General features: G+C 45.0%; 3 protein-coding genes and 1 long non-coding RNA gene across 9 annotated transcripts; 2 read left to right on the top strand and 2 right to left on the bottom strand.

The window, feature by feature from the left end:
* Positions 1–6,899: 6,899 nt before the first annotated feature.
* Positions 6,900–31,166, bottom strand: GGT7 (gamma-glutamyltransferase 7). 2 transcript variants are annotated; one of them, XM_040247478.1, is made up of 15 exons: positions 30,963–31,166; positions 23,568–23,803; positions 23,048–23,199; positions 21,466–21,583; positions 20,534–20,601; positions 20,246–20,319; positions 19,484–19,680; positions 17,228–17,315; positions 15,568–15,695; positions 15,309–15,397; positions 14,457–14,606; positions 14,221–14,338; positions 13,320–13,457; positions 11,101–11,200; positions 6,900–7,464 (listed from the first exon to the last, which is right to left on the bottom strand). In XM_040247478.1, exons 1-15 carry the CDS (start codon positions 31,129–31,131, stop codon positions 7,301–7,303), a joined length of 1,989 nt encoding a protein of 662 aa, XP_040103412.1. In that variant the 5' UTR covers positions 31,132–31,166; the 3' UTR covers positions 6,900–7,300. The 2 variants fall into 2 exon arrangements, with proteins under 2 accessions (XP_040103412.1, XP_040103413.1); XM_040247479.1 differs by having other exon boundaries at positions 7,402–7,464; positions 11,108–11,200; positions 30,963–31,165.
* Positions 31,167–34,725: 3,559 nt separating this feature from the next.
* Positions 34,726–79,173, top strand: ACSS2 (acyl-CoA synthetase short chain family member 2). Of its 2 annotated transcripts, XM_040247476.1 has the most exons (19): positions 34,732–34,977; positions 42,574–42,769; positions 64,976–65,067; positions 65,285–65,388; positions 65,584–65,656; positions 65,936–66,011; positions 66,173–66,287; positions 67,068–67,106; positions 70,981–71,118; positions 72,141–72,311; positions 72,620–72,753; positions 72,945–73,077; positions 73,159–73,215; positions 73,407–73,487; positions 75,201–75,309; positions 76,749–76,817; positions 77,112–77,288; positions 78,079–78,153; positions 78,295–79,173. In XM_040247476.1, the coding sequence occupies exons 1-19, from the start codon at positions 34,800–34,802 to the stop codon at positions 78,420–78,422; spliced, it is 2,145 nt and encodes a 714-aa protein (XP_040103410.1). In that variant the 5' UTR covers positions 34,732–34,799; the 3' UTR covers positions 78,423–79,173. The 2 variants fall into 2 exon arrangements, with proteins under 2 accessions (XP_040103411.1, XP_040103410.1); XM_040247477.1 differs by lacking the exon at positions 67,068–67,106 and having other exon boundaries at positions 34,726–34,977.
* On the top strand, positions 47,975–52,993 carry LOC120868683. The gene is made up of 2 exons (XR_005722278.1): positions 47,975–48,569; positions 51,342–52,993. It is a non-coding gene; the product is annotated as an uncharacterized LOC120868683 (long non-coding RNA).
* A 630-nt stretch (positions 79,174–79,803) lies between the features above and the next one.
* Positions 79,804–105,535, bottom strand: GSS (glutathione synthetase). Of its 4 annotated transcripts, XR_005722276.1 has the most exons (14): positions 105,448–105,535; positions 102,555–102,689; positions 96,009–96,154; positions 92,921–92,996; positions 92,474–92,613; positions 91,662–91,778; positions 88,076–88,156; positions 87,897–87,974; positions 86,289–86,355; positions 83,458–83,652; positions 82,898–82,979; positions 82,628–82,811; positions 81,257–81,446; positions 79,804–80,383 (listed from the first exon to the last, which is right to left on the bottom strand). XR_005722276.1 is itself a non-coding variant. In XM_040247474.1 (13 exons), exons 2-13 carry the CDS (start codon positions 102,681–102,683, stop codon positions 80,260–80,262), a joined length of 1,425 nt encoding a protein of 474 aa, XP_040103408.1. In that variant the 5' UTR covers positions 102,684–102,689; positions 105,448–105,535; the 3' UTR covers positions 79,804–80,259. The 4 variants fall into 4 exon arrangements, 2 of the variants coding, with proteins under 2 accessions (XP_040103408.1, XP_040103409.1); XM_040247474.1 differs by lacking the exon at positions 82,628–82,811; XM_040247475.1 differs by lacking the exon at positions 82,628–82,811 and having other exon boundaries at positions 105,444–105,512.
* Between the last annotated feature and the right edge of the window lie 16,361 nt (positions 105,536–121,896).

Below are 121,896 nucleotides of genomic sequence, written 5' to 3'. Positions count from 1 at the left end.
ATGTGTTAGGGCTTCCCTCGTAGCTCAGTCAAGAATCTGCCTGCAATGCAAGAGACTTGGGTTCAATTCCTGGGTCAGAAAGGTACCCTGGAGAAGAAAATGGCAACCCACTCCAGTATTCTTGCCTGGAGAATTCCATGGACAGAGGAGCCCAGCAGGCTACATAGTCCATGGAGTCGCAAGGATCGGACATGACTTAGCGGCCAAACCACAACTACCACATATATATGTATTAACGTAGGATATTTGTTTTTCTCTTTCTGACTTACTTTGATCGGCATTTTCTGAACATTATTTTCATGTTTGTCCAATGGGCTTAAGCTTTGCAGTGGTAAGACTGATGGTGAACACTAGAACCATGTCTTTAAGAACAACATCAAACAGGAAAAAAAAAAAAAGAAGACTAAAGCCTACTAGAGAGCATCAACATGCTACTGTCTGTGGGATTCATCACGATGGTGCCAAATGGCAAGGTTATCCCATTTGGTTAGGCAAGTTGTGTCTTACTGGAGGACATCACATGTAAGTGGATGCCGCTCGCTGGTACACACTGTAAAGTATACCTTTATTGTGGTAATTTACCAGTAGATGGCAGTAATGTGCCTTAGTATTACAAAATCAGTTCAGTTTTCAGACAATAGGAAATAAAGTGTCTTGAAGAGGGATAAAAATTATGAAAAATAGAATACACAGTCGAAAAAAATGAAAGAGTATCAAGAAGAGACCAAAAAAAAAGGAGAAATATTCTAGGGCTTATAAAACCTGATTTCAAAAATATTCTGAATATTTTAAACATTATATTAGCATATAACATAAAGACATGAAAATACACAACTCATAAGTGTAATGATGATTTTTCACAAAATGAACACACATATCCAGTTCAGTTCAGTCGCTCAGTCGTGTCTGACTCTTTGCAACCCCATGGACTGCAGCTTGCCAGGCCTCCCTGTCCATCACCAATTCCTGGAGTTTACCCAAACTTTTGTCCATTGAGTCAGTGATGCCATCCAACCACCTCATCCTCTGTTGTCCCCTTCTCCTCCCGCCTTCAATCTTTCCCAGCATCAGGGTCTTTTCCAATGAGTCAGTTCTATGCATCAGGTGGCCAAAGTATTGGAGTTTCAGCTTCAACATCAGTCCTTCCAATGAACACTCAGGACTGATCTCCTTTAGGATGGACTGGTTGGATCTCCTTGCTGTCCAAGGGACTCTCAAAAGTCTTCTTCAACACTGCAATTCAAAAGCATCAATTCTTCAGTGCTCAGCTTTCTTTATAGTCCAACTCTCACACCCATACGTGACTACTAGAAAAACCATAGCTTTGATTAGATGGACCTTTGTTGGCCTAGTAATATCTCTGCTTTTTAATATGCTGTCTAGATTGGTCATAACTTTCCTTCCAAGGAGTAAGCGTCTTTTAATTTCATGGGTGCAGTCACCAACTGCAGTGATTTTGGAGCGCCCCAAAATAAAGTCTGCCACTGTGTCCACTGCTTCCCCATCTATTTCTCATGAAGTGATGGAACCGGATGTCCAACCAACATCCAAATCAAGAAACAGAACGTTCGAGCCCCACAAAAGCTCCTTCTTTCTCCTTTTACACACCTCTGAGGGTAAATAGTTAAATAGTCTAATAGTTAAAGGTAAATAGTAATAGGTAAGTAGTTTAATAGTTAAAGATTAGGTTTATCAGGTATTAAATTTTATGTAAATTGAAGCATATAAAATGTGCTCTTCTGAGTCTGCCTTCTTTTGCTCAATTTTGTGTTTTTGAGATTCTTCTGTATTGTTGCAGGTAGTTGTAGTTGGTTCCATTTCATTGCTATATATAGTTCCTTATTTTAATTTGTCACAATTTATCCATTATACTGATGATGAACATTTCAGTTTTCACTGTAGGTCAACTTTTAATAGTACTACTATGAACTTTCTTGCTTATGTATTTGAGTAAACACATGTATAGTTTTTGCTAGATTTATACCTAGGACTATGATTGCTCGGTCCAGGAGAAATATCAGTTACCTCAGATATGCAGATGACATCATCCTTATGGCAGAAAGTGAAGAGGAACTAAAGAGCCTCTTGATGAAAATGAAAGCGGAGAGTGAAAAAGCTGGCTTAAAACTTAATGTTCAAAAAATGAAGATCATGGCATCCGGTCCCATCACTTCATGGCAAATAGATGGAAAAACAATGGAAACAGTGACAGACTTTTCTTGAGCTCCAAAATCACTGCAGATGGTGACTGTAGCCATGAAATTAAAAGACGCTTGCTCCTTGGAAGGAAAGCTATGACAGACCTAGACAGCATGTTTAAAAGCAGACACTACTTTGCTGACAAAGGTCTGTCTAGTCAAAGCTATTGTTTTTCCAGTAGTCATGTATGCATGTGAGAGTTGGGCCATAAAGAAAGCTAACCACCAAAGAATCGATGCTTTTGAACTGTAGTGTTGGAGAAGACTCTTGAGAGTCTCTTGGACTGCAAGGAGGTCAAACCAGTCAATCCTAAAGGAAATCAGTCCTGAAAATTCACTGGAAGGACTGATGCTGAAGCTGAAACTCCAATACTTTGGCCATCTGATGTGAAGAACTGACTCATTGGAAAAGACTCTGATGCTGGAAAGGATTGAAGGCAAGAGGAGAAGGGGACGACAGAGGATAAGATGGTTGGATGGCATCACCGACTCTATGGACATGAGTTTGAGTAAGCTCTGAGAGTTGGTGATAGACAGGGAAGCCTGGCAAGCTGCAGTCCATGGGGTGGCAAAGAGTTAGACATGACTGAGTGACTGAACTGAAGTGAACTGAAACAGGTCTTAGTTATAGCATGTGGGATCTAGTTCCCTGTGAGGTGAAAAGTCACTCAGTCGTGTTCAACTCTTTGACTCCATGGACTATACAGTCCATGGAATTCTCCAGGCCAGGATACTGGAGTGGGTGGCCTTTCCCTTCTCCAGGGGATCTTCCCAACCCAGGGATCAAACAGGGGTCTTCTGCATTGCAGGCGGATTCTTTACCAACTGAGCTATCAGGGAAGCCGCTAGTTCCCTGACCAGGAATCAAACCCAAGCCCTCTGCATTGGGAGCAGAGTCTTAGCTACTGAACCAATAGGGAAGTCCCCCTTATCATGTATTTGGTTGCAAACATTTTTTTCATTTTGAGAGTTGTCTTTTCACTCTCTTGATAGTGTCCTTTGATGCACAAAAATTTTAAATTTTGATGCAGTTTAGTTTTCCTACTTTTTTCTTCGGTTGTTTGTGCTTTTGTTTGCCACAGATCTAAAATCATGAAGATTTACTTCAGTAAGAGTTTTATAGTTTTAGGTCTTACACTTAGGTCTTTGATCCATTATGAGTTATTTTATGTATATGATGTGAGTTAAGGGTCAAACTTCATTCTTTTGTAAGTCAATATTTAGTTGTATCAGCATAGTTTGTTGAAGAGACTATTCTTTTTCCATTGAATGATCTTGGCATCCTTGTGAAAAGTCAAGATAGATTGATCATAGGTAGATGGGTTTATTTCTAAACTCTCAATTCTATTCCATTGATATATTCATCCTCCTGCCAGTAGCACAGCGTTTTGATTCCTGTAACTTTGTCGTATAGTAAGTTTTGAAGTCAGGAAGCTTCATATCTTAACTAAGATATGAAGGAAATACCTAAAATACCCAACTTAAGAAGCAAATGGTATATCCTAGAGTTATTTTAGGTTGGAGAGAATATTATAAAAATTCTTTAAATTTCCAAGTTTATTTTTTCTTTATTTCATAGTCAGCTAAAGTTAGCTTCTCAGTATGAGGTAAATTTATGCTTTCTATTTTGAACTTCGGTGTTGGAGAAGACTCTTGAGAGTCCCTTGGACTGCAAGGAGATCCAACCAGTCCATCCTAAAGGAGATCAGTCTGGGTGTTCATTGGAAGGACTGATGCTGAAACTGAAACTCCCAATACTTTGGCCACCTCATGCAAAGGGCTGAGTCATTTGAAAAGACCCTGATGATGGGAAAGATTGAGGGCAGGAGGAGAAGGGGACAACAAAGAATGAGATGGTTGGATGGCATCACCGACTCAATGGACACGAGTTTGAGCAAGCTCTGGGAGTTGGTGATGGACAGGGAGGCCTGGTGTGCTGTGGTTCATGGGGTTGCAAAGAGTCGGACATGACTGAGCGACTGAACTGAACTGATGGTAGATCAAGAGAGTAAAATGTGAATAAAGTAAAAATAATTAAGAAAATAATGTCCAGGCAAACCTGTCTGTCTTCCTCATCAGTGTTCCCAGTGCATCAGGCAGTGTATGGCACAGAGTAGACATTTAAGAAAATATTCATGAAATAAAAAATATGATATTTCATATACTGAATGAGGAAGCAGACTTTCTAAGATATCAGAATCTTGCTTTGATAAATAGGAATTGTTCCACTTGACAAATCTTTTATTCAAAGCTGTCCTATCATTTGTATATTTAAAAAATAAAATGACCCCAAGATGCCCATGTAACCCTCCAAAACCTGCTGCATGGAAGGTCCTGTAACATCAGCGTAGGAGAGTTGGTATGACCACGTGTGTTACTCAAGCATTTAAAGATATCAGGGCAAGGATAATCAAAGCTTCACTGGAAACCAGTTAAAATGTTTAATGAACTATGATGAATCATTACAAATTATCAGGTAAATCTATATATCTTGATATTGACATGAAAAAATGTCCATGTTATATAGGTAAGTGAAAAAAAAAAGATGTTGTAGACACTGTGACTAACATAATCCCATTTTTACTTTTAAAAAGAACAATGAGTTGACTTCCCTGGTGGTCCAGTGGTTAAGACTTCAAGCTCCCAATGCAGGCAGCCCAGTTAGATCCCTCATCAGGGAACTAGGTCCAACATGCCACAACTAAGACTCAACGCAGCCAAATAAATAAAATATTATTTTAAAAAAAAATAAATAGAATGATGATGTATGTGATAGCTACAGAAAAAAAGTAGTTGGAGATTTTTGGAGGAGTTGGAGGAATATGTGAGGAAGAGTGAGATTTTTGAAAAGTTGAGATTTTGAGGGCATGGATCATTTATATTATATGCTTATGAAATGTTTGATATTTGAATGACTGTTACATCTGTAATCAGATAAAGTAATAAAGTTTTTTTCAAAGAAGAGAGGGACGTGATCTTTGGTGTCAAACAAACTGCTTTTATATCATGGACCTGCCAGCTATCAGCTGGGTGACCTTGGACAAGTTATTTCATATCTCTGAACCACAATTTTCACATCCATAAAATGGAGAAATTAGTATCAGCCTCATAAGAATGTTGTGCCGACCTTAACAGTTTCATCACATACTTTCATTCTCTCAGTACGTTCTAGAATAGAGGTTGACAAACTATTGTCGTTAGGCCAAATTGGATCCTGTTTTTCTAAAATAAAGTTTTATGGACTACAGCCACAGCCATCTGTTTACCTATTGTCTATGCCTGCTTTTGCACTATAACAGCAAAGATGAGTAATTACTATAAGGACCAGATGGCTTGAAAGACTGAAATATTCATATCTGGCCCTTTGCAGAAAAAGTCTGTTGACTGATCCCTGCTCTAGGAAGAGTACACTGGTGTTCTTTCACCTCTTCACCATGGCATATTTGCTTTTACTGTTCTCTTTGTCTAAAATGACATTCCCACACCCCACATCTAATATTTTCTGTCAATCTTGCTCTTCTCATTATCTGGAGAAAGCTGATCCCATTCCAAAACAGAATAAAATTATCTTTCCTGTTGTACTTCCTCATAGCTTTCCTCCTAGACTGTATCATGATGGCAATTACCCTAATTATCTGGGTCCTTATTTATTTAATGTTTGACTTCCCCTATAGACTGAAAATCCACACACAAAAAATTGTCTGTTTTTTTTTTTCCCAATACTGAATCTCCAGTGCTTAACAAAGTACCTGTAACATAATGGGTAGACAACATTCATGCATGAATGATATAATCTGTAAAATGTATTTATTATCTGATATATACTGTGTAAAGTATGCTTTATAACAAACAGTTTACCTAGTAGATGTTCAAATGGTTAAGAGCATAGATTAGGAATTCAATATCCTGAGACTGAATCCCAATTCTTCCATTTAATACAAGAGGAACATTAAACTAGTTCCTTAACTTCTTTCTGCCATCTGTAAAATGGGAATAATATCAGTACCAACTTCATGAAGTCTGTAATGAAGATTTATAATGTAATTAATATTATCCACATAAAGCATTTAGCATACAGCCTGGTACACAGTAAGTGTTCAATAGAGTCTATCATTATAATTATTGTTATTAATTATTTTTATTAGTTTTAGTCTTGGATGCCTGCTACATGTTAAGTTAGTCGTGTCTGATTCTTTGTGACCCCATGGACTGTAGCCCACCAGGTTCCTCTGTCCATGGGATTCTCCAGGCAAGAAAACTGGAGTGGGTTGCCATGCCTTTCTCTAGGGGAATCTTCCTGACCCAGGGATTGAACTCATGTCTCTTAATCTCCTGCATTAGCAGGTGGGTTTTTTTTTATTATTAGCGCCACCTGGGAAGCAGCCTTGGATAGATGGCAGATATTGTTATGACCTCCACAAAGTTCATTCCAGCTTGCCCTGGAGCCAGAGCTACTGGGATAAGGTGAGCCAAGGTCTCCTCTCTCATTCCCCTCCCAGCACAACGAAACATAAGTCAGAGCCATGGTTAAGCAATATTCTTTCTTTAATTCCCTTTTGCAAATAGAAGCCCCTGAGCTGGTCCCCACCCCCACCCCTACCCCATACCCCGGGGCCCCCCAGATGTAAGGCCCCCACCTTAACCTGATGGGAGGAGGAGAAGAGCCCTCCCCCGCTCGCTTCCCTAGGATGGTCCATTTAAAAAAAATCCTAGTCATTTAAGAAATGAGGCTGGGGACAGGAGAAAGGAGCTGGAAGACAAGGCCAGGTCAGGCCCAACTGGCAATGTTGGGGTGGTGAGGACTCTTGAAAAGGGTTTGCAAGCACATCCCTAAGCTCAGGGCCTGCATGGCTGAGGGAAAGGAGACAGACAGACAGTCTGACTCCTCAAGGTCCTGTGGACACTGACACCACAACTGCCACCACCACAGGCCTCCAGATGGAGAATTTTCCTGTTACTCAGGGATAGGGTTTGCTAAGCATCCCCTCTGGCCCCTGATCTGGGGCATCCCTGGGGTCCCTCTGAGACCAAACCTGGGAGAAGGAGGGACTCTAGGAACATGCAAAGGCAGGGAGCAGAGACTCCCGCCTCACCCCGCTGCTCTACAGGATGGTAGCTCCGGCTGCATCTGGGCTCCGAGGGTCCTTCACACCGATGATGAAGTTATTGGTTCTCCGGCTGCCATGGACCCAGGATAAGACATCTACTTTCTCCACGTGGTGACCCCTGGCTTCCAGGAACTCAATCTCTTCCTCTGTGAACTCACCTGTGTGAATTCCCCAACATACACACATTCAGAGAGTTTAGAGCAGGGGTCCCCAACCTCCAGGCCATGGACTGGCACCTCGTTGTCAGATCAGCAGTGGCATTAGATTAGAAATAAAGTGAAAGTGAAAGTCGCTCAGTCGTGTCCAACTCTTTGCAATCCCATGAACTATACAGTCCATGGAATTCTCCAGGCCAAAATACTGGAGTGGGTAGCCTTTCCCTTCTCCAGGGGATCTTCTCAACCCAGGGAGTGAACCCAGGTCTCCTGCTTTGCAGGTGAATTCTTTACCAGCTGAGCTCTCAGGGAAGCTTTAGATATAAAGTGCAGAGTAAATGTAATGTGCTCGAATCATCCCCAAATCATCTCCCAGCTACTCTAGTCCGTGGGAATATTGTCTTCTACGAAACTGATCCCTGGTGCCAAAAAGGTTAGGGACCACTGGTTTAGAGCACTGGCTCTAACGAGCTGTGTTACCTTGGCAAATTGTGTTACCTCTCTGAGCCTCAGTTTCCTCATGTACAAAATGGGTATTATCTGAGAACTTACCACATAAAGTTGTTACAGGGACTAAAGCAGATATTACACACAAAGCACAAAACTCAGAGCCTTGAATATAGTAAGTGATCAATAATGTGTCGTCATTCTTAATATTGGAAAAAGGGCTTGGCTTTGGGGGTCTCATTCTATCTGTCTAGGCCAAGCTGCCATCATTACTTGCCAGCATTACCAAACAGTCCACTAACTGGTCTTTGTACTTCCAGTCCTGCTTCCCTACAGCCTATTCACATAGCAGCCATTAGTCAGACCACGTCACTTCCCTTGCTCAAAACCTTCCAACAATTTTGATGATTCTTAGAATGAAATCCAAAATCCTCACCTAAGTCTCTAAGGCCCACATTATCAGGAAACTCGCATCTCTTTAAACTCCTCTTCTCACTTCCTTTTACTATCTTCCTTGCTTAACTCTGCTCTAGCCTCCTTAAGTAAATAAGTGTTAGTCACTCAGTCGTGTCCAACTCTTTGCAACCCCAAGGACTATAGCCTGCTAGGCTCATCGGTCCATGGAATTCTCTAGGCAAGAATACTGGAGTGGGTAGCTAGTCCCTTCTCCAGGGGATCTTCTTGACCCGGAGATTGAACCTGGGTCCCCAGCAGTTCAGGCAGATTCTTTACTGTCTGAGCTACCAGGAAAGCTGGCCTCCTTGCCATCCCTCAAGTAAGTCAAACATGCTCCTACTTCAGGGCCTTTGCATCTGCTATTCTCTCTGCCTACAATGCTCCCCTACTAAATAATCCAGAACTGGCTCTCATACTTCATTTTAGTTTTCGAGAACTTTCCTGACCACTATCTAAAACAGCAGCCCCTGTCATCTTTACCTTGCTTTATTTTCTTTCAAAGTACTTACTGCCACCTGCAACTTGTTTATGTATTCACTAGAAAACAAGCTTTTGAAGGCAAGAATGCTGTCTTGCTCACTATTGATCCCCATTGCCTGGGACAGAGTGAGGACACTAAATGTTTAAAATTTAATGGATAAATGAAGAAATCAATCTCATTCTCCTGCATAAGTTCAGGTCTTCATCATCTCTTACGTGGACCATTATCTCAGCCACTTTCTTGTGTTTCTCTGACTTAAGTTCTCTTCCTTTCAATCCACCTTCCCTACATAAAACAAATCAAGTCATATTTGCCTCCTGCTCAACTAGATAAAGTCCATACTCCTTAACATGAACCTTCATGGTATGCCATGTATCTACACCTCCCACTGCTCAACAAAAATCTGATCTTCTTATTTCCCCAAATGGGATGATTTGGGGGTACTTCTTGAAATAAAGACACACATTAAATAACATTACATCACCAAGTTGGAAACGTATTCCTTTTGGGGTTCACCTTTAGTCCTTTCGATAATAGGACTACATCCCGGTCTAGTCTCTAACATTTCTAATCTTTTTCTTTAAGAAAGAGCAGACCTCAGAACCATCTGTGGGCAAAAACATCTAACTAAAACCTAAAAAATTTGATTATTTTTATAGCTGTTTACCATCTGTTTGTGGCAAATGATGCCATTTTTCCATTTGTGGTTATAAGATTAACTTTTAAAATACACTTAGGTGAAAAGGGAAGTCCATTTGTAGACACACATTATGTAAATAATGCTTTAAATGGTGTTCAAATGTGGCAAAAGTCATGAAGGTACTGGATCAATTCTGAAGTTTGGGAAACCATGTCTCTAGTTCCACTGGCCTCTTGCCTGCTCTCTGAACCATTTTTTTCTGTCTTTGCCCAAGGTGTACCCCCTCCCCCTGGTCCAGAATGTTCTTTACCTCCACATGCCAAATTTCAGCTCATACATCAAGGCCCCGCTAGTGGTTACTTCTTCCATAAAGCCTTCCAGAGCCCTCAAGAGCGTGAACTTTCCCTTCACCAAGCCTCCACTCTCCATATCCTTAGACTTGTGGGTCCTTCCAGGGAGGGCTGCGATAAGCACCCCTCACCCCCACAGTAACTTAGTAACCAGATAGTAACTCTATCTGGTCTCGATAGAGACCTGAAAATAGTAGTTGAGCAATATTCATTTTCAAGGAATTGACCTCATTACCCATCAGCTGGGATCAAAGGGACATTGGCCAACTACAGGGTGTAACTACTCAGTCCAGGAGATATCAAGAGCCATGGAGTAAAAAACTGTCTTTGGCATGTATCTGATATCGGTTCTGCCATTTATTGGTTTACCTTTGACTAATTAATAACCTCTGTGAGCATCAGTTTTTTTTAAATCTGTAAAATGGGGAGATTGAACAAGCAAGAACCATGTCTCATTCAATTCTGTATCCCTTTTGGACTAGCATAATACATTGTTCTAATAAAAACTTCTCAAAGGTACACAATCTTCCCCAGTTATGAAATTAAGTGGGGTCCAAAATTAAGCACCCATCCTTCTTAGAGGAAAGTCTGTCTCCTCACCATAATCTGTAAAGTCTTTGATCTGGCCCCTGCCTGCTTCTCTGATCTTATCTTACCCTCAATCACCCTGGTTTCCTTTCTACTCCTAAACCACCAAGTCCAATCCTGCAGTGAGTTCTTTGCATTTGTTCCCTTGGCCTACATTCCTGCCACAGTTCTTCTCCTGGTAGCCTCTTTCCCACTCTTCAGATCTCAGCTTAAACGTCACCAAAGAGAAAGCTTCCACAGTCATGGAGTCACTCATATATATCATCCTGCTTTAATGCTCTGTGGAGAATTTATTTCACTTTTTTATGTTTCCTTATTTTCCTGTAAGCCTGTAAATGCAGTGTCCCCAGCACCTAGGATAATACCTGGCACACAGTAGGTATTCAGTACAACTGTTGAATGAACAGTTTGCAAAATGAACAACTATATCTTATTTTACAAATGAGAAAACTAAGGCTCAGAGTGGAGACCTACATTTTGCAAGGCCACAGACAGGAAACAGCAGGGTAGATTTCAATTCCCAGACCTTTCACTGTTCTGATAGGAGTTGGTTGAAAGAAACCTGACTTTCACTGGCAGGGAGCTGGTGCCGGTCGAGGAAGGGGCGCTCTTGGGAGGAGCCCCTTTCTCTACCCTGCTCTGTGCCCACCCCATGGGGACCTTTGCTCTTCACTCACTGTCCACCTGCAGGAGGTTGGTCTGCAGGTCTGGGTGCAGGCGACCACGGGCCAGGCTGTCACTCAGGTTTCGGTTCAAGGTCAGGACATTCAGCAGTACCTGCAGGCAGTCAAGGGGCAGAAGTCAGGGCTGTCCCAGAGGTGTAGGTTCAGGCCTCCACAGTCCTCACCCCTGGTCTAGACTCCTTAGTATTTGAAACATTTACACCAGGGGTGTCATCTGAGTTTCTGAACAGCCCCAGAAGACAGGCAGGCCTATGACAACCGTCTCCATTACACAGAGGGGAAACCAAGGGCCAGAGAAGAAAAGGGATTCACTCCAGAGTTTGGAAAGAACTAGGGAAGAGGCACCAGTAGTGCCCAGGCTCCTTTAATACAAGCTGCGGCTCTCCTCCCTTCTTCTTGGCCAGGAGAGGGCTAGTAGATGGGAGTGGTCTAGGGTACACTACGTGCAGATACTTACAGCTTTGGGGTTGGAAGTGTGAGTAGGCTCTGCAATCAAATTGCCTGCCCATCCTTTTTTTTTTTTAATTTAGATTGGAGGATGATTGCTTTACAATGTTGTGTTAGTTTCTGCTGTACAACAACGTGAATCAGCTGTAAGTATATATATATCCTGTCCCTCTTGAGCCTCCTTACCCCCATCCCACCCCTCTAGGTCATCCCAGATCACCAAGCTGAGCCCTCCCAGTGTTTTACACAGAGTAGTGTGTGTGTGTGTATACATATATATGGGCAAAGACAGAAAAAAATGGTTCAGAGAGCAGGCAAGAGGCCAGTGGAACTAGAGACATGGTTTCCCAAACTTCAGAATTTATCCAGTACCTTCATGACTTTTGCCACATTTGAACACCATATATATGTATACACACACACATATCTATATATCAGTACTACCTTCTTAATTCATCCCACCTTCTTCCCCTACTTGCTTGCCCATTCTTACTAAATTGAACTGAACTTCTCTGGGTCTCAGTTTCCTCATTTATGAAACAGAAGTAAGGATTTCTCCCAAAGTTGAGAAGGTTATAAGGTTAACACATATAACACTGCCTGTCACTTGCTAAAAGCTCCATGAATGTTAGCTATTGGTTATTATCTCCATTTTACAGATGAGGAGACTGAGATTCAGAGAGGTTAAGTGAATTCCCCAACACCACACAGTTGGAAATTAGCAGCACTTAGGCTGGGGCCCACAGGGGTCTGATTCCAAAGCCCAGGTTTATTAACTCATCATCTGCCAAAGTACAGATCTGGCACATAAAACAGATGCTCAAGACCTTCATGGAACTGTAGTGAGATGTTTTAGAAGGGAGCAGGCCCTCCCTTTCAAAATCAGACCCTGAACAGGGCTGCTTGTTATTCAGATAATGACTAGGGGCACAGTGGGACTTGACATTGACAGAACCCAGGCAGCCCAGATGCTCTCTGACCTCTCAGTTCTACTGACCCTGGGATTTCCCTGAAACCTGGGATGACATGGAGCTTCAGGGCTCCATTTTTACTAAGAATGATGTAGTTCATGTCCCCAGCGCTCAGGAGGGGACTGCCACAAAGCAGCCTCAGCCCATGTTTGCTGCGTGAGTTAAGAGATGAGTACAGGGACTTTCCTGGTGGGTCCAGTGGTTGAGAATCAATCTGCCAAGGCAAAGGGACACTGGTTTGATTCCTGGTCAAGGAGATTCCGCATGCCACTAAGGCAGTGCGCCACAGGTACTGAGCACATGCTTTGCAGCTGGAGAGCTGCAACTACTGAAACCAATGCCTAGAGCCCGTGCTCCGCAGCAAGGGAGGCCACTGAAGTGAGAGGCCCACACACCACAGGGAAGAGTGGCCCCTGCTTGCTGCAACTAAGGAAATCCTGCACACAGCAGCAAGGACCGAGCACAGCCAAAAATAAATGTGCTTAGCTGCTTCAATTGTGTCCAACTCTTTGCGACCCCATAGACTGTAGCCTGCCAGGCCCTTCTGTCCATGGGATTCTTGCGGCAAGAATACTGAAGTGAATAGCCATTCCCTCCTCCAGGGGATCTTTTCAACCCAAGGATAGAACCTGCATCTCCTGCATTGCAGGTGGATTCTTTGCTGCTGAGCCACTGGGGAAGCCCCCCAAAATAAATAAACAAGAGATGAGGACAAGTCAGAGACATGAGGGGCATCCACAGCCCAGGTCACAGCTTGACTCCTGGCCATGAAAGGCCTACCTGGGGGAACCTCACCTGGGTCAGGCCGCTGAGGCCCCGGGCAGCTCCATTGGCCCCCAGGGCAAGGTAGGTTCCACAGAGTCCTTCTGCTGGCCGGACCACAGTGGGCAGCAGAAAAGACAGTGGCCGCTTCCCTGGCTGCACCGAGTTCTCCTGTTGTCAGAGATCACAGGGGAATAAGAGGTGGAACAAGACAGGAAAGGCTTACTCCACCACTCTTCCAACATCTCTCCCTCTCCTGAACCTTCCACAGCCCCAGTTTTCATGGGGACAGCCCATTCCCAGGCCATAGTTTGCTGTCTGTGAAATGGGCAGGGTCCTTGGATAACCAAGGTAGATAATGGATCCCCTGAACTATGGGGCTGCTAGGGGGCTACCACGGGTGGCGGGAAAGGGACAAGCCCAGAAAGAGGACCGTGAGAAGGAATAGATTCATCCCCACCCTGGGCATCTCTGTCTTTATCCTGCTGGGACCCAGCCTGCAGGATGCTAAGAACACTGCTCTCACAACAGACAATAATTCATATCTCTTTTCTCTTTGGGTCCCTCTTCAGCACCCCAGCAGTGCTCAGCATCACACAGTCATAGACTGCTAATTCTGCAAAGTACCCAAAGCATTGGCCACCCAAGGTGGCCAATAGCCTCACTGTACAGTAGGTGAGGAAACTGAGGCCCAGAGAGGGGACAAGATCTTCCTCGGGTCACACAGTGAGATGATGGCAGAATGGGATGAGGTTTCTTGGGATCCACCAGGCTCTAAGCCCTGGACTTGGGCTGGGGAGAAAGTGGATACCTTGTTTAGCTGTTTTTCTTGATAATATAATCTTTTAGAAGTGGGGAGGGAGGGGCAGTCATGCCACTGCACCTTCTACCTAGATCTCAGGGTCCCCAGGAGAGAAGGGAAGTGAAGCCTTACCAGGCTGGGTGCAGGGTGGTTAGCAGTCCTGTTGGGCCAAGAGAAGTCCAGCATCTGGCTGTTGAGCAGGATCCCCGAGGGGGTGATGAGGCCGCTGCCAAAGGGTCGGTTCAGGGAGCTGGGGACCAAGGTCAGGGCCAGGTGAGCCCTGAGCCTGCCCTTACTCCTACCCAACACCCACCTCCTTCCTGGTCCCAATGATCCTTTGTGCCAGGTTCTGATCTGAGCCGCCATACCTGACCATGGCCACAATGAAGTCGTCAGGGCCCATGATCAACACCTGGGCAGCTGTGGGAGCCCCATTGAGCTCATAGATGGGCAGGAGTGGGACAGGGGCTGTCTGGGAGTCATTGATCTGGCCCCGGAAGTAGGCAGCCTCCACTTTGCTGAAAAGATAAGAAGTAGGAGATGAACACACACTGGGTGCTCTTTACCCCCACCTACCACACTTAGTAGAGTCTCTTTGTGCAATTATTTGATTAATACCTGCTTCCTCCAGCCCCTGCCCCACTACTGAACTGTTAGTGAGAACAGAAGTTCACTTATTCCTGGCATATTGCAAATAAATAGGAAATAGTTATTGAATTGAATGAATTTATTTAGATGTTATTCAGTGTTTTTCTGGAAAAAAGAAGAAAAGCTCCTTTTTCCTAGGTGGCGCTAGTGGTAAAGAACCTGCCTGCCAATGCAAGAGATATATGAGATGCGGGTTCAATCCCTGGGTCAGGAAGATCCCCTGGAGGAGGGCATGGTAACCCATTTCAGTATTCTTGCTTGGAGAATCCCATGGATAGAGGAGCCTGGCAAGCTACAGTCCAGGGGGTTGCAAAGAGTCAGACATGACTGAGCGACCTTCACTCACTGGGATCAAAAGCATTTGAGAGCTGTATGAAGTAGACCACCTTGTTGTGCCAATGGGGAAACTGAGGCACACAGGGAGGCATCTAGTGTCACACTGTGAGCTGGGGTTGAGCTGACATTTACTTGGGACTGTGGGCCTTACTGCTCCACCAGCTGCTTCACCCGATTCTCTCCCCACACCTGCCGCCACCTCTGCAGTACTCAGGGTCCTGCTCCTGGGGGCCCACCTGAGCATGTCATCCATGCTCTCAGTGATGGTAGAATCGTAGATGGGATCTCCCAGTCTGCTGGCCAGAGCTAATGCAATCTTCAGGGTCTGTAAACAGAGCAGGGGTGTGAAGAGGCTGCCAAGCCCCTCCCAGCACCCACACCAGGATCTTCCTGTGTGAGGAAACTTGGAGGTGATTTAGTCAGGCGTTATGCCAGCACCCCATCCCTCCACTCTTGGGTCTCCAGACCCAGGTGGAGCGAAGGGGTCAGCCTTACCTCTGCCACCCAGTGAAGAGCCTGCTCCCGGGATACCAGGCTGGTGAGATTGAACCCCTCGAGGATGTTGAGAGCACTGATGAGGGCAGGGCCTGTGTGTGGGGGTCGGGGACTGAGAACCAGGTGGCCTGAAAGGACAGGAAATGACCGATGGCAGGGGAGGGGTCAAGGCATCTCCACATCTCACCATCACACAGACTTGAGACCACTGCACTGAACCTCCTTATCAGATAGGGAAACTACATTGAGAGGCAAAGGGGTGCACCCAAGTTCACATGGTGAGTCAAGGGCCGGGCCAGAATGTTTGTCTTTTGTTTCCTCTTACTTAAGAGGAAACTAAGGCTCAGGAAAACAGTGAATTGCCCAGAGTCACACTGCAGTCCATTGGCAGAGCAGAGACAGGTATTCAGATGTCCAGACTTCTGGTCTACCATATGTCTCCTTTCAGCTCCTCCCTCAGGGGCCCTGCTGGTCCCACTCTTGAAACTTCTTGGAAATAGCAAATTTCTCTTCCAATTTGAGGTCCCTGTTATTAGATGTTTGGATATCAAAGGAATAATAATACCTGACAAATAACACTAATTAACTCATTTAATCCTCATAATGGGTACTGTTATCATCCCCATTGTACAGGTGAGGAAACTGTAAATGAGGCAGCTGGTCCAAGGTTATAAGAGGTAAGGAGAGCCCAGAGTACTCAAGGTACTGGCATTTCCAAGAGAACTTAGTCTGGGGAGGGCAAATGGAAATCAAATAGGACACATTCAGTGCCCACTCTGTTCAGGGCAACTTCCAACATCATCTCATCAACTCCTCTTGGTATCCTGAGAGGCAGGTGCTATTATTATCTCCCTTTTAAGGAAAGAAACAAGGCTCAAAGAGGGAAGTGGCTTGTTTAAGGTGAATGGCACAGCTGGTACCCAAAACCAGGTCTTCTGGCTCCAAGGCTACGCTCATCCATTGCTCAATATTCCACCCCTTCTGGCAGAGGAGTCAGGCCTAAGAGATTGAGGCCTGGAAACCTGAACACAGAAGCAGCCTCTGCTGGAGCTTGAGGTGATCTGGGCCTCCTGAGAAGAGAAGGCCTGAGGGCCTTCTGAGGAACCCAGAAGCCCACCACTTTGGGTTCAACAAACATGGAGTTCACCCATGTCATAAGCTTGACTTTTTGGGTTCCTCATTGGTTTTGAGTTTGGTAGCTTCAGTTCCTTTCCTCTCCAGGGCCTCAGTTTCCTTTTAATACAATGAGGAGGAAGGCCTCTGACTGTCTTGAAGAGTTTGTTCTAACATGAAGCTAAGATGGATACTGGTCTTAAGGACTCATCTTAGGAAGTACAGGCAGTGACAGAGGGACTGGGGAGGGAGCTGAGACAACACAGAACCCAAATCAAGAAAACCCATGGCCAGAACCCCAAACCCTAGGCTTCAGCCTTTGACCAGACCTCCCTCTCCATCTCCTAAATATTTGGGGTAACTGACCCCATGACTACTTCAGAAGGTAGGCTGGCTATGGCTTGTTTCAATGGTTGGCTGCTTAGGCAGCTCATTGCCTCAGTTTCTCTCTTGTGAAATGGGGAGGAACCACTAGGCCAAAAGGATGTGGCCATGGACTGGGAGGCTTCTCCTCAGTGGGGACCCTGGGAGCTGAGGGAGAGGTCACCTCTGTACACGCCACACACAGGCTTCTCCAAGAGGGCACTGTAGTTGCTGAAGTCCTCCTCAGTTATGACGCCCCCCGCATGCTGAGCCTGGAGAGGAGAGAATGACCCCCCACCACCGTGAGTCACATACCACACTGGGAGCATGCAATTTAGCTTAAGGTATATGTTTGGATCACACAGAGATGAAATGTTTACAATTTTTGTGCCTTCTGCAATTCCCATCATGAGCTTTAGGGAACCCCATCAGCTGTGGCTAAGCGAGGAAAAAGGAAAGGGAAAAAGCACTAACGATAAGCACCCAGTGTGTGCCAGGTGTTGTGCTAGATATGATCTATGAATAACCTCCTTATCCTGGCATCCAAGGCCCTCTGTGACCTGGCCCCTGCCTACCTCTCCCACTTCACATCCTGCTGCTCCCCAATGAGCTCTGTACAGCAACCAGAGTGACCTGCAGGTGCTGGACTCATGACTCTATGTCTTTGCACATACTGCCCCCTGCCTATGTAGAAGAAAGATTTTCCACTTACGGCAGCACTTGCCTAGGAGCTATCAAAACTGAATTCTGTATTTCACTGCTGCTGCTGCTACTGCTGCTAAGTCACTTCAGTCATGTCCGACTCTGTGCAACCCCATAGACGGCAGCCCACCAGGCTTCCCCATCCCTGGGATTCCCCAAGCAAGAACACTGGAGTGGGTTGCCACTGCCTTCTCCAATGCATGAAAGTGAAAAGTGAAAGTAAAGTCGCTCAGTTGTGTCCAACCCTCAGTGACCCCATGGACTGCAGCCCACCAGGCTCCTCCATCCATGGGATTTTCCAGGCAAGAGTACTGGAGTGGGGTGCCATTGTATTTCACTACAATCAACTAAAGTCACTCCAAAATCATGAACTATGGATGACCCTGGTAGTAACAGCCCTTACTGGACATAACTGAGCACTCCACTGACCGATGATCCAATCTTGTACAAACATATGGGTTCATTCTATCCAACATTCTATTTTTTAATCCTAAATTACCATAACCACTAGGAATCCCCTCCTTTTTTTTTTTTTTTTTCAGTACTTTTTTAGAACTTGAAACCTCTGGCTTCTAAACTACCCTCAGTGACCTACACATTGAATATCTTGGCTTCGTCTGGTAAGTTAATAAACTCAACTGTGGGAAAGCTCTGATGGTCTTTTGTTAGAATTTTGTTCATTCCTTTCTCCACCACCAGAAGATATGCAACCCAGGTCTGGCTAATCAGGGCATTTCTTTTCCATGCCACTGTGGTTGGTTTGGGAATAGACCCATAATGGGCCAATGAGACCTAGCCTTGAGGCTTTGCTAGAAGTACTGGAGTGAGAAGGCTCTTTCTCTGGGATGGCTTGCTGAAAGGATGGCTGGTGAAGAGCAGGTGTGGAAAGGATCTGACAGAGAGTGACTTCAAATAGAGGAAAACAGAGTTGTGAGACAGAAAAAGAGAGAGACTGACCAAGTATGGATGGAGCCCCTGGACCCAGGAGATCTAAAGCCAGTACTCTGCTGGGCTTTCGAGGGAAATCCATTTGAGATGGGTGTCTATCACCACATCCATAACACCAGTGCCCAGCACTGAGGCTGGTACAGAACAGGTGCTCCACGAATGTAGAATGAATGACGGGCCTGTTTAATTCCCACCCCCAATGCACAAATGAGAAAATCACTCAGTTGGTCCGTGAATCCTTATCTCAAACATAATTTTCCATTGGTGGTTTTGAACTATCAACAATAGTCCAGAACCCATTACTGCCTCAGACTAAGACTCTTTGGAGTAGGTTGGTAAGCCCTTGTGTCAATCTTCCCTAATCCTGAGAGTCACCAGTGACGACTGTGTCTCTCCCTAGAAAACCCAGGGAGCAGGGTGGGACTGTGGGCTCAGGGAAGCTGAGGCTGATCCTGGGTCCCTACTAAGCCTGGGAGGGCCAGGACAGCCCACTGTACAAGTTGGTCCCAACACTGGGGAGCTCAAAGATACCCCTCTCAATCAAGACAAAATAAATATTCTCATCACCTTAGGAGGTTCCTTGCGCCTCGTCCCAGTCAACTCCTCTGATCCCCAAACCACTGATCTGATTCTGAAGTTAGTTAGTTGTGTCTATTCTAGAATTTCAAATGCATGGAATTCCCAGTAAACACATGTAGAAAGAAAGCGGGAAACAAGGGGGAAGAGGACTTCCCTAAAGTAGGGTCCTCCGAGGCAGGGCAGGGGCTGGGGATGTGCTACAGGTACTTACCTCCGCCACCATCTCCAGCGTGAGGTTGCCACCTGCGTAGAAGGCGGCGGGGCCGTAGGTGCCAAGCACCTCCAGAACGGCCGCCAGGTCAGGCCGTCGCAGCAAAGAGCCAGGTAGTGGTGGGTGGCCCATCGGCAGGAACGTATCACGGAAGCGGTCAGACGCATTGGGTGGTGGCTGTTCGGCCAGGGCTTGGGCTGCAGGCAGGGATGCGCGGCTAGGCTGGGGGCGTAGGGACTATACGCGCGACAGGTAGGGTGGATGAGGGCTGAGAGGTCGGCCCATAAGACCTCAGGCCCCTCCAGGAGCCTGTTACCGAGGAGGTGGGTTGTATATGAACCCCTCCCAGATCCCCTGATTTGAGACTCCCTCTCAGAGATGTTGCCCAGTGGTAAGGAATCTGCCTGCCAATGCAGGACAGGCAAAAGGCACGGGTTGGATCCCTGGGTCAGGAAGATCCCCTGGAGAAGGGAATGGCAACCCACTCCAGTAATCTTGCCTGGAGAATCCCATGGACAGAGGAGACTGGTGGGCTTCAGTCCATGGGGCTGCAAAGAGTCCGACAGTACTGAAGCAACTGCACACACACACACACACACACACACACACACACACAATAAAGCTACCAGTGGGGTGGGTAGGTGAGTCTGAGGAGCCAATGGGAAGAGAGGCACTTCCTGGCTTCGGACCCAAATCACAGAGGTTTCCTCTCCCCTCTCCATCAACCTCATGCATTTCCCTCCACCCTCAGGCCCCACTGACCTAGATCATGGGTCACGTTGAAGCCATCTTGGGCCACAGCTGCTGCAAAGGCCAGGACTTGGGACCATGGCAGCCTGGGGGAGCCGGAGAGCAGGGGGTGGAGGAGGTCCTGGGGGAAGGAAGAGGGGTCCTGGGGGGGAGGGGGGTTCCTGGGAAGGAGAGTCCTGGCAACCGAAGGGGATATTAGGAGGGGGAAGTTGGGAAGGCGAGAATCCAGGAAGGTAGGAGAAGGCCACCCAAGGAGGAGTGCAGGCAGGGGTCCCTGGTCCCCAGGGGGAGAATCCTTACCTGCCATAGAGCTGGTGAGCTTCGTGTAGCCCCTTCACCATTCCAGGAACCCCCACCAAGAGCCCGGGCTGGGCAAGGCGGGCAGGTGAGGGAGAGAGGAGACCAGGTCACTGGAAGGGGGGGTGCTGGGCTGAACTCCGCAGAGCCCCAAGCCAGGGATGGGGGGCTGGCACAGGGGAGAGACACAGGCCAAGTATCCCAGAGGAGGGACAAGCTGTCCCCAGCATGCATTCCTCCCATCTCCCTGATTTCCTATCAGTAAATGCAGAAAGGCTTCCTTTCTCTATTATAACCCAGAGATATATAAATTAAGCAAACTCTTTTAAGGGCCGAGACAACAATATAGATAGAAACCTGTCTATATTGGATTATACCTATTCTTGTCCTTTAGAACAGTGGACAAGGGACCTTCATTTAACCTTTTCATTATCACACCACCATTACTCTGAACTGTGATAATTAAGGGGTGAGTTGGGCTTTTGCTACTGCACTAAATATCTATTTTTCCGAGTTATTCTATTTCCTTCTTTGGATTCAGTAGATAGTGGGTTTGCTTCCAGCAGTTCCTCTATAATCTTCCAGTATGTCAGGGACTGGGAAAGTCACCGACAACAGCCTCAGAATGAGAAGTGTGAGTGATAATGCAGCTATTTTGTGACATCTCTGACTACCCAGTGGCCTTTCTTCTTTCTTATGTGCCAGATAGGCAAGGTCGCCAGAGAAGTCAGGTGTTATTTACTGCCTGTTATCAATCACTGATTTTTTGGTGCGTTATTTTATTTTGGGGGGCTGCCTATCTCCCTCATGGCCTGAGATCATCCTACTTAACTCTTTTCCTTGTCTCCATAGTAAATATTCAGCAAAGTAATGCTGAGGTTAGCAGAAGGGCAGTAAAGGGAGACACGCCCCCCTCTTCTCACCAGGGTCCCCACCTTGGTCTCCCAGGATCTCTGCAGGGCCTCTTCCCTGAGAGCCCCAGGTGCAGACTCCCGGAAATCAATTAGGCGGCTCTTATTTCGTCGGATGTCATGTACCAGCATCACTCCCCCTCTAGGATAGACACAGAAGAGGGAGGGTGATGATAAGATGCCACTCCTCTGAACCATTAACCTGCCATTCCTCAACCTCCCCATGGTGATGGCTGTAGTCTGTGTGTCATCTGGAGCCAGGGGTCTGAGCTCCCTCTCCAGCAGGGGTTCAGAGCCTGAGCTACCTGCCCAAGATGGGGAGTGAAATCAAGGGGTTTGGGAACTCAGAATCCATGGACCTCTTCCAGCCTGTTACTGGAGACTTTAATCCCTGATTAAGAAAAACCCAGAGACTGGGAGAGCAGGACAGTCTACTCCCCCTCCCCCACTCACCCCCTCCCCTACCAAGCTGGACCCCTGCCAGCTTCCTGCACCTGCCTCTGTGGTATGGCCTTGCTCCCTCTCCCAGGACTGAATTATGTAAGCACAGACCATACACAAAAGTTAGGGCCTGGAGGGCGTGTCTTGCAGGAGCCAAGATATGGACTTGGTCAGCCTGTCCCTGGTCTATGGTTTGTTTCCATCTGAGATGGGGGTTACATCTGAGATAACTGGTTTGCAGCCGACTCATGTAATAGAGAAAGCAGGACAGATAAACAAAAGGGAGTGGTAGGAACTATGGCCAAGTGGACAGTACAAGCCCCATCATGGGAAGCAGCTTCTATTCAACTCCAGATAATTGCAGCCACATGAGAATGTAGGCCCAGTGTTATCAGGTCTCCTGACTGTCCAAGAAATATTAGAGATCTAGATTTTTATGAAAAATTCTCAATTTTTTAATATTAGCAAACAAAATTTTAAAAATTTAAGGGTGCAAACCAAACCAGGCTGTGTGCTGGGGGTGGCCGTGGGTAGCCAGTTTATCATTTCTGTTTTAGGAGGTTTTACCCTGGGGTAGGGGGTTCCCAGGTGGCACTAGTGGTAAAGAACCCACCTGCCAATGCAGGAGATTAAGAGACATGGGTTCCATCCCTGGCTCAGGAAGATCACTGGAGGAGGGCATAGCAACCCACTCCAGTATTCTTGTCTGGAGAATCCCCATGGAGAGAGAGGAGCCTGGAGGGCTATAGTCCATAGAGTCGCAAAGAGTGGAACTGAAGTGAATGAACATGCATGAACCCATGGGGGCAGGGGATTTATTTTTGGAGGATAGAGGATTCATTGCTTTCATCAGATTCACAGGGATTTGTTTTAAGGATTTGTAAATCCAAAAAGTTTAAGTATCACAGTCTTAATTAATGACAACATACTCCCAGATGTATACCTCAGTTTATAGCTTTATGAAGTCATTTTCCCAGTTAAAGAAAAACACCTCCTCTGACTCCATGAAAAGACAAGGGGGTAAGACTGGGTGTAGAAAGAGCAAACGTAAGGAGTTGGGGCCGTCTCCCCTCTGCTCAAACTAGATCTCCCACATGAGGATGATAGACCAAGAGATAGAAGTAGCCCTGGGGCACCCCAACCCTCACAGCTGGGAGCGTCTTACCCGCCCAGACCAGAACTGTGCGGAGCCACGATCCCCAAACAAAGTGCCGCTGCGACAGCCGCGTCCACGGAGGATCCCTGTTTACTGAGCACCTCGATGCCCAGCGATGTGCAGCGGGCGGCATCAGTCACCACAGCTCCCTGGTGAAAGATCTAGAAGGGACAAGGAACTAGGTGGGACCGTAGGAGACCCCTTACCTCCTAAGGCACCTCCACTAACCCCAGGACCTCCAACAGAGGCTGGGGACGGGAGGCCTGCCCTTTTATCCCCAAGACTTTGCCTACGAGTCTGCCCCCGACCCGATCCGTTCCCTTCTGTGAGCTCTGTCCCCCTCACGCCCGGGAGCACCTCCCTTGAGACCGTCCTTCCCCCAAGTCACCGCCCTCTCCCCTTTCTATGTGCTGACCCCCTTCCATCACTCAAGCCCGTCCTCGGTTCCCACAGTCTCCTCCAGCGCTTCCTCACCCCTCCTCTCCTGGTTCTCTCCGCTCCCTCTCCGATCCCACCCCCCACCCCTCACCTGGGGGTCCCCGAAGTAGATCTGCATAATAAGCGCCACAGTGACCCCGGTGGCAAAGGTGAGACAGGCCGTGACGATCACCGTGAGCCCATCCTGGCGGCAGGAGCACTCGGAAGCCGCCGCGGAGAACGGATCTTTGCGCGTCTCTCGCAGCGGCGACCCGTCCTGGCTGCCCATCTCCGACGACGACGAAGGCAGCCGCTGCAGCCGCGCCGACTTCAGGAAGGAGTCCGGGTCTGCGGGCGGCGGGCCGGGGGTCTGTCTGGGCTCCTCTCACTTGGCCCTACCCGCTCTCTAGGCGGGGTTATTCTGCGTCCCCCTCCCCTCTCTCCGCCCAGGTCAAACAGATGCCACCAGACAGCACTGCCCCCCTTTCAGCGTCTCTCCAAGGCACCCCAGGGAGGGCGGAGTGGGGGTGGGGAGTGGTCCCAGATTGAAAAAGACTGGGACCCCCCAACTGGGCAGCAGGGTGGCTGGATTCCCTCCCGTCCCTAGACCAAATTGCCTGGGACCCAGGACCCAGCACTGAGAACACTTCCTGGAGAGGCGGGGGTTGGGCTCTCCCTGGAAACCAGATCCTGCCCTAGCTGGGGCCCAGCCTTCTAGGCCACCAGGCAGCTCCATAAACCTAGTGGACAGGCTCTGGCTTCCAACCTTGTTTCCCTGATCCATCCATCCATCCATCCATTTGTTCAACAAATATGGTGGGTCTGCTGTTTGTCCGGTCCCATGCTAGATGCTAGGGGAATGGAACAGACAGTTTCTGCCCTTATGGGTTTTGAAGACCAGTGGAAAGAAGATAATAAACAAGTAAACAAAGTAGTATATCATTACAAGTTGTGGCAGGTACTCTGAAGAAAAAGAAGGATGACATGGTCCTACTGTATAGCACTGCTGCTGCTGCTACTGCTAAGTCGCTTCAGTCGTGTCCGACTCTGTGCGACCCCATAGACGGCAGCCCACCAGGCTCCCCCGTCCCTGGGATTCTCCAGGCAAGAACCGTGGAGTGGGTTGCCATTTCCTTCTCCAATGCATGAAAGTGAAAAGTGAAAGTGAAGATGCTCAGTGGTGTCCGACTCTTCGCAACCCCATGGACTGCAGCCTACCAGGCTCCTCCATCCATGGGATTTTCCAGGCAAGAGTACTGGAGTGGGTTGCCATTGACTTCTCCAATTCCTAGCATACAGAAATACAACACTTTGAATTTCTATCTTACAACTAGGCTGAGCTCATTTATTAGTTCTAATAGTTTATTAATTTCTTAGCATTTCACATATACTAGATCCTGATATCTGGGAATAGAGAGTTTTATCTCTTCTTTTCCAATATAGATGCCCTGTATTTCTTTCCCTTGACATATTTCCCTGTCTAGAATCTATTCTACAGTGTTCAACAGAAGTGCTGAGAGAAGATATTCTTGTCTTGTTTTTGATCTTTGGAAGAAATCATTAAGCTTTTCACTATCAAGTATTAGATTAGCTTTGGAGTTTTTCACAGATCCTTTATCATACTGAGGAAGTTCCAGTCCATTCCTGTTGTGTTTAGTATTTTGATTAAAATAGAATATTGGATTCTGTCAAAAGTTTTCTTCTATGTTTATTAATATGATCATATGCTTTGGCTCTTCATTCTAATATGGTATATTATACTGATTTCGAGATGTTAAAGGAATATCCTAGGATAATCTCTACCTTGTCAATATTTAATCCTTTTTATATATAGGTGGATTTGGTTTGCTAGTATTTTCTTGATGATTTTTACACGTATGTTTATAAAGGACATTGGTCTGTGGCTTTCTTATTTTTTGGACTTCTTTGTCTGGATTTGGTATCAGGGTAATGGTGAACTTACGGAATGAGTTGGAAGTGTTTCCTCCTTTTCACTTTTTGGGAATAACTAATAGGGGTTTCCCTGGTGGCTCAGATGGTAAAGAATGTGACTGCAATGCAGGAGACCTGGGTTTGATCCCTGGGTCAGGAAAGATCCCCTGGAGAAGGAAATGGCAACCCACTCCAGTATTCCCACCTGGGGAACCCCATGGACAGAGGAGCCTGGCAGGCTACAATCCATGGGGGGCAAAGAGTTGGACATGACTGAACGACTAACGCTTTCACTTCTTTCAGTATCAACATTCCCTTCATGGATCACAGTCTTGTCACAGTGAGGGGACTTGCATAACTCAATGAAGCTGTGAGCCATGGCATGCATGACAACCCAAGAAGGAGGGGTCATAGTGGAGAGTTCTGACAAATCCTGGTCCACTGGAAGAGGTAATGGCACAGAGAACTATATTCAATATTCGGTGATAAACCATGATGGAAAAGAATGTGTGTGTGTGTATTTGCAGGCTTCCCAGGTGGCACAGTGGTAAAGAATCCATCTACCAATGCAGGAGATGCAAGAGATGCAGGTTCAGTCCCTTCTAGGTCCAGAAGATCTCCTGGAGAAGGAAATGGCAACCCACTCCAGTATTCTTGCCTGGAAAATCCCAAGGACAGAGGAGCCTTTCGGGCTACAGTCCATGGAGTCACAGAGAGTCCAACACAACTTGGTGACTAAACAGCAACAACTCAGTTGATTATGTTTGCTTCCAACCCTCAGCACCAACAACAGTCTGTAAATAAAACTGGAATTCACTCAACAAACATGTTAAATTCCCACTGTGGACCCAGAACTCTCCTTGTCTCCTAGAGGTTTCAAATGAAGGAGAGGGTTTAGAACTTAGATTTATTGATGCTAACTATACTAGGAACTTTATATACATTCCCTCCACTCCCATAACTTCTGAGAGTCCACTTTCTCCATTATACAGAAAAGTAAACTGGGGCTGAAGAAGGTGATACTGCCTGCCTAGAATAAAAAATAAACAGATAGCAGAATCAAGAGTCCCCATAAATTGAAAACGTCTTTTCCATTGCTCCACATAGCATCAGGAGCCAGTTCTACCCTCAAAAATGAACCTTATATACTAATTCAAGTTTATATTTCCAGGAACTTGTCCTTAAATCTGTTTTTCCAATCAGATATGAGGAGCCAGAAGATAAAAGGTTCTATGGCCCCATCACAATTAGATATATTCAAGTCTTCTTATTCTACCAATCATTTATTATGAATATATAATATAAATATATAATATATGAATATGCAATATAAATATACAATATAATGTATATTACATATGAACATATAATATAAATATATAAGTGAATATCATTTTCCATTTATTCAATAAAAATATTTACTGGGTACCAACTCCATGGGAAATAGATGGAGAAACAGTGGAAACAGTGTCAGACTTTATTTTGGGGGGCTCCAAAATCACTGTAGATGGTGACTGCAGCTATGAAATTAAAAGACGCTTACTCCTTGGAAGAAAAGTTATGACCAACCTAGATAGCATATTCAAAAGCAGAGACATTACTTTGCCGACTAAGGTCCGTCTAGTCAAGGCTATGGTTTTTCCTGTGGTCATGAATGGATGTGAGAGTTGGACTGTGAAGAAGGCTGAGCGCCGAAGAATTGATGCTTTTGAACTATGGTGTGGAGAAGACTCTTGAGAGTCCCTTGGACTGCAAGGAGATCCAACCAGTCGATTCTGAAGGAGATCAACCCTGGGATTTCTTTGGAAGGAATGATGCTAAAGCTGAAACTCCAGTACTTTGGCCACCTCATGCGAAGAGTTGACTCATTGGAAAAGACTCTGATGCTGGGAGGGATCGGGGGCAGGAGAAGAAGCGGACAACCGAGGATGACATGGCTGGATGGCATCACTGACTCGATGGACATGAGTCTGAGTGAACTCTGGGAGTTGGTGATGGACGGGGAGGCCTGGCGTGCTGCGATTCATGGGGTCGCAAAGAGTCGGACACGACTGAGCTGAACTGAACTGACTGAACTGTGTTAAGTGGTGGGGAGAAAATACCATTGATTTTATTGATGTGTAAGGACAACAGCAAGACACTGGGAAAAGGCTAGTTTGGGACCAGAAGAAACAAGTCTTTCAGAAGAAGAAAAATGAGTTTAACTTTTGGCTATTCTGAATTTGTGGGACAACAGCAGGAGCTATCAAAGGCAGTTGTCTTAGTAGGCATCTAATTTTTATTTGCTTAGACACCAGTCCTCATTCAATTTTCATTCAGAGAACACCAGTTCCCCTCTCTCATTCCTCATTCCCTCCTCCTGACCAGAGTAAGTATATAACCTAGGTCTAGCCAATCAGAACAGGGACCTCAGTACAGTGATTGGTTCAGATGCAAGTGACCAGCAACAGCACCAATGATACTTAGACTCTGGGGTTGTTGTTGTTGTTGTTGTTTGGTTGCTTGCTAGAATACTAGGAAAGACAAAGACTTTCTTTCTGACTAGGTTGCTAAGATGATAAGATGTAAGCCTGTTACTGCTGGGGGTTTCTAACCCCCACAAGATGAGAGGCTTTCTGAAGATGAGCCCACAATAATGAAGGCAAAGCAAAAGATGGAGAAAAGCCAATTCTTTTTCAAGTACTTCATTGCAGCTATGCCTGAAGCCCTATATCCTGAACTTTTCAGTTATGCTACCCAGTAACATTCTCAGTTTTAGCTGAGTTTATGAGAGACGAGGGGCTTCCCAGGTGGCGCTGGTGGTAAAGAACCTGCCTGCCAATGCAGAAGGTGTAAGACGCAACCCCTGGGTTGGGAAGATCCTCTGGAGAAAGGAATGGCAACCCACTCTAGTATTCTTGCCTGGAGAATCCCATGGACAGAGGAGCCTGGCAAGTTACAGTCCCTAGGGTCAAAAAGAGCTGGACATGACTGAAGTGACTTAGCACAGCACAGCACATAAGAAACAAACCCTAAAATGGTTTATTTGCTAGAACTCAGGAGAGAGAGCTTAGCAGGAGACTAGGATCATACCTGGCTTGCTTATTCCCTTGAGGGGAGAATCGTTAAAGATTTTTGAAATAGGGAGTGACATGATCAGAAACGGGGATTGAGTTGGGAGGGGCGGGGAAGAAGGAACGAGGCAGGAAGAATAGCTAGAAGCCTATGGGTAATACAGATCAAAGAGGATGGCAGCTTAGTCTACAGTGGTGATGCCAGGGATGGTGAGATGGAATTTGGAAGATACTTAGGAGGGGGACAGAAAGCATCTGATCACCATCTGGAAATGAGAGGAAGGGAGAGAACCAAGGGTGGCTCCAGGGCTTCTACTTTGGGACAGGATGAATGGCAGTGTCATTAATTGAGAGTGACATTGGGGGGAGAACAGATTAATGGGGAAGAGATGATGAGAACAGCACAGAACATGCTGAAGGTGAAGGACGTGCAGGACATCTAGAGGCAGATGTCTGGGAAAGAGAAGAACACGTGGGCCTGGAACTCAGAAAAGAGCAAAGAAAGTTCTCCCCCATCTTGGAGTGGTCACCATCTAGCTCCATTACCCAGAGCCTACTGCGGGGTGCCTGACACTTGGTTCTGGGAAACAGCAGGCTAGAGACTAGCTGGGCACAACCAAAGTCCTGCATAAGAGGATAGGGCAGTGCCACCCAGTAGAGCCAGGAGATTGAGAACACAGGAGGACATGTTAGCCAGTAGGGTGGTCCCGCTGATTTAGAGGAGCCTTGGGGCTTGGAAAATAGTGACGGAAGACATGGCTACACAGGTAAGATGGCAAGGTCCTTGGAACCTTAGCACACAACTTGGCCTAAAGAGCAGGTTCCCAGAAACTCCACTGACCACAGTCTTTGTGGGATTTTTGTACACTTGTGGGCAGAACCTGTATTAACTCCTTAAGGAACTCTCTGAGGTTTGAGAACTCCCTCCCCTGCCGTTCTTTCATCTTGAGATCTCTTTCCATTCATTTATTTCTTCAACAATTCTCGCTGAGAGATTAGCGCTGTGCAGGATGGTGCATAAAGGATGGTGAACAAGACAGCCATGATCCCATCCTCATAGGGCTTGTAATCAAAAGTCACCCAAATAAATAATCACCAGTTTTGACAAATCCTAAGACATTCATAGGAAAGAAGGATAAAATATATCAGGGGTTTCCAATCTCTAGATTGGGAGATAGGCATTCCCAGTTTTAAGCTGGAAGAAGAAACTAAGGCCCAGGTCAGGGTATGTGTGCCCATAGACACACAGTGAGCTGGGGCAGTGTTGGGACCAGAAGTGGTATTCTTGACTCCTGTATAAAGAACCTGGTTTCAGTCCTGGTATCCACCAGGACATATCCTCCCACTTCTCTCCCGCTTCCTCCTGATTCTGGGGCTACTCCCTTTAAAAAAGAAGTTTTAATCTGCAGCTTTGACATGTGATGGCCATAAGCCTCCCCATGGTCCCCTCAAGTCCCCTCCATGTAGGCTACAATCGAGTCAGGTTGACAGGGGCTGCTAGTCAGAGCCAGGTGACTGGAGAGTTGTGGACGGGGGAAGAATTGGTGGTTGTCAGCCTAGGAGTAGCTACAGAAGGGCCAGGCTAGAGAGGGCTGGGCCAGAGAAGCAGAATCTGCCAGGCTGGTGAGGGACAGGGCTCAAGAGCAGGCACTGAGAGGAAGAGAGAGTGAAGCAGAAGGATGCTCTAATGCCAGGAAGTGACGTTGAGGGAATGAGGGATGGTGGGGGGTGGAGGATGAAAAATGGAGGGGAGGACAGAGCTGAGCCACATGGACAGGAGAAAGAGCATCAGGAGGTCTCCCCCAGGTCCTGTCTCCTGCCTCCCTATTCCCACCTCTTGCAGTTCCTGTAGAGTGCTGAAGATAACACAGTAAAATTCTAGAGCCTGCTTGCTAGGGGGCAGGGTACCTTACGAACATTCTGGCCTGATCCACTGCTCTGGGCAGGGTGAGGTAGCCACAGAGCAGTGAAGGTGCTCTGGTCCCCAAGGACTTTGAGAGGTCACATGGTCCATCCCCCTGTCTCCCAATACTCATCATTCACAGACAGCTGAGAACATAAAGAGATATTCAGCTTCTTCTCATGGTCTTTCCTTCCCACAATCCCTGGCTGTGGGGAAGTTCTTCTCAAGATCTAGCCTCTATCCATCCTGCTGCAGTCTCTGACTTGATTTCTCCTATTCTGTTCTCTGTGACTAGAGAAAATTCTCCGCTGGGTGATCACAACTGTTCCTTAGGAACTCCCCTTCGACATTCCTTCCTTATTAGTTGGTTCTTCCCAAGGGGTAACCCCAACCCCTCCTACTGCAGTCCCCGGCATCCCTTCCCTTGTCGCATCCTAAGCCTCCAAGGCAGAGATGCATCCCCAACCTCACCAGAAAATTAACAGAGACAAGGGAGGAGAAGGGCGAGGTCCAGGAGAAGGGAATGAATTAGGGAGCTGGAGCTGGAGGTGATGCTCCGTGCAGATGAAGGAGGACCAGAGACGTCCCAGGGGGCAGGGATGGGGCAAGCGGGCCTCACCGGTATCCGGGTCTCCCAGGAAGGCATCCTCGTCCTTGCGGCCCCTCAGAGGGACCGCGGGCGCCGGCTCATCCTCCGGCAGCCTCGGGAAGCTGGTGATGCTCATGTAGTCCACCGGCGAGTAGGCGCCCAGGGCGCTCTCCTGACTGGCCTCGTTCTCCGCCGCCATCCTCGCCCGCGCCCCCGAGCAGCGCAGCGCCTGCCGGAAGTGCTGCGGCGGGGGCCGGGCGGGGGTGGGGGTGGGGGGGCCGGGGGAGGAGGAGGGCGGGGCTTGAGCTCCTGGACGGCCGGGAGGGGGCGCCTCAAACTCTGACCCAGGTGTCGGGGTTTGACGTGCCCCCTCCTGCTTAGCGTTATCAGCCTGCACCGGGCGCGTAGTTAGGGCTGAGGGTGTGGGTGTAGAACCTGGAGGACGATCGGGGTCGCGCCGTGGGGAGTCAGAAGGGGAAGAGCACGCAGTAAGCGCGACCTTAGTGGCTCGGGGCACCTCACGCAGCCCAGGGACCAAACCCCTTCTTCCTTCTAGTTTGAGCTAGAAACCTCCTCAGACTTCAGGTTCCCTCATCGGCTCGCAGTCCAGTTCACTGACTGCAAACCTCTCATCGACCCCAGATGCTGTCTCTAATGCCAAACTTCTCGAACCTCAGACCCCTTCTTGAACTCCAATATCCTTATTCTCCTATCTCATACTTCCTCCGACCCCAGAGCCCTCTTTCGACTTCAGACCTCGCCTTCATCACCACCTCCGCCCCCAGCCCCAGCCCCCTACTTCATCCACAACCTGCTTCATTTTGAGACCGCCTCTTGGACGTCTCTCCTGGGTCATCGGATCCTTCCCTGGACCACCCTCCTCAACATTTCGCCAACTCCTCTTTCAATCACAATCCCTTCTGGGAACCCTGACCTATTAGCTAGTGTTGAGCTCATGTTAGGATTTTAAAAGCGGGTCTCTAGATGGCATTCTAGCAATCATGATTTAGTTGGCTGCAATGGGATCTCTGGAACCTGCGTGTTTGCCATTATTTAAAGATTTTTTTATGTGGTTCTGGAAAGGACACTTTGAGAAAGAAGAAATGGTGGTGGTGATGATACAGCAGGAATGGGCTGGGGTGGGAAAGGGTAGGGATTGGGTCTATGGGTTCTTCTGTTCGGTCTGTGACCACTTACAAACTGTAATCTTGGGCAAAGTACCTAATTTCGTTCAGTATGGGTTTCTTCATCTGTAAAATGGAGAGAATAATAGCAGCCGTCTCTGGTTGTGAAGATTAAATCTCATATGGAAAGTTTTTAGAATATGGCTTCACATCTACTTAACACAGTAAATGCCATAGTCTTTATCATCATTTCCTTAATCTTGTGGATTCTCATCTTGTCCAACGTGATCCAAACATTTCCCACTCTGACAAATTCCAACTACACCAGAGCTTGCTCTACTACCCAGTCTCCAAGGATGGGTTGTTGGTTCCCTTTATTATTAGGCCTCTTGTCCAAATTTCCATTTAACAGTCTACCCACCTGTCTTCCAGTACTCAGACAGATGAGAATCACATTTTCGTTACCCTTCCCTGGACATGAAGAGATAATCTGCTTTTTCTCATGGTCTCTTCTTTCCACAATCCCTGGCAGAGGGAGGGGGCTGGTTAAGACCTTAGCCACATATCCCCTCCTCCCCCAGCCTCAGGCTCCGGGCTTAGAGATGACTTTAACCCTGTGAAATCCCTTTGGGGTACAGCATCTGCCATGCCACCTGTAGACAGGAGAGGGCAGCAGTGTGTTGGGAAACCCCTCTGGAGCTTAAGAGAAGAGCTGGAAGGAGCAAGATGTAGAGGGCTGCCCAAAATTTTGTATGTGGGACTGGAAGAGGACCGTTTATACTAGGACCGTGTGCCCTTGGACTAGAACTATTTGCCATCACTTCATGGAAAATAGGTGGGTAAACAATGGAAAGAGTGATAGACTTTATTTTCTTGGACTCCAAAATCACTGCAGATGGTGACTGCAGCCATGAAATTAAAAGACGCTTGCTCCTTGGAAGAAAAGCTATGACCAACCAAGACAGGATATTAAAAAGCAGAGACATTACTTTGCCGACAAAGGTCCATCTAGTCAAAGCTATGATTTTTCCAGGAGTCATGTATGGATGTGAGAGTTGGACCATAAAGAAAACTGAACTCTGAAGGATTGATGCTTTTCAACTGTGGTGTTGGAGAAGACTCTTGAGAGTCCCTTGGACCACAAGGAGGTCAAACCAGTCAATCCTAAAGGAAATCAGTTCTGACTATTCATTGGAAGGACTGATGCTAAAGTTGAAACTCCAATACTTTGGCCACCTGATGCAAAGAACTTACTCCTTAGAAAAGATCCTGATGCTGGGAAAGACCGAAGGCAGGAGGAGAAGGGGACAACAGAGGATGAGATGGTTGGATGGCATCACCAACTCAGTGAACATGAGTTTGAGCAAGCTCCAGAAGTTGGTGGTGGACAGGGAGGTCTGGCATGCTGTAGTCTATGGGGTCACAAAGAGCTGGACATGACTGAGCGACTGAACTGAACTGAACTTAACTGAATTTAGGATGTGCTGGGCATGAGATTAGTTGGACAAAGAACAAGAGAGCAGGTAGGAAGGGAGGCTGGGCCAGATGGGGTTCTGCGTAGGCTTCAGGAAGTGGGGGCTGCCTTCTTCCAGGCCTCAGAATCACTCTTGGAGTTAGGTACTTAAGGATCCTTCCTGACTTGATGGCTGTTCTGTAAACGGATGGGTGGGAGTGGGCCCTTCTTGGTGGTGAGTGCAGAGAGATGGAGGGTCCTGGCTGCTCCCTCCTTTCTGGAGTGGAAGGCATGGAGGGAAGCTGAAGGTATTTGAGCCCAGGTATCTCTTGATGAAGTAAGAGACTGGGAAGGAAAGAAGGGTGTGACTGATTCCTTCTATTTGCCTAGACTTTATTTCACAAGCCTCAGCTTCAGCCAGATAAGGTGTTAAAAACTTCTGGAGGCAGGAGATCTAGGTTTGGCCCAAGTTATGGTCTTTTTTTCTGGGACTTTGTACAAAGTCCTCCCTTTCCCTGAGTCTACAATTTATGCAATGAAATGGGTTTATTAGCAAAGACTTGAGGCGCCTCCTAGTCTTAACTTAATGAATCTTTGCATTTTAGGTCTGGATGGAAATTTGTGGAGGCAAGGAAAGTAAAGAACTCTCCTCAGGAGTGGAAGAAAATCTGAGTTTCCTCAGGGTAGCGGTTAGTTCCCAGAGCGAAAGTGTGTCACCCGGAAACGACCCTACTCCACCTGGCTTTTCTACTCGGTGGGGTGACAGGCTTGTGCAATCAGATCGCGGGGCGGCTCCTCGATGGGCCTGACCAAACTCCGTTCGTTCGTTAGCCCAGCTCTTTCCTGCTCATGCCCCGCCCTAACTCAACCCTGCATCTGTAACTCCAAGACCCCACCCCATCCTGGTCACTCCATGGTCCTGCCTCCTCTCCTGTCACATCCAGCCTTGCCACTCCCGGTCACTCCACGGGCCCACCCTCTCTCCTGTCAGGCCTGGCCCCTCCCCTTCTGCTTTCCCGCTGCGGCTCCACCCCTTCCGCAAGTAAGCTCCGCCCCATGCCCCAAGCAATGCTCAACTTTGGCCTATGGGTTTCTTTGCTAGACCTGGTCCCAACACCACCAGGCACGGCTCCGCCCCTCTGGGCCTCTCCCCTTTGCACCTGCCTAAGCCCCGCCCCCACCACCAGACCCCGCCCCTTCCTAAGGCCCCGCCCCTCGGTCAGCCTGTTTTCCGCGCCTGGGCGCCCGCTGTTACCGCCAAGGCGGCTACAGTGTTCGGAACTTGAGGTGATGGGACTTCCCGAAGAGCGGAGCCGGAGCGGCAGCAAGAGCGGGGCCCGGGAGGAGGCTAGAGCCCGGAGCCCGGCGGGGAGCTGGTCTCCTCCGCCCGAGGTCAGCCGTTCGGCGCACGTCCCCTCGCTGCAGCGCTACCGCGAGCTGCACCGGCGCTCCTTGGAGGAGCCGAGAGGTGAGGCAGGGCCCGGGCGGGCTTGAGGGACGTCAGCTAGAAGAGAAGTGGGGGTTCACAGGAGAGGGAGTAATTGGGGGTGTTCCGTCGGGAAATGGAGGTTCCGTGAGGAGATGGAGGTTCCCTTGGGAAACTGGGGAGTTGGAAAGGAGATAGAGGTTCTGTTATGGAAGAATAGCGGTTCTTAAAGGAGATAGAAAAGGGGTTCCGGGAGGAGGGGGTTCTCTGAGGCGAAGGAGGAAATGTCCTTCTGTAGGAATTGAGCGTCTCCTAGGAGTTGGGGGGTTCCTTTGCGACTTGGGGGTTTCGCAGGTTCTGTGAACGTCTGAAAGAGTGAAAATGTCGTGAGAAGAGAGTTCCTCATATGAACAGTCGGGCTCTTAGGGGCCAGAAGCGCCTTGAAGGGAGGCGGGCCACGAAGAGAACTTTCTTTACCGCTTTTCAGCCCAGCTCAGCCGGTGCCTCCTGACACCTTTCGCCTGTGAGTTAGTCTCCACTGCTGAGGGGCACTCGAGTCCCATCCTGGCATCCCCAAGTTAGTAATGGAAATCTATTTTGAGTTTTTCAGAAATCTCGATGAAGACTACCATGTAAGACTGAACAAGTCACTAAAATATTGTCTTTAAAATAAAAAAAAAAATAGGGCTGGGATTGTAATAACTCCGTAATTCTGATAGGTAGTGCCATGTCTTTGAGACTCAAGCTGGGTAAGGGGTCACAGATGTAGCTGAATTGGAAGGCTGTATGATGCTGGCAGTGGGACATGCATGAACAATCTGGATTTAGATCTTGGCTCTGCCACTCATTTGCTCTTTGGTCATGAGATTTTAAAACCTGTCTGAAATTCCTTTTCTTTATCTATAAAATAGAGGTAATAATACCTGCCTTGAAGATTTGTTTGAGGGCTAAAATGAGTAGTAAGTGAAGTGTGCATTACAGAGTGCCTGAAGCACAGCAGCTTTCACTAAATAGTGGTTAGTTTTTTTAACCATAAGAGCAATGTGGATGAAGCAACTATTTAGTAAGCAAGATAAAATCAGGTGTAGAGCCGTTGATTGCTGAAGGCAATGTCCTAGTTTTAGTGCTCAGACCTCTTTTTTTTTTTTTTAGGTGTTCTTATAGATATTTGTTGACTAAATTTGTCTATGTAGACCACCCCTTAGACAAATATTACACTTAATCTTTTAATTGACTCTTGTGGTTGGTAATTCTTTCCTTGTCAAGTTCCTACTCTTTACAAAAGATTTCATAGTAGGCTTCCTTTAATAGGGAAATGAGCCAATATCTTTAAATAAAAACACAACCACATGGAAGTTTCATAAAACACACCTACAACACCACCTGTATCCACCAACTATCCCAGGATTCTGACTTCTTGGGATAACACTGTATTTTTGTTGGAATTTTCTAGGAATAAAATATAAAGGCCAATTCATATCCTGGCTCTAAAGCAATATCATATCTTCATCTTTCCAATGGAGACTTCCTAGCTGGCTCTTAGAGAGGCGATCTTATCTATAGACTCACTTCCTAATCAGAGTTTACCTTCAGATTAGATAACTCCAGCTTGTTTCTTTTTCTTTCTTTCTTTCTAAAATTGAAGTATAGTTGATTTATAATGTGTTTGTTTCAGGTATACAGTTCAAAATAGTTCAATTATTTACACATATGTCCATATTCAGACTCTTTTCCCTTGTAGGTTATCACAAAACAGAGTATAGTCCTTGTGCTATACAGTAGGTTCTTGTTGGTTATCTATTTTATATATATTAGTGTGTGTGTGTGTGTGTGTGTGTGTGTGTGCGTGTGCTAAGTTGCTTCAGTTCTGTCTGACTCTTTGTGACCCTATGGACTATAGCCTGCCAGGCTCCTCTGTCCATGGGATTCTTCAGGCAAGAATACTGGAATGGGTTGCCATTTCCTCCTACAGGAGATCTTCCTGACCCAGGGATTGAACCTGCATCTCTAGCATCTACTGTATTGGCAGGCAGGTTCTTTACCACTAGAGCTACCTGGGAAGCCTAGTACTGTGTATGTGTTAACCCCAAACTTCTAATTTATCCCTCCCCTCCTACCTCAGGCCTCTTTTCACTTCTCTTCCCTCTCTATATTTTTTCCTGTCATGAGTTCATGTTTCCCATGTTTTCATTTTTTCAAATTAAGGTAACATTATTTAAGCTCCCTGTATACAACATTGTATTTCTACTTCTGTGTACACTATGATGTGATCACCACCAAAAATTTAGTTTCCACCCATCACCATACAGTTACCCTCTTTACTCATTTTACCCTCCCCACTTCACCTCTGGAAACCAGTAATCTGTTCTCTGTATGTGTGTTTGTTTCGTTTCGTTTGGTTGTTCATTTATTTTGTTTTTTATGTTGTACATATGAGTGAAAGCATATGGTATTTGTCTTTGAATCTGTCTGAAATGGTAAGTTTTCATTCTTTTTATGGTTGAGTAATATTCATATTACTTCCTTGATGGCTCAGACAATAAAGAATCTGCCTGCAATGCAGGAGACCCAGGTTCAATATCCAGGTAAGGAAGATCCTTTGGAGAAGGGAATGGCAACCCACTCCAGTATTCCTGCCTGGAGAATCCCTTGGACAGAAGAGTCTGGTGGGCTACAGTCCACAGGGTCACAGAGAGTTGGACACTTGGAGACTGACTTTTTTGGCTTTAATATTTGTATATCTGTATAGGTAAATACATCTCTCTATATATCACATCTTCTTTATCATTCATTTATCAGTGGACATTAGGTTGCTTCCATGTCTTGGCTATTCACTATAAACATAATAAACATCAGAGTGCATATATCTTTTCAAAATAGTGTTTCTGTTTTCTTGAGAAAAATACTCAGAAGTGAAATTGCTGGATCATATGATAGTTCTGTTCTTAATTTTTTGAGAAATTGCTAAGTGGCTGCAACAGTATGCACTCCCACCAACAATGTATAAAGGCTCCATCTCTCCACATCTCTTTCAACACTTGTTTCTTGCCTTTTTGATAATAGCCATTCAGATGTGTGTGAAGTGATATACCATTGTGGCTTTTCCTAATAACAAGTAATGTTGAACATCTTTTCATGTATCTGTTGGCTATCAGTATGTCTTTGGAAAGATGTCTATTCAGCACTTCTGCTCACTTTTTAATTGGGTTGCTTGTTATTTTGTTGTTGAGTTGTATGAGTTCTGTATATATTTTGAATGCTAACCCTTTATCCAATATATGATTTGCAAATACCTTCTCCCCAGTGATGAGCTATTACTGTCACAGTAACTCTTTTTGTGTATACTTAGCTTTGTATCCGGGATCTCACTTATGCTCTAGCCTCAAATTTCATAGGTCTGTAGAGCATTTTATTCACATACCTTGATGTTATACCATATTTAACATTACTGTGAGTCAGATTTACCAATTTTCCCTTCCAAATCTGCTCTTCTTCCTAATATTCTAATCCCTGCCAATGGCACTATCCCAAATCTTATCCATTTGTATATCTTATTTATTTATAGGTTGCTAACTGCTTACTGGGTACCAATTCTGTTTGTTTGATGTAGAGACTATTATCCACATTTTTCAGAGAAAGAAACTGACACTTAGAGAGGTTAACTAAATTGAACAATGTCACAGAGGTATTTAGTGGTAGAGCTGAGATTTGAACTAACATAGTTTTGATTGCAGAATCTATACTCCCAGTAGCTATGCTAGTCTTCTCCCCTGATCCAGTCTGCCTTTTATGAAATTCTATCAAATACTCTTTCCAAATATCTCTTAGGTTACCTTTTCTTCCATTTCTATAGACCCTTTTAATTCAAGGGAGCAGCCTTCTAATTGGTTCTCTCTCCCCTAGTCTCACTCATCTCCATTATTTCTGGTATATTTAGAATTATCTAAACACTATTAGACTGATAATGGAAATAGTGCTTTCATATGTTACTTCAAAAACTTTCAATAGTTCCCTATTTCCTACAGTTTAAAGTTAAAAATCTGCCTTTCTTTCAGAATCTCTGGATAAGTAGCCTACCCCACCTTTCTATTCTTATCTTCTGATACTCCCTACCACATGCCCCTCATTCTACAACAGACCATTCTTGTTGATATGCTGTGTACACAAAAGTCCCTTTCCCATCACCAGGGCTTTGCCCATTCCCTTCTGTTTCTCTCTACCTAGTCAACCTTCACCAGTTCCACAGAGCATTTCCTGATCATGCCAGTCCATTTTTATCTTTTCTAAACTTCAGGACTTAGAACATGTGCCAAAGAACCATCCAGAATTCAACAGCTCCATCATAAAAAAATAAAAGCAAGAACTAAATGATTATGCATTTCCCTGACATTCCAGTGGTTAAGATTCCATGCTTCCACTGTAGGGGGCACGAGTTTGATCACTGGTCATGGAACCATGCTGCCTATGGCCTGGTGGGCCAGAAAACAAAACAAAACTAAGTGATTATAAAACTCAGATTTCTTTACTTCTTGTTGATGGACATAAATGTGGTTCATATATGGTTTTATATAATCTGTACCTACCACTGTCACTTAAAATGTATTTTTTTGAGTATACACATATTAAATGTAGTTCTAACAAGATGGACTTTAGAGTTAGATCTTATTTTGTAATCAAGTTACTTGCTGTGTGATTCTTGGGAGAGTTTCCTATGTGTCCTGAGCTTCAGTTTTTTCATGTATTAAAATCAAGATCATCAGAGGGCCATATAAAGATTAAATGAAATTAGCTCAATCCTTGGACGTTAATGGCATTCATTAAAATGCCAGTTCCCATTTTTTCTTTCATTAATGGCCATTTAGTATCCTATTGTATCACTACCAGTGATTAAAGAGATTTCATCTCTTTAGTTTTCATCAGTTTTTTCATTATTGAGCTTTAGGGTTGTTTCTAGTTTTACTAGTATAAATGGTGTTAGTATAAACATCTCTTGAGTAATCACTTTTTTCCCTGTGGTATTATTTTCTTAGGGTGTGTTTCCCCAAAGTTAGCAGTTGAAAGAATATAAAACATTTTATGACTCTTGTCATGCATTGCCCTGCTGTTCAGTAACATTGTGCTAATTTCTTACAATGCTGTTATCATGTAATAGATCAGTTTTCTAGGGTCACTTGGGCATTAAGTTTAATATTTTCTTAGTCTTTGCTGGTCTCAGAGGCATATAATGGCACCTTGGGGTTGATTTGATTTGGATTTCTTTAATTCATTGCAAGTTGTATAGAAAGAAAAGAAAGTGAAGTCACTCAGTCGTGTCTAACTCTGTGACCCAACAGACTGTAGCCTGCCGGGCCGTTCCGTCCATGGGACTTTCCAGACAAGAATACTGGAGTGGGTTGCCAATTCCTTCTCCAGGGAAGTCTTCCCGACTCAAGGATTGAACCCGGGTCTCCTGCATTGCAGGCAGACTCTTTACTGCCTGAGCCACCAGGGAATCTGGTGGCAAGGTGTATACCATGTGATTTAGCTTTCAGTATATTTTGTCTTGTATACTCAAAAATATTTTGTTTTAGTCTTATTGTTGCCAAAATCTTGTCTCTCTGTGCACCAATGCCAAACAGAAATACGGAGACAGAGTTATGGAGGAGAAGGAAAGAATAGCTTTATTACTTTGCCAGGCAGAGGAAGAGCACAGTAGGCTAGTGCCTCAAGAACTATGCCTCCTCCCTGGTGAGAAGGGAAAGGTTATATAGTCAGGCGGGAGTATGTGATAAGGATCAAGGCAATAACAGTCTTGTATTCTTTCTTCTGCAAAGTTCAAAGGGGTGGGGTTCCTGACAAGATTGGATGTGTGGAGGGTCTTAGGTGGTTCAGTGTCCTAACCTTGATGAGCCTCTGTGGTCCTTTAATCTTGATGTTTTACTGCTATTCCTCCCTTGATGAGCAACTGTGATGCCATTTGGAACTGAGAGAAGGTCATGGAGGCTGGATTCTTGCCTATAAGAAGTGGAGGACAAACAGGCCTGTGTCCCCAGGAGTCCCACGGGGCCCTGCTCAGCATCATTATCTCTTTAATCAGACTGTATAAACTAAGTCATCCAACTTGAACAGGTCACTTTACTTCTATAAATTTGATTTCTTGATATCAGTAAAATGAGAGGCTGATAACCTCTAACTTTCCTTCCATTGTTATGGTTCTAAGTCTCTCTCTCTCCTCTAGCTTGTGATCGAGTACTTAGATTATCCTAGGTGTTCTGCAGCAGCATCTTTAACCTGTTGAGTACCTTTTCTCCAGAGTAATCAGGCAAATGTTTCAATATTGTAAGTCTTCTCTGGTTAAAACCGTACAATGACTTTCCATTGCTCTTAGAAATGGAAACTGTTAGTTGCTCAGTCATGTCCGACTCTTTGTAACTCCGTGAGCTGTAGCCTACCAGGCTCCTCTGTCCATGGGATTTTCCAGGCAAGAATACTGGAGCGGGTTGCTGTTTCCTTCTCCAGGGGATCTTCCTGACCCAGGGATTAAACCCAGGTCTCTTGCATTGCAGGCAGATTCTTCACCATCTGAGCCATCAAGGAAGCCTATTGCTCTTAGGCTCAAATTCTCTATGCTTAGAAGGATTGCATGTTATCTGCCCAGTTTATGCCTTATTTTCTGCTATTCTTTCTCTTATTCTCAGTGCTTCAGCCTGAAGGAGTTCCTCTTAACGTATACCCATGGTTCTTTTCTGTCCCATAGTAATGTTTTTCCTGGTGGGAGAGTGAAGAAAAACTCCTATTCATCTTTCAGACTTTAGCAACAATGTCTTCCTCAGGGCAGTTCAAATCTTGACTTAGTAAATGTGTAAGTAGATATCACTAAGTCATGTCCGACTCTTTGCAACCCCATGGACTGTAGTCTGCTGGCTTCCTCTCTCCATGGGATCCCCAGTCAAGAATACAGGAGTGGGTTGCCATGCCCTCCTCCAGGGGATCTTCCTGATTCAGGGATTGAACTTGGGTCTCCTGCTTTGCAGGCGGATTCTTTGCCCACTGACCCACCTTGGGCAAATTATTTAGCCTCTCTGAGCCTTGATTTTCAAACCAATAAAATAAGAATGAAAAACCCTACCTCCTACGGTTGTGGTAAGAACTAAATGAGATAATGCATTTAAAGAGTTTAAAAGCCACAGCTGGTACTTAGCAAGTAACACTTGGGCAAATAGTAGTAGGAGAAACAGATGTTCATTAAGTAATTGCTGAGAGTAAATGAACAAATTTTTCCTTGTCATGGAAGGCTCTGTGGGTAAAGGATTTCTTCCTTTCATTAATTAATTCATTGGAAAAGTTACTGATTAACTACAATGTACTAGGCATTGTGATAGGCACTGGTTACAGTTTGAATAGATGGTGAAAAATAGCGTGGATATTTTGAGAAGGGAGGGAAGAAACTTGAGTCAAGATTCAGCCCATGGGAGTAAAGATGGTTTAAGAGTGTGGTGGGTGTTAAGATTTGAGAGGTAGAAGAGGGACTCAGGTGATAGGTCCTAGAGTACAGGGCAGAGAAATTGTGACTTGGTGCTATGCATAGAATGATAAGCCATCTGAGGATAAATGTGCCTCAGAAGCTAAATGATGTCTGGTCTTCCTTTTCTGTTGTAGAGTTTTGGGGAGACATTGCCAAGGAATTTTACTGGAAGACCCCATGTCCTGGTCCATTCCTTCAGTACAACTTTGATGTGACTAAAGGGAAAATCTTCATTGAATGGATGAGAGGAGCAACTACCAACATCTGCTACAACGTACTGGATCGAATTGTCCATGAGAAAAAACTTGGCGATAAAGTTGCTTTTTACTGGTAAAAACACCTATCTTATAGCCTGTGGCAGATAAAAAGTCACCCTGACATTTATATAGCATTTTATAGTTCACAAAGTACCTTAAAAATCCATGCATTTGATGCTTATAACAACCCAGAAGAACAAGCAAAGTATCATTAACTTAATGTCTCAGGTGAGGAAAAATACCTCAAATTAAATGACTTCCCTAAAATCATATAACTAGTATGTGACAGAACTGACATTCAAAATCAAGTGTCCTGACTTCTAGTCTAGGGTTTTTGATTTGTAGTTGGAGAGGAACAATGTGAGGGGGTAAATGGAAGCAAAAAGGACTATGTTGTTTTCTTATTCTTGCTTTGGGAGAAAACTGGATTTTGGATTTTTTGCTGCCACCACCACTGTTATCATCATTACCTTTGATTGAGCTATATGCCAGATACTATGCTCAAGTGCTTCACACATATTATCCTATTTGATGCTCACAACAACTAAAAATATATTATTTATTTTCCTCATTTTACATATGTGAAAATGAAATTCTGAGATGTAAATAGATGACTTATTTGAAGTTATACAGCTAGTAATAAGGGCTGATATTCACATCCTGGTAGCACAGTTTCAGAGTTTATACTCTTAACCATGACATTATACTATCCTTCTAATTTCTTATATGAGCCTCTCAACAGTTTTGCAAACTAGGTATTCTTAGCCCAATTTTATAGCTGAAGAAATGAAGCATGCATCTCTGCTTCATAGTGAATAAGGTCATAGAGTGAGTAACTGGTGGAGCCAGGGTTCAAACCCAAGTATGTCTGATTCCTTGTTTTTAACACTTAGCCATGCTGACTCTTCCACTGAAACTAAAAACCCCCTTTTCCTAGCAACATAGCTTAGAGGAGGTGTTACTAAACTGAACCTGAAATAGGACCTTGAAGTTCCAGTTATTGGGGTGTTTCTACCACCAACCATAAGCACTTTGAGAATTAATCTGTTTCTTTTTAAAATGAGCCAGTAGGAGCATATTGGTATTTCATGGATGGATTAAATTTGTAGTCAGTAAAACATTGCTCAGTTTGTGTGATATATTAAGAAAAACCTTAACCTGAGAGATAGGAAATTCAGTTTTTCACTCTAACTCTGCCATCCACTTGCTATGTAACCATAGGCAAGGCATTTAACTCTCTGAGAGTCAATTTCCTTGTCCATAAAATGGGGGTAATATTAAATCCCACCCTTGCCTTATAACTGGATTGTTAGGAGAATCAAATATGATTTTGTAAAAGCATTTATTTATTTATTGTGAAACACCGTACAAATGTGAGTAGTCTGTTATCACATTACCATTGCTCAGGCTGGGGTCACTTTGCCACTGAAATTCACAGTCCATTATGCCTGTTGAGATTTGTTTAGCTCCTGCCATGAGACTTTATGCTTGAGCTCCAGCTGACACTTGGGCCCATCTCCTAGGTTCCTCAGAGATCAGAAAACCTTTAAAGATCTGGATAGGAGATACTTTTGTCTGAATTTGTCCCCTGCTTTAAAATCAAGTGCGTGATGAAAGACTGAAAAGGCACAGGCCAGAATTGTTTATTCAGTGGATATTGCTGCAGAATCCTGAGGCCCTTCTTTCTAGTTCCCCTACAATCTGTACTTGAACAGAGCCTATCTTTCCACATATGTAAAATGAAGGAGTAGATTAGGTCAGTGTTTTCCCAAGAATGCTTTTGGAACTACTAATTACTAGACATATTAGCAGGAACTTTTTTTTTTTCCCCAAGCAGGAGCTTCTTGATTCATGAAAAAAAAAAAAAACAGACTGAGAAGCACTGTATAATAAATTACCTTTCCAGGATTTCCATTGTGTATTGATACAGTAAAGGCTCCAAGAAGTCCTACAGTAAAGATACCTGATTAATTTTAACATGGGATTTCTAAAGTTTATTTGAGCCCCAAACATGTTTTATAGCATGCGATTAACATCACAAGAAGCAGTATTCCATGGAACACTGATTTATGAAGCACTCGATATATAATCTCTACATTTATTTCTCGTGCAAAATTCTGTAACTCTGTAACAAGACATTTTCACTCCATTTTTACATTGGTCAGTCAAACAATAAGAATTTTAAAGATATTGAGTACTCAGCCCTATGAGTGTTATGGTATAGGGGTAAGAAGAGTGGAAGACAAGTACCACATGGGCCATTATTATTCAAGTCTAAATCTACAAATATATCACATTTGTTAAAAGAAAGTAAAGTGCAAATATCCCAGATATTTGTTTACTTCCCTTTTTTACCTCTATATTTTTAAAATAATGTGCTTATACTGCAATTTCTTTTTTTTAAAGAAAGCATTGACTTCCTTTTATGATAGATGAGAATTCAGTTCTTATATACTACTCCAACTTCTTTCTCTTAATCTCAACATAATTATACCTCTATGTTTTAGTTAATTTAAAATCAGTGCTTATTTTAGAATAATATATGATTGTATTTCCTTTTATATAAAGGTTTTTGTTTTCAAAGAAGTTAAAAATCGCCTAAATTTTCTTATACTATTTGCCTTTATCATATACTCAATATTTTTCAAACTATCATATAATTTATTCTGTAAAGTTCTCTTTTTCCCCTTGGTCCTGGAGCCTACCTTCTTTCTGCTCTAATTTTTATTAATGTTTTTAAAGTGACATCTTTTCAGTGATTTGCTCCAGTTGATACACTTCTTATGGAGCCATAGTATGACTTTCTTTTCAGCCTAGACATTTAGATAGCTAAAGTGGCTTTCTTTTCTTTTTTCTGAGCAAACTCCTGGAAATAGTGAAAGACAGGGAAATCTGGAGTGCTGCAGTCCAAGAGGTCACAAAGAGTTGGACACAACTTAGCAACTGAACAACAACAACATAGTGGCATTAGAAAATCACATTTAGGGCATATCTTATATACATACTGAAATAATCCACAAACAAAGTACTTCAATTAGCCAAAATAAAACACTATTAAGGAAGAATTTGGCTTTTAACTTTTGACTTGACACATTGTAAATATTCATGGAATAATAGTATTTTTAGAATTTGAAGTGATTATTTTTATTAGAGTCCATCTAGGCCAACTGTCTTTGCAGATGTAAAGGGTTTATGCAGGGATCAATTTATTCATTAAATACTTATTAAGGACTTACTATGTACCAGGCAGTATTCTGAACAAACAAACAAACTCTCTACCCTCTTGGAGGTTATATTCCAGCTTAAGGAGACAGACAAACAAATCAATAAATATATGACAGGTAGTGATAAGTGCTGTAGAAAAATACAAAGCAGTTTAAGGAACAAGGAATGACAGTGAAAAATGGGGATTGATATCGGCGGCCCTCTCTGATAAAGGTGACATTTGAGCAGCAATATGAAGGAAATGCAAAATGTCATGCATATAGTTGGTTTAGGAAAGGAAACTATTCCAGGTACATGGAAGAGTAAGTGTAGAGGCCCTGGGACAGGAGTGTTCTGCTACCTAGTGTGTTTGAATACTAGCTAGGAAGTTAGCATAGCTGAAGCAGTATTAGTTAGAAAAACAGAGTGATAGGGAATGAGGTCAGCAGGACACTAGATTGTATAGATTGAAAGATTTGGGGGTTTTTTTCACAGTGAAATGGGAAACCACTGGACAATCTTGAGCAAAGAAGTGGCAGTGATTTGACTTATGTTTAGAACCTGTCTTTATGTTGAGAATAGACCGTTGAAGGGCAAGATTAGAAGCATGGAGACTTATGAGGCTATTATAGAAATCCATGTGAACAATGATAGTGATTGAAGGTGCTTCGAAGTGGTCAAAATCTGGATCTATTTTGAGTGAAGAGCCCATGGAATTTGCTGAATTGAATTGGATGTAAGGTGTAAAAGAAAAGGGACTCAAGATTGTATTCAACAGTGGTGAGGTCCAGGACCGGGACATCTTGACTATTTTTGGACACCTATGAAAAGATTTTATGGAGGAGAGTGATGTCACAGCTGGGCTCAAGAAGATTAATCTGGATTCATATGGAAGTGAGAATATAAAGGCAGAGTGCTGAGAGTTTTGTTATTCAAAGTAGAGATGCCTAAACTGGGATATTGGTTGTGGGAATGGAATTGAACAATAAAATTTTATAGTAATTTAGAGGAGAGAAACTGATATAGGTAACTGGTTGTATAGATGCAGGAGAGACAGGCAAAGAAAGTAAGAGAAGAGTCAATTGTTCCCTCAGTCTTTCTAGCACTTTACCTCTTTCAAAGGCACATAGTCATCTGATCCAAAGGCTAAATTTACCCTCTAGACAAGACTATGGTTTCAACCTCTCTTGTACTTTCTTCCCCCTACCATGACAGGTAGGGGTGTTAGTGGGGATTTATGTGTATATGTATGAGAAAAAAATCAGTGACAAAGTTATTAGAATAGTCATTCATAGAGAGATAGTCAGTGAGGGACATTAGAGGTGGCTTTGGGAGTGGGGCCTGACTAGTTAAAGGGATACTGGCAAACAGTGAGAGATTGGAGGATTAAGTAAAGGGTTTCTGAGGAGAGGGTAGAAAGAGAGGTTGGTGGTTGTTTTTCTGGTGATTTATACAAGCTGCTCAGTCTCTAGGTTATTCTAGGAGAGGACCCCAATCTCTCAAGCCCCCAGAATTTGGTTTAGTCCATTCCTTCTACTTTTTGCTTTGGATTGCCTCTGCCTATCATTATCTCTGAACCATCTCCTACCTCAGTCTCAACCGAAGTCTCTTTCCACAGGCTCTGGCTATTTTTCAATGCTTCCTTAGAAACTTCTGAGAAGCAGGTGTCTTTAAGAGTGACCTCAGGGCAGAGGCTCTGCTTTCAGGATCCCTGTATGTTCCCGAATATGAATTCGAAAGTATGGTATTTAGAGCTCTCCAGATCCTGGTGGGGTATGAGTGAGTGTGTGTACTTGAGGAGATGGGGATGGTTGAAAAGAGGAGATGAGACCATGGTCTGACAAGGAGAAGACTGTCCAGGTGACATGGAAAACCACAGCTCTAAGGTGTGTTGTCTTAGCATTTATGTCCAAGGACTCTAGTCATTATCTAGGTCCATGACCTGGAGTTCATTTCAGTGAATTTTTTTGTTCTCTATCTGTGTCTTCACTAGTGTCACAATAGTGTATTTACTTATTAAAATATACCATTTGACCCTTGAACAATGTGAGTTTAAACTGCATGGGTCCACCTATAATGCAAATATTTTCCAACCGTAAATTCTACAGTACTGCGTGGTCTGTGGTTGATTGAATCAGGAGATATGGAGGAATCAAGGATATGGAGAGGCAACTGTAAGTTATAAGCAGATTAATCCCCATGTTGTTCAAGGGTCAACTGTACTTGCTAAGGGAAAACATTCATTGGGAAGGAAGATGGCCTCAGACCATTCCCTTCCTCTCTCTGGGCCTTCCCTTTGTGGGGATGATGGGAGGTGAACTACTGATACTCTGCACGCCCCTTCCTGCACTGATGTGTCAGGATTCTATGATTGTTTGAAAAGGAAGTGGTTCTTAGAAGTTCTGTTGCAACGTGTAGTGGCTCTATGGTAACTCAGTAGGCAGGCTGGTCTTCTGTTGATACGGTGAAGAAAAGGAGGATTTTAGAAGGTTTGGGGTGAGAGGCTGAGGAAGAGTCTACTCCCCTTGCCTGGTAACATGAACACTTTAGCACAAATACTTTAAACTAATGGGAGGTATGTGGGGAAATAACTATGCTGGGAACAGTCTTTCTCCACTTGAATCAGATGGGCAGATTGTGGAGGAGGGCAGAGGGATTTCATGTTTAAGGTGTATCGTTAATTTTCTTGTCTTACTTCTCCCTGAGTTTTATGACCATTGATGCCTTAAAGAGCAATAAGTGGTGAAAATGAAACAAGTAGGCTGTGCTGTCCAAGACATTAGTCACTTTTTAGAAGTAGGTGGGATCTGAATAACATGTATAATAATAAATAGAATATGTTATATATTAATATATTATTATATGTACTAACATATGTAACAATAAGTATGTAATAACTGGAGACTGTCTTGAGGCCTGACACAAGTGTCCTGAGCCACGTCAACTACCTGTGTTTGTGTCTGGGCTGACTTCTTATACACGTGTATTGAGTAAATATTTAATGAAGAGAATGACTTTAGATAATGCCTTTTTTTTGAGCCTTTTTAATCTCACTATAAACAGAGGTAAACAGGATACTTGCTAAGGTTACTTCTGTCACTGATCTTCAGAATTTCTATCACAAATCTAGAGAACTGCAGTGGCAAGGCAGCAAGGAGGAAAGTTGGGGAAAGGGGAGGAACCCAGTACTGGCCTCTTGCCCTTGATGAGAGCTGGTAGTTAGGTAGGGGCACAGGTTCTTGCCTTAGGGCACCCTCACATTTACAACAGTAAATACAGAAGGCTTAGAGTTGTCTGTCTTTTCCTGGATTTGGTATGAAAGAGTTGGGTCACTGGTAATGATACTTAGTATTTGATAATCATACTTTGAACCTTTATGAGAATTTGAGACTCCCAAACCTTTGAGGTCCACTTCCTGTACAAAGCAGGAGTTGTAGCCCGTGAATCTTCATTCCCAACAATTCTCATAAGTGATCATTCTAATTCTGGAACACTACCAAAACCACAGAGTTCACACAATACCTATCACCTTGTTAGGCACCTCTGTTACCAAATTCTTAGGTATATTCCCTCCCTGTAACTTTATCCCTACTTATGCTCTTCCCATGGTCTTAATCCTATGTTCTGGGGTCATATAGCATAATCCCATTCTTTTTTCCATGAGATATCTCTTTAGGTATTTGAAGGCAGTTATTACATCCCTTTGCCAAGCTGAAAGTAGGAACCTAAATCTAGAAGATGCCTTGAAGATGCCTTCCGTTGTTTCCCCATCTTCTTGCCATGAAGTGATGGGAGCAGATGTCATAATCTTAGTTTTTTTGAATGTTGAGTTTTAAGCCAATTTTTTCACTCTCCTCTTTCTCTTTCATCAAGAGGCTCTTTAGTTCCTCTTTGCTTTCTGCCATAAAGGTTGTATCATCTGCATATTTGAGGTTATTGATATTTCTCCTGGCAAATAAAGAACTTAGTGCTTGGCAAACAATATATTAGCTATTTTTATGATTATGCCAAAGCCTCATTCCTAAAACAAGAAAGAGCAGAGCTAATCTAATTGAAACATAGATTGAAGGACAAGAGCCACATTCTGTTGGCTTCTTTACCTTGTCATTGTGGTCCCTGTGAGATATGTGGGTGGAACCTCTGGGGATTTGCAAAACTCAGTTTGGAAACCCCTGATCTAGTCAGTGCCCTTGTTTTATCAATGAGGTAATCTTAAAGTTCCTTGTATAGTATAGTTTTTGGAACAACTCTATCATGCATGTTGGTTTCCTATAGACATTCTCTAGTTGGCCAGTATCACTTATTAAGTACTTTACCTATGGTATGCCTTGGACAGGGAATTACTACCATTCTTTGCTCTGACCTTGGATAGCTAAAATCACATTAGACGCATTGACAGCCATCTCTACCACTCAGTCTCCCATAATGCCTAAGACTTATCTATTTTTTCTAATAATAAACTATGTCTCATCTGCATTGTACATGTATAATTGTTCCCTTGTTTTTTTGAACCTGGGTATGGTTCACAGCAATACTTGACAGATGAGGAACTTAAGGCTCGTAGTGGAAGTGACTTGGCCAGATCACATAGCAGTTGAACTTGTTCTAGAGAGAACACTTACATTCTTTATTATAGACACTATGCTTCCCCTTTCACAGACCTAGCTCCTCTGACTGTCACTTATTTAGCCAGTAGTTTACTTAGATGGTTTAGGGTTGGCTTAAGAAATGTTGACCACAATTTATAATGATAATTTATAAGGCTAAACACATTAAAGGGCAAACCTCAAGGAAGTAAAATCCTTTTCTTAGCTGGGATGTGTTCATTCATCCATTCATTAAACAACTTTTAAAAACTGAATATCTACTATATATAGTCTGCATGGGGCTTCCCAGGTGGTGCTAGTGGTAAAGAACCCACCTGCCAGTGCAGGAGATGTAAGAGATGTGGGTTCGATTCCTGGATTGGGAAGATCCCTTGGACGAGGGCATGGCAACCCATTCCAGTATTCTTGCCTGGAGAATCCCACGAACAGAGGAGCCTGGTGGGCTATGGTCCAGAGGGTCACAAAGAGTTGGAGACAACTGAAGCGACTTAACACAGCATGGCACATAGTCTGCATACTACCTTGAGAATAGTGGGTGGGAGGCACAGGGTAATAGCAGGGGAACCAGTAAGGGGGCATGACAGCAATTGAGATAAGATATGATAATGGAGGTAACAGTAGAAGCTGTGAAAAGTGGCCAGAATTTGAAAAAAAAATTTTTTTTTTGCTGTGCTATGAGGCTTATGGGATCTTAGTTCCCTGAGACCAGGGATTGAACCCAGGCCCTCAACAGTGAGAGCATCAGGGAATTTCTCAGATTTTGGAATTTGTCAATATTTTGAAGGCAGAGAGAACCAATAGAATTTGCTGATGAACTTGATGTGGGGGTATAAGAGAATGGGAGTCAAGAAATAAAGGGGTTTTTTTTTGGTCTGAGCACTGGGAAAATATAATTTTCATTAGTTGAGTTGGAGAAGAAACCGGGAGGAAAAGCTTTGAGGAAGGATCAGAAATTTGTGTTCATATACAGCTGTAAAATTGCAGCTGTGACATGTGTTAGGTAGCCAATAAAGAATTTGAAGTAGAGATATGACATATCAAGAGTTATACTTTGAAAATATCACTCTCTTGATCGTGTATATATTAAGAAAAAAAAACAAAACACCCCCCCACCCCCCACCAAAGCCTATTCAAGGATCCGCAGGCAAAGGTGCTAACCATTGCTTTATGACCTTTGGCAAGTGATGAAACCTTTCTGAGCCTCAGTTTCCTGACCTTTCAAATGGGAATAGCAAATCTTGTCCTGCCACATTCAAAAAATTCCTACAAGGATTAGCTGAGATGAAAGACAAGAAAACACACCAAAAAGGTATGTTATTATGAATTGGTGCTAATACTTACATACTCACACATATTACACACATCTAAGGGTATTATTAGGCAGAAGGATTCAGGACTGGCAGCCACACATGACTTCTATCCTTTCCAAAACATCCTTCTTTCCTCCGATAAGCGTAGCCTCTTTTCTCAAACTTGGCTCAGAATCCACAGTTTCTAGGAAGGGTTTCATGATTGATCATGCTTAAGTTATTTCTTTGCATCCTTTTTGTTAATTTCCTACTTCTGCATTTTCTTGTTCCCCTTGGTCGCTGTTTCCCAATATTGGCCTGATATAGTGGGTGGTTTAGATCTCTCTAATTAGAGATTTTAAGCATCTGAAAGTAAGGAATAATCTCTTACTCCCTGACTTTCGTAATTTGGCAAACAGAAGGCGCTGATCGTTGGGTGGCCGCTCTGGCAAAGATCATCCATTTCCAGTCCTCTGTGGCTTGGGAGTTTAGTAGGTAAAAGTTTTGAAGTAGGGGAAGAACCTTTAGTCTAGGAACCTCTCCAACTCTTCTTTACCTACAGAATAAAATTTAAACTAAACATTTGTGGCCCTATATATGTATGAGCTGTCTCTAGCCTGTATTATTAATCTTTAAAGTTTTGAAACATTCTTAAACTGATAGAAAAGTTACAAGTACAGCTCTTTCTCAGTTACCAGGGCCTGTATTTAAGCAGAGGCAGGAATGTGGAGCTGACAGGCCAGTGGCCTGGTGCTGGGTCTGTAGCAAAATGTGACCTGTTGATAACCCTTTAAATCCCACTTCAACCAAGAGGTGAAGTTAATCAGCGAATCTGGGGCTCTGAACACACATGGAGTCTGGAGGGTCAGCTTTCTCTGGCCAAGAGCTGCTGCTGCACACCTCTATTTGAAAGCAACACCTTGCTGCAGTGACTCATCTGCATCTAGGGGCTGCACAAGGGCAAAGTAAAGCTGAATTACCTGGGCCTGACTGTCAAGGGTTTTTTGGAGATGTCTTCATGTTTGCCTTGGCTGAGTCCCTCCACCTCGCCTGAGTGCTGATCTGCCGTCACCATATCAGAGTCTGTAAGCAGGTAGTGAACATAGAATCCTTCATTGTCTGCGAGGCCTCCCAGGAAGACATTTGTCTTTTTCCCCTTTTATCCTTACCAGGAGGCCTCATGAAGAGGAAGGAAAAGAAAGGCCAACCTGGGGCTGGACCTGGCAATAAAGAGCAAGTTTAAGCTTGTCCATTACCACCTGGACTGGTGAATTGTCTAATTTTCTAGTCAGATAATAAAACAGGATCAACACTTAAAGAGGAAAAAAAAAAGGAAAACATGTACATCAAAATTGCATGTACAATACAAATAGCTTTTTTCTTGAACCATTTGAGAGTAAGATGCAAACCTTGAATAGTGTACATTTCCAACAAAGACTTTCTCCTGTATAACTGTAATACAGCTATCAAAATCAGGAAATCAATACTGATCCACCATTATTGTCTAATCTTCAGATTCCACGGAAATTTTGACTGTTGTCTTAAATAATGTCCTTAATGGCAGAAGGATCTAGTTCAGAATCACACATGATGTGCAGTTGTCGTGTCTTTTTAGTCTCCTTCAATCTAGAATAGTTCCTTAGTCTTTTCTGGATTTTCATGGCCTTGACATTCTATCATTTCAATCTTACAGGCTACAAAATACAGCTTAAGGGTCTAAATTGAATTGGCTGATCTTTCATTTTATACCAATGATTGAAATTTTAAAAAAATTATGAATTTTTCATCAAGGACTTCCAAAGAGTTGCCAGTTTAAAATTGTATGAAGTAAGGGTTGCTGCTTCTGCTGTTGCTAAGTCACTTCAGTTGTGTCCAACTCTGTGCAACCCCATAGACGGCAGCCCACCGGGCTCCACCATCCCTGAGATTCTCCAGGCAAGAACACTGGGGTGGGTTGCCATTTCCTTCTCCAATGCATGAAAGTGAAAAGTGAAAGTGAAGTCACTCAGTCATGTCTGACTCTTCACAACCCCATGGACTGCAGCCTACCAGGCTCCTCCATCCATGGGATTTTCCAGGCAAGAGTACTGGAGTGGGTTGCCATTGCCTTCTCCGAAGTAAGGGTACTTTTGTGCAAATTCATACATTGAATTAGAGGTAAACAGTAATCTAGGTCTGGTGACCCAAATATTTACCTGAGGATATTGTTAATAATCCAGATTCCTAGATCCCACCCAGACTATTGAATCAGAATTTTCAGGGGATAAGATTTGTGACTTGTATTTTTTAAACTTCCTCACAAGTTTTTGATATGGTGGGCAGTGGCAGGATCTCTTTGAAAAGTAATCATTTATGCTAGTGATCTAATACCCAGAAGAATTTTGATATGTAACTCTTCATACATTTTAAAGTTCAGATTTAAACATTTTATCAAAAGATTAAATAACTGCAAAGAATCTAATTTCTAATGTGTTTTTATTGTGTATATATATATATATGTTATATATCTTTTTCAAAATCTTGAAGCTGCACATTTAGCTCATATAATTTATAGATAATGTTCATCATATAACCTAATTTGTACAGACAGTTCTGTCAACATGTTACTCCTTTCAATATTGATTTCTTATAGAAGCTCTCTGGTTTGCTTCCTTGGGGCTCTCCCTCTGAATTTATGCATTCTCAAATTGTCCCTTTGTTTGGCACTCTAGAGGTGTTTTTTTTTTTTTTTAACTGCAGCATTGTATAGGCATAATAAAGTTTGGGATAAAAGAGAGACATGCATTTTTTTGTAAAGTGGGAGAAAGAAAGTGGGAAAGGAAAACCAACTTAGATCACTGTTAGGAAAGAGTACATATGAAAGTTGAAACTCTGGACACTTACTCTCTTAAAACTTTTCCTGCTCAGGTACCCATGCTGCTGCTGCTGCTAAGTCGCTTCAGTCGTGTCCGACTCTGTGTGACCCCATAGACGGCAGCCCTCCGGGCTCCCCGATCCCTGGGGTTCTCCAGGCAAGAACACTGGAATGGGTTGCCATTTCCTTCTCCAATGCATGAAAGTGAAAAGTGATAGTGAAATCACTCAGTTGTGTCCGACTCTTAGCGACCCCATGGACCGCAGCCTACCAGGCTCCTCCGTCCATGGGATTTTCCAGGCAAGAGTACTGGAGTGGAGTGCCATTGCCTTCTCCACAGGTACCCATAGGAATAGAGTACTATACCTTAAAAATTACTAATTTAAGCTATATCTACCGAAATAGCAAAGAACTGTTGACATGAATCGTTTTGCATGTGTCTGTTACACTTGAGAGACTTGTACATGTAGTGTGTTGTCCCTGGCGGTTCTTCCCACTCACTTTTTCTAATCTAGGCATATTCTTATCTAAGGCAGCATTCCAAATACAGTGGTAATAAAGGAGCTGAGAGGGCTGCCCTCATTCATTTGTTTTGGGGGAGACTAGCATGGTAGGAACAACTGGATGATAGGAATGAGTATGATTTTCCTCCTGTAAGAAGGCATGTAGGCATCCGGAGAAAGGTTACCTTCTCTACTAGCCCAGGCCTGCCTTCTCAACAGAGATGTGTAGAAACCACCTGGCACCAAAGCCACTTTGGCCAAAGGGAACAGGCGCAAGGTCTCTGGCTCAAGGCCTAAAAATAGCTGGCAGAAGAACAGGGTGTATTAATAGCTCAGATTGCAAAGCATGTGTCCCATAGCCTGAACCTCATATTCAGGGGCTTCTTCCAGTCTCTTTCATGGCATAGAGTCCAGGATTGAGTCCATTGTTAGGGGCTCAAGAAACTTTTCTAGATATGTTTCAAAATCCCATTCCACAAGTTTTAAACTTTTCCCCTCTGTCTACCATTTCCCCCTGTCTGTTTAGCATCTGTCCTCTTCATTTGTATCCTCTATAATCCCCTCTTTCCTTCCATGTTTCCTCACTCTCATCAGCCTAGATCTGGCTGATCATGTAAGCAGAGAAGTTTATTAATTCATTCTTTTATCCACTCATTTCATAGCTATGTGTTAAGTGCCTACTGTGTGTCAAACTTTATGCTAGGCACTGAGGAGGAAACAGATAAAAAGATATCCTGTCTGCCTTTAAGAAACTCACTATCCAGTGAGGGAAACAAGTGTATACTATGACTATAATGCTACAAATAAATAAATGCCAAGTCTTTAGGTAAATAGAGACAGTATGAATGAATGGACAGTATGAATGAATGAATAGTGCTAAGGTACAATCTTTCAGGAAAGAAAGATTTGTAAAGATGTCAATTTTTTCCAAATTATTCTATGTGCTTATTGCAGTTCCAGTCAGAATTGGAATAAGTTTTTAAAATTTGAGATGTAATTCATAACATACAATTTGCCCATTTAAAGCACACCTCAGTGATTTTTGGCATATTCACAGAGTTGTACAAACATCATCACAATCTATTTTAGAACATTTTCACCACCCCAAAAAGAAACCTCATACTCATTAGCAATCACTCTTCATTTTCTTCCAACTTTCCTTGCCATCAGGCCTAGGCAATCACTAATCTATTTTTTGTCTCTATTCTGGACAGTTCATAGGCATGAAATCATACAATATGTGACCTTTTGTGTCTAGCTTCTTAAACTTAGAATAATCTTTTCAAGGTTCATCCATGTTGTAGCGTGTGTCAGTACTTTGTTCCTTTTTATACAAAATAATACTCCATTGTATGGATATGCCACATTTTATTTATCCATTTTTCAGTTGATGTATACTTGGATTGTTTTCACTTTTTGACATCATGAATGATGCTGCTGTGAATCTTTGTGTACAAGTTTTTGTATGGATGTATGTTTTCAGTTCTCTTTGGTTATTATAGTTTTACTAAAATCCACGCTTGGTGGACTTTAACCCCACAGTTCTCAGGACTCCTGCACTTTGACTTTCTTCTTTCTGCTAATCCTGGGTTTTGGAAACATCTCTCTCCTTATATAGGCCAGTTCATTTAGCAGGAGAATGCCCTGAGGCATACAGACTCTAGACCTAGCCCCAGGTGACTCTTAATATTTAAAATAGATTAAATTAAAAATCCAGTTCCCCCAGAACATTTTAAGTGTTCAGTAGCTGTATGTGGCTTGTGGCTACCATATTGAATAGCTCTGCTTTACAATAATAGTGCTGCTAAGTGCTAAGTAACCTCCAGGCCATCACTTCCCATCTGTGCATTTGGTTTCTCATCTGTGAATAAGGGTGGTGAACATCAAAAGCCCTATCTTCCTCTGGCATTCATAAGTGACTTATGATTCAGTCTTTGGTATTTGCCTTCTCCCACCTCCTCCTCCAGCCCTTTTCCTTGTTCAGCCAGGAGTATCCAGAGGGAACATTAAGCTGCTAATGTGTCAAGCTATGTTGCTCCCACACCCCACTCCCTTGGTGAATGGGAAAGTGACTTGAGGATATACTTATGTCTAAGTGCTTCACATTTGTGCAGTGCTTCATGGATCATAAAACACATTATTTCTTAATTTTCCCAAATCAAAGAATCTCAAAACTGGAAGGGTTTTAAAGGTCATCTGAAAGTTCACTGAACATGAATCACATGGATTGCTTATAAAATGAAATTCCAAGGACCCCACTCCCTTGAGAATGATCAAATAGATGACAGGGTTTCCCTGTTCCAAGCTGCACAATCCTACACTTCTAGACAACTCTGGCATTTAGAAAAAGTGTTAATCACTCAATTGTGTCCGACTCTTTGCAACCCCTTGGACTGTAGGCCACCAGGCAACTCTGTCCATGAAATTCTCCAGGCAAGAATGGAGTGGGTAGCAATTCCCTTCCTCAGGGGATCTTTCTGACTCAGGGATTGAACCTGGGTCTTCCTCATTGCAGACAGATTCTTTGCCATCCGAGCCACCAGGAAGCCTGACATTTGGAAAGGCTTTCTTTATATTGCACTCTCCCAATTGACCTAGCTCTTCCAATTATAGTTACAAAATACTAATTTGTTTCTTTCCCATAATAATCCTTCAGGTTCATTCATTCATTCAGAAAGTATTTATTGAGCACCTATTATATACAAGGTTCTTTGCAAGGTGTTGGGGATTCAGTAGTGAAGAAGACTAACTTGGTCTCTGCCTTCAGGAAGCTTACAGTCTAGTAGGTGAGACAGACAATTAGCAAAAAATCCCAAAAAACAGTAAATAAGACAATTATAAATTGAGAAAAATGCTATAAAAAATAAACAATTTTGTGATGAAGAATGTCAGGAAGGACTGATGCTGGTCATGGAAAGCTTCACTAGGGGAGTGACAGTTAAACCAAGATCTGAAACATGAGGTAGAGCAAACCATTCGAAGAGTTCAGGAAAAACAGTAAAAGAGCATGGCATGTTCTCTCAGTCAGAAGGCTAATGTGTTTGGAGTCTGGTAAGCAGAATGGAACAATGGCACATAATGAGCTGGAGAAGATACTGTAGCCTGGTTCGTGTTTATAATAGATCATTTTGGTTTATGTGTAGATTGGAAGGGGGCAGGAGTGTAGTGGGAGGCCAGCGTGGCGTCACTGTGGTCATCTAGGCACGACATGAAGGTGGCTCGTACTACAGTGGTGGCAACAGAGATATAGGTGTTTGAGACTTACTATCAGGTTTCTCATTATATTCTCAGCTCCAGGCTAAACAGATAAGTCCAGTCTTCCTTTTATAGCAGTTTTGACTCCTCTCATCTGGGTACGTCTCCCCTGGAAGACCTAACTCACTAGGTTAGATCCTGCCTTCTGATGCTTCTATGAGGAACCCAGTTTTCCCCATCTTTTTTTTTTTTTTTCCTCAGCTCTTTCCTCCTATCTTGTGCTTTACTTTTCTGCTAGTTTAGGGAACTAAAATCTCCAATTCAATGACTATCCTCATACAAAGAGAAAGAGCTCTCCAGTCTTCCCTTGTCATTAATTAGTTATAAGTTTTTCACTGATTTGACCATGAACCTTAAGTGCCAACTGTGCTTAGAGAAAACAGAAAGGAAGAAGACACAATTCCTTCCCTTCAAGAGCCCAGGGTATAATGGGAACAGGAAGGCCCCAATATATGTAATACAAGGTAGAACCAATAGATCACAAGGAAAGTAAGATAAAGGGACTTGGAAGGAAGAAAAAATTTTCCACTTTGAGGTAGATGAGGAAAAAGAGAAATTAGGGAAGACTTTCTGGAAGATGTTACCTTGGAGTATCTGGGACTGGGGGTGGACAAGTGCTTTTTTATATGGCGTGGTCAAGGATGACCTCACTGAGAAGCCAACATTTGAGCAATAACTCAAAAGATAGGGGAAAAATCATGTGGCTCTCTGGGGGAAGAATACTCAAGTGGAGGGCAAAAGTTCCGAGGTTAAGTGTGATTGGTGTTGCCAAACAGCAAGGCTATGTGGCTGGAGCAGGGAGGTGGGGAGAGGAAGAGAGAATGGGAGTATTTGAGGACAGAGAGGTAATGAGGAAATCATATAGTAGGTCAGTGTGAGGACTTTTACTCAAAATGATATGGGATGACATCTGAACATTTTGATCAGAGGAATGACATGATCTGACATACTTAATTGTGACTTTGGACTATGATGGTAGTAGATGTGAAGGGAAGTAGTCTAATTCTGAAGATATTTTGCATCAGTAATGGATAACAGGGAATATGGAGAGTGTAAGGATAAGCTAGTTGTAGAAGTTTTCCTTAAAAAAAAAGATTATATACCTTGAGCTGTCCCATACCATATGGCTTCCAGGTAAAAGGGAAGTAGCTGAGTCTGCTGCAGGGTTCCCAATCTGTAGCCCATCAGCTAAATCTTTCATTAATAGTTTTGTTTGACCACAGTTTTTAAAGTTAAAGTTAATTGCATCAAACTTAAAAATTCAGAAACAGATTCCAGGTCTCTCTTGAAAAACCGAAAAATTGGGCAGTATTGAGACTTTATTCCCAGAGGGCAAAAGTTAATAGGCACTACATTTAAGTGTTAGATGCCTCCTCTTTCCAGACCATGTATTCTCAAGTTTTCCAGTCCCCACACCTCCCTATTTTCCCCCCTAAAACTAAGTGGGCACATGCTGCTGTTTGCTTTCTTCTTTTTATTTTTTTGATATAGTAAAATATTTTACTTATTTTATTCAAATTTTAAAATTATGAAACATTCCAAATATATAAAATGTAGAGATTTATATTATAGGCACTCACTTGTTTATTTTATATGCTTAACATACTGATATTTCACCTAGTCTTTTAAATTATTTATTTATTTATTAAAAATTTATTATTTTTTATTTTTTAACATAAATTTATTTATTTTAATTGGAGGCTAATAACTTTACAATATTGTATTGGTTTTGCCATACATTGACATGAATCCACCATGGGTGTACATATGTTCACCTGCTGCTGCTGCTGCTAAGTCACTTCAGTCGTCTTTTTTAAATTGAAGTATAATTTGCTTACAATATTGGTTTTAAGTGTATAGCATAGTGATTCAATATTTTCATAATTACAAAAATGATCATCAAAATAAGTCCAGTTACCATCTGTCACCATACAAAGTTGTAGTATTATTACTATATTTTCTATGTTATATATTACATCCACAAGACATTTATTTTATAGCTGGAAGTTTGTACCTCTTAAGCTCCTTCACCTGTTTCACCCATTCCCCACTCTCCTCTGCCCCCAGCAACAACCCCAGATCTATGAATCTGTTTCTGTTTCATTATGTTTGTTTATTTTTAGAGTCCACATATAAGTGAAATCATAGGGCGTCTGTCTTTCTCTGATTTACTTCATTTAGCATAATATCCTCAAGTCTGTCTATATTATCACACATGGCAAGGTTTCACTCTTTTCTTATGGCTGAGTAATATTACATTTTGGGGGGCTGTGTGTGTCCCCATGCACATTTGTGTGTGTGCATGCGTGCTCCCTCCCCTCTCCCAACCATCCGGGGCCCTAGCCGGGTGTGTATGTCAGAGAAAGAAGACACTGGAAGGAGTAAGGTGCCTATATCAATAATGTATAATTTGAGCACAGAGCCAGGGAGAGAGATGTACACTCTGTGTGTGTGTGTAACTGGAAGTGGGCTCAAGTAAGCTGTTCTTGTGTTCTTGTTTAGGTTTGTTCTTATCTATGCCTGTGCACCTTCTATGTACCAGTCTCTATTTTAGGTATTGAATCTCATTGCTAGGGATGTAGCAATGAACGAGAGATAAGGTCATTGTTATCATGGAGTTTATATTCCAGTGAAAGATACAGATAATACACAAGTGAACAAAATACATGAGCTAATTTCAAATCATAGAAAGTTCCACAAAGAAAATAAAACAGAGTAATGTGATAGAGAGTTTCTGGAAGGTGCACATAGGTAGATACCTAAGTGTGTGGTGCATATACTTGCAGATGGGCCCATGTTCGAGTCCTGTATCCATATATTAATGCTGATTGTTCCTATGTGTGCAAATGAGCAGTTCCTATGTCTGCAATGTTTTTTATATTAGTATACATGTTTTTATGTATGCAGGGGTACACAGGTCAGCATACATATGGGGACACGTATGCATGGGTGTGAGATGTACGTCAGCATTTAGCTGTAACTAGAGACGTTCCCGTGTGCCACTTGTCAGTAAGCCAATTAAGGAAGTGACTTTTTCTGCATCCGGCATTCAGGGCCATTTGCCAGCTTCCTCTCTCCCAGTTCCTTCCCACTTTAAACAGCTCTATGCTTTTCTCCTCTCAGCCCTAGGAAGGTGAAGCCAATGAGAGGATAGTAACTAACTCATTGAGCCAGGAGCTGGAAAGAAGCTGATAATCTTCCATAAAATCGCCAAAGACCTGGCTTCCCTACTAGTCCCTGTCCTTCACACTATGAAGATAAACAGCCCTGATTTGAAGTCAGAAGACCTGAAGATCTATTCTTGGCTCTGCCGCTTATTATTGTGACCTTGACAAGCTCCTACCTCTCTCTGGGTTTTAGTTACCTCCTTCGTAAGTTCTCTGGGTGGTAAGGAAGGAGAGGAAGCACAGTGACCTTTATGGAGGGCTACGTGGTGCAGCCCAAAGGAGGTGGGAAGGCATTCTGAGCTGGGGCATTGGTGTGATTAAGATTGTGGAAGTGGCACTTTGTGTATAAGGGAAGCCAGGAAGAATCTCCTTAGAATAAAATTCAAATTTCTTACCGTGCCTACAAAGCCCTATGTGATCTGGCTGCTGCCTACTTCTGATTGTTACTCTCCTTCTTGTTCACTACACTCCAGCCATATTAGCTTCCTTTCTGTTCTTTGAATAGGCCAAGCTCTTTATTACCCACCCAGGATACTCTTCTCAAGAGCTCATACATTTGCCTACTCTTATTGCTCAGGTCTTAGCTCAAATGTCACCTCTCCAGAAAGAGGCCTTCCCTGACCATCCTACTTAAAGAACTTATCCTCTAGTATTTATCAGTATTTAAAATGTCCATATCTTTGACCCAACAATTTCACTTCTAGTAATTCATCCTGCAGATATATTTTCAAGTGAGTAAATGACATAGTAATAAAGATACTCATTGAAATTTTTATTTGTTAAATAAATTATGGCACACACAAATAGTAGAACACTATGCATATGACAAAGAAAATGAAATAGCACTGTAAGTCTTGATGGAAAATGATATCCAGATATATTGTTAAATTTAAAAATTAAGCAAGATGATCAAGCTCTATATTTAAGATTTGTGATATTCAATAAAAAGCAAGATACAGAAAAATGAATATTGTATGCCACCATTTGTATAGAAAAAAAAGAGAGTATATAAACATAGAAGCATGTTTATATGCTTGTCTAATAGGCCTGTCCTGTGCTTAAAGCTGTTCTTTCCCACCTCCCCATTCTTTGTTTGTTTGGGGACTGTGAAGTATTTATTTCTGAACAGCATTAAAATTCAATTTTCAAATTCATTTTAAAAATTTACATATCTTTTTATGTTCATTTCAGTTCAGTTGCTCAGTTGTGTCTGACTCTTTGTGACCCCATGGACTGCAGCACACCAGGCTTCCCTGTCCATCACCAACTCCCAGAGTATGCTCAAATTCATGTCCACTGAGATGGTGATGCCATTCAACCATCTCATTCTCTGTTGTCCCCTTCTCCTCCTGCCTTCAATCTTACCTAGCATCAGGGTCCTTTCTGATAAGTCACTTTTTTGCCTAAGTACTGGAGTTTCAGCTTCAACATCAGTCCTTCCAATGAACATTCAGGACTGATTTCCTTCAGGATTGACTGGTTTGATCTCCTTGAAGTCCAAGGGACTCTCAAGAGTCTTCTCCTACACCACAGTTCAAAAGCATCAATTCTTTGGTGCTCAGCTTTCTTTATGGTCCAACTCTCACATCCATACATGACTACTAGAAAAACAACAGCTTCGACTAGACAGTCCTTTGTTGGCAAAGTAATGTCTCTGCTTTTTAATATGCTGTCTAGATTAGTCATAGCTTTTGTTCCAAGGAGCAAGCGTCTTTTAATTTCATGGTTGCAGTCACCATCTGCAGTGATTTTGGAGCCCCAAAAGATAAAGTCTGTCACTGTTTCGTTTCCCCATCAATTTCCATGAAGTGATGGGACTGGATGCCATGATCTTCGTTTTCTGAATGTTGAGTTTTAAGCCAACTTTTTCACTCTTCCTCTTTCACTTTCATCAAGAGGCTCTTTTGTTCTTCTTTGCTTTCTGCCATAAGTGTGGTGTCATCTTTGTATCTGAGGTTATTGATATTTCTCCTGGCAGTATTGATTCTAGCTTGTGTTTCATCCAGTCCAGCATTTCACATGATGTGCTCTGCATATAAATTAAATAAGCAGGGTGACAATATACAGCCTTGATGTACTCCTTTCCCAATTTGGAACCAGTCCATTGTTCCACGTCCAGTTCTAACTGTTCCTTCTTGACATGCATACAGATTTCTCAAGAGGCAGGTAAGTTGTTCTGGTATTCCCATCTGTTTAAAAGTTTTCCGCAGTTTGTTGTGATCTACACAGTCAAAGGCTTTGGCATAGTCAATAAAGCAGAAGTAGATGTTTTTCTGGAATTCTCTTGCTTTTTCTATGATCCAACAGATGTTCCAATTTGATCTTTGGTTCCTTTGCCTTTTGTAAATCCAGCTTGAACATCTGGAAGTTCTTGGTTCACGTACTGTTGAAGACTAGCTTGGAGAATTTTGAGCATTACTTTGCTAGTGTGTGAGATGAGTGCAATTGTGCAGTAGAATTACTTATTTAAAAATCAAAAAATTGAAAAATAATACTGAAGGGGATATTCTTACAGTTAAATCTTTGTATACAGTCTGAATCCTTAAGATGTCTTTTTAAAAATTTCTCGGTCATTATTATGTCATTTTTTATATCTTTCATAATTCTTATCATAATTGGAAATTAAATTATCTGTTATATTTTTACTTGTATATTTCCTGTACTATCATTGGAATATAAGCTTCATGTTGGGAGGGATTTTGCTTATCTTATTCCCAGTGCCTTATTTCTATTCATATATATAGCACATTGTAGTTGAATAAGCAAATAAATCGATGAAGAAATGACTGAAGGAAACTAGGCTGAAGCCTAGAAAGGAGTAGAAGGCAAGGCTGAGGAGGTAGACAGCAAGAAGTTGATAGAGGGTGGTGATTCTCAACTTTAAAGGTGCATCTGATTTACCTATGGATTCTTTATACCAACTTGTAGTAAAGAAGGAGATTCTTGGATCTTGTGATTGTGATTCTGAGTTTGGGCTCAGGCATCTACATTTTGACAAGTTCCCTCGGTGACTTGGGTACAAGTAATCTAGAGACCCCACTTTGAATAACACCAATGCAATGCTGACATCACTTTCAGGAAGAATCACATTCGTGATACCATTTCTCCTTGATACATGCCTCAAATGGAAGAGAGAAGACCATGATCCCATTTTATCAAATGAGGTTCAGAGATGGCAGTGCATTTTTCAGTGACACACAGCTTGTGTATAAAGTATATCTTGTAAGGCCAGTGCATCTGATCAGTCAGCTCAAGGTGCGGTGGCAGATGGCTCACCTTCACAGAATATTCCCAGGCCTTGGTGTTAATGAATGGATTTTATGACTGTTCTTATTTTTATTTGTTTGTTTGGGGAAGAAGTCATACTCCCTAATGACTGGCTCTTTCTGATACATCTCAGGGAGGGCAATGAGCCAGAGGAAAACACCCAGATCACATACCAAGAGCTTCTGGTCCAAGTGTGTCGGTTCAGCAATGTTCTCCGAAAACAGGGTGAGTGTGGGGATATAGGGAGAGGACTGGAGAGCCCAGCCTGGGGGTATCTGAGGACTTGGGGGAAGTTGACAAGGAAAAGAAGGAATCTGCTAACAGAGGAACAGAAAAGGTCACCTGGGAGGGGAGGTGGGGGGGGCAGATAATTGGATGAGGAGGAACACATAGCAGCAGGTGGAATCCCCCATGGTCCATGATCTGTGTTCTTTACCTGCAGGCATTTGCAAGGGTGACCGAGTGGCAATCTACATGCCCATGATCCCAGAGCTCGTGGTGGCTATGCTGGCATGTGCCCGCCTTGGGGCTCTGCACTCCATTGTGGTAGGAATTTGGGGCTGGAGAAAGGGGCTGGGTTGGGGGTAGGGCTCAGGAAAAGTAGGTTGAGCCTGGATGTTGGAGGATCTGAAAAACCAGACTAAGGCATTTAGAATGTTTGTGTCATAGGTTCCTTATTCCTTTTCTTGTTCACTCGATCCTTGGGTTGCCCTCTTTCTCAGTCTTTCTTCCCTTTTCTAGTTTGCAGGGTTCTCTTCCGAGTCTCTTTGTGAACGGATCCTGGATTCCAATTGTAGCCTTCTCATCACTACAGGTGACTAAGTCTCTCACCCCTCCCCCAAATCCCTCACACTCAAAGTCTTGGTCTTCAACCAGCTAGCTGGTATTTGGGACTGCTTAATGTAAAGGGTAGGGGCAGCCTACCCTTTATCTCCTGCTTCCACCTCAGCCTACCCTCTGTTAGCTCAAATTAGCTGGAAGATCCAGAGACAAGAGGCCTATCCAGGAAGGACTGAACATTGTACCCACTAGGGATCAAGGGGTAGAAGTGTGGTACCTTCCTAAGGCTTGGAATATCTGTTGCTCCCCAAAGATGCCTTCTACAGGGGGGAAAAGCTTGTCAACCTGAAGGAGCTGGCTGACGAGGCCCTGGAGAAGTGTCAGGAGAAGTAAGTGTATTTGGTCTGCTGGCTACTGCCCTGAGCTGACTGGGCATTTTCCCAGTGCCAGGTCTCCTTTGTCCCTCCTACCCTAGACAGGCATGGGTGGGTCTTGCCGAATTCTCCTTTGAGCCAACTAGCCCACCACTTCAGGCTTTTCTTTCCTCCAGGGGTTTCCCAGTGAAATGCTGCATTGTGGTCAAGCACCTGGGGCGGGCAGAGCTGGGCACAGGTGACTCTCCTAGCCAGTCTCCTCCGATTAAGAGGCCATGCCCGGATGTGCAGGTGAGTCTGGTACCATTATACCCTCCTCTGGGCTCCAGCTGGCTCCCTCTTCCTCCCCAGGAAGTTCCTGATGTCCGTCTTTGTTTCCTTATCATAATGCTGAGGATCTAAGAGCAGTCCTCGGAATGGCCTCCCTGGCAGGGCTGACTGGAGATAGGGGACTTTGACCTTGGATGTAGGTAGGGAGCTTTGGGAACTTAGCACAAGAGATTGTGAGGAAGACTCCTGTGCTGGTTGGCGTATTCTGATGGGCATCAGGGATCTTTAGGGATTGGGATTGGGTTAGAAATGGACTGACCTGGGTGACTATATGTAGTCTCTTAAATACTGGACTTTGGTTTGGGGTGGGCTACCTATGTGGTCCCACCATGGAAAGACCAGGATCTGCCACTCAACAGATGGCCCTTGATAGCTTTGGATACATGCTTCTGATGAAAAAGCCCAGTGGTGGCCTCCAGGTTTAAGGGGCATGAAGGATAAAAGCTCCAGGGTCCAGAAGGACAGAGGGTTTCTGAAATTCTGTGACTTGAGAGGCTTTGAGTAGTCTTAGAGCTAGACAGACTTCAGTCTGGTCTAGGAACATTGGAGACCCTGTCAGCATTCAGGGTTCTGAGTATATAGAGGCTGTGAACAGAATCAGGAAAATGGAGGCTGGGAGGACCAGTGAGAGAGGAACCAGAGGGAAAGGAAGCAGCCAGAGGTTTGGGGCACACTGACCCTTCCCTCCCCCTCCCGTGTCCTTGGACCCTGCTCACCACCCTTTCCGTGGGCTCTTAACAGGGTAAGCCGAAAGAGAAACCCAAGCACGTCCGGCCCCAGGTATCCACCTCTGCATTGCCTTGGGCACTGCTTTCCTGCATGCTTGTTTGCTTGTCCAACTGCTCTTTGCCTGTTCGCCCCATTGAGGTGACTGCCAGACCTAACCCCTTCTCTCTACCCTTAGTTAGTCTAAGTCATTCTGAAGGGTCATGAGACCAAATGCTTATTGTTCTGAATTGGCAGAGCATGGATCTCAGAGAGATAGCAACAGACATCCCATTTCACTCCTGCTTCTCAGGACCATTGTGGGAGAGAGGACCAAGCAATCTGTCAGAAAGTTTTTACTGTGCACTTAGCTGAGGCAGAGCCAGGAAAGGAGCAGGAGGAGGAACAGGTAGAGGAGATGCAGACCTTGACCTTGGGAATCACCATCAAGTTGGCAGCTGAGAAGAAGGCTCCTAAATATATTTATAAACTACTTCCGGATTTACAAACTACACATAAACTCTGATATAATTAAATGCTAAATTGAACAAAAGTTATATTGTAGGTGATTCTAAGAAGAGAGATTCTTAAGTGGGGACTCAAAGCTGATTAGTATAGGGAACTCAAAGCTGATTAGTATAGAGGAGAGACTGGGTTTGGAGTCCAGAGACCAATTTTTAGCTATATGACCTTAAAGGAGTCACCCCTTCTCTTTGGACTTCAGATCCCTTATCAGTAATGGAGACATGATAGTAAATGCTTTAAAGGAACCTCTTTCCTTACTAAAACAAAACATAAAAGCCACTATTCCTCTGAGTTTTACCATCCTCACAGGATGTCTTACTCTAAATCTGCTATGATCAACCTCTTAGGCTAATGGTAAATATAATACACCTTTTCTCTATTCTCATTAGCACGGTGGAGACAGATCTAAGTCCTAGGGGGAAATGTTTTCATTAGAAAACTCAGGCAGGGACCTAAGACTTTTCTCTTGAAAGAGGAAACAAACTTAGTGGTTAGAATATAGCTCTGGAGTCAGACCACTTGGCTTCACATCTTGGCTCTGTTACCTGCTATATGGGAACTTGGGCAAGTTTCTTAAGCTCCTTTACTTCAGTTTCCCCATCTCTAAAATAAGGATAAAGTTGTACCTACCTGACAGGGTTTTGTCAGTATAGGTAAGGTGTTTGACACATAGTAATTGCTCCATAAATGTTAGCTTTTATTATTTCTAATATAGCAGACAGGCTGGCATTTCTAAAAGGGAGTTTAGAAAATAAATAAACTCTTATAATTCTTAATACCAGAGGTTGTCAGGCCACAGGCTCCTGGAATTTTATTCCTTGGAAGTAAAAAGACTCAGTTACCAAAAACCCAAAGACCATAAAAATCGGCTTACAAAACCCAGGTTGGTTAGCCTGAGAACTGTAGTCAAAACTGTGGAAATCTTGGCAGAGTTCCAAACCCCTCATTCTTAAGCAGTCTTCAAGGGAGGGCCTGTTACAGTTGGCAGGGACCTTCCTCAACCATATTACCTATGAGCTTCCTCATATTCCTATCTCGCACCTGGCAGCTGCCCTCCCTAAGGCTTTCCTGGTCCAATAACAAAGGCCAGCTCTTTGATTCTTATTTCAGAAAATGCAAACCTTTTCCTGGTTCCAAGCCCTGGGCCCTCATAGGTGTACACCTAATTCACAACCAATATGTGTGCCACTGATTGCTCTCAGCCTGCTTCCTAGTGCTGGTTATCAGCTCCACACCTGGAGTACCCACCCCACAGTACCCACCCCACCGTCCTTACCCACACCCACAAAGGAAGCAGTTTTACAAGATTACAAGAGTCCCCTCATTGCCACAATGTAACTGTGCTTTGCCCTTACGTGTACCTAGTGCCTTTTCTGTGACAATCCACACCAGCACCATAGACTAGCTCCATTTGCTCAAAGCACTATTGATACACTTCTTAAACACATTAATGCCCTCATTTCAATTAGATCATCTGGTGGGCAAAAAATTATTCATGTGACAATGTATGTGTAAACCTGTATGGCTATTCCAATTAAAAAAAAAAGTAGGGTGTATTTTTGTATTTTCTAGCTTGTGGGGACCTTCTCTCTGTTCTTTTTCTTCTTAATGGTGTCTCTCTTGACCTGGACTTGTCATGCTTATGTGCCAGAAACTTCAAATTCTCCAGAGTAAGAGACAGATAGTTCAGAAAAAGGAGAATGGTAATTTTATAATTTATCAAGGTAAGTGTCTAACACTCTGGGGCTTTTAAACCAAATATGCACACAATAAATTACTATATAGCCATATAATGAGAGGAATAGGATGTCTCCTCTTATACTATCATGTCTACCTGCCAGGTGGGACTATAGAACAAGGAAGTAATGAATATGAAACAGTTTTGTGACAGTTAAACCAAACCCACAATAGTTTCCATCATCACACTCTTATTTCACCTCCCGGAGGAGTTCAGTGGAATTGAACTAACTTTTCACCTTCCTGACATTCATCAGTCTCCTCTACCCACCCAGACAATCCAAGGCTTGATGTTTACTAGGTAATAACAGATTTCCTTTGATGTTTCCAAAATCCTGTGAGACTATCAGGGCAAGAATGACTGTCCTCATTTTAAAAATTAGTAACTTGAGGTAGAGTGGCTTGCCCATGGTCATATATATCTAGGAAGTGGCAGAACTGGGAATCGAAATCCAGTGCAACTTTGGACGAATTCAGGGAATACAACTTCACTCAGCAAAGAGTAGACTTAAAACCAGTTTTTCAAACAGGTGATATAATTCAGAAAGTAAAACAGTTTCAAGGAGAGTTTAGAAAAATTTCAGGATGACAGATCTGAAAGGCACTTCAGTATTAGAGGGACATCCTTCTACTGGGAGAAATCCACCTTGATCCTTTCCCACCAAGTTAAAGCAAAGTTTCCTGCTGAATGGGACCTCAAGAAAGTGTCTTTATGAGAAACCCATTGGTACCACTGATATAGGGGCAGGGGCAGAGCTGGAGTAGGAACCTCCAGATGTGGATGATGTCTGGACATGCGAAAAAAGATGCTTGGACCAACATCTGTTGACTCTTTTGCTACTAACTATTGGGGTCAGGTACCTATCTCACCTGCAGGCTCTGACTAATTCTGCATTTCTGAATTGTGTGATATCTGCATCCCTGCTGATGAGCCACTGGTCCCATAAGTACATATGTGTGTATACAGGCCTGTGTATGCATATTCATTCATCCAACAAAATTTTACTGAGTGCCTGTTGAGTGCTAGGCATTTTACTAGGTGTTGGAGATTTAGGGGGGTGGGCAAGAAAGATAGACATGCCACTGTACTCACAGAGGTCACTGCCTGGAGAGACAGTAATCAAGTAAACAGCTAAATAAAATAACTGGAAATATGTGCTGTGTAGTGAAGAAATAAGGTGCTGTGATCAAGAATTATAGCAGGGGTGGGAATTCCTTGGTCATCCAGAGTTAAGACTCTGTGCTTTCACTGCTAAGGGCCCATGTTCAATTCCTGGTTGGGAAACTAATCTCACAAGCTGATTTAAAAAAAAAAAAAGAATAATAGTAGGGGTGAGGGTGGGTCTGGGAGCCTATCAGATGCCGTTTAGGTTAAACCTTTCCAAGAAGGTGACATTTAAGCTAGGAATTGAAGAGCAAGAAGGGACCAACCAAGGGGGCCCGCCTCAGCCTGAGGCCAGGTGAGAGAAGTTCTGAAGCAGGGTGCTGGGAGTACCCAAGAAGCCTCCTGTTCTGTTTCTGTTCTCCCTGCCCCATTTCACCCTCACTGGGCCCTTCCTCCCTCTCAGGACCTCCATCTGCCACTCCCACCCTGGCCTTTCCAGGTGCTAGGTAGGGGTGAATTTTGCCCCCAGCCTGACGGGTTCACAATTCCTCCTTGCCCATTCCTATTTTCTTCCCCCTGCAGATCTCCTGGAATGAGGGGGTTGATTTGTGGTGGCATGAACTCATGCAGAAGGCAGGGGATGAGTGTGAGCCTGAATGGTGTGATGCTGAAGACCCACTCTTCATCCTGTACACCAGTGGCTCCACAGGCAAACCCAAGGCAAGTGTGTGTGTGTGTGTGTGTGTGTGTGTGTGTGTACATACACTGTGTAAGGGTGAGAAGTGAGTTTCTGAGGAAGCATGTAATGACATGAAATTTTCAACTCTGAGTTTCAGAAATATCACATTACCTTTTCTAAATCAAATTGACATAAATCCTCAATCACTGATGGTAAAGCCTGGGGTGAGACAATTGAGGTGGGGAGCCTCAGGGTGCCCAGAAAAGGAGGAAAGGATAAATCCATGGGGCTGACATCTGTGTTTCCTGCCCATACCCACGTGGTTTGGTTGAAGAAGAGCTGCCTGTAAAGTCAAGGCCAAGAGTGGGCACAGGGATCCCTCTTGGCCTTCTTGACTACAGCTCTTAGAGTTCAATCCCTTCCACATGGCACACTGGTAACATTTAGTCCCTCCCAGAGCAGTGTGGGAACTGGAAACACTTAGAACTCCGACTTAAAAGATATATCACTCTACCTTCCACTTGCTGCATCCATAAATTATTCTCTCCACATGCTTTGGAATATTCCTCAATGAACCTTTAGAGACACAATTTGGGCCTCTCTTTCCTTGGAGAAGTAAATGGCAACCCACTCCAGTATTATCGCCTGGAAAATCTCATGGATGGAGGAGCCTGGTAGGGATAGGGTATTAATGGAGCAAGCAAAGAAGATTATCTTTTTTCCCCACTCTCATTCTGTCAACGTATAATTGAGTGTGTGTGCACAAACACACAACAGAGATACTATTAGATGTGAGTGTACCGAAAGGAACATGTGTGTGAAAGTAATGTGGGTGGTTCAGAAATACCATCTTAGGGTGTGGGTGTGGATGTGGATGTGGATGATGGACGGACTATATAAATATATGTGGTGTGTGAGATGGGAACATGGAGGAAGGAGGATGGAAGAGAGATGGATGCTGTAAAAGCAGTGCTGGCAGGGCCAGAATCCTTGGGGAGGCTTTTCCTCTACATTTGGTAGTCAGTGAGGGTGAGCCCAACTTGAGGCCCTATTCTCTCCACAGGGCGTGGTACACACAGTTGGGGGCTACATGCTCTATGTGGCCACAACCTTCAAGTATGTGTTTGACTTTCATGAGGAGGATGTGTTCTGGTGCACTGCAGACATTGGCTGGATCACTGGCCATTCCTATGTCACCTATGGGCCACTGGCCAATGGTGCCACCAGTGTTTTGGTAAGAAGGGTGCTGTGATCCATGGTTACCTGGTTTATTTAGGGGATGGACAAGATGATCCTGGGTGATGACTTCCCAAAGCCACCTTGCCTAGAGGCAGAGGGACTTACACAATGACCTGTTTCCTTGAGAAAGAGGAGTTCCCAGAGGGTTGTATATGCTGAGTGGGAAAATCTCTTGGCTTGTCTAGTAAGGGTGTGAAGACAGGGATTTGTCAGAAAAGGCAAAATACTGAGCCTGAGGGTATGGTAGGGGAATGGAGGAACTACTGAGAAGGACTGAAAATGACCAGCCATTACTGGGGTCAGTTTGAGGGGATTCCCACATATCCGGATGTGAGCCGCCTATGGAATATCGTGGAGAAGTACAAGGTGACCAAGTTCTACACAGCACCTACAGCCATCCGTCTGCTCATGAAGTTTGGAGATGAGCCTGTTACCAAGTGAGACCCCTCTCTGGCTGCTGCTCCTTGAGTGTCCCTCAGAGCTGGTGCTGGCCTTTGCACAGTCCTTTCCATCCCATTATTCTAACACCCTGGCTTGGATTAGGGGAGGGGGCAGAAGAGCCTGTGCACGTCTTCCTGGTTCCTAATGGTGCTCAGAGCCTCCCTTTCTCCCCACTCTCCTGCCCAAGGCACAGCCGGGCATCCTTACAGGTGCTAGGAACTGTGGGCGAACCTATCAACCCTGAGGCCTGGCTCTGGTACCACCAGGTGGTAGGTGCACAGCGCTGCCCCATTGTGGACACCTTCTGGCAGACAGAGACAGTAAGTAACAGGTTCAGAAGGCTGGGGCTCAGGCAATGTGTGCGAAGAGTGACTCAAATCCCTGATCTCTGACTTCCACAGGGTGGCCATATGCTGACCCCCCTCCCTGGGGCCATACCCTTGAAGCCTGGTTCTGCTGTGAGTGAGGCTCCCCTGGCTGGTCCTGGGCTAGGCCGGGGAGAGTCTTGGGGCATTCAGCCTAGGTAGAGGGTGGGGGGCTGGACTGATAGGTGTGGGGAGTTGGGGGCTCTGGGACTCTCTAGAGGTAGAGAGTTGAGTCAGAGTTGTCTCATTCCTCCTTGTGAGTCCTGTCTCCTGTTTGCTTTTAGACTTTCCCATTCTTTGGGGTAGCTCCTGCGATCCTGAATGAGTCTGGGGAAGAGTTGGAAGGTGAAGCTGAAGGCTATCTGGTGAGATCCTGACCCCTGTGGGTCTTTGATGAGGGGGAGGGGAGGATGGTCCACAAAAGGGCACAGTGTGCTTTCCTTTAGAGTTTAGAACCTAACCTTTCCTGGTAGCTGCTTTTGGCTAAAGCTCCCTGGTTGAGGGTTTATCCTCTGCAGAGAGACCCTAGTGGGGCAATCCTTCTGGATATTTTGCCTGCCTCTAGGCCTTTTGGCCCACAAGGCTCTTAGGGGCTCTACTCAAAGATACTTGATGGTGCCTTTTTGGGTCTGAAAGACATAGTGGGAAATCATATAGGCTCCAGAGTCTACCTGCCTGGGTTCAAACCTGGCTCTGCCTCTTCTGTGACTTTAGATAAGTTACCTACCCTCTGAACATAAATATTCTCATTTGTAAAAGAGTTACAATAGTACCTTTGTCTGGAGAAGGAAATGACAACTCACTGCAGTACTCTTGCCTGGGAAATCCCATAGACAGAGAAGCCTGGAGGGCTGTAGTCCCTGGGATCGCAAAAAAGAGTCGGACACAACTTAGCAACTAAACAGCAATAGCAGCAGTATCTTTATCTCCTGTGGTTGCTGAATTGATTAGATGATTCATGTGAAGGGTTTATTTAGCACAGAACCTAAGAGTTGGTGCTTGATAAATGTAAGCTGTTGTTGTGATCATTTAGTAGTTGTAGGGAGATCATTAGCACCCTCACCCTCCAACCCACTTTGTTTTTACCAAGAGCAAGCTTCCCTGGTGGCTCAGACAGTGAAGAATCTGCCTGCAATGCAGGAGACCTGGGTTCGATCCCTGGGTGGGGAAGATCCTCTGGAGAAAGGAATGACTACCCAATCCAGTATTTTTGCCTGGAGAATCCATGGACAGAGGAGCCTGTCAGACTACAGTTCTTGGGGTCCCAAAGAGTCGGACATGACCGAGTGACTAACACACTTTTATTTTTTTTTTTTTTTATTTTTTTTTTGAGAAAGGAATGGCAAACCACTTCAGTATTCTTGCCTTGAGAACCCCGACTAACACACTTTTAAAAGAGCAAGTTAGTAACATGGGCAAGACTTGAATCCAGGTCCTCTGACTCTTAGAATAGAGTTCTGTCCATCCCACCAACCTGCTGCCACAGGACATTACTGATTGGGGCAATACTTATTTACTTATGTGTAGGTCCCACATTTTTATGTAACTACTTTCATTTGCAACAAATTGTACCTGCATCCCTGAGGGATTACCTAAAAGGAGACTCAAGGTACTTCCTTTGTCCAGTAGCTAAGATTCCACATTCCCAATGCAGGCGGCTGGGTTCGATCCCCGGTTGGGGAGCTACATCCTGCATGCCACAACTAAGACCCAGCAGAGCCAAATAAATAAAAATAATTTTTTTTAAAAAAGGAGACTCAAATTTACTAAATGCTTATTGCTAACAGAGCATGTGCTAGGCATTTTAATCCTCAAAATAACTTTGGGAGGTAGAAATTATTTTCTCTGATTTACAGATAAGGATCCTGAAACTCAGAGATGTAAAGTTACTTACCTGAGGCCACACAGTTAGTAAGTGGCAGAGTTAGGATCCCAAGACTAGACTGTCTGTCTCCAAAGCATATACTTTGTTCTTCTTGGGAATGGCATTCAGGCTATTTCTCCTAAGGTTTGGCAAAGATGTAACTGTCTTCCTGTGAGACAGTGTAGCAGATGGTTACCACTTCCTCATCCTCCAGGTGTTCAAGCAGCCCTGGCCAGGGATCATGCGCACCGTCTATGGGAACCACGAACGCTTTGAGACCACCTACTTTAAGAAGTTCCCTGGGTACTACGTGACAGGAGATGGTGAGCCTTGGGTATCCCTTTCCCACACCTCCCACTAAGACATGTACCATCCCCTTTCATTTTCAAGAAGAGTTGGTTAGGGATGTGTCTTATGTGTCAATGTGTAATATCCCGTCAGAGATACGGAGAAGACCGTAAGAACAGGAATGAGTGTTGCAGGAAGGCTCTCAGCATGGTGCTGAGATTTGATGTATGAGGGAAAATGTTCTTGTTTCCATCACTGCTGGGCTGAAAGAGAGGCAGCACATGGCAGTATGTATTACCATGTCATGTCCCCATGTCTGGAGCCTATGTTTGCCCATGTGTCCATCCACCAATCCATTCTTCCATAAATATTTATTGAGCACGTACTACTTATCTAAGCACAGGAGATGTTACCATGAATAAAGTGGGCAAGGTCTCTGCTCTCATGGGGTTTACATTCTAGTGAGGAGAGACAGGCAATAAATTCAGCACATAAATACTGCAGGGACAGCCACCATACATAGGGTGGTAAGTTTCTTTGTAGTGATATTTGACCAGAGACCTAAAGAAGCAGCCAGGTATGGGAATATCTGGAGTAAAAATGAATGTTCTGTACCAGAGAGACATAAGCATGGAATGTCTGAGGAACAAACTGAAGCTTGTGTAGCTGGAATGTAGTGAGCAACAGCAAGAATGTTGTATCAAGTTGGAGAGGGAGATAATAATACAGGGCCTTGTGAGCCATGGTGAGGAATTTGGATTTTATCCAGTGTACAGTGGGAGACCATCAGGCTTTTTAAGCAGAGAAGTGATTATAATTTATATATTATTTAGAAAATAACTTTGCTTGTTTTATGGAGAATAGACTTTAGGTCAGTATATTAGTTATCTATTGCCATGGAACAAATTAACTCCAAATCTGGGAACTAAAAACAACAATAATTATCTCATAGTTTCTGAGGATCAGAATTCTGTTCACTGGTGGTTCTCATTCAGAGTTTCTTGTGGGTTGCAGTCAACCTGTGGTTGGAGCTGCAGTCATCTAAAGGTCTGACTGAGCCTGGAGGACCCACTTCTAAGCTCACTTATGTGGCTGCTGGAAGGAACCTTCAGTTCCTTGCCACATGGCCTCTCCATAGGGCTGCTCATGACATGGCAGCTGGCTGCCCCCAGAGCAAATAATCAGAGAGAATCCAACCAAGATAGAAGCCACAGTGTCTTCTATAATCTCATCTCAGAAATGACATCCTATCGTTTCTGCCAAATGCAATTGCTCATGAGACAAACCCCAGTACGGTGAGATAAAGGACTACACAGGGGTACGGATACCAGGAGACGGAGGTTGGTGTGACCGTCTTGGAGCCTGGCTAGCACAACAGGAAGACTTGTTAGGAGGCTGTTGCCGTGGGTACAGCAGTGTGGTGATGCGGACCGCTGCGGTATCCTACTGTGGTGTGTTGATTTTCTCCTCCCAGGCTGCCGGCGGGACAAGGATGGCTATTACTGGATCACCGGCAGGATTGATGACATGCTGAACGTATCTGGTGAGGGCTAGGGACCATCTTCCCTTCTCATTAACCCTGCTCACCCAGCAACTCCCAGCCAAAGCCTCCTAAGAGAGCCAGACGACACCTGGAGTGCAGCGTTCATTTCTGGGCTGAAGAGTAATAAACACTGAAGAGAACCTGGAGGAGGGGAACCAGGATGGTGGGGCAACAATGTCCCTTGAGGAATGAATGAAAGGCTGTCCCTATTTGACCAGACTGGGACTACCTTACTGGGTCAGATGGAACAGGGGCTGGGATCTCTCTCATGGCAACTTCCTTTCTCTTGACAAGGACACCTGCTGAGCACGGCAGAGGTGGAGTCAGCACTTGTGGAACACAAGGCTGTTGCAGAAGCAGCCGTGGTTGGCCACCCTCATCCTGTGAAGGGCGAATGCCTCTACTGTTTTGTCACCTTGTGTGATGGGCACATCTTCAGCCCAGCTCTCACGGAGGAGCTCAAGAAGCAGAGTAAGGAGCTTCCCTGGGCAGGGATTGCCAGGTCTGTCCTGATGGCCCAGTCACCACAGCAGGTTGTTGGGGAGGGGCTGTAGTGAGCTAGTTTCTCAAACCACAGATAGATCCCAGGGACTGACTGCCCTCTTCCCACTCAGTCTCCACCATGTTAATAATGATTGACATTTGTAGAATTCTTTCTTTGTGCCACTGAACTAAGTGTTTCAAATGCATTAATACATTTAGTCTCTAGTCACCTCCATGAGGCTTCCCGGGTGGCACAGGGGTAAAGAATCCACCTGCCAGCGCAGGAGATGCGGAAGACACGGGTTTGACCCCTGGGTCGCGAAGACCCCCTGGAGCAGGAAATGGCAGCCCACTCCAGTACTCTTGCCTGGAAAGCTCCATGGACAGATGAGCCTGGTGGGCCACAGTCCATGGGGTCACAAAGAGCTGGACACAACTGAACAACTGAGTGTGCACACCTCCATGAAATAGATCCTACTGTTACTCTCACTCTAAAGATGAAGAAATTGAGGCTCAGAGAATTTAGGAGTAAATCACTTGTTCGAGGCCACACTGCAAGGAAAGTGAATTTCAACTCTAGCAGGCTGATTCTAGAGCTTGAGTTCCATGAAGGTGAATTAATATACAGTGAGAGAGTAAAGAGACAATGTGTTAAAAAGAGAGAAAGACAAAAAGCGAGCCTGAGAATGATTAAGTTGGGAACAAAGCCATCTGTGCCTTGGTTTTGGGAGCCTGGCTAAGGGTACTGGAAAAATGCATAATGATTTGTTGGTTACAGTTAGAGAAAAGATTGGCCCCATTGCCACACCAGATTACATCCAGAATGCACCTGGATTGCCTAAAACTCGCTCAGGTATGTTCAGAGACCTCTAGGGATTGGGATTGGATGGGCCAAGGCCCACTGGTGGCGAGTATGCATGGATGGAAGCTTTTGGCAGGGCCGGAGTGGGTCAGTGTGTTGTCACCAGGTAACCAGAAGCGTGTGGACCCCCAGGGAAAATCATGAGGCGGGTGCTTCGGAAGATCGCTCAGAATGACCACGACCTGGGGGACATGTCCACTGTAGTCGACCCATCCATCATCACCCAGCTCTTCAGCCAACGCTGCTTGACCATCCAATGAATAAGACCCTGCCTGGAACCCAGGATTACCCCCTGCTTGGCTTTCCAAAGTTTTGCCCACCCTCCCTGCCCCCATCTAGGAGTGCTGAGGGCCAGTGCTGACCCCCAGCACTTCCCTTGTCCAGCTGTCTGGGACCGAGGACCATCTTTGCCTCTGGGTGGAGGCAACTTCCTGCAACCGCCAGGCAGATGTGAGAGGGCCCAGATCAGCCTCAGGCTGTGCCCCTAGACTGCAAAGAGCTCTTGGAGCCCTGAAGGGACCTGAAGGTCATGTCCCAAACCCAAGTTAAGTGTTCAGTGGACAAATGAAGGCATGGACTGAAACAGGGAAGCAACTCTAATCCTATGTCATCTTTCTCAGGAAGCACCAGTACTTATCTTGGGCATGCACTTGCCCCGAGAAATGCCTGTTTGTGAGTCATGAAACAATGATTATTTTTAAAAACATTTTGTTGCTTCTCTTGTGGGTCTAAATTCCCTTTTGTACCGGATGGCAGTGCCTGTCTGCCATTTGTTCCAGGGGCTCTGCAGGCAGGCTCAGTTTCCAGAGGGCTTTCAGATCATTTGCGTCTTCGGAGGAGTACATGTGTTATGCTCCCAGGACCAGAGAAGCTCGCTTTTCTTGTCCTCTGTTCCCAGCCTCCCCTGAACAGTCTTGCCCATGAGAGACGTTCTCAGATGAAGCTCTCTTTTCCTACCCCAGTTGTACTCAGGCCCTGTGGTTGTAGGAATAAAGTCTGTGACTTCATGAAGGTGGTGACTTGCTTTCTTAGTGTCTTACATGGTGTATACTTACTAGCTGCTCTGATTTGTGTGGGGGATGGAAAGGGGAGTGATTTTCCTCAGGAATACCCCAATATTCCTTCCAGAATTTGGGTCTAGGCAGCGCTAGGCAGGGCAATGCTGGAGACCCAGGTTCTATCCCTGGGTCGGGAAGATTCCCTGGGGAAGGGAATGGGAACCCATTCCAGTATTCTTGCCTGGAGAATCCCATGGACAGAGGAGCCTGACAGTCCATGGGGTCGCAGAGTCAGACACGACTAAGCAACTAACACTTTCATTTTCACCAGGGCTTCTAGGCCCTTTGACAAGCTCCTGAACTAAGCAGGAAAGCAACTAAAGCCAAATTATAACTGTAATGCTCGATCATGGTTGCTCTCCCTGCTAGAGACTGTCTCTCTTCCCTGTGATCCTGTGGGAGCATTAGTGAGTGACTAAGGACTGAAATTTCGACTGAAGGACTGAAATTTCAGGGTCCTATCCATAAGATCTGGAGCTAGGGAGACTGATTATAGCCGAGTTCCTTCCCCTGGTCCAATCTATCTGAAGTGGGCTGACTAGGATTATAGCTTCTCCCTCCCCTAAGTGTACAAACAAAGGAATCACAGAATCAGCCAAGTAGTTTTATTTAAGGCAGAGGTGAGGAAAGGCTGTGCCCCTACCCTTTTCCTCCTACCCCTCAGTCTTAGCCTAGGTCCAGAACCTGCTGGAAAGGCTGACAAGGGGCTAACAGGAAGGTGGCAAGGTTATGGACCCTGACCTCAAATCAGCTTCCTTTCAGCTGTATCCACACCCTGAGGATTTAGGGGCCTCTAGATTGCACCTAAGGGAAACACAGCTTTTCTGGTTCTCAGAAGGGAAAGCTGGGGCTGAGGGGGCGTAGGGAGAGGGGGGAAGGTACCCAGCATCTGCCCTTCCATGAAGACCCTGGAAATCTCTAGAAGAGACCAGCCTTCACAAGGTAAGGGGAGGGCAGCCCCTCAGGAGGGCAGGCGAGGAATGACCGGACAAAGGATGGAAGGTCTTTGCAGTGCAGTCGGGCAGGCCCGGCTGTGCCCTCACACAGGGTACGGGTTGTCTAGGACTGCCACTCCAGCCGCCACACCGCCATCTGCGTGCTCAGTGGCTTTGGTTCGAAGCAGATGTCCCACGTGCTTGTTCATCACAAGTGTCTTTCCCTCCCTATAGAAACGGGGGCAGGAGACACACAACTCCATCACCTGGACTCAGCCCTCAAACCCAAGTCCTTCCTTGGTCCTGGCTGAGCAGTACATGGGTGACTGACTACACCTGAGAAAGCACTCGGATTTCTGAGTCAGATTTGGGTTTGCATCCTAGCGTGGATATTATTAGCTCCGCCTTTGAAACAAGTTACTCAGCCTTTCTAAATACCAATTTCCTCAATTTAAAACAGAGATAATACCTCTCACTTTTTAAGATGGTGACAAGGTTTAAAGAAAATCAGAAAAGCATTTAGCATGATGCTAGGCTCACATTTCATCTTCTGTAGCTCTAAATTTCCTTCTCTACCTCTCTCTCAAGATGGCAGTAGGGGGCAGGGAGGAATTGGCAGGCAGAGATGCTCTAAGTGGAATGGTTGGAGGGGAAGATTATAGAGAGGGCAGGCTCTGGTGGGGAGCACGGTAGGATCTGGTATTCCTTCCTTGCTCTGATCTTGGAGTGAGTAGCAGGAAGTGGTAATGAGGGACCAGAAACTGTTCCTTACAAATTCCCCAGTTGTCTTCTTCCTGATTCATTAGTACTCAAGTCCAAGCTCAGGGGCCACTCAGCTTTTCAAAGCCACTGTTTATCCTCTAGCTGGCCCATCGCACCTTTCCCCAGCATCCCAGGTGCCCTGGGACTGGACCTAAACTTTTCTTCCCTGGGGTCTCCTAGTCCAGGGTTATATTGTTAGCCATCTTGATATCATTTGGAATTTCCTTTATAGTTGCAAAGCACTTGTTATCTGGACTTCATTTGATAGCCTTGTGAGGTAGGCAGATCTTAGGTGCTTGGCCTCATTTACTACATAAGGAAACATGTTGCTTGGCTCACCTGACATAGACCCCGAAGATGCCCAGCTCTGAAATGCATTGGACCACTCGGGCAGGGCTGCTGGGTCGTAGTAGACAATTCCTAAAAGGTTCAGGTTCAATCTTCTCCATGAGGATGTAGGAGGCTCTCTCTTCACTGTCCTTCAGCCGCTCCAAGGCTTGTACCATCTCCTCCCCATATAGGTTGTTACCTGCAATTTCACTAAGCAGTCACCCTGGACCCTCTGCCCACCTTCTCTACCCTGTACTCCCACTTTTCGGGCCATGTGGGTAGGTCAAGAGGGTCAGTTCCTGACAGCAGTTCAGTGAACCCAGGGCAGGCTTGTTCTCCAAGGAGGAAAATGTCACCTTAACAGGAGAGCTCTTACAAAAGTGGACACACCTCCCACCATACCATCCTGCCCTGGTTCTCCTCTTACCTGACTATGGCTGTTCCTTCTCAGCCTCCCTGACTGGCTCCTGCCCCTCTTAAATGTTGGGGTTTCCAAGGAATCATTCCTCTACCCTTGTTCTCTCCTCCGTGTACGCACTCTATTTTCAGGGAGATCTCTTCCAAGGCTTCATCTATAGCCTATAACTTGTTAACTCCCAAATCTTTAGCTAAAGCTCCCTGCTCTAAACATCACAGATATCCCAGGGGCTACCAAATTCAACTCAGCATGTCTGAACAGAACTCATTACTTCTGCCTGGGTCTGCTCCTCCTGGGCCGTCCTGCACCCAATCAAGTGAAAGGCATTCCCGAGTCGCTGATCTCCCTGTCCATTACCGGTCACTGACTCAGACGTGTCTCTTCAGTCTGTACTCCACACTGTCACAAGCTCTGGCCCAGCCTTCTGCATTGCTCTTCTGGACAGCTATACCAGCCTCCTCTCCGGTCCCCCCACCACCAATGTCTCCCCGTGTACTCTCCCATGGCTGAAACATGGATCCATGTGTCCCTCCCCTCCTTTAAACTTGCTAATGGTTTCCCACCACCCACAGGATCAAGCCCAATTTCCTACGTATATTCAACATCCTTTATAATCAGGTCCCAAGCCATCTTTTCCAAACCAAATCATTCCCTCTCCGACCTCCCACACTGCACTCCAGCCTCAGCAGTTAACTTATTAATCTCCAAACATACCACACTTCCATGGACCAATGGAAGCCTTTGCCTGAGGTTGCTCCTTCTGTATGCAATGCTCTTCCCTTTTCTACCTGTGAAATGCCTACCCAACCCTTAAGGCCAAGATCAAAAAAAAAAAAAAAATTTCTGGATCCATGAGGCAGATATGATCCCTGCCCTCAAAGAGTTCAAACCAGGCAGGAAGGTATCCAACCTCCTGATATGCCCCCTCCTGCGCTCCCACGGGCACCTCAGACTATACTTGCCCACACCCTCCAGTGCTGGTTAATCACATTCCGTGGTGCTTGGGCGTTTCTGTAGTGTAGAGGTCATCACGTTTGCCTCACACATTCTCTTGTGCTCCACAGCACGTGATCACAGGGTCTCCCGTGACACTGTCCAAGGTGGGGCACCTGGGTCAGTTCCTCTCGTGTCCCCTGGAGCCTGGAACTGTGCCCACAGCAAGTGCAGGTCAGCACTGGTGACCTCCTGCAACCGCCTTCACTGAGCAGCCCTGAGAAGGGGGCACCACCTACCTCCACCCTCTCTCTGAGGCTTTAGCACGAAGCAGCTAGGGGCAGCAATGGCCTTGGTGATAGCCTGGTCCCCTTCTTCACCCTGGTAGGAGGCAAGAGAGTAGTCACTAGCATCTTAGGCCGAAGAGCACAGAGCCAAGGTCCTGCTGGTTGTGCAGAGCAGCATTAGAGGAAGAGCAGGAAGAGAAAGGGCCATAAAGCCCGTTAGGCTGGATGCTACTATCTGGACAAGACAACCCCAGTGGACCCCCCTGTAGCAGGGAGTACCAGCTTTCTCTGGCAACAGTTCAGGAGTAGCCCGAGGCCTGAAACACAGGTACAGATACTCCTCAGTTCTTGCTGTCTACCTCAGCCCCATTCCCTGGTTAGCATCCCCATTTCCCTCTTTGCTGAGGGAGCCTACAATGGATTCCAGCCCCACTTTCCAGGATTCCAGGGGACCTCAGAGCATCACTGACTCAAGTCCAGCCCAGTGCCAGCTCCAGCCTCCCCAGCACATTGGGCTCTGGGTCCCCAGTACTGAGGAAGCCTGAGCTGGGAGAAGTGGGCTGTCCACGCACCAGGTCTAGTGAGTAGAGGCCAGCAAAGGTGGCGCGGAGGCGGGCCACAGCCTCGGGCTGCCCGGGGAGCAAGGACTCCAGCACGCCCGCTCTGCTCAGCTCCTGCTGCACTTTCTTGGTCCCGGCCAGCTGGGTGGCAATGTCCGGGCACTTGACAGCACATGACCTCTCGAGGAGCAGGCGTGCTTCCCAGTTCTGTGGAGTGAAGAAACCAAATGGAACTCTACTTTGACTTTGCTGCCCTTTAATGAGCATCCATCAGGTGCCAGGTATCCTCACACGCATCACCTCCCAGGGCCCTTGTAACACACTTGTGAGGCAGGTATGGCCTCCTCCTAACATGCAGAATTCTTGCCCTTGGGGAGCTCACAACCTAGCACGAGGACACATGACTGTAACTAAAAGGGGAAATGACAAAAGGTGAAACGGTGAACAGTGGATGAGGAGGTTTGAAAGGGGAAGGAGACACATGTTTATGAGCTCAGATTCCTATTGCACTACAAATAAAATACAAACTGCTGTTCTTCTCCTGTAAGGGGATCCTGTAAGGATATACTGCTCGTCTCCTTCTCAACTGCATTCCAGGCCATCCCTTCACCCCACTCCCACCTTCCAGCCACACAGGTCTGTCAGTTCTTAGACACAAATGTCATATCTACCTCAGGGCCTGCATTTGCTGCATTTCCCTCTGCCTGGGATTCTTGTCATTTGGGCTTTTCTAATGGATGGTTAGATCCTTTTCATCCTTAAGTCTTGGCTCAAAGTCACCTTCTCAAAGCACCCTATTTAATGTCATTTCTCCATAATTCTCTATTGTTTCCCCCAGCTAGGGAAAAAAAACAAAAACAAAAACTTTTTCTACTTTTGTTTACTTTCTGATGACCATCCCCCCGAGCACACTGTGAGCTCCACAAGAACTGGACTCTTGTCTGGCTCTCATTTCCTGTTGTATCCCCAGTGTTTAACACAATGCCTGAAGCTTTGCAGGTGCTCAGTAAATATATTGTTGTTTAATATTAAGAGGGGAAATCTGACAGAACAGGGAGAGTGACAGGTGAGACTCAACAGGGAAGAGGCACTCAGGTTAACAAAGTAATATGAGCAAAGGTCTGCAGGTGAATAATCGCAGGATGAACAGTCTGGTGGGCCAGGAGTTCAGGGTATGAGAGGCAGGGAAACGTCAGAGGACCATGCCCCACTCCCCCAGTCTAGCCTCTCTTCTAGGGCACCAGAGGGACAGTCTGTCCCTGACTCCAGACCACAACAAACTGCCCACAGCAGGATCAGGGCCAAAGCCAAAGGAGCAACACCACCACCCCATGCCATTCTCACCCCGACACGTGATGTCCTTCCTCTGATGTTCACCTGCAGCACCTCTGCCTGGTCTTCATCAATAACCGCAGACACCTAACAACTGAGCTAGTGTTCTGGGTAGAGCTAAAGGTACCCTGCATGTCGGAGATAAACCTAGGAAAGAACCCCATTGTGGAAAGGAGGGAAAGCAAAACTCAGAGATGAGCAGGGGGGCTTGCTCACCCTCTCCTAGCAAGTCACTAAGCCTAGAAGATTTGTCTCCATGTCTAAACCCGGTCTGAGCTTCTCAGTTCCCTAAAAATGTTCTCCTTGTGCATTAATTTCCTTCCTATTAACTCTAAATAAAGTTTTCTTTGGCCCTTTCCCTCAAGCCCCTTATCCTAGAACCTGGATCCATTTTTCCCAATAGACAGTTTCTCTCAGCAAGCTCCTACCACTAACCACTTTCTAGAGGAAAGGGCCTTCTATAGAGCTGCCACCTCTGTGGAGCTGCTCCCTGTATAGGCTAGGCCTCAGAGAGGATCTTACACTCAAAGAATTATAGATCTGGAAGGACCTTCCTCAGTTTTCTAGTATAGTCCCCTCAGTTTACAGAAACTGAGCCCAGAAAGACATAGGATCCTGCCCATGGTCACCCAAAGGTGGAGTCAAACGCTCAGGATCCCCAGACTACTGCTCATGGTTTTTTCTAACTTATTTTCTCCTTTACCTTCTCCCAACTGAAAGAAGGGCTTCCTATTAGCTTCTCCATGCTGTGGATCAGGGGCAGGAGGAAGAGAATGATATGCTAGGAATGACACTGGACTGAGAGTCAGAAGGACGGGGAGCTCCCTGTGGGACCTTCGATAAGTCCTTACAAATCTTAGTTTTTCCATCTATATAATGGGGATAATTATACACCTCATGCAGTGTAAGGATTAAATGAAACAGTAGATATGGAATGCAATTTTGAAACTACATGGTAAGATAGTAAGCTAAGGTGATATCATTAGTGTCCTTAGTATGAATGGACAGCAGATAAAAACTTTTGGATGCAGATAAAAGAGAAAAAAGAGCTGGCAAGAAGGAACTGGTCACTGGTGCAGTGAAACTGGTTTGCATTGGCTAGTGAGAGCTGATTGTGCCCATCTCTTCCCAATTCTGTTCAGAGATGTTAAGTTGGGTAGCTTTGAAATTGGTCATGATGGCAGTAGTTACAACAGAAATCAGCAAATGCTATAAATAAGGGCGTGTCTCCCCAGAGAGATTATGGTTACATTTTACCAGCATAACCCTAGAAACTAAGGTGAATGGCTGAAGCATTGTGGATTTGCGAGGATTTAGATTCTGGCAGACAGTGTGTGTGTTTAGGGAGTGAGAGGTAGCAAAGAGCTTGTGGGAGGAGAGGAAGTTCCGGGAGGAAGAACTGAAGCCAGGGCCCAAGGAAAAACCCAGGTTGTTACAGTCCTTGTGTGGAATCTCTGAGGAACAATGGTGGGTCCCAGGAGGCAGAGAGTGGGCTAATGGAAAGCACCAACCTGTAAGCTGTAATGGCCTGGCATGTAGCCATCCCGGAAGTAAACCACAGCAACCTCCCGGCCGTCCCTAGAAGACAGGATGGAGAAAGCTGCTGTGTTAAACAAAAACTGATGTGTTCAGTGGTTCAGTCTGCTTCTGGCTGCATCAAAACACCTCTGACTTCTTTGAAAGTCAGTCCATGGGGGTGGCCTGAACAGGGATTCACTGGAAGCATGAAGTAAACACCCACACCATCAGTGCTTCCACTAAAAACTGGAAGGGGAAATGCTCTCCAATAGTTCCAGATCTAGAGTCATTCTAGGGAGGCTTCAGGGGAAAAAAAAAAGAAGGTGACCAGAATCAAATAAGGTAAACTTTGAAAAAGTGGGCTCAAAATTACTGAGCAGCAGAATCATATTGCTAGCAAAAGACACTTGTATTTACACCGCTTAAAGTAGCTGAAACCAGGCTGATGTTTTTTTAAATGGTAGCGGGGTGAGGGTGGGCAGATGCAAAATATGAATCTAGTTAAGCCACAGACTGTATTTTGGAACTTCTTCCACTTTTCTTTATGTGATATTGTTTGATATATCTGGAAAGTAAATTAATGACTTTGTTAAGATAAAAGCACATTTTGAAAACAGTTAAGTGTGAATTCCCTGGCAGCCCTGTGGCTAGGACTTGGTGTTCTCACTGACAAGGGCCTGGGATTCGATCTCTGGTCAGGGAACTAAAATCATTCCAGCTGCATGGCATGGTCAAAAAAAAAAAAAAAAGGAAGAAGAAAAAAGAAAAGAAAATAGTGGTATTGTGAAATGCCAAGAGGTTTTTAATTTTAAGAATCACAAATTTCCAGGTCTAAATATGTGATATTAATACTAAAGTCACCTGGTGGACTTCTCTTGTGGTCTAGTGGTTAAGAATCTGCCTGCCGATGCAGGGAACAGGGTTTCAATCCCTGGTCCAGGAAGATCTTACACACACACCATAGAGCCCATGCTCTACCGTAAGAGAACCCACTGCAGTGAGAAGCCTGAGCACAGCAATGAATAGCAGCCCCCACTTGCTGCAGTTAGAGAAAGCCTGTGAGCAGCAACAAAAGACCCAACTCAGCTAACAATAAAATAAATGTCAATCTTTAAAAAATTAAAAATATAAAGTCAAATCACCTGGTGGCGGCCCATAACGGGAAGCATGGAGCCTGGCTTGGGGCACAAATCCAGCCCCCTTGAAGTCTTGCCTGTGACCTCAGAGAAGCAACTCCCAGAACCAATCAAAGAATGAGCTGGCTACTCCTCTTCCTCCTTGACCGCCCAACCCAATTGCCCATGTCCAACGTGATTAGTCAAGAAGGGCAAGAAAACTTTGAGGAGCCCAAAGGCATATGAAAAACAAGGTTATCGAGAATGTCAATAGTTCTGATACAACCCTCCAGAAGCAGAACTAGGCTTCTCCAAAACCGCCTGGGATGGTGGGACATTTGCAGTGTTCACCCTAAAATTCAGAGAGAAGGAAGCAAGCCATCACATCTCCCAGAAGAAAGGGTCATTTAGGGGAAGAGGGCAGCAGGATGAGTTTCCCAAATCAGCCCTCTACTGGATCCTTGGGAATGCTCCTTGGACACTTACATAAATAGTCTTCGGTCTTGGTCTAGAGACCCTTTTTCAGAGACATCTTCGAACCTTCGTCGGATTACATGGATATTCCTGAGAAAGAAGGGCAAGGGTTAGAGAGACTGCCTTCTCTGCTCTGACTGGCTCTCCGCAACCCAGGGGCCACACATGCAGGTCTCCCCTCCTTTACTTACCTGGCCAGTAGCTCATTCTCTATGGCACGCTGGTCAAATATGTTCCTTTCCTTCTCTTGAGCAATCAGGAGCACCTGAGCACTGAGGAAAGAACACTTGTGGCCCCAGGTGACCCCATCCCACCCCCTTCAGCACTGAGAATGAGAACACAGCTTCCCTGAAAGAGAAGACGTTCTCTCATCTCAGGACTGCCTCAGGCACAGATACCTGAGGCTACACAACACATTATTTCCTGAAAGTAGAAAACATGAAAAAATGGAGATCTCTTTGCTCCTTCGCCAGTAGGCAGATGTAATAATGTCAATTTTCTGTGTAAATTAAAATTTAGATTTAAAAACATCTCAAAAACCCAAGAGGACTTTTTCTTAGAATTTAACATAATGATTCTAAAATCTTCTGGAAGAGTAAAGAGGTAAGAGTTGTTGTTTAGTAGCTAAGTCATGTCTGACTCTTGTGACCCCATGGGCTATAGCCCACCAGGCTCCTCTGTCCATGGAACTTCAGAAGAATATTTTGTAAGAGAATAATGGGGTTTGGGGCTTAATGACCCTATTATTAGATTGTGAAACATATAATAAGACAAACCCTATTACTAGATTGTGAAACATATAATAAAACAATGTGTGGTTCTTGAATAAAACACTAGAATAGCTCAGCAGAATCCTATAGAAACTCTAAAGAGCAAATTATGAATAAGGCCTTATTTCCTGGGGCCTCCCAACATTTCTGTGTCGCACATGGGGCCATGTTTGGTCCCACAGTATTAACAGGATCACTGGGGCTTACCTGGCCTCTTCCTTTCTGCTTATCCACATTTTTCTTAAAAGAACAAGAGCTCAAGGACTCAGGGAAATGCTACTGCCAAAGAACTGTCGGTTTGATTACCAATCAAGCTATTTTCAGTTATCAAAGACAGGTCAAGTTCCCAGCCAGACTCTCTTAGGGCCAATGCTTAGCAGTACCAAACTCCATTTTTGCTGTAGCTATACTGCTCTTTGCCCAAGGCTTCTTGCTAAGACTCTTGAAGAGTAGGCAGACTTGGCTTAGGATTCTAAATGTGGATTTCTGACCTACTGTACTTGGCCTCTTGTCTGTCTGTCTCTGGTTCTCTCTTCCTCAGCTAAACCTCTTGGGCTACACTTTGCCTAACTCTTCTCCACTTAGCTAAAACACATTTCCTGCTATGACCCCTCTCCTAGTCGGCCTGAAATCTCTTGACTTCAGACCTGATATTAAGCTGAGTCTTGGCTTTGAGTTGGGTGTCTGAGAGACAAGCTAAGTGCTTTCAGAAGCCATCTTGCCTGAAGAGTCCTGAGGGCCAATGACCTTGTTCTTAACTTTGTAGCCTGATCTGCTCTGCTCATGGGTGGGAATGTGGCAGTTGGCCCAGGCTGGCCCATCTCCAAGAAGAGGCGGAGGAGGGAAGCTGTAGGTTAAAGTGGAACAGCATGCTCTGGTTAATGAAGTCAGCCTGCCCGCTACCAAATAATTGGACTCAGACTCGGAAAACATTCTACCTCTTCCTGCCTTTAGTTCTGATAGTCTGCTGGCAGCAGGCCTGGGAGAGTGTTCAGCTAAGGAAGGTGAAGTGGCAGGAGCTTGCTGACTGGGAGTGGGCACCCTAACTCCCAGTCCCGCCAGGGACCTATGGTACACCCTTGGATAAGTCAGTTTCTTCCCTTGGGTCCTGATTTCTCCATTTATAGGTAAGAGAGATAAACAGGTCATAGTTGCCAACCTTTATATTAAGAATCATCTCTTCTTATCCCTACTCATTCTAACCACAGACATTGTATTTTGAAAGTGTTCAAATAAATGTCTAAATTGAAATCACAATTCATTTTCCAGGCTTAATTTTTTAAAATTCTTTTTAAAAAGTATGAGATAATTGACAAAAATTCATCTGCTCTACAAATGCTTGCACCTCAGTCTTTCAGTCTGTCTTATGGGGCCATTCCTCTTAAAAGAAGAACAGTGTAACAGAGAGATCACAGGCTTTAGAGGCAGATAAATACGAATTCTAAACTTACTAGCTGTGTGACTTTGGGTAAGTCATTGCAACCTCTCTGAGCCCTCAGTTCGCTCTTCTGTATAGTAAAACTAGAACTCTTTAAATGATAGTTATTATTACTATTGTTATTATTGAAAGTACTACATAATGACCCTCAATGAGTGTTTTTAAAAGCATTTTTCAAATCTATGGTTTCACTTAATTCTCAGTACCATCCTTTTAGGTATTATTATTATTACCTCCACTTTAAAAGTGAGGAAACTGATGTTCAAGGAAAAGAACAGACTTTAGCAAAGGTCGTATTTGGATCAGCAGAAGTACCTAGTTGACTCTCAAAATGAGGGTATCCACTCTTAGCTCAGGGACCCCACACCTCCTAATTACCAGCGCCTAATTCTGAGTACACAAGTCTTTTCTCTCTACATTATTCACAGCGTGGATAGAGAAATCCCCTGCAGCATTTGTTTATCAGCTGTTTCCTAGCTGACCCATCTCTTGGCTTCACTCTTAAAATATAACCTAGCCAAGAGTTCTACTTGACAAAACATTCGTCTGATGACTTCCAAATGCTCAGAGTCTGAGGTTTCTTGAGTCTCCGTGAAGCTTAACAAGCCCAGGGAGGCTCTCTTGAAGGCAATAAAGTGATGAAGAATGCAGGTTCTAGAGGGAGATGGACTCAAGGCCCTACCGCCAACTTCACCACTTGACCTTGAACAATTTACTTCATGTCTCTAAACCTCAGTTTCCTCATCTTTAAAGTGGGGGAGATGAATAGTATCTACCTCAGAGTGTTTGAAATGAGGATTCACTGAGATCCTGTATATGAAATGCTTAGCACAGAGTGTGGTACTAGTGGCTGCTCATTAAGGGTTAACTGATAATGCTATGTTAACACTGCAGTGATTGTTAGTACAGTGGCTGCACGTTCATCCAGAAGTCACTTACCTAGCATCTTTACACATCTGGAACACAGGTGAGAAATAAGAAGGAAGCAAAAAATGCCTCTGAACAGTTAAAACAGACATTATAAAACCCCTAAATCAAAGCTCATGCATTTACTCATTAAAGAGGCCCTCAAACATAACAGATCAATTTCTTTCTCAAACTATAACAAATCAAAAAGGAGGTATAACAATGGGAGTGGAGGATTCTAAATTCAAGCCCAATGACAGCAGTAAGAAGTAAGAGCTGTTATTGGGGAGACAGACAGAAAAACCATGAAGATAATGAATAAGAGCTTAAAGCCTAATAGCTGGGTTATTAGCGCAGGCAAACAGCCTCTCACATCTCTCACTCTAAGCAGCAGCTTTGCATTACATCAAGATGCAATCGGTGACAGTTATAATGAATAACCTGGAGCCAACAAGAAAAGATTAAAGTATCATCAAAGATTAAATTATATCACCTCTTACTTAAGAAGACCAAAACTCCAGTAAAATAATTTTGACATGCCAAAGTATAAGCTTCTATTTCAAGAAAAATTCCCTCATTTCCTAATGATGTCAGGCAAAGAAGTTACTGTATCCATGAATGCTGAATCTAAAGCAAGATTCTGTTGCCACTTCTTTCCCTTACTTGGCTGAGCCGTAGAGCTCCCAGGCTTTGGCAATCCCCATGGCCAGTCCCTTGCTGGGATTATTGGAGAGGATCTTGGCAGCTTCTTTGGTCTTACCCAGGACACTGAGAACGTGTCTGTTGAAAGAGAGATGTCTTAGCAATTGGATGGACCTTGAAGACTCTTCAGCTTATGACTCATAGACACTTACTGGAAGATTACTTTGAGAATCAGCTGAGCACTAAGAAACATCCTACCGTGATGCCCTCGGAGGATCCACCTCAGGCTGGAATGTGCTGGGCTGCCCTAAGCCTGGCAGCTGGTGTACACACCAGAGGAGCCCTGAGACCCTGTGTTTCCACTCCACACCAGCCTCCCAGTAAACTGAAGCCCCTTTCCCTGAGCCCTCCATGCTGTCTGGAATCCTGCTACAGACTGTGTGGAATCACAGAATCCTAGAGCATTACTACTGACTAGATGTGGACGCTACTAGGGTCCAGCCTTCAAAAGGGAAGCCCCTGTTCCCTCTCTGCCTTAGACTCTGACCTCCTTTCAGGTCTTTCTTACCTCAGGGCCCTCACAGATACTGTTCCTTCTGCCTGGAACAGTGACTTACACAAAGAGGGGGCAGGATGAGATGAATCACAAAGTCCCTTCTCTCTCTGACATACCAAGACCTAATTACAAGTGGAAACCGTGTTATGAAGTGGAAACACAGGACCCAAGGCCCAGGAGGGCACAGTCAGCATTGGAGATCCCTGCCCCACCTGTGATTGTAGGCTCATCAGGCTGACACCTCACCTGTGTGCCCAGGACTACCCAAGGGACTCACCGATGCACAGCTGGGGTCCGGGAGGCTAGGCCTCCAAAGCTGGCAGAGATGGTGTTGATTTCAATCTGTTTCAGGGCTGCGGTGCCATCTGGATTGCACTGGAACATGTAGTCTGAGCGATTCAAGCCCAGGAACACGGTCTAGGGAAAAAACTGAAGGCTTAGGACATTTTCCCAGGGGCTGACCCCGAGGGCCTAGCCACAGAGCCAAAAGGTACCGTGAATTGTACGCAGAGATTAGAGGGGCCAGCTGACACTCCCACACCCAGTGGAATCATTCCTCTGGTCATCCCAGGATTGGCCACTAATGTATAAACTCCATGGGGACCAATGCGAGGCAGATTCCCATGAGCTCAGTGACTAGGCCAAATTTTTCTGGTAAAAAGAGAGAGAGAGAAATGGGAAGGGCAAGTCTCATCTCAGACCAGGGTGAATGGAGAATGGTTACCTGGGCAATGCCTTCTTTTAGGACTTGCTTGTGGATATCAAAGAGACGAGCAGTAAAGCTGTCCCTTTTGATGGTGCTGGAAGAGGAAGCAGGGTATTTTGTAGGCTACATGGGACATTAAAGGCCAAGGATTTCCACTATTTCCTGAATCCTCTCTAGGTCTACTGGCCCAAACTTGAATACCCACACCAACCCAATAGAGAATGGTAGTTTAGAACCCAGCTCTAGAGCCAGATGACCTGGGTTCAAATCCCAGCTCTCCCACTCACTACTAGGCAACCTCAGATAGTCGCTTCACCTCTATGTTTCAGTTTGGTCATCTGGAAAAGGAAGAGAAATATAAATTTATAACATAGCGCTGCTGTTTAGTTGCTAAGTCACATCCGACTTTTATGACCCCGTGGACTGGAGCCCCCCAGGGTCCTCTGTCCATGGCATTCTCCAGGTAAGAATACTGGAGTGGGTTGCCATTTCCTCCTCTAGGAAATCTTCCACCCCAGGGATCGAACTCACATCTCCTGCATCGGCAGGTGGATTCTTTACCACTGGCCTACCTGGGAAGCTTAACATAGAGTTATAGTGAAGAGTAAATGAGATATTACATGTATAGAACTGAACATAGGGTGTGGCCCCAAGAATTCAAAACTAGCATATGCCATGACCATTATGTAGTTGGTAAGCTTTCTAGGTGACCTAACATTAACTCTCTATAGCTTCCCCTATATTCTGATATCTCCCAGGACAAGTCCTATCCGCCTCTTGCTTGGCAGCCTCAGATTAGAAGGCAGCAGTTATGCCTGGTGCCTCAAAAGATTTTACTGATTCTAGCTAAATATCCTCATTTTTTCCTTCAATGAGTCCTCATAGGAAGCCTTCCACATCTGGGTCAGATATCCTGGTATGCACTCCCAGAGCACTGTGGACCTCTCCTGTATAGTGCTGCCTACAGTTATAATGTTCCATTTTATTTGTGTAATGGTGAGTGTCATCTCTCCTGTTTGACATGTCTGTGTTGGCTCACGCTCATGGACAAGCGTGCTGCTGTGACATGGGACATAATAGAACCCATTAGTATGGTTTTCTGGAGCCTTAGGAAGAGACACCCACAGGTAAGTAACTTGTTGCCTCTCGAGATTCAGGCATGAGTCTCTGCTTATCTGCTCAAGCCTGACTCTCAGGCTCACCTTGCTACAGGGTCCCCACTGAGCCTATGGAGCTCAGGCCTGCCCTGAAGTTCCTCCGCTCCCCATCAGCTCTCTCATGGGGTCTCCCAGCCCCTGGTAAGGAGGAGAGACACCAGCTGGGCTTCTGCCTCTAGCAAAATTGAGACATGTTTACTCTTTTTTAAGAGATGCTCCCCTTCAACCCCAGGGCCTAGGCTGCTATTCCAGCTGTGATCCTGGCCTTTTCTCCCTTATAAGCTAGGGTTGTGTGTATTTTGGAGGAGAAGGTAATAACAAAGGCAGGGGTTGCAGAGTTGGGCTATAGGGAAAGTCTCACATGTAACTGCAGCTTTGGGATAAAGGTCAAAAATCAGGCTGCTCATACTTCTCCACAATCCAGTCACGGGTACAAAATCCGGGCCTATCCCGAGAAAGACCCAAGGAAAATGTACTGGAGAAGTTTGTATACTCATGATTCAGTGGATTTTTAGCTCCAAGTCAATGGTTTCCAGGGCCTTCCCTGGTAAAGCTCAGCTGCTAAAGAATCTGCCTGCCATGCAGGAGACCCTGGTTCGATTCCTGGGTTGAGATCCAGGGGGAGAAGGGAAAGGCTACCTACTCCAGTATTCTGGCCTGGAGAATTCCATGGACTATTCCACGGGGTCGCAAGGAGTTGGACACGACTGAGCGACTTTCATTTCACTTCACTTTAATGGTTTCCAAACTTCTAACCATTATGAACCCTTCTCCTATTTACCATCACACCAAATTGCACATTTTTAAAAGATTTTGTGTTTAACAAAATAAATATTTTGATAAATTAATCAGACATGCAATTATATTTATGTGCGTATATATATGTGTATTCTCTATCTACACACACACAAATATCTAATTCTAATTTCATTCTAAAATAAATATCCATTGCCCCAGGGCCTCAAGGGAAAAAAGAAGTTAAGGGAGAAGAGACAAAGAGGGGTGGATGGAATGAGCCATTTCAGGGGTTCTGTATCCTCATGAACTGGGCGTGGCTTAGTATGCACCCCATCTCATCCAGAATGAGAGGCCTGAGGTGACAAGAAAGAGCCACTACTTAAGATGAGTAAAAAATCTGACTTTAAACCCAATAACCCCTCCTGCCCTCAATTTCTCTAAAACCAGGCTGCATGCATACATGCTAAGTTACATCTGACTCTGCGACCCTATGGACCGCAGCCCGCCAGGCTCCTCTGTCCATGGGCTTCTCCAGGCAAGAATACTGGACTGGGTAGCCGTGTCCTCCTCCAGGGGATCTTCCCAACCCAGGGACCAAACCGGAGTCTGCATTGGCAGGCAGGATCTTTACCACTAGCGCCACCTGGGGAGCCCTGACCTTCTCTAATTCCAAAAGGAAATTTCAGTCCTCAAAGCAGGGGGCAGGTCACGGGTCAGAGAATCACAGAATGTCAGCGTTGGAATGGATCTTAGATTTAGGCCAACCTCCCTTATAGCTCAGTTGGTAAAGAATCTGCCTGCAACACAGGAGACCCTGGTTCAATTCCTGGGTTGGGAAGATCTGCTGGAGAAGGGATAGGCTATCCACTCCAGTATTCTGGCCTAGAGAATTCCATGGACTGTATAGTCAATGGGGTCACAAAGAGTCGGAAATGGCTAAGCAACTTTCACTTTCACTTTCCCATTTTACAGATGAAGAAATTGAGGCCCAGAGAAAGAAAGGGACTTGTTTGAGGCCATATAAGCAAGTGGTAGAGCCAGGGTTAGAAGCCAGCTCTCCTGACTTCTATTCTATTAATTTTTCTTTCTCTTGGGGAGTACCTGTCCCCCACCACAAAGTCACTTGCTCGGGTAATACCTCATGAGTCCCAGTCTTCCAGTCCCTCAGCTCTAGCATCTCCTGCCCACCCCCCACACACCCGCCTCCGTACCTGGAGAGAGTCTGCTCCAGAAAGACAGCATTTTGGCTGACCGCATCCACCAGGAGGTTGAAGTCTACCTGCACAGCATAGGCCTGCTCCAGCAGGGCACTCGGGACCCGTGAAGGGAAAAGTGTGAACGGAGCATAGCTCACCACCTGATCAAGGAGAGAGAGTAGGCATGGGTAGAATGCCTGTGAGTGTGTTGTCTTCCTGCAAACATAACCCCATGGAAAGTGTCCCCATATTACTGAAAACACACAAACTGCAGAATACTGGTTACCTCTGGGAAGGGAGGGAGAACAGGATGAGGAGTGGGTATTAAGGGAACTTCTAGAATGTTTTTGACCAATTACTTCTGATTTTTTTTTAATGTAAACAGATAAAAAATTACAAAGTCTAGACAAATAAGCCAAAAAAATATTGCACATTGACTGTATGCTCAGTACTGTTTTAAATACTTTACGTGGATTCATCATTTAACCTTTTGAGAAAGATACTATTATTATCTATACCTACTAAACAGATAAGGGAACTAAGTCTCAGAGAGGTTAAGTAAAATGACCAAAATGATATTAAGGCTATTAAGTGAAACTGGGATTTGAACCATGATGGTTTACACACACACACACACACACACTTCTGGAGGGTTCACATCCAAGCCAGTACCCTTGCCTTCTGATTGAGGGAGAGAGAGAGTCCCGCAGGTACTGCTGTAGCAGAAGTGGACTCTGGCCCCCAGAGAAGTCAGGGGTGGTTTCCCCCTAGTGTTGGAGATGGTGACCCAGGTTGCCAGGCCTGGAATTCATTCAGCTACATTCTGAGTTCTCTGGACTTTGGCAGAGTCGGGAAACCCAAATACCACCTAGAATACTATTTTTAGAAGGGGATAATACATTCTGAGATTTCCAACGACAAATGAACTAGAACTTGGGAAAAAGAAAATGACTTTGTGGCTTATATGACGACTTTGTGCTTATATTGCACTATGAAGCATTACTGAGTCTAACCTCCGAGTTAGTATGTTTGTCATTATGGTAGTATAAGTTAATGGGGTTTGAAGTTGCCATTTATAAATTTATTTTAAAAATATTATTATTTTGAATAGATAATACAAACACATAATATAAATTCAAAAGACACAGTGAAAAGCGTGTCTCACTCTCACCCTGTCCCCAGTGACCCAGTTCTACTCCCCATGATATACTCATGCACTCATGATCATGCGTGCATGCTCAGTCATGTCTGATTCTTTGCCACCCCATGAAAAATTATATACTAGTGTCTCACATACCCTTCTAGACTAATGTGTATGTATACATACATATTTTCTCTTTTTAACACACACAAAAGCATATAATATGTACATTGTTGTGTCCTTTGCTTTATAAATATTTCAGAGACATTTCCAAATACATTCAAATAGAATACTTTCATTATTTTCAGTGGCTGTATAGTATTCAATTTTTGTATATACCATAATTTAGTGAATCTAGCCTTCTAGTATGGAGAAGGCAATGGCACCCCACTCCAGTACTCTTGCCTGGAAAATCCCATGGACAGAGGAGCCTGGTAGGCTGCAGTCCATGGGGTTGTGAAATGTCAGACACGACTGAGCGACTTCACTTTCACTTTCCTGCATTGGAGAAGGAACTGGCAACCCACTCCAGTGTTCTTGCCTGGGGAATCCCAGGGATGGGAGAGCCTGGTGGGCTGCCGTCTATGGGGTCGCACAGAGTCGGACACGACTGAAGTGACTTAGCAGCTTAGCAGCAGCCTTCTAGTATGAACATCAAGGTGGTTTCCTTCTCTTCCCCTCCATTACAAATAGATGCTTCAATAAACGTCCAAGAATATACATTCTAGAAACACTAATGAAGGAAATAGAAGATGATTCAAAGAAATGGAAAGATATCCCAGCCTCTTAGATTGGAAGTATTAATATTGTTAAAATGGCCAACTATCCAAAGCAACTAATTCCTATCAAAACAACCATTATATTTTTCACAGAACTAGAACTAATAATCCCCAAATTTATATGGAACCATAAAAGACCCTGAATTGCAAAGCAACCCTGAAAATAAAAGAACAAAGTTAGAGGTATAATTCTCTCAGACTTCAGACTATACTACAAAGCTAGAGTAATCAAAACAGTGTGGTACAGGCAGACAAACAGACATATTGATCAATGGAACAGAAATAGAGAGCCCAGAAATAAACCCATGCACCTATGATCAGTTAATCTACAGCAAAGGAAGTAGGAATACACAGTGGGTAAAGATGGTTTCTACAATAAATGGTACTGGGAAAACTGGATAGCTAAATGTAAAACAATGAGATTAGACCATTCCCTCAGACCATATTCAAAAATAAACTCAAAATGGTTTAAAGACCTAAATATAAGCCCTGAAACCGTAAAATTCCTAGAAGAGGACTTCCCAGGTGTTGCAGTGGGTAAGAATCTGCCTGCCAACGCAGAGGACATGGGTTTGATCCTTGGTCCAGGAAGATTCCACATGCTGCTGAGCAACTAAGCCTGTGTGCCACAACGACTGAAATCTGTGTGCTCTAGGGCCTGCAACAAAGAGTCACTCCCACTCTCTGAAACTACAGAAAACCACTGTGTACCAATAAAGACCCAGCCCAGCCATAAATTTTAAAAATTATTTTAAAAAAAAGACAAAAGAAAACTCCTAGAAGGGAACATAGGTGGAACACTTTTGACATAAGACAAAATGAAAAGGGAGAAACACAAAGGGAGAAAATATTTGTAAATGATATGACTGACAAGGGGTTAATATCTAAAATTTACAAACAGCTCATACAGCTAAATATCAAAAACCAAACAACCAATCAAAAAATGGGCAGAAGACCTGAATAGACATTTCTCCAAAGAAGACATACAGATGGCTAACAAGTACATGAAAAGATGCTCAAGATCACTAATGAGAGAAATGCAAATCAAAACTACAATGAGATATCACTTCACACCTGTCAGATGGCTATCATCAAAAAGACTAAAATAACAAATTTTGGAGAGGTTGTGGAGAAAAACAAACCCTCAAACACTGTTGGTGGGAATGTAAATTGTTTCAGCCAAGTATAGAAAGCTGAAAATGGAACTACTGTATGATCAAGCAATTCTACTCCTGGCTATATATCGGATGGGAATTAAAACACCAATTCAAAGAGAATTATAATCCTAAAGCCAGAGGCAGAACTTTTACAGTATCAGTCTGCCTTAGGTGACAGTCATTCTCATTCACTTGGGCCTCAAACCAGTTATTAAGTTTGGACCCTCCACCAGGCCCTTAACTAGGTTCTGGGCACAGAGAGACAAAAGAGATGAGGCTTGGTAAAAAAAAAAAAGACGGTGGCAGCTTTTTAGCCACTAATGGGAATAATTATAAGGTATGTGTTAAGCCACAGAAGAGCTTGTCTAACAAACTTCTTTGTGTAAAAAAATGGGAAAAAGGAATATATACATATTTTCTTGCTAAGAGAAAGGTAACAAAGAATAAACAAGAATGCTGAAACATGGGTTGCCTTTAGAGCAGGAGAACTGGGTGGTTAGGGAATGTGGAAGGGAGGACTGAACTGTAAACTCTTGCACCTTCTGAGTTTCAAACCATGAAAATGTCTTACCTGGTCACAAAACAAATTCTTTTTAAAGGGATGAGATTTGTTTTGTTTTGAGATGTGGTTTAGAATAAGCAGTTCTACTTTTATGTATCAACCCTAGAGAAACATTCATACAGGTGCCCAAACAGGCATGCATGGGATTGTTCCCCGTAGGGCTTTCTGTAATCATAAAACATGAGAAATCACCAAAATAGCCATCCATAAAGTTAAACTGTGATCCATTCACACTTGGAATACTATGAATGAAGGGAGTTGGAAAGAGTTCTAAGGCAGATTGTTAAATGAAAAACAAACATATACCTCATAGAATAATATACTTGATCCAGCTTGTTTCTTAAAAACTATATATAGTTGACCCGTGAACAACAATGGGTTTGAATTGCACAAGTCCACTGATACATAATTTTTTTCCACAGTAAATATTACAGTACTACATGATCTAAGTTTGGTTGAATCCGTGGATGCTGAACCTCTGATACAGAGGAACCATGTATATGGTGGGCAGACTGTAAGTTACCCATAGATCTTCAACTGTGCAGAGGGCAGATACCTCTAATCCTTGTCTTGTTCAATGGTCAACTGTATTTACTTTTATATGTGCATGCTAAGTCTCCTTAGTTGTGTCCATCTCTTTGTGACACTATTGACTGTCCACGGGATTCTCCAGGCAAGAATACTAGAGGGGGTTCCCATGCTCTCCTCCAGGGGAATCTTCCCAATCCAGGGATCGAACTTGCATCTTCTATGTCTCCAGGATTGGCAGGCGGGTTCTTTACCACTAGTGCCACCTGGGAAGCCCCTCTTTATATACTTATATATGTATATAAATGCACAGAGAAAAACCTGGAAGGATATACCACAAACCAATTACAGGGATGGTAGTATGATTCAGTTCAGTTCAGTTCAGTTCAGTTGCTCAGTCGTGTCCGACTCTTTGCGACCCCATGAATTGCAGCACGCCAGGCCTCCCTGTCCATCACCATCTCCCGGAGTTCACTCAGACTCACGTCCATCAAGTCCATGATGCCATCCAGCCATCTCATCCTGGGTCGTCCCCTTCTCCTCCTGCCCCCAATCTCCCAGCATCAGAGTCTTTTCCAATGAGTCAACTCTTCGCATGAGGTGGCCAAAGTACTGGAGCTTCAGCTTTTGCATCATACCTTCCAAAGAAATCCCAGGGTTGATCTCCTTCAGAATGGACTGGTTGGATCTCCTTGCAGTCCAAGGGACTCTCAAGAGTCTTCTCCAACACCACAGTTCAAACGCATCAATTCTTTGGTGCTCAGCCTTCTTCACAGTCCAACTCTCACATCCATACATGACCACAGGAAAAACCATAGCCTTGACTAGGCGGACCTTAGTCGGCAACGTAATGTCTCTGCTTTTGAATATACTATCTGCTGCTGCTGCTGCTACTAAGTCGCTCCAGTCGTGTCTGACTCTATGCGACCCCATAGACTGGACTATGCAGCCCACCAGGCTCCGCCAACCCTGGGATTCTCCAGGCAAGAACATTGGAGGGGGTTGCCATTTCCTTCTCCAATACATGAAAGTGAAAAGTGAAAGTGAAGTTGCTCAGTCATGTCCAACTCTTAGCTACCCCATGTACTGCAGCACACCAGGCTCCTCCGTCCATGAGATTTTCCAGGCAGGAGTACTGGAGTGGGGTGCCATTGCCTTCTCCAATATACTATCTAGGTTGGTCATAACTTTTCTTCCAAGGAGTAAGCGTCTTTTAATTTCATGGCTGCAGTCACCATCTGCAATGATTTTGGAGCCCTAAAAAAATAAAGTCTGACACTGTTTCTATTGTTTCCCCATCTATTTCCCATGAAGTGATGGGACCAGATGCCATGATCTTCGTTTTCTGAATGTTGAGCTTTAAGCCAACTTTTTCACTCTCCTCTTTCACTTTCATCAAGAGGCTTTTTAGCTCCTCTTCACTTTCTGCCATAAGGGTGGTGTCATCTGCATATCTGAGGTTATTGATATTTCTCCCGGCAATCTTGATTCCAGCTTGTGTTTCTTCCAGTCCAGCGTTTCTCATGATGTACTCTGCATATAAGTTAAATAAGCAGGGTGACAATATACAGCCTTGACGTACTCCTTTTCCTATTTGGAACCAGTCTGTTGTTCCATGTCCAGTTCTAACTGTTGCTTCCTGACCTGCATACAGATTTCTCAAGAGGCAGGTGAGGTGGTCTGGTATTCCCATCTCTTTCAGAATTTTCCACAGTTTATTGTGATCCACACAGTCAAAGGCTTTGGCATAGTCAATAAAGCAGAAATAGATGTTCTTCTGGAACTTTCTTGCTTTTCCATGATCCAGCGGATGTTGGCAATTTGATCTCTGGTTCCTCTGCCTTTTCTAAAACCAGGTTGAACATCAGGGAGTTCACGGTTCACGTATTGCTGAAGTCTGGCTTGGAGAATTTTGAGCATTACTTTACTAGTATGATTAGGGGATCTTAAAAAATAAGTTTACTGGATAAGGTGCTTCATGTGAATTATCTTCTAATTCTCTTACCAACTCCATAAGGTAGGCCCCATTATTATCTCTTTTTTATATTTGAAGAAACTGTAGCTGAGAGAGGCTAAGTAACTTGCCTAAGTCACAGTTTAAGCTCTTTAGACTTAAAGTTGATTACTCAACTTAAAGCATGATGCTTTTTAATATTACAGAGATAACTTTAGAGATAAATTTTATAGAGATAGAGATAAATTTAAGAGATAAAATTAAGATAAATTAAGATAAGATAAATTTATCTCTTATAGAGATAAATTTAAGCTACTGGAAAAAAAATAAAGCAAACGAGATGTGGGCTTTAAGTCCAAAGGAACTGTCTCCAGCCTAGCAGGGGCCTTGTAGGATCTAAGCTGTGTGGTCAATGCTGAGAAGAGGGGTCAGAGGCTTACATGCGAGGAGCTGGGTGCCTGTGAGGTCCTCAGCAACACACCCTCAGCCAGGGCCCGGTCCACAGCCTGCCTTGCTAGCTCCTCCAGCTGCTGTTCATCCTGCAAGAGGCTCCCCCAGCTGGTGGCCATCCCAACCTGCAACAGAAGGAGAGAGGAGGGCTTAGTGACAGATGGCCTGGGGCCCAGCAACTGGCAGTGTGGTACAGGGAAGAGAACCCTGGCTGGCAGCTCTTAACGACTTCCATGAGCGCAAAATGGAAAGTCTGACGAAGCGTTTCCATTGACAGTCTCTCTTTTGAGTCCTAATACAATGACAGCATTATTTTCCCAGTAAGGAAGCGGAGGCTCAGAGAGATGAAGTGACTTGCTCAAGATAATGACTAGCAAAACCTGGACTTGAACCCAGGTCTCTGAACTCCCAGCCCAATGCTTTTCATTGGAGAGAGAGGCGCTAATGTCATATATGACTGGGACAAGTTCTTTCTCTTCCCAGAACTGCAGGTTCTCTATCTGTGAAATAAGGGTCTGAACTAGACCATGGTTTCCAAACCGGCTGGATACTCTGCAGAGTATTCTTTGGAAAAGAATACAGATCCTAGGCCCTGCTAGAGATTCTGATTCAAGAGGTCTGAGTGGAGGGAAGAGCTGAAGCTCTCTTTTTAAAATAAATATTCCTGGAATGGGAACCACTGCAACATATTGTTAATTCCCTTTCTAGCTCCAACAACCCATGTAGGCAGGTTTCAAATAAATTATGCAAGAGTCGGGGAAAGGAGCCCTCTGAGGAATACTATTAAATGCAAATAAAGTGAACCCCTCCCTCATACTAACCAGAGGCAAAATCACTAGAAGGAAATGATGACATTCCTTGTATGGACATCTATCATCGCAGAACCAAACACAGAAAACATTTCTGAGAAGTCATATTAGCAGGATAGGAATAACTGAAACCCAAGTTCCCAGTGTAATAGGAGTCCCACTGGCTGCCAGAGACACACCGGGTGAACCAACTCACACTCTGACACTGACTTTGCAGCAGGCCCCAGGGGTTTAAGAAGATCTGAAAGAAAAATTGTGGACAGAACATGGCTGCTCAGCTCAGTGGTCACAGGAAGAGAGCTGGAGAATGATCTCCATCATATTCGGCTCCATCCCCCACTCCCCATGACAGAACTGGTGCTAAACAAATCATGAAAGTCTGTGGGCCTCAGCACAATGAAGTGAAAGAATGGGCATGTGATTTCAAAAGGGTCCTCTCAGGTGAGACACAGACAAGGGCAGTCATAGTAGAGAACGCAACTCCGGGGTCACTCAGATGGGTTTGAAGCCATGATAATTACTTCTTTTATAAATAAGGACACTGTGTCGATTAAACAAAAAATAAAATCTGTGCAGTGACTTAGCAGTGTTTGGAGTTTTATATGTGGGAGCTTCTTTTCTGGTTGTACCCATTTTACAGTGAGACTACTTGTCAGAGGTAACCCAGCAGCCTTGTGGCAAAGCCAAGACTAGCACCTGTGACTCTGACTTGAGAGCAATGGAACCCTCCAGTAGCCCCCATCTCTTCACAGCTCTGGGATTCCAACGTCTTTGCCTGCTGTTGGCCTTTTGTTTAGCTGGTAAACACTGACTGGCATTTAATGCCAGGACCCGGACTGAGGATGCGAAGAAAGATAAGACAAAAATAATTACTATGAAAAATACTGATCGGGCCCTTTCTCATTCTACAGTCTCAACCCTTCTTGTGGCTTTGTTTTGCTGATGACGTCAAATCTGTAACTTCACTATAGTGCTTTTCCTGACCTTCATAGAAGAATATCCAACTGCTTACTGACAGTCTCCATAGAACCAGAATAGAATGTATTGTCTGCCCATAAATCTGCTCCTGCTCTTGATGAACCCCACCCAGGCACCCAAAGTGAAAGTCACTCAGTTGCATTGGACTCTTTGCAATGCCATGGACTATACAGTTCATGGAATTCTCAGGCCAGAGTAATGGATTGGGTAGTCTTTCCCCAGGCACCTAAGCCTTGTATATACTTCTTGTCTACACCCTTTCTGCCCAAATCCTGTGGATTCTAACTATATTGTACTCTGAACTCCTTGATTTCTCTCCACCTCCACTGTTGGCAGCCTAATTTCGAATACCGCCATCTCTCCCCTAAGCACTGAACAGGTTCAGAGTGATGTATCTTCAGGACACACCAGCTTCTCTCCCGCTTCCAGGCCTTGGCATTTGTTTCTTTGGGACAATCCTCACCCCTCCCGACCAGCGTTCACGACTTAAGTTTCAGAAGCTGTCCCTATTCCCCTGTTCGGTAAGGAATAGGGGTCTTGATCACTTCTCTAGCTCCAGCGCCTACTACTCAATTCGATGAATGTCAAATGAATGAATGGTGAATGAATGACAAGCTGGAGCCCGATCACCAAAAGCTTTAACACGCCAGCAAGAAAACCCGGTCGGACTTTAAGCCAAGGGCCAGGTCAATGCTTGCGGGAAGCCGGGGCCAACAACACGATCTCTTGCCCAGGCTTGCCCTACCTCCTGGGCCCGCTTGCTCTGAGTCGGGGCAAAGTTTGGTTCTAATCGTTTCCCCTTCTGTTGTGTTTAAAGAAAACAAAAACAAAAACCCCCAACAACTCCGGCTCTAGTCTCACCGGCATCGAGTCCCCGACACCAGCCCGATCTGGAGTCAGATCTGGGGAATCTGGAATCAAGAAGCACCAGCCCCACCCCCTCACTGGACACCAGTTTCCAGGTCCCTGCCATGGGTGTGAGCGGCAACATCTCCCGGCCACCGGGGTTCCGATCGCTGACCAGACCCCTCCCTCGTGTCCTTCCTCCCGAAGAAACATGACCCTTGCGGGCCGCCGTTGCTGTGCCCCAACCTACTCTTCCGTAGTCCAGCCGCGTTCCTTACTCCGGCCTCCGACGCCTTAACCCGAGCTTCAGGGGGCGGGGCCTCGAGGAGACCCAACGCGTTTGCGCGGACCGACCCGGCGGGGCTTAAAGTGCAGGGCGGGGAAGGAGGCCGGTACGTGCGGAGCTGGACGGCGTCTGGGAGGGGACAGTCCGTGGCTGGACCCAGGGGGATGGGACCTTGGGAAGGAGGGGAGTGCAGAGCACGTAGGGCGTCAGAGCTGGCGATGTCCGATGCAAGATGGAGGAACCCGGTGGCCAAAATGGGACAGTCACTACCTAGGGGACACACAGTTGATGGTGGTAGGAGTGGTCATAGAGGCCAGAGAGAGACAGAGACCCGCGCAGGGTCCCCATAGCACGCTGAAGGCTGAACCAGTGTTGGAACCCAGGCTTCTGTTTTCTACTTAACTGGGTCCCAGAAAACAACACCCGATTTCTCCAGCCATGGGGCAGCTTCAGGAAAAGCCTTAATGGCAGAAGCAAAGTAGTTTCTCATTTTTCCTGCAGTTTTAAAGTTAGGAACTTTGAGGGTGATCCAGTGCTTCACAAAATGTCCAATATCACTTACACCAGAATCTTCTGCATTTTTTTTTAATGCAGATTTTTGATCCCTATCCTTCCTCACCCCTTGGCAGTGCCCCAGTTCTTTTAACTGTTCCTTCCTTATGGGTTGTGATAGGTTCTTCTCAGTCTGAAGTACCTGATATGAATTTTAATTAAACTGAATTTACCCGTCTAGGCTCTGGGGAATTAACCATGAGAAAGACAGAGCCCCTCTTTTTACATCTGATTATTAAAGGTAGATAGGTAAACTCTTTTTCTGGGGAAGTAGGGAAGCCTTCCAGGGTCTTGAAGGATGGGTAGGAATATGTAAGCAGTGAAGGAAGTAGGGGTGGAGGTGAGAGGCAGGAAGGGGACAGTGTACCGAATAGCCGGAGCAGAAACAAAAAAGCCGAATGATGAATGTGGCTAGTTTTGTTTTGGAGACAAGGAGGAGTCTGATGTAGACACTGGGGGGTTGGAGCAGCCTCTTAGGAGCTCATTCTTGGAGAGGAAGCCTTGGATGCTAGGTTAAGAAGTTTAGCATTTGTGCAATGAGTTATCTAAAGATAGTAAGCAAGAAAGAGGTGTGGTGTATAAGATACTGGTAACAGCATGGCTGATGGTTTATAAGCGCAGAGACCAAGGCCAGAGAGAGAGCTCAGAGGGAGCTAAAGTATGAGATAATGAGGCAGGCCTGAGAAGATGGAGAGACAGGGACAGACGAAAGAGATATTTAGAAGAGAGAACTATGACTGATGATAAATCAGTGGCCCAATCCAGGGGACAGGATGGTTCCAACTCCTTAAACAAAGTATGTACATGCTCTATCTACAGGACACACAGCTTTCCAGTTTTGTTGGTGGGAAGGAAGGGAGAGGTGGTCTGCTTGATGTCACAACAGTGATTCCACTGTTTTGCCTGCTTTTGTGCCTAAGAGAGAGACTGAAGCAGCAGTTACTATAATAAAACCCAGGTGCCAGGAAAAATCCTGTGTTAACAAGGAACAAAGGAATCTATTTCTAGTGCAGCGTGAAATTAAAAAACCGTGACCCAGCGTTCTCAGTGCAGGTTCTCCTCTTTCAAGCTGGGTGCTGAGTGATATGTATCAGGTGCCTATTGGTGAGATTTGGAGAGTATCCCAGACCTTAACACCTCTTTGGTTGAGTTCTCTCACATTGTGGCAGATAAGGTATCTTCATTCCCATTTTGTAGATGTAGCAGCTGAGCCTCAGAAGTTACGTGACTTGTTCAAGAAACCCCAGTTTGTGGTGAGACTGGGAGTGAGGGGCTGTTGGCCATGGATCTTTTCAGCGAGGTCTTGCCTTTCTTTCTCCCTCTGTCCAGATGCTTTTTCCCCTTATTACTGTTGTTTAGTCGTTAAGTCGTGTCTGACTCTCTGCACCCCTATGGACTGCAGCATGCCAGGCCTCCCTGTCCATCACCAGCTCCTGAAATTTACTCAGACTCACGTCCGTTGAGTCGGTGATGCCATCCAACCTCTGCTTTTCCCCATAAATCTTGGCATAAGTGGCTCCTTCTTGTTCAGATGTTTCCTCCTCAGGTGACATCCCCATCTGATCAGCCTGTATCACATTTTCCTGTGTATTTTCTGCATAGTGCTTCTTAGTATCTGAAATTATTAATTTTATGGGTTTCCCTCCACTCGAAAGTGAGCTCCATGAAAATAGGGGCAGTATCTGTCTTGTTCACCACTTTAGCCTCAGCACCTGGAATAGTAGATAAGGGAGGGAAACCAGATTAGGTTAAATCATGGGATGTTTCAGGTGCTTCTCATAAGCTGTTTTATTTGATCCCCTCCCAGCCTTTCCAGGTGGGTACTGTATCTCCTTTAGATGGATAAGAAAAACAAAGTGAGGTTGAGTCTGTGGTCTGTTACTTTTGAGGCCATAGACTCCTTTGAGAATCTCCATTAGATGTAAACATTTTGCAGACCATGGGGAGGAGTTCAAAGACCTCTCTGGGCTGACTCAGGTATCCCAGATCAAGGAAGCCAGGATTAGGGAACTTGCCCAAGGTCTTTCTGGCCTTATGCATTTGCTGGTTCCTCACCCCATGGCAGGGATAGATTCCCTTTAGTGGACAACAGGGAGCCTGCCGAAGATTTTGGAGCAGACAGAGTTTATGATGCCCCGAGTCCTTCGATGTCTCCGACACGAGTTCAAATCCTGACTCCACAAATTACCAGTGTGACTGTGGGCAAGGCTTTTCACCTCTCTGGATCCCCTCATTTCCCTCACTTTCAAAATGGAATCTTTTTTTCTAGTAATAGCTAATCTTTATTTGATCTGCTCGTTAAGGGCTGGGTACTTGGGTGCTGGCTTTGCAGTTGCTCTCTCACTTTCACCACGACCCTTGGAGGTGAGCACTGTTACCATGTCCATTTTACAGCTGGGGACTTGGAGGCTTGAAGAGATGCCCTGACTTGCCAAAGATCATGGAGCTTCACACTCTTCGCCACTGTGCCCCTACACATGCACCTTGGGGTGTGCCATGAGCTCAGGCTTCGCAAAGCTGAGTTCTGAATCCATTGTAAACTCTGTTCTTAGGGTTTGTGGGAACAGCTGAGTCTGGATGAGGTTAAAAAAGAGAAGAATGGCTACACTGCTGTGTGAATGGAGGCCAGTCTCTTGAATTTGTTATGTTGCCTTTCGCCCATGAGGGCCTCTGGCCAAGCCTAGACTGGGCCTCTTGACTGGGACATCTGTGTTGTCCCGAGGTCTGCATTTGTGCACGTGGCTGCTGTCTCTTTTTAGCAATGGCATCACTTTGCCTGGAATTATGAGGCTGTCTCCCTACCTGGCTGAGGGCCACTGCTTGGCCATTCAGAGTAGAATTCCTCTGTCTTCCAGCCCCTAGCACAGGCCTGGCCCAGCAGTGCTGCTCAGGAAATGCCTTGGGAATCAAAGGGAGGACTTCTCCATGTGTTGAGGATTTACTGTGTGCCAGGCCCGTCCCAGACACTTTATATGTGTTATCTCATTTACACGCTGCAGGAATCCTAGGAGGGAAAAGTCACTGTTCCCATTTTGCTGAGAAGAAACAGACTCAGCTGGGCTTTGCCTTAGGCACACTTGGGATAATTGATGGCATCAGGACTGATGCCAGGGCCTGTGTGCTCATGGTGTGTGATGAATTACTGAAGCTGTAGGCTGATAAAGGGGAGACACACTCCTCAGCACCTAGGATCCTCAGAGACTTTCTACTCACAAGCCTCTAGTCCAGCTCTCATTTCATCCAAGAGGAAGCAGAAGCCCAGGAAGAAGTGATGACTTACTCTCTGACAGTCCCTTTTTTCCACTTACGACTTATCCTTATGGGACTTCCTGCAGGGTCGGGTGAGGTCCGATTTTACCCATTATTATACTACTCAGGGGAGCTTCCCAGGTGGCCCAGCGTTAAAGAATCAGCCTGCAGTGCAGGAGACTCGGGTTCAATCCCTGGGTTGGAAAGATCCACAGAAATGGCAACCCACTCCAGTAGTCTTGCCTGGAGAATCCCACCAACAGAGGAGCCTGGCGGGCTACAACCCATGGGGTCACAAAGAGTCAGACCTGACTTAGCTACTAAACAATACCAGCCAGGTAGCTGGTATTGTTGACACCCAGTAAATGCTTTTAAATTTTATTTATTATGAAAGTATTGAGAAAAGTATAAAGATTAGTGTAACAGACACCCATATACCCACCACCCAAAAACTGCTAATGTAGTTGAAGGCCCCTGTGTGTCCCTTTAAACTGACCCACCCCACCCCCAGCAAAGTTAAGAGTCTCCAGGATTTGCTGTTTGTTATTCTATGCCATTTTTTATTGAGATTTAATTCATATACCATAAAATTCAACCTTTTCAAGTTTTTCAGTTTAGAGACTTTTAGTGTATTCACAAGACTTCATCTATCATCACTATCTAATTCCAGAACAATTTCACCCCTAAAAGGAACCCTATACTCATTATCAGTGACTCCCCCCATTCTTCCCTCTCTTCAGCCCTTGGCCATCACTAATCTGCATTCTCTCTCTATGGAGTTGCATATTCTGGACACTGAACATAAAGGAAATCTTGTACATGGCCCCTTGTGTATGGCTTCTTTCATTTATCATAATGTTTTCAAGGTTTATCCATGTGGTAGTACGAATCAATATTTCATTCCGTTTTTGCCTGAATGGTATTCCATTGTGTGAATACAGCAGGCCGGTGAATTATCCATCAGTTGGTGGAAATTTGGGTTGTTTCTGCTTTTTGCTATTATAAATAGTGCTGCTATGAACCAGTTTTTGTGCATATTTTCAGTTCTCTTGGGTATGTAAGTGGATTCGCTGGGTCACATGGTAACTGGTTTACTTTTTGAGGAACTGCCACTGTTTCTAAAGTGGCTGCACTATTTTACATCCCCACCAGCAATGTACGAGAGTTTTAATTTTTATATCCTCACCACTTGTCTGTTTGATTATGACAATCCTAGTGGGTGGGAAGTAGTATCTCATTGTGGTTTCAATTTATATTTCTCTAATAACTAAGTTTCCCTGGTGGCTCAGACAGTAAAGAATCTGCCTGCAATGTGGGAGATCCAGTTTCAATCCCTGGGTTGAGAAGATTCCCTAAAGAAGGGAATGGCTACCCACACCAGTATTCTTGGGGCTTCCCTGGTGGCTCAGATGGTAAAGACTCTTCAGTGTGGGTAACCTGGGTTCAATCCCTGGGTCAGGAAGATTCCCCGGAGAAGGGTATTGAGCATGTTTTCATGTGCTTATTGGCCATTTTGTATATCTGCTTTGGAGAAATTTCTGTTAAAGCCTTTTACCCATTTTAAGGGCAGAGAATACTGCTGTTTTAAGAATTGTTTATATATTCTGGATACTAGACTCTTTTATGATATATGTAATATATTTTATTATATATATATATATATATATATATATATATATACACACACACACACTCTTATACCAGGTATATGATTTGTAAATAGTTTCTCCCATTCTGACAGTTTCCTTTTTGGCTTCTTAATAGTGTCCTTTGGAGCACAAATGTTTTAAATGTTAATGAACTCTAATTCATCTATTTCTTCTTCAGTTGCTTGTGTTGAGCGTCATGTCTATGAAACCATTGCTTAATCTCAAATCATGAAGACCTAGAGCCAGTTTTCTGAAGCAAGAGAAACTACCGCAACAAACAGCCTGTGTGCTGCAACTAGAGGGTAGCACCCGCTCTCCATAACTCCAGAAAAGCCCGCGTAGCAATGAAGACCCAGCGCAACCGAAAATCAGCCAATACAATTATTAAAAGGTTTAATCACAAAATCATGGAGACTTTACACCTATGTCTTTCTCTGTGAGATTTATAGTTTCTGCTCTTCAATCACTGGATTCATTTTTAGTTAATTTTTGTATATGGTACGAGGTTGGTCATATGCATTTTCAGTCCTTTTACTCAGTGTGTGTAAAAAATAAATGAGTCTGTTTTTCCTGTTTTTTGGACTTTAAGTAACACACGTGTTCTTATGCACCTTGATTTTTCTCATTCAGTCTTATGTTGGGAGAGTCATCCATGTTGGTAAGAGTAATCAGTTCATTTGTTTTCACTGTTCTACAGGTTTCATTGCATAAAAATACCACATTTCATTTGCCTTTTGTCCTATGAATGATCCTTCCAATTGTCTCTAGTATTTTGCTATCACAAATGATAAATAGTCTAACATGTGCCTCCTTGTGCAATATGTTGAAGGTCGTGGGCATATTCAGCTTTACTAGATAATACAAAATTACTCTCCTAAGTGGTTTTACAAATATGTATTCCTGCCAATGATGTATTAGAATTGCCCTTATACAGCATCCTCACCAGGACTCACTCTTGTCAGGCTTTTTTGATTTTGTCAGGCTGTGTGTGTGCGTGCGTGCATACTAAGTTGCTTCAGTCATGTCCAACTCTTTGAGACCCTATGGACTGTAGCCCAGCAGGTTTCTCTGTCCATGGGATTCTCCAGGCAAGAATACTGGAGTGGGCTGCCATGCCCTCCTCCAGGGGATCTTCCCAACCCAGGGATTGAACCCACGTCTCTTATGGCTCCTGCACTGGCAGGCAGGTTCTTTACCACTAGCGCCAAGTGGGTGTGAAATGGCATCTTATTAGGATTTCCCAGATTAATAGCAAAATATATATTTTTCAGTAAATATTTGCACGATTTGAGTGGATGGTGTGAAAGTAGAATGAATTCAGCTCTTTGATGAGATGACCCTTGGCTCTGCCTGTGGCTGGAGGGTGGCAGGGCTCTGGGCCTAGACTGTTGGCTATTTGTAGGGAGACCCTGAAACTAGGAAGTGTTGAGTGAGACTGACAACTCTGTATATGTGGGGGAAGGCAGTGGTCACCCTGAAACCAGTGATAGGACTGTTGCCTCAGGGAGAGGCAACAGTCTTGCCTTTCTATCTCCCCAAACTTTCACCAAGAAGGAAGGGAGGTGGAGAGAAGCCTGAAGGGAATTGTATAGGATGACAGTGGGGTCCCACCATCTTAGGAATGACCCTTTCTTGAGGACCTTCTCATGGTCTCTGTATAGATGGTTTGTATTTCCCTTGTTTATTCACTAAGTTTGGGAATGATGATAATAAAAATAATAGTAAGGATTGTGTATTGAATACATTTTATGTGGGGCATTGCGCCTTTTCCTTTTTATAAGTAATATCTCATTTAATTCCTGTGGAGTGTGCTGTTCCTCTGTCCATGGAATTTTCCAGGCAAGAATACTGGAATGGGTTGCCATTTCCTCTTCCCACTCAGGGATCGAACCCATGTCTCTTGTGTCTCCTGCTTTGGCAGGTGGATTCTTTACCATTGCACCACCTGGGAAGCCCTCCTGTGGAGTAGGTACTGTTATTACTCCTATTTTATGGATGAGGAACAGAGTATCAAAGGGACAGGATAACTGAGTATTTGCACTCTAACTCCAGAACTCCTAAACATTGTGCTGTATTGGTAGCCTGGCTCAGCTAAACCTGGAACAGCAAAGAAAGGAGAAGCTTGCCCAGGCTTGGGTGGTTGAGAAGCATAAGTCGCAGTATCAGCTGAGCATGGAGAGGGCAGCGGGGAGCAGAATGAGAGGCCCCTGGGAAGATAGTTCCTAAGAGGCAGATTCCCCACCCCTCGCAGTGGACATGACCCATTGGAAAGGTCCTCATGGGCACCTCTTCTGTGCCAAGTCCTGTGCTGGCTGCTGGCGATGCACAGTGGGATCCACTCTTGTGGGAGAGACGGGTGGTAAATAAGCCAACCTGCCAGTATAGGTAAGTGCAGGCTTCCCAGGTGCCGCTAATGGTAAAGAACCCGCCTGCCAACGCAGGAGACGTAAGAGATGTGGGTTCGATCCCTGGGTGGGTAAGATCCTCTGGCAGTGGAAATGGCAACCCGCTCCAGTGTTCTTGCCTACAGAATCCCATGGACAGAGGAGCCCGGCAGGCTGTAGTCCATGGGGTTGCCAAGCACAACCTAGCATACTGCACCAGTAAGCGTAACTTAAAAACTGAGATATATGATACCAAGAGGGAAGAGATAACATTTGTAGAAGGGACCTACTTTAGCCAGTGTAATCAAGGGAGGCCTCTTTGAGGAGGTGACATTTGAGCTGAGACTTAAAGGACAGGAAGGAGGCAGCCACGCCCTCGTTTGGAGTGGGAGTATTCGGAGTAAGGGAATGGCAAAGGGAAAGTTCCCAAGGAGGCAGAAAGGAGATTGGTGTTATTTATAAGCTCTCGGAAGCTGGTGGGTATGCAGTGGAGTGAGTGGGAGGGTGGGGCTGCCTGAGGTGAGGCTGAGGAGTTGGCAGGGTCTCTAGGTCAAGGGCAGCAGACAAGTTTACAGTCTGCAAGTTTAAATGAGGTCCAGGGACTCCTTAGATACTCTCCTCCTGTTTGTCTCTAAGGACGGGGTTCTAAAATACTCGGAAGTGACTGAATCCTAATACAAGTATCCCCCACTTTTTGAAAGTTAGATTTACTTCAGCTTTCATAAAAGACTTTCTTTTTTTTAAATATTTATTTTTATTTATTTGGCTGCACCAGGTCTTAGTAGCAGCACAGGGGATCTTTAGTTGCAGCATGTGGGATCTAGTTCCCTGATCAGGGCTCGAACCCGGGCCCCCTGCATAGGGAGTGTGAAGTCTTAGCCACTGAACAACCAAGGATGTCTCCATAAAAGATTTTTACTTCACTTTTATAAAAGATCTATCTCAGAACGGAAGGCCACCCACTCCAGGATTCCTGCCTGGAGAATCCCATGGACAGAGGAGCCTGGTGGGCTACAGTCCATTGAGTTGCACAGAGTCAGACATGACTGAAGCAAGTGAGCCTGCATGTACATTGATATAAGCAACAGCTTGGGTTAAGCTCCAGGGAATTATACAGAGTGAAAAAAGCCAATATCAAAAGATTACCCACTGTATGATTTCATTTATATAACATTTCTGAATTGACAGTTTTACAAATGGGTGACAGGAGATTGACAGGGGTTAAGGATGGGAGGGAGGAGGGTATGATTATGAAAGGGAGCACCTTTGTGTTGTTGGAACTGTTGAATATCTTGACTGTGGTGGTAGATCCTTGAATCTGCACAGATGAGAGCGTTGCACAGAATTTAATACATACATGTACATGCACACACATACACACAGGGTGTAAAACGGAAAATCTGAATAAACTTGGGGGATTATATCAGTGTCGATACAGGGGATCTCTCTCTGTTATTTCTTTTTTGACTCTTTGAAAAAAATTTTTTTTGGTTTTAAAAAATATATATTTACTTATTTGGCTGTGCTGGTTCTTAGTTGCGACATGCGACTCTTAGTTGTGGCTTGAGGGATCTAGTTCCCTGACCAGGGATAGAACCTGGGCCCCCTGCTTTAGAAACACAGACCCTTAGCCAGTGGACCACCAGGGAAGTCCCTGTATTGTTTCTTATAGATGCTTGTGACTATATAATTATCTCAAAAATTTCAAGTGAAAAGTGAAATTTAAGACCCCAAGTGTTAGGTAGGAAAATAGAGACATTTTAATAACAACATTTTCAACCTATTAAAAAAAATCCCTGCAGGCTGTCCTAAAGGAGACCTCTCACCCTTAAGTTTGCAAAGTCTAGATTCACAGAGAGGTGGGCAGTATACCCTGAGATGTGAGAGAGCACAAGGTCACCCCGCACACCTCATGATCTCCAGGGTAGACCGTTTGATTCCCAGGGTAGAACGTTCGGGTGGCTTCCAAGCCTAACTCGTTGAGCCTCTGTTTGCCCTTCACTCCCTCACCCCAAGCTGATGGACCATGATCACAAAGGCATAACCACAACCTCATCCCACCATCCATCCATCTCTAACTGGTCTTCTGAGAGTTCTTCCCTCAATCTCCACTCCAAAATCAGATACCTGGACCTTAGGAGCAAGCCTAGAACCAGTCCCAACCTGGGGGGCATCAGAGATTGTTTGTTGAATGCAGTGAAACAGGAAGTTGATGTAGGCTGGGGCAAGCCTGTCCTGATCCTGAGACCCCAGGGAGGGCCTAGGCTGTGGCACAGGATTTTGGGGTGGCTGTGGTCTTACAAGATTCTGGGACCTCTGTGGTAGGCCTACAAAGATGTCTCTTCTAGAATGTTGATTGCCCTGGACACTATCTCAGATTCCATCCCAAGAGTGGAAGACCCAACAAGGCCTCCCCACTAGATGACCCCGACATACTTATCACTGCAGGGCTGGTGTGTTCACACTGTTGACCTCTTACCATGGGCTAAGCACTCTGGTTCATTTGTAGCAGAGGTCCCCAGCCCCCAGCACCCCATGATATGGGACGATGGCCTATTAGAAACTGAGTCTCACAGGAGGAGGTGAGTGGTGGGTGAGCAAGCAAAGCTTCATCTCTTTGTACAGTCGCTCCCCATTGCTCACATTACCTCCTGAGCTCTGCCCTGTCAGATCAGTGGCGGCATTAGACTCTCATAGGAATGCGAACTCAACTATGAACTTCGCACCTGAGGGATCTAGGCTCCGCGCTCTTGGTGAGAATCATCCCCAAACCATCCCCACCTTCCAAGGTCTGGGGAAAAATTGTCTTCCATGAAACCAGTCCCTGGTGCCCAAAAGGTTGGAGACTGCTGATTTCTATCTTTCAGCAACATTTTAAGGCAGGTACTCTTTGTATATCCATTTTTCAGAGAAGGACCCCGAGGCTCAGAGGTTAAGTTACTAGCTCAGGGTCACTTAGCTTGTGAATGGTAGAGCAACAGTTTGAAGAGGTGGTCCTAAAACGTGCTCAGCCTCATCCGTGCAGAGGCAAAGCTGAAAAAGAATCATTGCCTGCTGGATGGGGCCAATGACGCTGTCATCAAACATTTACAAAGGGTATGTATATGTCAGACACAGGCTAAGCTCTTTACATACCTATTTCCTTGCCTCTGCATAACAATCCAGTGGAATAAGATTATGCTAGTTTTATGATGGAAATGGAAGCTCCAACAAAAAAAACTTTACCTGCTTAAGCTCACATAGCAAGTACGTGGCAGAGCTGCAGTCTGACTCTGAATTGTTTTGTTTTTTGGCCACTTTGCACAGCATGTGCAGTCTTAGTTCCCTGACCAGGGACTGAATCCACACCCCCTACACTGAGTCTTAATCACACCCCGGAGTCTTAATCACCGGGCCACCAGGGAAGTCCTAAACAGTCTGACTCTGGAGCCATATCTATGGGACCCTCTTCTGCCAAGTTTCCTCTTTTTATCCCCTTCTCCCCTCCTCCATCGGAGAAGGCGATGGCATCCCACTCCAGTACTCTTGCCTGGAAAATCCCAGGGATGGAGGAGCCTGGTAGGCTGCAGTCCATGGGGTCGCGAAGAGTCGGGCCCGACTGAGCGACTTCACTTTCACTTTTCACTTTCATGCATTGGAGAAGGAAATGGCAACCCACTCCAGTGTTCTTGCCTGGAGAATCCCAGGGACCGGGAAGCCTGGTGGGCTGCCGTCTCTGGGGTCACACAGAGTCGGACATGACTGGAGTGACTTAGCAATAGCAATACCCCTCCTCCATACACTGACCCTCCCAGGCTTTCTTCTTGCTGCTCTTTCCTCTCCTCCTACCCCGGGCTCACCCAGGTCCAAAGCCCCCACCCCTCTCATTCACATGCTGAGCATAGGTTGGAGGTTGGGGTTGGCTCAGACTATGTGGATGGTGACCTCCAGGGTCACACCCTAGAGTGTCCTTCAGCCCTTCCTACTTCCACCCAGGTGCCTGGCAAGGAAAGTCCTGGAGGGGCCCACCAGCCAGTCCTCTTACCTATCGGCCATGGCCAGAATGTGTGTGGCCTGCAGGACACGGTGGACAGAGCGAGCAGGACACCCCTACCTGGCAGAGAGGCCAGCATGCCAGGGAGGGGGCAGTGCTGGGCCTCTTAGGGCTGGGTGTTTCTGGAAGCTGATATGAGCCACAGCAACTGCTGGCATTATCTGGGTTCTAAGAATAGCCTGGGCTGAAGAGTTGGGGGGCGGGGCCAGGGAAGAGAGCAGGAGCCTTTTTCCACTGTCCCCTCCGCCCCTGCTGCTGTCCTAGAAACTGGGAAGCCTTCCTTCTGGCTTACCATGTGCTCTGGGATGATTCCTTATGGATACGCCTCGTCCACCTTTGGGTGGAGGATAGAGGGCATCCCAGGGATTCAGACCCAGGGCTGAGAGCACTGAGTCCACACTCTGAGGTCCAGCCTTCCCCCAGGCCCTTCCCATGGGCAGAGTAGGGGCTTGCTTTTTCAAGGACTGATATTTTGGAGGCGACCTTTATTCATTTAGCAAACACTAAGAAACAGGTAGACACGATTCAGAATTCAAAGCTACAACCACCATGTGTAAAACGGATATCTAGTGGGAGGCTGTTGGATAGCACAGGGAGCTCAGCTTGGTGCTCTGTAATGACCTAGAGGGGTGGGTTGGGGCAGGTGGGAGGGAGGTGGGAGAGAGTGGGTATATGGATCCATGTAGCTGATTCACTTTGTTGTACTGCAGGAACTAACACAATGTTACAAAGCAATTATACTTCAATTAAAAAAAATTCAAAGGTGTAAAAGGATACACAAGGGGAAAATACCAGTCTCTCCCTTTCCTGGCCTCTAGCCACCTAGTCCTCTCTGCTCCTCACTTTTCTCACTTAATGAAATATCCTGAAATTACGGTAATGTAAATCACAATAATATGAGAGGAAACCCACATGTCACATTGTGAGTCTCCACTATGCGCCAGGCACTGTTCTAAACACTTCAGATGTTCTAACCCGTATAGTGCTCATCAGAATCCTACGTGGTAGGTAATTAGTCTGAATCTCCATTGTTAAGACCGAGAAGGCAATGGCAACCCACTCCAGTACTCTTGCCTGGAAAATCCCATGGATGGAGGAGCCTGGTAGGCTGCAGTCCATGGGGTCGCTAAGAGTCGGGCCCGACTGAGCGACTTCACTTTCACTTTTCACTTTCATGCATTGGAGAAGGAAATGGCAACCCACTCCAGTATTCTTGCCTGGAGAATCCCAGGGACAGAGAAGCCTAGTGGGCTGCTGTCTATGGGGTTGCACAGTCGGACACGACTGAAGTGACTTAGCAGCAGCAGCAGCCATTGTTAAGAGGTCAAGTATTTTTCCAAGACTTCATTGCTGGTAATTGATCAGAGCCAGGATTCAATCCCAGGCAGTCTGACATCAGACAAGGTATTCCTCATCACTGCTCCCAACTGCTGTTCACACTTAGGTCCCATTCACTACGCACCACACTGTTGCTCTTCCTAAGGGCCGAAGCCATAGATGCATTGCCATGGCCAGGCTCAGGCTGAGCTGCAGCAAAGAGCGAGAAAGCCAAGGTCTCTGCCCTCTTGGAACTGGCATTCCCGTGCCCATGAGTATCTGTCAACCAAGGTAGGAGGAGGGAAAGTCACGTGTCACTCACGTGCCCGTCTACAGTCTGCTGTTCATACACACCCTGTCCCTTATCCACCGGCCCTTTACTCACTTGGCCCCTGAGCAGCAAGGCCTGAGAGCTCAGAGCTATAGGTAGGTACATGGAGAGTCAGACAGAAGTAGACACAAGAGATCAGAGAGGCCCCAGTGAGCTTCGTCTCCTGCCCCCAGGATCCATTTCAGCAGGGCCGGTGGGGGGGATGTCTCTAATCCAGGGCCCAACCATTGTTTGAAGTCGGGAACAATTGAAGGGCAAGGGAGCTATAGATAGACCCACAGCTGCTGTCACCTGTTCCCGCCTGGGCCCTGGGCCCAAGCATTGTCTCCGGGGGGTAGTCTACCAGTGAGGGGCCCTGGGGGTGGGAGCTTGGTCCAGCCTAGTTCAGCTCCACAGAGACTGAGTCAGAGGCCAAGACAGAGAAATAGAGTCTCGGCGGGCCGAGAGAGACAGGGTAACACAGAAAGACCAAGACCCTTGAGGGATACAGAAGACTCCCACCCAGTGTCGGAACCACTGAGACTCACTGGGGCTCTGGGAGGGTCATGTTCCCCAGATGCCTCAGCAGCTGCCGAAGAAAGGGGCTTGGGGAGTACTCTGGGAGACCCCTGAGGTCTATGAAATGGAAAGGTTGTGCTTCTGGGTCTAGCCACAGCTTTCATTCACTTCTCATTCACTCTGTGACCTTGGCCAAGGACCTGCTTCTTCCTCCTTGCCTCCGTTTCCCCAGCTGTCAAATGAGAGAGAGGGTTTGCATGGTCACTGAGGGCCCCTCCAGCCTCTGATGCTTGTCCAGATGTCTTCCTCATCTGTCTAACCTCTCTCCCTCTTGCTACCATGGAGGCCACGGTCCCCTCCTTTGCTCGCCCTTTGTGAAGATGAGGGACAGCTGGTCCCGCAGCCCCTCCCCCCAGTAACCTTTTGGCCATAAATCCATGCTGAGGCGTCTCTCCACCGGATAAACAGCCCTGATACCTTTTGGCTGCCCTCATCCTATTTTCTGCTTGAAGCATCAGAGCCAGGGCCCACTCGGGCCCTCTGCAGCTGCCCAGGGCCCCAGGAGAGGGGACAAGCCTGGGATGAGCAGCTCCCCCCTCCCACTCTCCACCCCCAGGGTGCCAGAGTGGAGGCCCCTCTCTGGGCCTCACCCCCTCGGCATTTGGACCCTTATGGCAGCCGCCTCCTAAGTCAGTCTTCCTGCCCTGGTCTCGCCCCTGCAGCCAATTCTCCACACCAGCTGCCATGGGGATCTTGTGAACACATAAGTCTAGCCACACTGTCAGATGCCCTTGCTCAGAGCTCTTTGATGAAAAATATAAAATAAAAATGCCTTTGATGACTCCCCAACTCCTGCGGGATAAAGCACTGAGTCCTAAACTGGCTTCTGAAGCTCTTCCTGATCCAGTCCCAACTGCTCCGTGCGGCCTCAGCTCCCTTTATGCGCGGGTGGCTGCTCTGGCCTTGGTCTGGGTTCATGCTCTCCATCCTGGTCCTCTGTCTTCAGTGCCTCTCCCCGCCCAGGCCCCTCCTCTGTCCCTGGGCAGCCACAGCCTCCTCACTGGCCTGCCCGTGGCATCTCTCACCCTTTCCAATCCCTTCTCCATATGGCTGCCAGAGTGATCATAATTTAAACGTCAACACTTACTCTCCTGCCCCGTGCCTTCACACTTGGAATAAAGTCCTCGGAGATTCCCAGTGATCCAGCCCCTGCCTACCTGTCTCACCTCACCTCGTAAAACTCCCCAAGTTCCCTCCCCAGCGGCCCTAGCCTTGCAATGGCCTCAGACACATCAAGCTATGTTCTGCCTCGAGGCTTTGGTAAACTGTTCCTCCTGGTTGGAATCTTGTCTCTTGGCTCTTTGCCTGGCTGGCTCCCCTCTTATCCTTCAGGTTTTGCCTTACATGTCACCTCCTCAGAGAGGCCCTTCCTGACCAGTCTGAACAGTTAACACCTCCATTACCCTCTCCGCCACCACCCAGCATGGTGCCTTCAAAACACGTGCTACAATCTTTTATCCTTCAGACTCCTCCATTCTGACATCTTTCTTCGGTGTCACTCCTTTCCTGGACAATCAGTGTTGTGTTCCCCTCCTGGCCACAGAAGAGAAGCTATCGGATCCATACTGAGTTGAATTCATGTACCTCCCTCCTTAAGGCTTCCTGGTGGCTCAGTAGTAAAGAATCTGCCTGCTAGTGCAGGAGACCTGGGTTCAACCTCTGGTCAGGAGGTTCCCCTGGAGAAGGGACTGGCAAGCCACTCCAGTATTCTTGCCTGGGAAATATCATGGACAGGAGATCCTGGTGGGCTACAGTCCATGGGCGTTGCAAAGAGTTGGACACAACTGAGCAACTAACACTCCCTCCTTAACAGAGTCTTTCAATGTCTTTATCCAGAGAAGGACTTCCAGACACTGGGTGGCATTGGTGGCAGATATTATTGGGGGCTGGGATGGGGTTCCAAATTCATCCTCTCTGCCTACCTTCCCACCCTTGCTTTCTTCAATACTCAGATCCCGCTGGTATTTGGGGCTAGAAGAGGAGAGGCCAGCTTTTTTTTTCCTTTCCTTTTTGGGCTTTGCTCCATCAGCTCATTTCTCATGAAAATCTCCCCAAAATAGTCCTGCCTCCAGGTCTGGCCACTACTAAGCTGTGGGTCCCAGGACTCTTGGCAATTGCTGATCTGAGGCCTTTGGTGGAGAGGAACTGGGGACCCCTAGACCCAGCTCAGCTCCAGCTCCCCTACATCCTAAGCCTTTCAGTCTTTCCTTCAGCCACTTTTCTCTCCCGACTCCTGCTTCTCGCCTCCCACTCTTAGCTAGGTTCAAGGTTCCCTGGTATAAATGGGGGTAGGCAGGCAGCATATCAGGTTTTGAGAGCAACGACTGGCCTGTCCAGGGC

The sequence above is a fragment of the Oryx dammah genome, unplaced genomic scaffold (assembly GCF_014754425.2).
Source record: "Oryx dammah isolate SB20612 unplaced genomic scaffold, SCBI_Odam_1.1 HiC_scaffold_10, whole genome shotgun sequence".
Taxonomy (NCBI): domain Eukaryota; kingdom Metazoa; phylum Chordata; class Mammalia; order Artiodactyla; family Bovidae; genus Oryx; species Oryx dammah.
Note: the sequence above shows the minus strand (reverse complement) of the source record. Positions and strands in the feature narration are given on the sequence as shown.

Coding starts and splice junctions, on each gene's coding strand:
- ACSS2 (XM_040247476.1), top strand. CDS start 34,800: ATGGGACTTCCCGAAGAGCGGAGCCGGAGCGGCAGCAAGAGCGGGGCC. Junction 66,288..67,067: donor GGCCATGCCCGGATGTGCAG/GTGAGTCTGGTA, acceptor GGCTCTTAACAG/GGTAAGCCGAAAGAGAAACC. Junction 73,488..75,200: donor GTGAAGCTGAAGGCTATCTG/GTGAGATCCTGA, acceptor CTCATCCTCCAG/GTGTTCAAGCAGCCCTGGCC.
- GGT7 (XM_040247478.1), bottom strand. CDS start 31,131: ATGGCGGCGGAGAACGAGGCCAGTCAGGAGAGCGCCCTGGGCGCCTAC. Junction 23,200..23,567: donor TCTACTTCGGGGACCCCCAG/GTGAGGGGTGGG, acceptor TGTCCCTTCTAG/ATCTTTCACCAGGGAGCTGT. Junction 11,201..13,319: donor GCCTCAGCGGCCTGACCCAG/GTGAGGTTCCCC, acceptor GACTGCCTGCAG/GTACTGCTGAATGTCCTGAC.
- GSS (XM_040247474.1), bottom strand. CDS start 102,683: ATGGCCACCAGCTGGGGGAGCCTCTTGCAGGATGAACAGCAGCTGGAG. Junction 88,157..91,661: donor GAGCTCTACGGCTCAGCCAA/GTAAGGGAAAGA, acceptor TTCTTTCCTCAG/TGCTCAGGTGCTCCTGATTG. Junction 87,975..88,075: donor GAGAATGAGCTACTGGCCAG/GTAAGTAAAGGA, acceptor CTTCTTTCTCAG/GAATATCCATGTAATCCGAC.